Here is a 141,266-nt window from a genome sequence, read left to right on the forward strand (position 1 = left end):
GGGAACATCAGTGACGGGGAGGATCCTGGGTGGCTGCCTCCTGCCGGCCCCCCCCCTCCCCCCCACGGGAGGGAGCCTCCTGGTTCACACCTGAACCGCTGAGCCACCCGGCCGGGCCGCCACCTTCTCCAGCTCGGCATGAAAAGAACAGTCCCAGCAGCAGCAGCAGCGGCGGCGGCAATAACGGCGATTAAAAGGTTTTAAGCAGACCTGACCGGTGTGGCTCAGTGGATAGAGCGTCGGCCTGCGGACTGAAGGGTCCCGGGTTCGATTCCGGTCAAGGGCACGTACATTGGTTGTGGGCACATCCCCGGCAGCAGATTGATGTCTCTCTCTCATCGGTGTTTCTAGGTTCTGTATCCTTCTCCCTTCCTCTCCGTAAAAAAATCAATAAAAAATTTTTTTTTAAAAAAAGGCTTAATTGGCCCGAAACCGTTTTGGCTCAGTGGAGAGAAGCGTCGGCCTCCAGACTGAAGGGCCCCGGGTTCGATTCCGGGCAAGGGCATGTACCTTGGTTGTGGGCACATCCCCAGTGGGAGGTGGTGCAGGAGGCAGCTGATCGATGATTCTCTCTCGTCAATGTTTTTCTAACTGTCTGTCCCTCTCTCGTTCCTCCCTGTAAAAATCTATAAAAAGATATTAAAAATAAAAAAAAGACGTTGAGCAACCCTGGCCGGGTGGCTCACCTGGTTGGAGCGGCACCCTATGAGCCAAAGGCCGAGGGAAAACTGGTCCAGGGCACATCCCCGGTCTGCAGAGTGATCCCGAGTTTGATTCGGAGGCAACGGGTAGATGTGTTTCTCACAGCAGATCTCTATCTCTGCTCCGCTCTCCTCTCGGTCTCTCTCTCTATCTCTCATCTGTCTCTCTCTGTCTCTCTCTCTGTCTCCTCTCTCTGTCTATCTCTCTTCTCTCTGTCTCTCTCTCTCTCTCTCTGTATCTCTGTATCTCTCTCTCTGTCTCTCTGTTCTCTCTCTCTCTCTCTCTGTCTCTCTGTCTCTCTCTCTCTGTCTCTCTGTCTCTCTCTCTCTCTCTGTCTCTCTCTCTCTGTCTCTCTCTCTCTCTTTCTCTCTCTCTCTGTCTCTCTCTCTCTCTTTCTCTCTCTCTCTGTCTCTCTCTCTGTCTCTCTCTCTCTGTCTCTCTCTCTGTCTCTGTCTCTCTCTCTCTCTCTCTCTCTCTCTCTCTCTCTCTCTCTCTCTCTCTCTCTCTCTCTCTCCCTCCGCTCCTTCCTCTCTAAAATCACTAAAAACATATCCTTGGGTGAGGATGGGAAAAATTAAAATAAAATAAAAAGAGCCTTAAGTGAGTTCACAAACTCCTCTGCTCACTCCTCTCCCTGGCCCCTCACACTCAGAGCAGAAGCCCAAACCATGGCCCCCGGGGCCCCCAGAACCCGCCGTCCCCCCGCCCGCCCCTCCCGCCCCCTGTCCCTCTGCTCTCTCCCCTCCAGTCACTCCGGCCTCCTGGCTGTTCCTCCGGCACAGCGGCAGCCCTCGGACCCCAGGGCCTTTGCTCGTGCTGCTCCCGCCCCCCGAAGGGATGGCTGCTCCCGCCCCCCGAAGGGATGGCTGCTCCCGCCCCTCCTCCAGGCCCCTGCTCAGATGCCCCCTCCCCCGAAAAGCCCTCCCTCATCTCCCTACTTACTGCTGAGCCCCGTGGCTGCTGTTTCCCTGCTGCCCCACCTTCCTCCCCTTACGACGCGGACTCTCCCCACACACAGGAGCCGGGGAGGGAGGGACGCCCCTGGGCTCACCACTGTGTCCCCGCCCAGCCCCGTGCGGCCACCGGAGGGAGCGGCTCGGTAAGTGTTTCTTGAGTGAATCCCTCACATTTTAAAAAATATATGTTTTGCCGAAGCCGGTTTGGCTCAGTGGATAGAGAGTCGGTCTGCGGACTGAAAGGTCCCGGGTTCGATTCCGGTCAAAGGCATGTACCTTGGTTGCAGGAACATCCCCGGAGGGGTTGTGCAAGAGGCAGCTGATTGATGGTTCTCTCTCATCGACGTTTCTATCTCTCTATCTCTCTCCCTTTCTCTCTGTTAAAAATCAATAAAATATATATATTTTTTAAAAATATATTTATTTATTTATTTATTTTATTTTTATTTTATTTTTTTTTTTTTTTACAGAGAGAAAGGGAGAGAGATAGAGAGTTAAAAACATCAATGAGAGAGAAACATCGATCAGCTGCCTCCTGCACGCCCCCTACCAGGGATGAGCCCGCAACCAAGGCACATGCCCTTGACCGGAATCGAACCCGGGACCTTTCAGTCCGCAGGCCGACGCTCTATCCACTGAGCCAAACCGGTTTCGACGAATCCTTCACGTTTACAATGTGTTTCCTGTGGGCAAGCACCGCTCTAAGCCCCCTGGCTTCTCGGCACATCCCTGAGACGCAGGGATGGTTAACCCCATTTTACAGGTGAGGCGACTGAGTCCGGGAGAAGTGGGTTCAGAACACCCAGAGCGATGGCTCGGCAGGTGCTGAGGAAACATGGCTCTCCTGATGCAGGTCCCCAGCTCCGCTCCCCACCCCCAGGGGGGCCCAGGCCCGCCCCCCGGAGCCCAGTTCCCCCTCCGTCTTCCTCCACAGGACCTGGTCCCTGCGCCGAAGGCACCTCCTCCATGCTCCCCGCCTGGGGCCTGCCTTCCCCACCCCTCCCCGTCCCCACCTTCTGCTCCTTCTTAGCTCTTATCAACGTGGGCCAGAATACGTCTGCTACTTATTTTACTTCTATTTTTTTTTAATAAATCTATTTTATTGATTTTTTACAGAGAGGAAGGGAGAGGGACAGAGATTTAGAAACATCGATGAAAGAGAATCATCCATCAGCTGCCTCTTGCACCCCTCCCCCCCAACTGGGGATATGCCTGCAACCAAGGTACATGCCCCCTACTGGAATCTAACCCGGGACCCTTCAGTCCGCAGGCCGACGCTCTATCCACTGAGCCACACCGGTTTCAGTACTTCTATTTTTAAAAATATATATTTTATTGATTTCTACAGAGAAAAGGGGAAAGGGATAGAGTTAGGAACATCGATGAGAGAGAAACATCCATCAGCTGCCTCCTGAAACGCCCCCTATTGGGGATCAAGCCCGCAACCAAGGTACATGCCCTTGACGGGAATCGAACCCGAAACCCTCCTTCAGTCCGCTGAGCCAAACCGGTTAGGGCTTACTTCTTTTCTAAAGTGGATTTTTATTTTTAATGTTAATTGTTGTTGTTGTTGTTAATCCTCCGTTGAGTTTTAGAGAGAGTGGAAGGGAGAGGGAGAGACACACAGAGAGAAACATCGATTGGTTGCCTTTTGCACATGCCCAGACCAGGGCAGGGGGATCCAGCCTGCAACTAAGGAACATGGCCCTTTGGCCAGACCCTTCAGACCGAAGGCTAACGCTCTGCCCACTGAGCCACACCGGCTAGGGCTCTGTTACTTATTTTTAATCTCCCCGAGGGCAGGGACTTGGGTGTGTTGTGTTCACTCTTGTTGCCCCAGCGCCTAGAATGGTGCCTGGCACACAGCAGGCTCTCCGGAAATACCTAATTGGCTGGATGCAGCGATGGCCATATATGTAAATAGGTGGAACTTAGCAGTAACTAACAATATTACCACTAAGAGGCAGGCCCTATTCCTTTCTCTTAGTTTTATTATTCACTAGAGGCCCGGTGCACAAAATTCGTGCAGGGGGGGGGTCCCCCTCAGCCCAGCCTGTCCCCTCTCCAATCTGGGACCCCTCAGGGGATGTCTGACTGAGGGTTTAGGCCCAATCCCCTAAACAGGCGGTTGGACATCCCTCTCATGATCCTGGACCACTGGCTCCTAATCACTCACCTGCCTGCCTGGTCACTCCTAACTGTCCCCTCCCTGCTGGCCTGATAGCCCCTAACTGCACCTCCCATCCCCCCCAACCCCCCACTGGCCTGGTCACCCCTAACAGTCCCTCCTTGCTGGTCTGGGTGCCCCTGACTGCTCCCTCCTCCATCCCCCTCCCCCTGCAAGCCTGGTCGCCCCATACAGCCTGCTGTTCAGTCCTTTGGTCATCTCTCACTAACCGCCCTGCCGGCCTGGTTGTAGGCAGCCATCTTGTGAGGGCGTGAGGTTTAATTTGCATATCACCTCTTTATTATATAGGATTTTTAGAGGGAGGGAGGGAGGGAGGGAGAGAGAGGAACATCGATTTGTTGCTCCACTTATTTGTGCATTCGTTGGTGGTTGCTTCTTGTATGTGCCCTGGCCAGGGATCGAACCCATAACCTTGGCATAGGGAATGGAGCTCTAAGCACCTGAGCTGGCCAGCCAGGGCCCAGGCCTATTCCGAAAGCTTGTCACGGGCCATCTCTTTTCCCCGGGAGGCGAGGTCCTGCTCTTACATTTATTACGTTATCGGTCTGATTTCTCAGACGGGGAAGCTGAAGGGAAGTCAGAAAGGGAGTCTCTCTGGTCCAAGGAGTCCAGCCAGGTTGCCGGGCGGCAGAGCTCTGCTTCCATCTCTCCCCGGAGGCTTCCCGGCCTCAGTTTACCCTCTGTCCTCAGATAAAACCCAGGGGGGCCCGTGAACTTGGCCTAGGAAACAGCGACCTCTGGAGCTGACGTTCGGTCTGAGCCACAGGCCAGCAGCCCCGGAGGAAGCCGATTTCCAGCGCTCCGCGGCAACTGTTTCCTCGTCACCACCCAGCCCAGCTCGCTGTCTATTTATTTATTTTATTTTTTAATTAAAAATACATTTTATTGATTTTTTTACTGAGAGGAAGGGAGAGGGATAGAGTTAGAAACATTGATGAGAGAGAAACATCCATCAGCTGCCTCTTGCACCCCTCCCCCACCGGGGATGTGCCTGCAACCAATTGCCCTTGGCCGGAATCGAACCCGGGACCCTTCAGTCCACAGGCCGATGCTCTATCCGCTGAGCCAAACCGGTCAGGGCACTCTGCCTCTTTAATGTGCAATTCAGAACAGCCCATTGGCGTGTCACAGGTCATGGATTTCTTAACAAACAGATAACTAGCTTCTCTTGTGATCCCGTGGGTGTTATTTCAGGCATTTGAAGACAAATGCCCTGGCCGGTGTTGCTAAGTGGTTAGAGCATCTGCGTTTGCATCAAAGGGTTGAGGATTCAATTCCTGGCATGTATCTGATTGCAGACTCAATCCCTGGGCAAGGGTGGGAGGCAGCCAATTGATGTCTCTCTCACATTAAAATCTCTTTCTCCCTCTCTCCCTACCCCTCTTCCCTCCCTTCCACCCTCTCTAAAAATCAGTGGGAGCCCTGACCGGTTCGGCTCAGTGGATAGAGCATCGAACTGCGGACTGAAAGGTCCCAGGTTCGATTCCGGTCAGGGGCGTGTACCTTGGTTGTGGGCACATCCCTAGGAGCAGGTGTGTAGGAGGCAGCTGATCAATGTTTCTCTCTCATTGATGTTTCTAACTCTCCCTTCCTCTCTGTAAAAAAAACAACAACAAACCAATAAATATATATTTTTTTAAATGGAGCCCGGCTGGCGTGACTCAGTGGTTGAGCATTGACCTATGAACCAGGAGGTCACGGTTCGATTCCCGGTCATGGCACAGGCCCAGTTGCAGCTCAATTCCCAGTGTGGGGCGTGCAGGAGGCAGCCGATGGATGATTCTCTCTCGCCACTGATGTTTCTATCTCCCTCTCCCTTCCTCTCTGAAATCAATTAAAAAAAAAAAGTTTAAAAAAATGGGGAAAGCAGCCAGTGAGCCTTGGAGTTTCTCAATGAACTGTGGGCTCTTTAGTCTTGGGCTTCAGTCCTGCTTGGGGCTCTGGTTACCTGGGGCCCAAGGTAAACTTGGAGGCCTTTTCCCAGATTTGGGAGAGTGGGGCCCCACAGACACCCACCAGGCTGCTCCCAGCATCTGGTCCCCACGGCTCACTCTAAGGAACGGGGATCAGTTTGGGGCCCCTCCCCAGGGGTGGGGATGGGGGTCGAGGTGGGGGGGTGTCTCTCTATTGCCCCCTCGCCCCCCCTCCCTGGTAGCTGGTTCCCAGAGGTGAAGCTGGTGGGCTCACAACCAGGCAGCCCGGCATGCAGCCCAGCCTGCCCCTGACTGCATCCCTGGGCCTCAGTTTCCTCATCCGTGCAATGGGGTTATGGACTCTCACACACGAGTACAAAGTAAGATACAGGTGAAGGGCTTGGAGCCGCGCGCACGGGGAGTGCTCCCCACATGTTAGTCGCGCTCCTCTGCTCGGGGTGCGCGCAGCTGGAGCCCGTGGAAATCACCGGCCAACTGTTTTGCGTGACCACGTGGGGTCTTCCCGGAGCATGAGGGCACTGCGCTCTCCTTCAGCGCTTTATTCTGTGCATCCCGGCAGGGCGGGGTCACCCCCCGGGGGCCCCATGGGTCAGCTTCCCCGCCACAGACACCGCCAGGGGCTTGCAGAGAACTGCAGTCCAGCTGCAAACCTCAGCCACCTGCACTCCTTCCTGCAGGGACCCGGCCGGCAGGGCGGATGCCTCCCTCGCGTCTGTTCCCCATGCGGCCACCAGAGGGCGCCAGCCGCAAACCTCAGCCACCTGTACTGCAGGGACCCGGCCGGGCGGATGCCTCCCTCGCGCCTATTCCCCATGCGACCACCAGAGGGCGCCGGGGCCCTGTCAGCTCCCAGCCCTCTGCTCAGAATTGTCTGGAGGCTCCCTCCTCGCTCAGGGGAGGGCAGAGTCCTTCCTGTACCCCAAGCTCCTACACCACAGCCCCCCCTCCCCGTTGTTCTCTCTGACCTTGCCTCTCACCCCCCCACCGCCCCTGCCCTGCCCCTCGCTGGCTGGTGTCTTAAGCACAAGCCCAGAGAGGAGAAAATAGGGGTTGGAGGGATGAGACCCCTGGGTGTGACTCGGGGCGCCGTTGGTCGTGGTAAGGAATCCACAATATACAATAGATTAGTAAACTGTCTCTCAACAGAAACACACGTACAACGAGGGGGCACTCCGATCATTTGGCAAAAATGCTGTGACCAGAGGCTTGAAGTATCCGTTACTTTCATGTTTCAGGAGACCGAGGAACATTAACACGAGTCAGGATCTCGGAGAAAACAAAATAAATGAATAAATGAAACAGGACAGACACAGATCCGTGAACGTAGAGAACAAACTGGTGGTTAGCAAAGGACAGGGGTTGGGGAGATGGGAATTGAAGAAAAAAGACAAAAAAAAAAAAAAGACCCTGCCCTAATAGACTTGGCTCAGTGGATAGAGCGGCCGCCTGTGGACTGAAGGTTCCCGGGTTCAATTCCGGTCAAGGGCACATGCCTGGGTTGCGGGTTTGACCCTCATAAAGAGCATGAGGCAGCTGTTCAATGTTCTGATCCCTCTTCCTATCTCTAAATATCAACAAAATATTCTTTAAAACAAAAAACAAAGAACAAAAAAAACCTGCCTGGCCTAGCTTGCATGGCTCAGGGGTTGAGCATCGACCTATGAGGCAGGAGGTCACGGTTCAATCCCCAGTCAGGCAGGGCATGCCCAGGTTGTGGGTTCGATCCCAGTGTGGGCATGCAGGCGGCAGCCGATCAATGATTCTCATCGTTGATGTTTCCATCTCTCTCCCTTTCCTCTCTGAAATATATATATTTAAATTAAAAGAAAAACACACCTGTTTGGTTGAGCTGTTCAGCCTTCCTCCTTCATTAAGTCTGTCCCCAACCTGCCCCCCCTCTCCCTCCGGGCAGGATTCCTGGTTCATGCTGCACCCTGTGCCCAGGACAGGGCCTGGCACCCAGTGGGTGCTCAACAAACACATGCGGGATAAGCCGTCCCCTCCCCCACTCCCTACCCGGGTCTCACCCCAACCTCCAGTCTCCAACCCCAAAGACACAAAAGCAAAGGGCTGAGGGGGGGCGTCGGTAGTTTAAAAAAAAAAAGATTGGTTTTTAATTTACAAGAGTTCTAAATGTACAGAATTCTCCATTAAAAAAATCGTTATACACAATAAATACAGTACAAAAATTTATCTTACAGTACTAGTTTTGTCTCCGAGATTTCAGAATCTGGCGGGTGGCTGGCGGCAGGAAGAACGGAGGGAAGACTGGTGGGGCGGGGGCGGGAGGGGGACCCCGGTTCCTGTTTTGGAGGTGCTCGGATATCAGTGGCGGGGCGGGAGGCTGGAGCTCTGGCTCACTGGTCGGAGGGGATAGATAACACCCGGGGAAGTGGCAGGCGCCCCGCAGCGGATCCTGCAAAGCGGGCTCAGGCCGCCCCTTCCCTGCGTTTCCCTTTGCTGCCTGTGGGCGGCGGTGTTGCAAGGCTGAGAGCGGCCCAGGACCCCCCTCCCGCGGAGCGCCTCCAGGCTGGGACGGGTGAGGCCACAGACAAGCCGGGCCGGACACGGTGAGCAGTGGGAGCAGAGCGCCCCATCCCTGGCAGACACACGCATGTCCGGGGCGCGGGGGGAGAAACGGGGAGTGACACACCAGGTTACCCCTCTTTGGGGGGCAGGTTACATGTACAGCCCCCTCCCCCAAATCCACAACCCCACCCAGCGACCCCGCCCAAGCGGGTGGGGGAAGAGAGGCTTTTGTGACTCAAATAACTTAGGCAAGAAACACTCAGGGGACCCCGGCCCCTCCGCAGGAGCTGGGGGGACAGGGAGGGGAGACCAGCCCGGTGTTATCTGTTCAACGTCCTGGCGCCCAGGCCGCCGTTGTGGCTGGAGGGCGGGTAGGGCTCGGGCCGGGGCGGCGGGGAGCGGGCGGCGGGCGGGGGCGCGGGCCGGCCCGGCGCCTGCTGCAGGTTCAGGATGCTGTCGATGGCGCTCTGCAGGTGCTCGGTGAGCGCGTCGTCCTGCGGGCTGTCGCTGGAGAAGCTGGCCTGGTCCACGTCCGGGGACTCGGACTTGCGCCGCTTGCTGGGGGGCAGCGAGGGCGCCTCCCAGCCGGGCTCCCTGCCGCCGCCGCCGCCGCCCGGCCCCGCGCCCGCGGCCTCGGGCGGGGCCTTGAGCATCCGCTGGTACAGCTCGTCCTCCACGGCCGCCAGCTCGCGGATCAGGCCGCTCGTGGCCTCGTCCACCTTGGCGGCCGCCGGGCCCGCGCCCCGCGCCCGGCCCGCGCCCGCGCCCTCGCCGCCCGGCGCCCCCACGTTCTCGCGGTAGGTCTTCCGCAGCGGCAGGCGCGGGCAGTGCGGGGCCGGCGCGGGCGGCTTGCGGGCCGGCGCGGGCGGCGGGTGGTCCACGGTGCCGTTCATCTGGCCGGCGGGCGGCGGCGGCGGGGGCCGCGGCGGCGGCTCGGCCTTGGGCGGCGCGGGCGGCGGCTGGTGCACCGGGTCCAGCGCCGTGTTGTGCACCACCTTGCTGAGCCCCGCCTCCTGCTTGATCTTGAGCTTGAGGCCGATGCGGCTGCGGGCCTCGTAGGTCTTGATGGGGGGGCGGTTGCGCGAGGGCATGGGGCCGTCCTCGTCCGCGTCCAGGGCGGCGGCGGCGGCGGCGGAGGAGGACAGCGAGGAGGAGGCGCGGGCCCAGGTCACGGAGGGCGAGCCGCCGCCGTGCCGGATCACCAGCTTGGTGGGCAGGTGCAGGGGCGGCGGGGCGGGCGCCCCGGGCGCGGAGGGCGGCGGCGGGCAGTGGCTGGGAACCCGGTGTCCCTCCGAGGACACGGCCACAGGGAGGCAGAGGGAGCGCGAGGAAGACACGTACTCATCTGCACAAAGAGGGGGGACAGGGGGCAGGGCCCCGGGCCCCGGTGAGGGCGTGCCGGCGCCTGCGCAGATGCGCTCAGAGGCCAGTGCACGGAGCAACCACTACCCACCCCCGGGGGGCCCCTCCCTGCAATCCCACAGCCCGGCACGGTGCGGGTGGGGAGGCACGCGGGACCCCGGACTGCATGATGCCACCTCACATTTTGCAACCCGGTACCTTGCTTGCTCCCCCCGGTCTGGCTGTGCTCCCCCGGTCTGGCTGTGCTCCCTTGCTTTCCTCTCTCCGGGAAGATGGTCCCTCCAGACCAGGCCAGGGGTGAGCAGGGAGACCAGCCACCGCAGGAAGGCGGGCTATGGCGCCACCTGGCGGCCACGTAAGGGGAGGCCGCGCCCCGCCCCCCAGTCTAATTGGGGTACTTGGAGGGGGCACACCTCGCCCTCCCCACGCCCTCACCAGGCTTCTCCTTGGCCAACTGCTTGTCCAAGGCCAGGGTGGTCTTCTCCTCCTGAATGAACATCCGGTCGATCATCACCATCTCCGCCGACGGGCTCACCCTCTGAAGGGAGGAGACGGCCATGAAGAAGCCAGGACCGAGGGAGGGGATGCGAGGGACTGGGCTGCGGCCTCGCAGCCGCCTCCTCCCTCCGGGCCTCCCTCCCTCCCGGCCTCCCTAGGCGGGCGAGGCCCTACCCGGGACTCCTCCAGGAGCAGGAGGCGGTACTTGTTGAGCATGGCCTGGGTGCGTTTGAGCAGCTGCGTGGACACCGTCTCGAACTCCTCGTCCACTGCGAGAGAGCAGAGGCCCCGGGCCCGGGCGTTGGGGGGGAGTAAGGGAGGGCAGCGTGCCCGCCACCCCTCCCCTCCCCGCCGCCAAGCGGGCGCGGCTGGGCGCCCGGGCCTCACCTCGGTGGTGGTCGCCGGGGGAGGGGAGGGCGCCCTGGTAGACGTGGTAGGGCAGGAGGCGGTGCAGGGCGTCCTCGAAGGAGGGGAAGGCCGTCTTGTAGTCCGGGTGCAGGACGGAGCCCTGGTGTTTGTGCAAGTGCTCCAGGAAGCTGGGGGGGACACACCGCAGAGCCGGGGTGAGGCCAGGGAGTGCAGGGCCCAGCCGGCCCGGGGCAGACAGCAGCAGGTGCGAGAGGGCATGAGGACACCGGCGCGGGCGGCCTGGTCTGTCTCCCTGAGTCTCCGGTGACAACCGCAGGAAGCAGGTGCTCTCTCTACCTCCAGGTCACAGGTGAGGAAACTGAGGCCCGGAAAGGGGAAGTGCCTCCACGCAAAACGTACATTACGGGGAAGCAAGAGGCAGAGCCTGCACCGCAGCCTCCCTGCTATGCCGTCTCCCGCCACCAGGGGGCAGCACGCCCCCACGCTGCCAGTGGCCCAGATGCAACCTCAGGCGCGCAGGGCGGCTGAGGAGCCGGTAAAATCCTATCCTTCTCTCACAAGGCTTCCCACCGGGGCTAAGTGTGTCATGTCTCTGGAGTGATGGCCTCCCCGCCAGCATGCTGGTCCCCGCCCTTTCTGAAGACCATGGGGCAGGAGCTGGTCTGCTTTGTTTCCAGAAGCTGCACAGGCGGGTAGGGAGCAAGCACCTGAGCAGCAAACACTCTTGGTGGAAGGAGGGCAGAAGACAGGGAGAGTGCATCCACCCAACACCTACCCCTCCGCCCACCCAGCACCCATCTCCCCAGCACCCCTCCACCGCCCACCCGCCTGTCCGAGTGCCCAGGGCCCCCAGTGCCTCCCTCTGGGCCCTTCTGCCTGGGGAGGCAGGGGGGGGGGGAACGGACATGCGGACACAGGTCACTCACCAGGCTTCCTTGCTGGGCTGGAGGAGGGGTGCTTTCTTCAGGCCACTCAGCTTGCTGTCATACTGCGGGCAGAAAGGCACTCGAGTGGGGGTCCCAGGGGAGCGGGCCCCCCCCTCTGCACCCTGACCCCCCCCCCCAGCCTGGGGCAAAGATAAGGCCCATCTCCCCCGGGGCTCCTGCCTGCCCCTCACACTCCACTCCAGGGGAGATCTGGGCAGAATCCGGGGGACATGGACAGGAGCGGGGGATATGCAGGCGTAAGCCTGGCACCCGAGCAGGGACCCTGCAGCCCCCTCCCCGAGGGGCCTCGCCTGGCTGCTGTCTGGACTCTGGGAGCACTCCCCGCATCTCCCTCCTCACTCCGACCTTCTCCCGCCCGGGACCTCACTCTGCCTCAGGCACACACACACACACACCCACACACACACACCCCGCCATGCCCAGGCCTCCTGCACACACACACACACACACACACACACACCCCGCCATGCCCAGGCCTCCTGCACACACACACACACACACACACACACACACCGCCATGCCCAGGCCTCCTGCACACACACACACACACCACCATGCTCAGGCCTCCTGCACACAAACACACACACACACACACACACACACACACACCGCCATGCCCAGGCCTCCTGCACACACACACACACACACACACACACTCTGCCATGCTCAGGCCTCCTGCACACACACACACACACACACACACACACACTCTGCCATGCCTAGGCCTCTTGCATGGCTGTGGGGGGGTCTTGTCTCCAAGGCTCTCCAGCCGGCTCCCTCTCACTTCTACAGATGTGTCCTTGTCTTCCTGCCCCCCATTTCAAAGAGGGGGTCCCTGCCTCCGTTTACACCCCCAGGTCTCTCCAGATCTCTTTGGAGTTCTCACCCACCTGTCCTGAGCTGCCACCTGAGTCTCAGGTCCCTCCTCCTCCCTCTCAGCCTCTCCCCTGCTCCCGCCCCAGAGACACACCCGCAGGGCCCACACCCCCAGGGACCACAGGGGTCTCAGGCCCTCTCTCCCACCTGCCCTCACCCTCGCCCTCGCCCTGTCACCCTGGTGTCTGCGGGTCTCACACGCCCCCAGCCCAGACTGTCCTGCTGTCTCACCCACCGGCTGGGTGTGTCCATCCGCCTGCCCACCTGCCTCCCTGCCCCGCTGGCCCTCCCTGGTTCGCTGGGGAGGGACATGCTTGGCCCCCCCCTCCAATCCAGGGCCGCTTACCTGCGCCCCGGAGGGCTTCCCGGGCCCCGGGGCGGCGGCCACGCTCAGGGTCGGGAGGCTGCTGATGAAGGCTTTGTTCTCGGCAGGAAGCAGAGGAGGGAGGCCTGGGGGTGGGGGTGGGGGCACAGGGCTCAGGGGTCACTGGCTCCTAGGCCCCGTCCTCACGTGTGACCCCCAAGCCTGCGCCTCGCTGCCCGGTCCTTGCCCTCGGATCTGGGGGACTGCCCTTCCTCCACCTTCCCTGGCCCTGAGACCAGAGGGCCCCGTCGGGCTCACCCCCGGCTCAGCCCCCCACGTCAGGCCCCAGCTCTCCTTCGAGGGCAGCCTGTCCCCTACCTGTGGTGGCCATGGGTGCTGGGGCGGGGGGGTGGCTGGGGGCAGCGGGGGCCCCGGGTGGGGCCTGGCCGCTGACCAGCACGGAGGCAGGGGGGCTGGCGAGGGGCCCCAGGCTGGTGGAGGTCTGCGGGGCGGCGGGGGGCCCCCCGGCCTTGCTCTGGAGAATGATTCCGGTCGGCACCTGAGGAGGCGACAGTGGGTGAGGGGTGGGGGGCAGGCCCCGGGGCTGGGGGGGGGGCTCCGGTCACTAAGGGGGAGCCCCATTACCTGGTGGAACCTCTCCAGGAGAGCCTTCGGCTGGGCCAGCGCGGCGAAGGGGGCGGTCACCATCTGGAAGGTCCGAGGCGGCGGTGGGGCGGGCGCGGAGGCCTCGGGGACCAGGTGGAGGGCTGGCGGGGGCGTGGGGGACTTGTGGGGGCCCTGGCCGGGCGGGAACTGGAGCTGGAAGTCGGGGGGCGTGGGGGCTGGCAGGCGGGTGGACGTCTCTGTGGAGGCCACCGCGGAGGAGGTGGAGGCGGGCGGGAGGTGGGGGGCTGGGGGCAGCGGCCCCTCGGGGGGCTGGGGCTGGGGCGGGCCTGGGGCAGTGGGGGCCGGGGTGCTGACGGGTGGGGGGACGCCCAGCTGGCTCTGGATGACGAAGATGCCGGGCAGGGTGGGGGCAGCCTGGGGCGGGGGGCAGGGGTGCAGGGCGGGCTCGGAGGGCGGGCGGGACAGGCTCTGGGGCTGGGAGGGCGGCCGGGAGTGGGGGCGGGAGGGCGGGCGGGAAGGGGGCCGGGCGGGGTGCGGGGAGGGCAGGTGGGGGCTGTCTCCCAGAGGGGCCTGGTGAGGTAGTGACGGGGACGAGGAGGGGCCTGGGCCCTTCAGGGGAGCCGCTGCTGGGATCTGGCAGGACAGGGAGGGAGAGGAAGGGGCAGGGTCAGAGCCAACCGTGGCTCCCACTGCCCCACACACCGGAGACCCCAGACCCACACACACCACCTTCTTAGCAACCCCCTGTCCTGGAACGCCTCCTCTCCCTCCCACCTCTCCACCTCCCCCTGCACCTGTCCCCTTATGCCCTCCAAACCCCTGGTCTCTACCCCACACCCCTGCACCTGTGCCCCTCATCCCCCCCACCCCTGCACCCGTTCCCCTCATCCCTGCACCTCCCCCCTCATCCCCTCCAGACCTCGGCCCTCTGGTCTCCCACATGCCCCGCCTCCCCAGTTCCCCGCCTCCCCAGTTCCCCGGATGAAGGCAGCTCTGCAGGGCGGGCAGCAGCGGCGGAAGCAGCAGGGACGGCCAGCTGCCAGCGGGGAGGGCAGGCCGGGAGCACAGCGCAAGCAGCGAGGGGGAGGGAGGCGCCGCGTCCCAGCAGCCCACCCGCCGCCTGCCCAGCTGACCCAGGAGAACAGGGCCGGTGGGGACGCGGGCCAGGGCGGGGAGGGGGGCCCGGGGCGGGGGTGGGGGTGGGGGCCCAGGGCGCTGAGGAGGCAGCTGGGGGCAGGCTATGACTCTAAGGTAGGGGTGTCGAACTCAATCAGAGAAGGGGCCAAAATCTAAAATCCAGCCTAAATCGCGGGCCGAATGGTTTACTGAACAGTCATAAACTGTCATTGTGATGGAAACGCAGCGGAGTGCAGTGATGACAGCGCGGTGCGGGCCACATTCCAAGGCCTGGCGGGACGGATTTGGCCCGCGGGCCTTATGTTTGACACATGTGCTCTAAGGCCTCGAGTGCCCGCTGTCAGGGCTGCGGGGACGGGCATACGTGTGCACACGAGTGTGGGGTGTGCACACGTGTGACTTGCACCAGATCCGGCACAGTTCTGCTACACGGACACAGCGACCTGCCTGCACCGCCTCAGCCGGGGCGCCCACCCCTGCACGCTCCTCCCCAGGGGTCACCTCCCCAGGAACCATGGCCTCGGGCCTCTGTGTCACCCGTGTACCCGGCACCAGCACCGAGTCCTCACCCCTGACGGCTCCCCCGCCCGGTGTACGCTGGCGCCTGCGCCCACCGTGTGGCCTCCCTGGGGCCTGAGAGCCGGGGCCACGTTGGACAGATTCACGGGGAGACACTGAAGCCGGGAGCGGAGACGACGGGCCCAGACGCCCCGTCTGGCCCCGCCCAGGGCTCAGAGCTGGCCGAGGACTCGGGGACTCGCTCGGGTCCCCCAGCCCTGCCTCCTCCAAAGCCGGGCTCTGGGCTTCCAGCCCCCAAGGAGGTCTGACTCTGACTTCAGAGTCCGCTCTGCTTCCAGGCGCCCACGCTCTGGCCCTCCCAGCACAGCCCCTCGCCCCGCCAAGCCTGGGCCTGGACGGCCGGCAATCCAAGACAAAATCCAACTCAGCACCAGCTCCCCCCGCCCCAGGCCTGCCGCCGGGAGAGGTCGGAGGGGCAGCCTGGCTCTCGCAAGGGGCTGATGAGACTGTCGCCTGGATTACCCCCCCCCCCCAAGGCAGTTTGCTCTTTGTGTGACCTTTGACCTGGCGGCCCCCCACCAGGCATCTGTCATGAGGAGCCATCGGGCCCTTGCTCACAGGCTGTCCCCTGTGGGGGCATTTCCAAGAGAAAATAGGAAACCAACCCAAGTGGCCACACAGGCGTGTGGCTGAGAGAGTCGGAGAGCTGGCCCCTGCCTCACCTCCCTGCACGCACTAGAACGCAGAGTGAAATGACAACAACGCGTCACGCGACGCCGGACAGTGGGCTAAACGGCAAAACGGACATTAGATCAGCGGGCGCCGACCGGGGGTCCGAGAGCCACTCACTCGGGGGTCTGTGAGGTCTGAAAGGCTGGCGGCCGCTGGATGAGACAACAGCGCTGTCTCCGGGCTACACCTGCTGAATCTGAACAGCATCCGCCACGATCCAGAAAGAACATTCTTGCCCTGACCAGCCTGGCTCAGTGGACAGAGCATTGGTCTGTGGACTGAAGGGTCCCAGGTTGGATCCCGGGACTCGATCCCCAGAAGGGGCCTGCAGGAGGCAGCCAGTCAATGATTCTCTCTCATCACTGATGTTTCTATTCCTCGCTCCCTCTCCCAACCTGTCTGAAATCAATAAAAACATATAAAACAAAACAAAACAACCCTGGCTTGTTTGGCTCAGCGGATGGAGCATCGGCCTGTGGACTGGGGGGGGGGGTCCCGGATTCGATTCCAGTCAAGGGCACATGCCCGTGTTGCGGGCTGGATCCCCCCCCCCAGTGGGGGTCATGCAAGAGGCTGCCGATCAATGATTCTCTCTCATCATTGATATTTCTATCTCTCCCCTTCCCCTTCATCTCTGAAATCAATAAAAGTATTAAAAATAAATAAACACATAAAATAAAACCTTTGCTTCCTAGGCAAATACAGAAAAAAAAATTTTGAAAACAAAACAAAACAAAAACCCCACAAGACACAATTTTCCCCCCCTACCAGACTGGCCAAGCTGAATGTATGGCTGAGTGTGGGAAGGCAGGCACAGATAAAGGAGACACCGATTCACACCCCCCGGAGACAACACCTGTCAAACACCTGTCAAACCGCAGGAAAGCTGCTTAGAGGCAGCAACGTCTTTTCTGAGGGCCTGGCCTGCGTGATGGCTGCGCGGCCCCTCCTCGCAGCCTCGCTCAGGGCGGGAGGAGACCAGAGGGGACCGCGGCGCCCACAGGGCTGCGTCAGACAGACAGCAGGACAGCCGCACCACGGAGCCGCGCGGCCGTACAGAAGAGCAAGGCATCGTCTCCACAACAAAACTTTAGACCAGTGGTCGACAAACTCATTAGCCCGCAGAGCCACATATCAACAGGACAGCGACTGACATTTCTTTGGAGAGCCACACTTTTTTAAACCTAAACTTCTTCTAACGCCACTTCTTCAACACAGACTCGCCAGGGCCGTGGCATTTTGTGGAAGAGCCACACTCAAGGGGCCAAAGAGCCGCATGTGGCTCTGGAGCCACAGTTGGCTGACCACGGCTCTATAAGAGCAGGGCTCCGATGGGTGCGCGGAGCACGCTCCCATTTTTACAGAATCGGGAGGAAGGCCGTCCTGCTGCCCGGGGTGGGAACGCAGGGCCAGGGGAGGCCACGTTCAGGAAGGGGTCCCGTCCGTGCCTGGTGAAACGGGAGCCATCGGAATGTTTATCAACCCAGACAGGAGAAGGAGCGTTTTAACAAGCCGGCCACGTCCTGCTGTGTGCATCCGCCTCCTGCCTCGTGTGCAGCCCCGCAGGCGGCCTTGGCCTCGGGGTCCTGGAGCCCCGAGGGAGCATCTGGGAAGCGAAGGAGCCAGCGAGACAGCAGCAGGCAGAGCAGCCAGGGGTGGGGAGCGAGGAGGGCGCGGGCAAGGCTGGTCTGGGCAAGGACAGCGGCTGCCGGGGTGCATCTACCTGGGGGGCTGGCGCCGGGGAAGCCTGGCTGTCGGGGGTCTGAGGGCCAAGGCCAGCTCCTTGGGCGACGGGGGTGCTCGGGGCTGGGTCTTGGGCAGGAGCTGGGGCGCTGACTATGACCGAGGCAGGCACGGACAGGTGGGGGCCCTCCGCGGAGAGGGGCTGCTGGCTCCTCTCCTGAAACGGGCAGCCACACAGGGTCACCAGGCTGCCCTGTGGCCCTGCAGCCGCCCCCCCCCCCCGCCCCCACTGACACCCCAGAGAAGGGGTGGTGGGGACCCGGCACGAAGGCACCCAGAGGCTGCAGCCCCGGCAGCTCCTTCCACCGAGTCCCTGGGGGCAGTTGTCTGCTAGCTCCCCCCTCTCCCTCCCTCCCTCCCTCGTCTGTCCACATCCTGCCCAGTGTTCCTGCAATCTCGCCCCAGCACACCAGCAGGGCAGCCTGTCTGTTAGCCAGTCACTCGCTCTCCAACCCTATCTTTCTGTCAACCAGTAGCTCTCCTTGTCTGCCTGTCCCTCTCCCTGTCCTTCATGTCAGTCAGCCCCTGTCCCTGTCCATCATGTCAGTCAGCCCCTCTCCCTGTCCATCATGTCAGTCAGCCCTTCACCTGTTAGTCATCCCCTGTCCCTGTCCATCATATCAGTCATCCCCTCTCCCTACCATCATGTCAGTCATCCCTTGTCCCTGTCCATGTCAGTCAGCCCTCTCCCTGTCCATCATGTCAGTCAGCCCTTCACCTGTTAGTCATCCCCTGTCCCTGTCCATCATGTCAGTCAGCCCCTCTCCCTGTCCTTCATGTCAGTCAGCCCCTGTCCCTGTCCATCATGTCAGTCATCCCCTCTCCCTACCATCATGTCAGCCAGCCCCTCTCCCTGTCCATCATGTCAGTCAGCCCCTGTCCCTGTCCATCATGTCAGTCAGCCCCTCTCCCTGTCCATCATGTCAGTCAGCCCCTCTCCCTGTCCATCATGTCAGTCAGCCCTTCACCTGTTAGTCATCCCCTGTCCCTGTCCATCATGTCAGTCAGCCCCTCTCCCTGTCCATCATGTCAGTCCGCCCCCTCTCCCTGTCCATCATGTCAGTCAGCCCCTCTACCTGTCCATCATGTCAGCCGGCCCCTCTCCCTGTCCATCATGTCAGCCGGCCCCTCTCCCTGTCCATCATGTCAGCCGGCCCCTCTCCCTGTCCATCATGTCAGCCGGCCCCTCTTCCTGTCCATCATGTCAGTCGGCCCCTCTCCCTGTCCATCATGTCAGCCGGCCCCTCTCCCTGTCCATCATGTCAGTCGAACCCTCTCCCTGTCCATCATGTCAGTCGAACCCTCTCCCTGTCCATCATGTCAGCCGGCCCCTCTCCCTGTCCATCATGTCAGCCGGCCCCTCTCCCTGTCCATCATGTCAGTCATCCCCTCTCCCTGTCCATCATGTCAGTCGGCCCCTCTCCCTGTCCATCATGTCAGTCAGCCCCTCTACCTGTCCATCATGTCAGCCGGCCCCTCTCCCTGTCCATCATGTCAGTCGGCCCCTCTCCCTGTCCATCATGTCAGCCGGCCCCTCTCCCTGTCCATCATGTCAGTCAGCCCCTCTCCCTGTCCATCATGTCAGTCGGCCCCTCTCCCTGTCCATCATGTCAGTCAGCCCCTCTCCCTGTCCATCATGTCAGTCAGCCCCTCTCCCTGTCCATCATGTCAGTCAGCCCCTCTCCCTGTCCATCATGTCAGTCATCCCCTGTCCCTGTCCATCATGTCAGTCAGCCCCTCTCCCTGTCCATCATGTCAGTCGGCCCCTCTCCCTGTCCATCATGTCAGTCGGCCCCTCTCCCTGTCCATCATGTCAGTCGGCCCCTCTCCCTGTCCATCATGTCAATCGGCCCCTCTCCCTGTCCATCATGTCAGCCGGCCCCTCTCCCTGTCCATCATGTCAGTCGAACCCTCTCCCTGTCCATCATGTCAGTCGAACCCTCTCCCTGTCCATCATGTCAGCCGGCCCCTCTCCCTGTCCATCATGTCAGTCATCCCCTCTCCCTGTCCATCATGTCAGTCAGTCCCTCTCCTTGTCCTTCACTTGTTAGCTCCTCTCCTAGTCCATCTTCCTGTCAGTCAGAGGGTCCCTGTCACCCTGGGGCCTCTTGGGGACACCGGTTCCCAGGGCAGGGGTGCCGTCTCTGAGATGCTCTCCCAGCCGCCTCGCTGCCCTCAGCCCCTCTCTACAGCAGAGGCCCTGCGCTCACTGCCCCTCCCTCCAGCCCTCCCCGGGTGCCCACAGCCACCCCCGTCAGCCCCCGGCGGGTACCTGGGGCAGGAACATCTGCAGGGAGTCCTGAGTGAGGATGGCCGTGGCCGTGGCAGTGGCAGACGGGGGCAGCACGATCTTCTCCGGGCTGGACGCCAGGCCCGGGCTGGGCTGGGGGGTGGTGGCCTGAGGCGGGTTGGCGGGCTGGGGCGTGGGGGCCTGGGAGGGCGGCGGCTGCTGCGCCGGCGGCTGCTGGAGGCCCAAAGGCAGTGGGGTGCTGGCCGCGGGGGGCGCCGGGGGGGCCGCCTGCACGGCGGCGAGGACGGGCGCGGCCTCCCCGGCCGGGGCCGGCGTGGCGGGCTGCACCAGGCCGTCGGGGGCGTTGAGCATGGCCACGGCGCTGGGCGGCAGCGTGACGCCCTGGAGGACGGTGGCGGCGGCGGGGCCGGCGGGCGCCGGCTGGCTCTGCGTGGGCAGGCTGCCCGCGGCCAGCGACACGGGCATCTGGAAGAGCGCGGGCTGGCCCACCTGGATGGGCGCCGAGAGGATGTGGGCGGCGCTGTGGGCCCCCGAGTGGGGGGTCAGCACGGGGCCCAGGCTCAGCGGCCCCGCCAGGTTCTGGTTGGTGAGGATGGGGTTGGCGATGAGCTGCCCGCCCGCGTGCGGGGCCGCGGCCGCCAGGATCTGCCCCCCCACGTTGGCCGGCAGGGCCGAGAGCGGCTGGGGCAGCTGCACGGCCGAGGCGCCGGGCAGCAGGAACTGGTTCTGGCCGGGCAGCACGTGCTGGGCGGGGATGACGATGCTGCTGCCCTGGTTCAGCAGGTGCACGCTCATGGGCTTGCTGAGGGCGCCGGGGGGCGGCGGCGGGGCGGCCCCCGGGGTGGAGGCGGGCGGCGGCTTGAAGACGTTCGCCGCCTGCAGGGCGGGGGCCGGGAAGCCGGAGAGCACCACGTTCTGGCCGGCCTTGCCGGCCGCCATGAAAGTCAGGTTCTGGGGGGCCTTGGGCTGCTGCGGGAGGCCCCCCGCCTCGCCCTGGATGGTGAGGGTGGCGCCCGCGGGCGCGAAAGGCTTGGGTGTCAGCTGGTAGAGCTTGGGGGGCAGCACGCCGGCCGGCTTGGGCTGGATGGGCGTGGGCGTGCGGTGCAGGATCACGTTGGGCGCGGGCACCAGCGGCGAGGTGCCCAGGCCGGGGGCCACGGCCAGCGGCTGCCCGGAGGGGGCCGCGGTGGCGGCCCCGGTGGCGGCCCCTGCGCCGCCGAACACCGAGTTCCCGCTGAGCGTGGTGGCCACAGCGGCCGGGAGGCTCTTCTGGAGGACCAGGCCGGCGCCCTGCGGCGAGACGCCCGCCGACGCCAAGGTCACCGGTTCCGAGGGCCCGGCCGCCGAGGCCAGGTAGCCGCTGACGGGCACCTGCTTGGCCAGGAGCTGGGAGGTGGAGCCCGGGTTGAGCGCCATGACGGGCTGGCCCACCACCTGGATGGGGGCCAGGCCGAGGGTGGCGGCCGCGGCGCCCCCGGGGCTGCCGTTGGGCAGGCCCTGGAGGCCCGGGATCGGCTGCAGGGTCACGTTGCCCAGGCCCACCGGCTGCAGGAAGGGCTGGACGCTCAGGGCCTTGTTGACCACGTCCTGGGGCGGCACCAGGGCCTGGTGGGCCAGCACGGTGGGCGGGGCCTGCAGTCCCAGCAGGTCGGTGCCCCCCGGGAAGAGGGCCTGGGGCCCCGAGGCCACGGCTGCGGCCCCTGCAGCACCCGCCTGGCCGGCCCCGCCGTCCGCGGGCTGCAGCGTGGGCAGCTGGAAGGGGCCCAGGTCCAGCTCAGCCTCGGCCTCGAGGGTCTGCTCGGTGATGTTGGCCTCCTGGAGGCTCTGCTGCAGGATGTCGCAGGGCTGGTCGGCGCTGCCCCCGCCACCGCTGCTGCTGCTGCTGCCGCCGCCTCCGCCACCGCCGCCCCCTGCGGAGGGCGAGCCCAGGATGTCATCCTCCAGGAAGTCTAGGTCCACGCTGGGGGCTGGCTGGCTGGGCTCCGGGTTCAAGTGGTTGCCAGAAGCTTCCTGCACGTGGAGCTGGAGGCCAGAGAGGATGGGAAAGGCCTGCGATGAGCCAAGGGCCGGCTCAGGGCGCGGCTGAGACAGACACTGGGTGCCGGGGAGGGGGTGCGGGCACAGCTGCAGAGAACATTCCTCTGGAACAGGCTGCACCCGGGTTGGCGCCCTGCTCCCCAGGGCGTAGCTGGGAGCCTGCTTCACCTGCTTCACCTGCCTCTGTCCCCACTGCACATATCGGTAGACCAAACACCGTTTGCTAAACCGTCCTACGAGGCCCTTGATTCTCACCTGCAACTCCAAAACTGAGCCACACTGGCTGGCTCTGACATTTCTTAAATACTTTCCATGCACAATCCACAACATGTGGGTATAAATATGTGTATGAGTATTTGAACCATCACTCCACAGGCAATAATTGCGCTCATGGCATGGAATCCAGACATGAAGGTCCTGGGGTGAGTGGCCATGTGACCAGAGGGCTTCCCAGGTGGTCGTGACATTCACTGACGTCAAGCACGGGAGGTGCTCGGGGCCCAACCGGAGACCGTGTGGGCATTAAACCACGAGAGCAGTGATGGGAACAATGATCACGGAATAAGAAGCATAGGCTCATGATTCCAGGTCTATAAAGGCAATAACACGAAATGATGTTTATTTGTTGGCTTCTGGGTGCAATCATTTGTATTGCGAAAGAGAGCTTATTCAGAGAATATATTATTATAGCTGTGAAAACTAAATGAAAATTACCGTAAGGGTCTGGCATAGAATACGTGTTCAGTGAACGACAGTTACGATGATGAAGAGGGAGGAGGAAAAGGGGCGGAGGGGAGAGGAGCAGGGAGGCAGAAGCAGCAGGAGAGGAAGAAGAGGAAGATAAGGACATTCAGCAATGGGTCCAGCACAGCCAGGCATACAGCAGGTGCTCAATGAATGACCACTGCGGTGCCCACTCTGAGCCTTGTCCATCACCCACATTCACTTTTCAGATGAGACTGAGGTCCGTGTCAGTGGTCCCTTTCCCCTACCTGGTCACCCCCAAACAGCTGAGCAGGGACAGGCCTCCAGGACCTGCTCCCAGAGAAGTATTCCCTGGGGAAGCCCAGAGCCAGCCTCTGCCTCAGCTCCCAGAACAGCTCTGCATCCTGACCCCTGCGGTCTCCGCCGAAGGCAGGGCCCAGCCAGGGTGCTCCCGCTGCTGAGGTCCCACCTCCCAACCCCGCTCTCTGACTGCCTCCCACCCGCCGCCCAGCACAATGCATCATGGGGATGAGTGTCATGTGACCCTTCCCTCCTGCCTTCGGGGCCTCCCGCCCGCCGGCTGATGCTGTGGATGGCTTGGGGATGCCTGGGAGCCTGCAGCCTTCCCCCATCTGGGGGGCCACTTACCCCAGGACCTTCATAGAAGGCACTTTGGGCCTCCCCAGGATTATCCAGGAGGTCGTCACCATCGAGCTGTAACAAGACCCGCCCCCACCCAAGGTCAGAGGTCAGCTGGACAGCAAACCAGCCGTGCTCAAGAACAAAAAGACAAAGACGAGGTGGGGGGCAAGACGACCCCAATACTGAGTCCCTCAGCCTGGCTTCCAAGGCTCTCCTGACACCATGGCTGCCGCGAGGAGAATCCTGCCTCCGCCTTTGCCCAGGCCGTGCCCTGCCTTCCCCAGGGTAACTCATCCTTCAGGGCTGGTCCTGTACGCCACCTCCTCCCATCAGCTCTAGGTCCCTCCACACTAAGTTCCTCCAAGTAGCCGGCAGGTCCCTCAGCCGGCCCCGTTCTACACGGCACTGTCCCTGGGAGGCAGCAGGGATGGGCTGGCTTCCCCGGAGCGCCTTCAGGACCTAGGACAGAGCCCGGGGCCTCACGCGCCCAGTGGCCGGCAATGGCAGGGGTGGCCTCGCCAGTCTTGCCAGCGGATGTCTCTCTGGAGCCACGGACTGTTCCCAACAGCCCTCCCCGGGTTCCTAGAACCCGCACCAACCCCCCAATCACAGAAACCCATGTCACAGCTGCTCAGTCGCTCAGGCCAAAATCCAGGCGGCATTCCGGACACCTCACTTCCTTGACATCGAGTGTAGGAGTTGCCTCCCACCCAGACCCCACGGCGCCTGGCCCCTCCTCACCCCTGCTCCGGGGACCAGGCCCGCGTCATCCCATTGCACTCGCCTCCACTCCACCCTCCGATACTTCTCCGTTCCCTCCCTACGGCTGTGGGCTGGCTCGGGGACTTGCTTCTGGCGAATACAATCTGACAGAAGTGACAGCGTGTGACTGGAGACAGGGTCATAAAAGGCACTGAGCTTCGGCCCTTGGGTCACTCACGCTGCCGAGTCGTGAGGACGCTTAAGTAGCAGCCCCAAGGAGATGTCTGAGAGGTGAGGAGCTGTGGCTCCAGCTAAAGCCAATAAGTTGTGGAAGCACATCTTCCGGCCCCAGACAAGCCCTCAGATGACAGCAGCCCCGGCCGACACCTGTTTTGCAACCCCAGAGAGACCCTGAGCCAGACCCCCAGCTAAGCCGCTCCCCGATGCCTGACCCTCACGAACTGTGAGAGCTCTAAGGTGCTGGCTTACGTCACCGAGCGTAGGGACAACTTGTTACGCAGCCCTCGGTGACTGATACAACTCCGCGTGGATCAACAGACTTCCACGCTCCCCTGCTCTGTCCCACTCTCCGGGGTGATCGAGTATGGCTTCCTCCTGCTGGATAACACGCCAGAGCTGCCTGACACATTCAAAATAAAACCTCAACTCCTTGCCCTGACGGGTTTGGCTCAGTGGATAGAGCATCAGCCTATGGATTCAAGGGTCTCAGGTTCGATTCCGGTCAAGGGCATGTACCTTGGTTGCGGGCACATCCCCAGTGGGAGGTGTGCAGGAGGCAACTAATGGATGTTTCTCTCTCATCAATGTTTCTAATTCTCTATCCCTCTCCCTTCCTCTCTGTAGAAGGTCAACAAAATATATTAAAAACAAAACAAAACAAAAAAACTCAACTCCTGGACCCAGGTCTTCAGGGCCCTGCACGCCCAGGTGACTTTTCTCACCTCATCTCACCTCCTACCTACCAGTCTCCCCTCCAGTCCAGCCTGCCAACCTTCTCTCTGTTCCGCAACCATGCCACCTTTCCCCACCTTTGTGCCTGCTCTTGGCCTGCCCGGAGCACCCTGGCACTGCCCTCTGACCTTTCAAGTTCACCTTCCACATCACCTCCTTAGAGGGACCCGCCCTGACCACACTGGTAAAGAAGCCCCCACCCCCACTCATTTCCTTTCAAACCTCTTCTTCTTCTTCTTTTTTAAAAAATATATTTTATTGATTTTCCACAGAGAGGACAGGAGAGGGATAGAGAGCTAGAAATGTCAATGAGAGAGTAACATTGACCAGCTGTCTCCTGCACACCCCCTACTGGGGATGTGCTTGCAACCAAGGTACATGCCCTTGACCGGAGTCGAACCTGGGACCTTTCAGTCTGCAGGCTGACGCTCTATCCACTGAGCCAAACCAGTTTCGGCTTCTTTCAAACCTCTTCTGTTGTGCAAGTGACACTACTCTCCCTCGTCCTGTTCTGTAGGCACTTTCCACGGTCCCTTTTACTGGTTCCTGGCTACTCGGTTGACCAAGGAAATGTGGGCGGCGTGATGTCAAGGATTTGCCACCTCCTTTGCTCTCCTCGGCAGCCACCCTGCCCGGCTCCCGGAGGTCAAGGGGTAGGTGTCTCCTGCCTCAGGGAACATGTCAGCTCCCCATTCCACAGCTCCTGCCCCGGACACCTCCTGCCCCACAGATACTCACCTTCTCGGATCCATGTAAGAAGTCATTGAGGGCCTGAGGGTCACTGAAAGAGAGAAGGGAAGAGGCACTGAGGAGGCCAGGGGCGGGCGGTGGAGGGGAGGGGGAAGAAGGGTGGGGGGAGCCAGTTACTCACCATATCACGTCTAGTAAGCATCTCCCATCCTCATCATCCATCGCCACTGGGTGGGGCGGGCAGGGCGGAAAGAAGGCAAGGGAGAGAGGTTAGACTTCAGAGCATGCCAGGGCTCCCGTCAAGGACCGTTCCGGGGTCAGGCCCCTGGGTGGGGCAGGGGGTCAGGGTTCTGCTCCCATGGGCACGGGAGGGGTGGGGGCGCCCTCCCCGCAGAACCGCTTTTCTTCCTCCCGTCTCCCTCTGGGTCCCAGAATCTGATAACGACGATGATATCACACAAGACTAAGTGAGCCTGAGAGCCTGACCTGCACAGCCTGGTGCTAAGCACTTCACACTCTCTTAGCTCATCCTCCCAGTATCCCTCGGAGGAGCGAGGGGGGGGAGGTCGGTCCTGTCACTCCCACTCTGCAGGTGAGTACATGGAGGTTGAGCTGGCAGCATCATGAGGATGAGGATGAGGGTGCAGGCAGCTAACATGTGCTGAGCGCTCGCACTGCTCCAGGCCCTGTCCCACGTGCTGCCCAAACGTTAGCTTGTCCAACGCCCGGGACAGGGAGGGATGTCAGTCCCGTCCTACAGGTCAGGGACCAGCAGTTCTCTGCATCCGCCCTTCCACCCCTAACACCCTCCCTCCTCCAAGCGTCCACCTGTCCACCTGGCCAAACTGCCCCTCGAAGACCCATCATTCCCTCCGTCCAGCACAAAGGACCCAGCCTCCCCTGCCCACCCTTTCCCCCAGGGATGCTCGGAGGACAGGGAAGCCACACCCAGTCCCCCCACTCTCCCAAGTTCAGCCCAGGGCCCTCTCTTCTCAGACCGTCCTGGACCCACACAGCTAATCTCACACGCTCGCTCAGCTGGCCCCACCCCTCACCCTCAGAGCATGCTCTGAACAGCCCTCACTGAGCCTCCCAGGCCCACTCAGCTCCCTGAGCCCAGGTGCCAATCACTCTCCCTCCCAGCCCTGGGACCGCCCAGGAAGGCCCGTCCTCGGCTTTGCTGCATTGAGTGGCTTCTCTCTGACTCCGTGTCCCAGGCCTGTCTGTCTGTCCCTCCCCCGCCCCTGTGCCGCCAGGTCTGTGGCCTACCAGCCCCTGCCCTTCGCTACCGGCCACAGGAGGGGGACAAGGCAAGTCTGCTGAGAAGCTGGAGAAAGTGGGGAGGGAGAGCTCCCCGGAGCTGGGTGGAGGTGGGGGGGTGCAGGATGCCCACATGGCCTGGGGGCCCGGCTGGAGACGAGGGGCTGCAGGCCCAGCCCAGGGGCCTCGGGGGGCCAGGAGGTGAGCTAGGGGTGCATGGGGCCCCCCTCCCCGCTGGTTACCTGTGCTACCAACGAATCATGAAGGGAAGGAGAGGGCGTCCACTCCAGGTCTACGCGGGGCCCCCGGCAGGGGACTTGGGGAGTGTCCCTTCGGGAGCCAGCTGTGGAGAGAGAAGGAGAGAGAGGCTGAGTGAGAAGTCAGCGGAAGGAGGGAGATGTAGCTGGGCGGGGAGTAACAGGATGGGGACAGGAGAGGGAGTGGAACGGTTGAAGATATGAGGTTAGAGGAGAGGTCAAATCCACTTTATAACCACACAAACCAGCACTATGCATGATCACATCCACACACACACTGGGCCGCATGTACATATGCTCAGGACAGGGTAGACACACCTGGCACATAATCTACAATAACAGAAGTGTGATATGCTAATGAGACCGGACGCCCTTTCGGTCAACCTTCCAGAGGAAGCTGGGGCTTCTGGGAAGCCTGGGTCCTGGGTGCCAGTGGGAAGCCAGTGCCGGCAGCCAGGGGGAGGAAGATCTACTATATATATATAATTGGTTTTTTTACAGAGAGGAAGGGAGAGGGATAGAGAGCCAGAAACATCGATGAGAGAGAAACATCGACCTGCTGCCTCCTGCACACTCCCTACCAGAGATGCGCCCACAACCAATGCACACGCCCTTGACCGGAATCGAACCCAGGACCTTCCTGACCACAGACCGATGCTCTATCCACTGGGCCAAACTGGTTTCGGCTAAATATATATCTTTTTATTGATTTCAGAGAGAAAGGGAGAGGGAGAGAGGGAGAGAAACATCCATGATGAGAGAGAATCATTGATCGGCTGCCTCCTGCACGCCCCCTACTGGGGATCAAGTCTGCAACCCGGGCCTGTGCCCTGGCCGGAATCAAACTGGTGACCTCTAAGCCACACCGCTGGGCAGGAAGGCCTGCTCTTGCAGGAATTTCGTGCACGGGCCTCTAGCAGTGTATAACTCTGCACAACGGCATTTACCGCCACATCAGCCACAACACCCAGCCGATCCTGGCGTCTGCGGGACTTCTGTCCCCACGCTTCCGGGAACGCTGAACAGCGCGTGCCAAATCCCACGCCCAGGAAACACAGGGGCTAAGTTCCTACAAGCCCCCCCACTCTCTCACCCACCAATCCGTGGGGCCGCTGTGACTCCGCAGGAAGCCTGATCTCCTATAAACCGTGGGTTGTTTACACTGAGTACGCAGCCTCGATGACACAGTCCTTCCTGCAGGCGCACCCGCCTCCCTGGTCTTAGGAACACTAGGCAGGGCCTGGGCCCTCCGCTGGACACACGCGTGGTTTGCGTTTCTCACGGCTCCGCACACGTCTGCAAGCGCATGGAAAAGCTGGGGTTACCCATGGGAGCGAGCAGGCCAACTCACAAACGCAGAATCTGTGATTCAGGAGGTTCCACTGCCAGGGACTCCGAGTCACTGATGCGGGCCCACTGTGTGCTGGCACGCGTTTTAGGCAAACCACTCTGTGCATTAACCCGTTTTCCCTCCTCTCAATCCCTATGGGCGGGGCTTTGTTAGCCCCATTCCACAGACGAGAGACTGAGGCTCAGGACGGCTATCAAAATGCCCAGGAGCGGAGTCCCCTTCTCAACCCCACTCAGCCGCTAAAACACAGAAGATGCTCTTTGCACGATTCTGTTTTAAGATCTGACGCAAATATGGCAACAATGTCAAGATAAGAGGGGCAGGTGACTGCTCCCGCAGGCTTTTGTTATCGCTTTAGGAATGCCGATAGTGAGATAGATGCGATAAGACAGAGAGGCAGGCAGAAGAGGAAGGAAGGTGAGCCCACTTCCCTCCTCCTCACCCAGAAAGGCCTAGAAAGCAGCCATCACAAGGCCAGAGTCCCAGGTGCAGCCCCTGGCCTGGGGTCTCACAGGCCCTCAGGGGCTTTTCAAGAGAGCAGGTTTCCAAAATCTCCCCACTTTGTGATCAGCCAGGAGGGCTGTTACCCCAGCGGCCTCTCCAAACCCACAGCGGACTGTAGCAGGAGGTTCCAGACTTCGAGAACATTTTAAAAAATATATCTTATTGATTTTTTACAGAGAGGAAGGGAGAGGGATAGAGAGTTAGAAACATCCATCAACTGCCTCCTGCACACCCCCCACTGGGGATGTGCCCACAACCAAGGTCCATGCCCTTGACCGGAATCGAACCTGGAACCCCTCAGTCCACAAGCCGACGCTCTATCCACTGAGCCACATCAGCCAGGGATACTTTGTGTATTTTTTAAACGTCCCACAATAAAGAGAACAACATGTAATGATAAGCAGGCCTGGGCTCCTCTCAGATGTCCCCCTGTCAACTGGGCACCCAGGTTGGCATCTGTCTCCCATTGGGTTGAAGCCAAGAGGTCCAGCGTGGGGTGATGGGTCTGCGGTTAGGGGGGCTCAACTCCCTGCTCCCCCACGCAGGGGCGGGGTGACCTTGGGCAGCTGACTTCGCCTCTCTGGACCTCCATGTCCTCAGTTTCCCCATCTGGAAAATGGGGATAACAGTATGTTTCCCCCATAAGAGTGTTTTACACCAGGGGTGGGGAATGTCCGGCCCTCGGGTTGCATAAGGCCCGTGAAATAGTTTGGTCTGGCCCTGCCAAGCCATTCGGAGTGAGCTAATTAAATGTTTGACCTACTATAGCAAGCTATTAAAAAAAAAAAAAAAAAAATATATATATATATATATATATATATATATATATATATATATATTTCAGAAAGGAAGGGGGAGGGAGAGAGAGAAAGATCAGTGATGAGAGAGACTCACTGATCGGCTGCCTCCTGCATGCCCCGCACTGGGGATTGAGCCTGCAACCCGGGCATGTGCCCTGGGCAGGAATCGAATCAGTGGCTGTGCAGGGGGCATGTAGACGTATGCTGGACAAGCCGGTAGCCACAGGAGGCTATATACATTAAAGTTCAAGTTAATTAAGTGAAATCAGGGCAAAGGACTTGAACAGACCTTCTCCTAAGAAGGTACACAAATGCTACAAGCACATGAAAATATGACCAAGGTCACTCATCAGGGAAAATGCAATCAAAACCACAGACACTGGCCCTGGCCAGGTAGCTCAGTTGGCTAGAGCATCGTCCCAATACGCCAAGGTTGCAGGTTCAACACCCCCCCCCACCCCCCATTCCCCACCACCCACTCCCGTCAGGGCACTTACAGGAATCAACCAATGAATGCGTAAATAAATGGAACAACAAACTGATGTTTATCTCAAATCAATAAATAAAGAAAAATAGAAAGTAAAAGTAGATTTTAAAAACCACAGGCACAGCCCTAACCGGTTTGGCTCAGAGGATAGAGTGTCGGCCTGTGGACTCAAGGGTCCCGGGTTCGATTCCGGTCAAGGGCATGTACCTTGGTTGCGGGCACATCCCCAGTAGGGGTTGTGCAGGAGGCAGCTGATCGATGTTTCTAACTCTCTCCCCCTCTCCCTTCCTCTCTGTAAAAAATAAAATATATTTTTTAAAACAATCAAAAAACCACAGACACCACTCACACCCATTACGATGGCTACTGTCAATAAAACAGAAAATGGCCAGTGGTGGCGAGAACGAGGAGACGGGAACCCTGTGCACGGCTGGTGGGAACGCCGAGCGGCACAGCTGCCGTGCAGGACCGGCTGGCGGCTCCTCGGGAAGTTAAAAATAGCACCACCATGTGGCCCAGCAACCCGCTTCTGGGTGCACATCCAGAGGCACCAGGGCCCCGAGGAGGCGTGTGCGCGCCCCTGTTCACGGCGGCCCAGACGCAGAACACCCCCTGTCCGCCCACAGATGAACGGACGGATGAGCAAGATGGGGTGTGTACACCATTCAGAGAGGGAACCCTGACCCGGGGTACATCGCGATAAGCTACAGAAAGACAAGTGCCACCGACTCTACTTTGTGGTACACACACACACACACACACACACACACACACACACAGGAAGCAGGATGGTGGCTGCCAGGGGCGGGTGATATTGGGGGGTTTGGATTGGGGTGCAGAGTTTCAGCTCCACAAAATAAAAAGAGCTCTGGAGAGGAACGGTGGGGACGGCTGCACAACTTAATGCCCCTGAACTGTACGCTTAGAAACGGCTAAAGTGCCCAGCCGGTGTGGTCACGGTTCGATTCCTGCGGGCGTGCAGGAGGCAGCCAATCAACAATTCTCTCTCATCATTGATGTTTATCTCTCTCTCCATCCAATTAATAAGAAAAAAATATTTTAAAGTGGCTACAATGGTAAATTTTGTCATATGTATTTTACCACAATTGAAAGAATAGCCAGGACCAGTTTGGCTCAGTGGATAGAGCGTCGGCTTGGGGGCTGAAAGGTCTTGGGTTCGATTCCGGTCAAGGGCATGTACCTTGGTTGCGGGCATATCCCCAGTAGGGGGTGTGCAAGAGGCAGCTGATCGATGGCTCTCTCTCATCGATGTTTCTAACTATCTCTCTCCCTTCCTCTCTGTACAAAATCAATAAAATATATTTAAAAATAAATAAATAAATAAATAAAATAAAACGATGAAAATGAAAAAAAAGAAAAGAAAAGAAGAATAATTAGGACTATCCAAGTTTTAAATAAAAATATTTATAGCCCTAACCGGTTTGGCTCAGTGGATAGAGCGTTGGCCTGCGGACTGAAAGGTCCCGGGTTTGATTCCGGTCAAGGGCATGTACCTTGGTTGCGAGCATATCCCCAGTAGCGGGTGTGCAAGAGGCAGCTGATCAATGGCTCTCTCTCATCAATGTTTCTAACTCTCTATCCCACTCCTTTCTCTCTGTAAAAAAAAAAGAAAAAAAATCAATAAAATATATTTTAAAAATATTTACTGTATATAAAAAGTAAATGAAATTACACTTTGTCAGCCATGGAAGCCACAGAGCAAGGGCTCAACAGCAGCCACGAGTAGCCGGTGGCTCCCGTCCGCCGCTGGATACAGAAGCCCTCCACGTGGCAAAGCCCCACTGGACAGTCCGGTCGGTAAGATTGGCGGAAAAGTAAAAATCGGTGGAGTTGGTTGATTTGGGGGAGATTGTCCCGGTTTTACTATTCTCTCTGCTTTGTACACATTTGAAATTTTCCACAATGAAAAATTTTAACTACAAACATCATTTATTGTCAAATCATCTCTCTGCTTGTTTGGTTATTTATTGTGCCTCCCCCAACCAAACACCACCCCCATGAGCAGGAGTTTTTGTCTGTTTTGTGCCCTGCAGGGCCTGCACAGTGGGTGGCACACAGTAGGAGATCAATAAATATTTTTTAAAATATATTTCATTGGTTGTTTTTTTTTACAGAGAGGAAGAGAGAGGGATAAAGAGTTAGAAACATCAATGAGAGAGAGAAACATCCATTAGCTGTCTCCTGCACACTCCCTACCGGGGATGTGCCTGCAACCAAGGCACATGCCCTTGACCGGAATCGAACCTGGGACCCTTCAGTCCTCAGGCCGATGCTTTATCCACTGAGCCACACCGGTTTCGGCTCAATAAATATTTATGAAATGAATCTGCAGAAGTAAAACAAACCCGTTCGTTCGTTCGTTCATTCATTTGAGGGGCAGCCTGGTGGCAAGGGCATGTATGAAGCGCCCGCTCTGGGTCAGCGTCGGGAGAGCCGAGGACGCTGTAATGAGCAGAAGCCGGTGCAGTCCTTGACCTTGGGGACACAGCCAGTGGTCTCAACCAGGGATGGCAATGGATGCCCCTCTCCTCGACACACACGTCCTCAAAAGCTTCCGGAAATGTGACTCCCGGGGACACAACCGGTGTGCAAAGCTGCCAACTCTGAACTGTTCACAGGGGAGCCATCACGTGGTTCCCGCCGGACTCCCAGAATGCAGTGGGCACACGGACAGAGCCACAGCCAACCGACGAAGGGCACACACACAGCATGAATGAGAGTCTGCTGTTGTAAGCCACTGAGCTTTGGGGCTCACTTGTTACTGCCCATCACTCCGTCAGAGCTGACTGCTGCACCCTGGAAAGCCCGCCAGGGGCCCCCTGCTTCCTCCGTCTCAGGCCTCGGCTAACTCTGTACCCACCGATCCCTCTCCGGCCCCCGTGAGGCGGGAAGAACGCTGACTCAATGAAAGAGAAACACCACATGACCTCACTCATTTATGGATAATAAAGAACATTATAAACGGATGAACCAAGAGATAGATATAGAGACAGTAAAGCAGACTGTCAAATTACAGCAGGGAGGGGAGGGAGATCTGGGGGAGATAAGAGATCAACTGAAGGACGTGTATACATGCATATAAGTACAACCAATGGACACAGAACTCTGAGGAGGGAGGGTATGTATGGGAGGAGGGTGGCAATGTTGAAATATGTACACAGATAATAATTTAATTTAAAAAAATGTGAAGAAAAAAAAAAGAACGCTGACTCACATCTCACAGCTCGGAAAACAGAGCCTCAGAGGGACCAGGGCCACCCCACAGGGGCGGAATTCGAACTCAGACCCTGGGATTCTGAAGAGCCTCCTCCCTCACCACCTGGCATAAAAAGCAGGAAACGCCAGCCTGGAGACGACAGGCAGTTCCGGAGGACAGCCGTGACGCAACAATGATAGCGTGTCCTTCCAGGTGCGCGTGTGAATTCCTCTGGCACATGCAGTGCCACGGGAGTTCTGCGCTGTCACGGGGAGCTGTGCGGGGGCCAGGACGCTAACGGGACAGGAATTCAGGGCTCCGTGAGCTCCAGACGCCGGCGGACTGCAACGCCCCGGTACGCACGTGAGTAACCCTGGGTCACTTACAAGTCATGAGAAGCAAGTGGACAGGGCTGTAGCGCTGGTTGATGGGAATGTCGGGACGAGAAGAGGCCACGTCTGGCTGCTGCTTTTCTTTCTTTTTTTTTTTTTAATATATTTTATTGATTTTGTACAGAGAGGAAGGGAGAGAGATAGAGAGTTAGAAACATCGATGAGAGAGAGTCATCGATCAGCTGCCTCTTGCACACCCCCCACTGGGGATATGCCCGCAACCAAGGTACATGCCCCTGACCGGAATCGAACCCGGGCCCTTCAGTCCCCAAGCCGATGCTCTATCCATTGAGCCAAACCAGTCTCGGCTGGCTGCTGCTTTTCCAAACACGTGTCCCCACCCCCCTCCTCTCCCTCCCAAGCAGCCTGATGCTGCTCAGGGTGACCCTGGCCAAGTCCACGGTGTCAACAAAAGGCTGTGGTTTGAGTCTGTCTTTTGCAAACAATGGGCCAGCTGAGGGCTGCGAAATCAAATCAGCAGGCTGTGGCCAGGATTTTTTTTTTTTTTAATTTGATTGATTTTTATTCTTTTAAAATATATTTTATTAATTTTTTTTTACAGAAAGGAAGGGAGAGGATTGCGAGTTAGAAACGCCGATGAGAGAGAAACATCCATCAGCTGCCTCCTGCACACCTCCTACTGGGGATGTGCCCGCAACCAAGGTACATGCATGCCCTTGACCGGAATTGAACCTGGGGCCCTTCAGTCCTCAGGCCGATGTTCTATTCACTGAGCCAAACCGATTAGGGCTATTGATTGATTTTTAGGGAGAGAGAAGAAAAGAGGGAAGGAGGGCTATTGATTTATGCACTCACTGATTGATTCTTGTATGTGCGCTGACTGGGGATCAACACGATGCTCTAGCAAATTGACCTACCCAGCCAGGGCCAGATTTTTTCTTTTTTAATTAAATGATATAGAATATAAAATGGAATGGGATAGAATAGAAAAGATTAAAAGACAACACATGTTAAGGATCAGCTTGTGACATGGTTTCAATTATGAGTGTCTGCAGGGGCACATATTTCCTACTGTGAGCTGTCGTCAAAACAGCTTTAAAACAATCAAACGCCTACCCCTTAACCAGTGGTCCCCAGGCTTCCCTGCAGCTCAGTGAGGCGTGGCTTCCTGCACTCAGGAAAAGACAGAGGGCACAGGGTTGGGTTCTACTCAGCGAGGCTCTGGGGGAAGGCTCTGGCAGACTTTAGAGCATGTTCCTTCCAGAGTATTCAGACAGAATTGCTCAGAAAGAGGCTTTTGCTCCTTGCTATCCGCATTGGACACAGTTGTGATGACCGGAGCTGTGGCAGCCAGTTTGCAACCATGAGGCAACCAACCCGGGGCCGACACGGTCCCTTCCAAAGGGTGACCCCTGAGAAGAGAGGAAAGGGCTGGGTTCTTAACACCTCCTCACGGGCTGCCTCCCTGGAGACACTTCACCCGGACCATTTACGTTCCTATTAGGTGTTCCTTTATTTACAGTCAGATACAACCTGACATAAATGAGCTCACACCTCTGGTAACTTTGCAACCTATCCCAAGGGCCCTTCTCTGGGGCAAGGATGGGACTCTGTGAGCCCACTGGGCAAAGAGGCCCGGCCAAATGGAGGAGAGCTGATGGTGAGGGAATCTGAAAAGAAGGACCACCACGGTGACAGCAACAGGAGCCAAAACTCTTTCCTTCCTCATCCCACTCGCTTTGCAGCTCCCCTATCAAAAGATGAGGTCTAGCCGAAACTGGTTTGGCTCAGTGGTAGAGCGTCGGTCTGCGGACTGAAAGGTCCCAGGTTCGATTCTGATCAAGAGCATGTACATTGGTTGCGGGCACATCCCCGGTAGGGGGTGTTCAAGAGGCAGCAGGTCGATGTTTCTCTCTCATCGACGTTTCTGGCTCTCTATCTCTCTCCCTTCCTCTCTGTAAAAAAATCAATTTTATTTACATACATACATATATATATATATATATATATATATATATATATACATATATATTTATATATTATATATTATATATTTATATATATATATTTATATATATATATAAAAAGAGATGAGGTCTAACCCAAGCAGTTCACGTCCCTCCCAGCTCAGCCAGAGGGGCAGGTCAGGCCAGGCACTGGGGATGTGCTTATTTCTAAGGCGTCTGTGGTGCACTGAACGATGGCCTCCCAAAAAGATACGTTCACCCATCAGAATCTGAATGTGGCCTTTCTTATTTGGGGCGTGAGGGAGGGAAAAAATCTTCCCATATCCTATCTATTAAAAAGGGAATATGCTAATTGACCATCACACCCACAACCAATAAGGAGGGAATATGCTAATTGACTATCACACCCTCAGAGACAGCGGCGCCCACAGCCACAGAACTGTGGCACCCAGTCTCTGCCACCCTGCCAGCGCGGCAGGCACGTGGCATGGCATGGCTGCTCTGCACGCCTACCTCTGGAGTCCCCCAGTCCCCTCGGCCCCCCAGCTGCCCAGGACCAGCCTGAGGCACAGGCAAGCCTTGAATATCAGCTGCCCAGCAGCCCAGGGCCACCCAATGCTCAGGTAACCAGGGTCAGCTGAGGTTGGCGCTGCCGGCAGTGGCAGCAGCAGAGGTGTGATGGGGGCATCGCCTTCCCCTGATTGACAGGTCACCTCCTGCCCTTGAGGGCTCCTGGACTATGAGAGGGGGCAGGCCCGGCTGAGGGGACCCCCCCCCCCTTCCAGTGCATGAATTTTCATGCACTGGGCCTCTAGTATTAGTATAATTGAGAGGAGATGAGGTCATCCTAAATGATCTTGTCGAGCCCAACATTTAACGACTGATGACCTTTTAACAGAAGACACAAAGGACACAGGCGTGTGAAGACACAGGCAGAGATCAGACTGATGCGGCCACAACACAGGGAATGCCTGGAGCCACCAGACGCCCAAGGAGGCCACCCAGGGCCCTTCCCCAGCTCCTCAGCAGCCACAGCTGGCCGCCTGCAGGCCCGCCCAGGCCTTACCGTTGGGCTTCTGGCCTCCAGGGCTGAGAGGTTACATTCCTATGATTTTAAGCCACCGCCTGGGTTGTCATTGTTATAGCCTGGCCAGTGTGGCTCAGTGGTAGAGCGTTGGCCTGCACACCAAAGGCTCATGGGTTCTATTGCCAGTCAAGGGCACGTACCTGGATTGCAGGTTCGTTCCTGGCCCCAAGTCAGGGCACGTGTGGGAGGCCACCAATCAATGCCTCTCTCACACAGATGTTTCTCTCTCTCTCTCTCTCTCTCTCTCTCTCTCTCTCTCTCTCTCTCTCACCTTCCATTCTCTCTCAGAATCAATGGAAAAAAATATCCTCAGGTGAGCATTATCAACAAAAAATAAAAAACAAATAAACACTGCTTCAGGTGAAGATTTTTTTTTAAATAATAAAAATAAATAATTGAATGCAGGATGTAAGTTATAAGACAGACACCCGTCACCTATATTGGGTACATAATCTATATATACACAAAGGAACCCAGCCAGGGGGCCCAAGGGGCCTCAAATCCAGTGAGGTGCTGACACCCGCGAGACCCGGATAAGGGCAACACCCACCAGGAGAGAGGACCCCCTCTCCAATCCCCACGAAGGAGACTCTCCCCGCGGAGGCCCACCGAGCTGCCAGCACCGGGGGGTAGCCGCCAGCCTGCTATGTCTATGGCAAAGCCAGGAAAGGAAAACAGGCAAGAAACGCTGGCTGCCTGCCCGCTCCCACCCCTCTGGGGGAAGGGAGAGAAAGAGCAATTTGAAGCGCAATTAAAAGCTACCCCGTCTTCACTCTGAGCGACCTTTAGAGCCAGATTCCTTACGACAGAAACCTGTGCCCTATACACCGGTGTTGCTCAGAGAGGCCTGGTGTCTGCCTCCAAACAGCCCAGCGTATGGCTACACACGAGACATGTTTTGTGTGTTCTCTGGGTGTTCTAAACGCAGGCCTGCCGAGAGACCCAGGTACCTCAGGAGGTTTTAGGTTTCTTCCTCCTTTTTTTTTTTTTGCCTTTATCTCTGCTCTCCTTTGTCGCCGGGCCAGGGAGACTCCCCGCCCCCACCAGCACTTCCACCTCCTGCTCCCTTTTCCTTCCCTTCAAAAGGCCGATGTCTATCTGACACGCTGTAAACCTGATTTATCTTATCTGCGGCCTGTCTCCTCCACCGGGAGGGCCGGCAGGCGGGAACGCTGACCGCACGGCTGCCGGCTGCTGCTCTGACCACAGCTGAGGCTGAACAGCGTAACCCCGACCCCAGACCCAACACGGGCATGGAGCGGATACACCCACAGGCTGACAGAGGACCGGGGGCTGGGCTCAAGACGGGGCACCTGACACTGGCACCCCGAGAGAACCTGGAGGTGGGAGGGAGGAGGAGGTGAAAAGTCGAGGGGTGGGGGTGAAATCGGGCCTCGGCACAGAAAGCTGCTCAGAGAAGGGAGAACGGAACAGACGCCGCGTGAGAAAGAGCAGTTCGGAGAGAGGGGGCGGTAAGAGGAACGGGGGAGGTGAAGAGGAGATGGCCCAACTCTACAGAACCTGCCTTCCCTGCCTGCCCCCTCAACCCCCCCTCCCCCCTGCGCACCAACCCGAGGGGCAAACGCACCCAGTCGGTCTACACCGGCGGTCCTGCCCCCCCAGCGCCAGGAGCCACCCCATCAACAAGGCCACCCAAACTCCAGGCAGAGGTGCAGACAGCCCCTGGGGGCGGCACCCCCTTTGTGAGCCCCATTAAACCCATCAGGATACCCCGACACAGGGCACAGGACCCTGAGGCAGCCACCTCCCCGTCTGCAGGGACAATGCGGACCTCTAGCTCATGGGTGGCGTGCAAACCAACATTTCTCAAGACCACACAGCAAGCGTTAAAGAGCTGAAACCAGCAGCGGGACGAGGATTCTAGAACATTCTGTGTGTGGGGCACGCCTCCCTCAGTTTCTACCTGGCATCATACGCAGCCTGGGGCTACTCTCTATTACCTCCACCCTGTGAACAGCGGGATAGCCGCGGACCGAAGGACATATTCTGGAACAGCGGCCGCTGTTCTAGAATGTTCACAGCATCCCCGAACAGGAAACAAGCCAGGTGCCTGCCAACAGGAGCACGCAGGAGCCCGGCAAGGGAAAAACCACGCGATGGAATACTACACAGCAATGAAAAAGGAAGCAAAACCAAGCACCAATACGCGCCTCGGGCAGGCACCTCAGAACCGGGTGCTGCAGGATTTCACACGCCAGGTACCAGCCTGTGGAGTCAGAACCGGGTGGCGGCCCCCTGGGTGGGATGTCTGGGATAGAGGTTAGGAAGGGCACAGGCGTCTGTAGGGACTGGCCTCTTTCCTTCCCTCAGAGCCGGCCCGATGGGTGTGTCCTGCGTGTGTGAAACACCCGGCGAGGGGCTTCTGGGGAGCGCACTGTTGTGTGTGTTGTGACTCAACCAAAAGTGATCAAAAGGGGAAGAAACAATAACAAAGAACAACGGTCCCCTCGGCGACGGCTGCTGGAACGTAAAACGGTGTAACCGTGTTGGGAGCCGGCCCGCGGGTCCTCAAAAGTGGAGCCCGGAGCCCGGCTGGCGTGGCTCAGGGATCGTCCCCCTGGGAACCGGGAGGTGGCAGCTCCATTCGGGGTCAGGGCCCGGGCCCAGGTGTGGGGCTCGGTCCTCAGTGAGGGGGCGTGCAGGAGGCGGCCACGCAATGGCGCTCTCTCATTGTGGACGTTTCTCTCTCTCCCTCTCCCTTCCCCTCTGCAATCAATAAAAATATCAAAAAATGAAAAGAGTGAGATGTTTTTTTAAAAGTTAAACATAGTTTTACCCTATAAAACCCAAGATAAATGAAAACCCATGTCCCCATAAGAACAGGTACACGGCCTTGGAAACATGCTGAGTGCAAGAAGCCAGCCACGCACAGTCACATGTTATGTGATGCTGTTCACGTGAAGTGTCCGGACAGACAAACCCACAGGGACAGAAAGGAGCTTAGTGGTTGCCAGGCTGGGATGGATGGGGGGGTGGTGAGGTGGGTGATGACTGAGGGCCACAGGTGATTAAACGTCCTAAGACCGATGGCAGTGATGGTGACACATCTGCGTACACTTCACACAGGTGGGTTGCACAGAATGTGAATTATCCTATTAATAAAGAGGGAATGTGCCAATTGATCCTCACGTCGTCACAAAGATAGCCAATAAGAAGGGACAATGCTAACTGATGGCCCCACCCTCAAAGATGGCAGCACCCACAGCCAATAAGGAGGGAATATGCTAATTGACTGTCACACCCACAAAAGATGGTGCCGCCCACAGCCATAAGGTGGTGGTGCCCAGTCCCCTCAGCCCAGCCAGGCATCTGCTTCCAGAGTCCCCCCAGTCCTCTCAGCCCCCCAGCCGCCCAGGGCCGGCCCGAGGCACAGGCAAGCCTTTGATGGCGGCTGCCCAGCCGCCCAGGGCCGCCCTAGGCTCAGGTAACCAGCAGAGGCTTGTACTGCTGGCAGTGGCAGCAGCAGAGGTGTGATGGGCATTGCCTTCTCCTGGTCGCTGGGTCACTTCCCACCCCTGAGGGCTCCCAGACTCTGAGAAGGGGCAGACCAGGCTGAGGGCCCCTCCATCAGTGCATGAATTTTCTTGCACCAGGCCTCTAGTATCTCAACAAAGTTGTTTAAAAAAGGTTGGGAGGATGTTGTTTTATATCTGCCAGGTGGAACATAGGTGTTTTATCCTTTTAAAAAGCAGCGCATATGTACTGACCACACCAAGACACTTGATTAGCCCCATTTCACAGAGTGAAAACCGAGGCAGCACCTGCCCTGAGCTTGCCCGAGGTCACAGAGCAGGTGTGTCCAGAGCCCGGCTCTCAGCCCTTCTGTGGCTGGGCCCTCCCTCGGCCTGGTCCTTCTGGGAGTCGGGGAGGAGGGACAGACCTCCCAGCCTCCACCCCACCTCCCCACCGCCTCTGCGACAGGAAATGCCTCCTCTGCTTCGATAAGATCGCTCGTTCAATCATTCACAATTAATGATTTCCTGAACCCGCTGTTAGCAGCCTCCGCACCCGTCTCCCTGCCCCCGCCCAGGGCTGGTCCTCACAGGGATCTACCCGGTTAGCACGGAGGCAGCCCCTGTCCCTCTGGGCTCAGAGCTTGTCCAGGTGCCTGTCTCATGAGTCCTCACGGCTGCCCTCCAGGCCCCATAAGAGGGGCCCCTGTTCCTTCGGCCTCAACCCCACCCTCGCCCCTCAGCTCCTTCTCAGCAGGCTTCAAACGCACCAGCACGGCCCTGCCTGCGGGCCTTCGTGCTGGCGGCTCCCTCTGTCCAATGCTCTTTCCCAAACACCCACAAGGCCTACCCTACACCCCCTTCAAGTCTCTACTCAAACGTCACCCCCAAAAGTGCAGGGCCAATGCCGGCACCCCGGTCCCCTCCATCCTGCTTGCTTGGTGGTTAAGTCCATCCCCCATGATCTGACACGGTAAACCGTTTACCGGCGGATCTTAGATATTTATTGTCTGTCTCTGAAGTGGCTGCTTGAGCAATGTCTACTAAACACGGGGTACCCGTGCACAGCTGCGCAGTCCTGACCGCCCCGCCCCGGGGACACAGTAGACCCCACAGGACCAGAGCTTTCTGGCAGGGGGCCTGAACGACGCGCGAGGAAGGGGCTGCCGTGTTTGGATCCACAGAAGTGCTGCCCTCATTTCAGCGTGGAGGCCGCCGTTCAGCACAGAGCAAACTGCTTCTGCAGACCCAGCCCGCCACCTGCCCCGACGGCCCCGGTCCACGCCCCGCTCTGAGGCTAAGCCTACGCTGGCGCTGTCTGACCCGGACAGGGGACTTCCGTCCCGCTTCTCGGGGGTTAACTGAATTAGTGCGTGTGGGGTACACGCTCCGGGGCTCCCAGGAGGTGCCTGAGAAGCGGGTGCTGTAGCACTTGTTTCCAACCCCCCAGGCTCAGGCTTCAAAAGGCAGGACCCGGGGGGGGGGGGGGGGGGGGGCGGGGTTCGGAGCTCTGGGGATGCAGCCAGCCCTCTCACCCCGGCCCCGGCTCTGTGTCCTTGCCCAGGGGCAGAAACCCCAGTTCCGGGGCACAAGCCCTCGTGGGCATTCTTCACTCACAACGCACCCGCAGGCCCCTGGACTGAGCCGGACCTCCGGGATTTTCCTCGTCCTGCCGACTGGGGCTAGATGCCCGGAGGGCAAACCGACCGAGAGGACCTGCGCCACCACGCGAATAAGGCCGCGCCCGGGTGCCCGAATTCACGCACGGGGCCTCCAGGGGCCTGTGTGTGCTCAGCAGTTCTGGGACTTGCTGTATTTCAGCTCCCCCCCCCCCACCTCCCTGCCCTTTTCCTCTTGTTCCTCCGAATGATCTCGTTACTTTTTTTTTTTTAATATATATATATTATTGATTTTTCACAGAGAGGAAGAGAGAGGGATAGTTAAACATCTATGAGAGAGAGAGAGACATCAATCAGCTGCCTCCTGCACACCCCCTACTGGGATGTGCCCACAACCAAGGTACATGCCCTTGACCAGAATCGAACCTGGGACCCTTGAGTCCGCAGGCCGACGCTCTATCCACTGAGCCAAACCGGTTTCGGCTCGTGTTACATTTTTATGTTGAGACAGATTTTCTCTAACTTTTTATCAAAATCATGTGCCTCCCCAAATGCACACAATTGTAACACACTGTCACAAACAACACACCAGCCACCGGGACGGGAACAGGAAGATGACCTGCCCGCCCAAGGGAGCCTCTGGAAGGGAGGACCTCTCAAGGTCAAGAGCGAGGGACCTGACAATGCCAGGCGGGACGTGTCCCCCGGACACCTGACTCTCGCCCACAGGGTGAGAACCGCCAGCTGGGTTGCCTAAGACCATCGGAAAACACAGACCGTGATCTCCTGATTCATAACGGCAGCAGAATTATAGTTCTGAAGTAGCAACAAAAATAATGGTATGGTTGGGGGTCACCACAACATGAGGAACTGTATGCAAGGGTCGCGGCATGAGGAAGGTGGAGAACCATTGGTGTAGATAAATGTCAGAATCGGTAAGCCAAGTGGCAGAAGCCAGATGCAAAAGCAGCACACGCCGTGGGATTCCATCCACCCTGGGTTGGGGGATGGCAATGTTTTATGCCTTGAACTAAGGTGGTGGTTACGCAATGTCACGCATTTGTCAAAACACTCCCAACAGTGCTCTTCAGATGGATGCATCACATTGTAAATGAATTACACCTCCTCAAAGTTCATCAGAGAAGAAGGCCTCCGGGTTCCAATAAAATAAAAAGTATGACAATTTCCAAATGTGCAATTTTTTAAATTGATTTCAGAGAGGAAGGGAGAGGAAGAGAGAGACAGAAACATCAATGATGAGAGATCTCGAATCATTGTTTGGCTGCCCCCGCACATTGGACCGAGCCCAGGCATGTGCTGTTGACAGTAATCGAACTTGGGACCCTTCCGTCCATAAGCTGACGCTCTATCCATTGAGCCAAACCAGCTTGGGCATAATTTTTTTATTTACTTATTTATTTTTTTTAACACACGCAAACCCACATCTGGGATTTTTTAAAAATATATATTTTATTGATTTTTTTTTTTTTTTTTTACAGAGAGGAAGGGAGAGGGATAGAGAGCTAGAAACATCGACCAGCTGCCTCTTGCACACCCCCTACCGGGGATGTGCCTGCAACCAATGTACATGCCCTTGACAGGAATCGAACCTGGGACCTTTCAGTCCGCAGACCAACGCTCTACCACTGAGCCAAAAACGGTTTCGGCTGGGATTTTAACTTACAGCTCCATTACATTCACACAAAGCAACAGCTGTACATGGCTCCGCAGGTACCCCCGGAAGGGGGCCTGGTTCACTAAGTTCTGGTCCTCCAATGCACTACCGTCCCGTCTGTTTCTGCGCAGCTGTGAACGATGCTGAACTTGATAAGCTAGAACCTCCTGGATACATTGTTGAAAGGCTGAGGGCGGGATGGTGCTGGCGTGCCCTGTGATTAGTCGCAGGCGTCTTCAAACTACGGCCCGCGGGCCACATGCGGCCCGCAGAGGAGTCTGATCCGGCCCGCCAGGTTTTTTGGGCAGTGAGCGCAGCTGAGGTGTTACAGCAGGAATTAGTAGTTCATATAGTCCGGCCCTCCAGCTCTCTGAGGGACCGTGATCTGGCCCCCACTTTAAAAAGTTTGAGGATCCCTGGTTAGTGCCTCACAAAGTCTGCGAGCGCTCACACCCACACAGAACAGCGCTCTGGCGGGAGCGTTCCCTCCGGGGAAAGGCCTGCGTGTGGACGGCTGGGAGTGGGGGAAGGAGAGAGGAAGCCTCTGATACCATTTGAGTTTTAAAATGTGCTTTCTACAATAGTAAAAAATAATTTAAAAAAAAAAAAGTTTACTAATTTTAGAGAAGAAGGGAGAGGGAGAGAGAGAAACATCAATGAGAAAATCATTGATCCGAGTGCAGCCCCACAATGGGGATCAAGCACTAAACCTGAGCATGTGCCCTGACCAGGAACTGAACCGTGATCTCCGGATTCATACGTCAACGTGCAGCCACTGAGCCACATCGGCTGGGCTAAATATATTCAATTTAAAAATAAATATATATTTAATTGATTTTTACAGAGAGGGAGAGGAATAGAGAATTAGAAACATCGATGAGAGAGAAACGAAGGGATGTGCTCGCAACCAAGGTACATGCCCCCGACCGGAATCGAACACGGGACCCTTGAGTCCGCTGGACGACGCTCTATACGCTCTATCCACTGAGCCAAACCGGTTTCGGCGTTATATATACAATTTGTAAAGCCCCACAGAAAAGCTGTTCGGTTCTAAGTGTGTCCAGCACGTCTCCCTGGGGCAGGATTAAAAGGATCAGGTTGTAGGTTCCTGGGGGGTGAGGCCTCCTGCAGGGAGAGCAGAGCCACCCACGGGCCTGCCCAGGGCTCCCTGGAAATGGTCTCCAGACTCCACTCCCTCGGCTGAGGCTGGGGGAGGGGAGATACAGCACAGAAAGAACAGGCGGGAGGAAGAGAAGGGAGAAAAGAACGGGGAGGAGGAGGAGGAGACGGGGAGGGAGAGGCCTGTGTGCTACGGGAACAAAAGAACAGGTCTGAGCAGGGAGTGGCTGGAAACGCCTCTTTGGCCGAAGAAATGGCCACCAAGTAGCTTTATCCATAACTGACCGAAAGTGGAAACCACCCAAATGTCCATCAGCTAATGAACGGATAAACCAAACATGGCACATGGGTGCACTGGAGTAGTGCTCAGCCATGAAAAGGAATGAAGCCCTGACACACACTACCACAGGACGAAGCTCAGAAACATTAAGGGAAAGAAGCCAGACACAAAAGACCCCACATTGTATGAGTCCGTTTATATGAAGCCAGAGGCCTGGTGCACGAATTTGTGCACGGGTGGGGTCCCTTGGCCTGGCCAGTGATCGGGGCAGATTGAGGCCATCTCGCGCATTCCTGATCAGGGCCGATCGGGCTGGCCAGGCGGGGGGGAATGACCGCAGGAGGTTGGTCAGCCATGAGAGGGTGGCTGTGGGAGTGCACTGACCACCAGGGGACAGCTCCTGCATTGAGCATCTGCCCCCTGGTGGTCAGTGCACATCACAGCTACTGGCCGGTTATCCGGTCGTCAGGTCATAATGGCAGTGTACGCATATATATATATATATATATATATATATATATATATATATATATATCTCCATCCAGAACAGGCAAATCCGCAGACAAAGAAGGTAGACGAGTGGTTCCCAGGGGCTGGGGGGAATAAGCGCAGGGTTTCCTCTTGGGGTGATGAAAATGTTCCAGAACCAGACTGAAGTGATGGATACCCAACATGGTGACTATATTAAAAACCACTCAACTGGACGCTTTTAGAGGGAGAAGTTTGAGGTATGTAAATTACCTTGATTTAGAAAAGAAGGAAAAGGAAAGGAATGAAGTAGTGACAGATGCTACCACATAGACCAGCGGTTCTCAACCTTCCTAACGCCGAGACCCTTTAATACAGTTCCTCATGTTGTGGTGACCCCCAACCATACAATTATTTTCTTTGCTGCTTATAACTGTAACTTTGCTATTGTTAATGAATGTAAATGTCCGTGTTTTCTGATGGTCTTAGGCTCTACAGCAGATGGTATTAGGCTCTACGGCCCACAGGTTGAGAGGGTCGCTAGAAGGAGCACACCATGATCAGCAAACACATTAAACTACGATGGTGTGGTTAGTAATAACAGTGGTAAGCGGCTAGGAGGTGGCCATAGGCAGGGTAAGGAAGGACGGGGAGGCGGAGGTTCCAATACTAAAACAGCGGCCACTAGAGGTGACACGGAGGCAGAGACCGGAGTCACACAAGCATGTGAGGAAGCGCGTCAGGCAGTGGGAACAGCAAGCACCAAGGCCCTGAGGCAGGAATGCATCCGGTTGGCTCCAAGGACAGCTAGCCCACTGAGAGGTGGGTGGGGAGCACGGGGAGTGACGCAGAGGGGTAGTTAAGGGAGTGGGGGTCTGGGAGGCGAGTGGTTTTGTCCTGAGTGTTCTAACCTGCAGTATGGCTCCCATGCCTCCAGCGTGCCTCTCAGACTGGAGTGGGGCCACGCGGGGAGCTGAGGGGGTCCTTGGAGAGGTCCGGCAGCTGCCCATTGCAGTTCAGATTTTCCCACATTTCCGTTTTCATTGTCAATGGTTTTCAAACCGTGGGTCGCAATAGCTGAGCAGTAATGAAATCAATGCAATGGGGATCAACCACCACTTCAACAAATGAAGGAAACGGGAATTTTACAACGTATTACTGGATGGTTCACAGGCAGTCACGTTTCCACAAAACTTTGGTTTCAGATGTGTGTGTGTGTGTGTGTCCCCGTGTCTGTGTGTGTGTGTCCATCCGTCCTGGGTCATGGTGTAAAATATACGTCTTATTGGGAATTGCAAGTTAAACGTGAGGAAAGCAGGTAATCCGGATGCCCCTTCCTCCGAAATGAATCCTTCCCACCCACCCCACTGGCCACGCCAGCATCTGTGAACAAACACCTACTGTGGCAAAGACGGTCATGTGTACCCCCGGACTATTTTCTTTTCCTCCTAGGCTGGACTACATTTCCCAGCATCCCTTGTAGCTAGGTGTCACCATGTGACAGAAAGTAAGTGGAGTGACACTCAGGTCCAGGCCTGTCATCTATATTAATAAAAGGGTAATCTGCTAATTAGACCAGACAGACCAGACATCTTCTGGACATCCTTCTGGACAAAGCCATGGTGGTGGGGGCCAGGGTAGAGGCAGTTAGGGGTGATCAGGCAGGCAGGCAGAGGGGTTAGAGGCAATCAGCCTGGCAAGCAGGTGAGCAGTTAGGAGCCAGTGGCCCGATTGTGAGAAGGATGTCTAAGGGGTCCTGAGTTGGAGAGGGTGCAGGCCAGGCTGAGGGACCCCCCCCCTCATCCTCCAGTGCACAAATATTGTGCTCTGGGCCTCTAGTTATAAAATATTCCTCCGCTATTTTTTATCTACATGGACTCCAGACTTGGGGGAGGGCAGGGCCACAAGAGAGTTTCCTCAGTGAGTTCACAAGAGGCTGCTCAACAGAAACACCCTCACCGGGTCAATGACAGGCGCAAAGAAGTTATTTTTATGGTGTTAAGCCACTGAGAATAAAGGGCTTACTTGTTACAGTAGTTAGCATGACCCCCGCTGACTCCCACTCCCACCAGATGAAAGCTGGTCGACTCAGCAGCCTGATGAACGATAAAACCTTTCGCAGAAGTTCCAGAAAGAGAGGAGAGGAGAGGGATCGAAGCCTCTGACGCCTCAGGGTACAACGGGCGTGCCCAGCGCCGAGGAGCTTACACCCAAGCTGGGGGGCCGCGTCCAAGGCCAGAGACTGAGTGCCCGCAAAATGCCCTAAGCCGTATCAAGTTCGTGTTTGGAAAAGAAGCTTAAGCTCCAGGATCGGAGCCAACCTGCATCTCCAGCCTAACCCACACCAGTGACAAGAGCCTCCATTTATAAATCACCGTCATCAAGCAGAGGGCCTGGGCTCCGGGGACAGCCCTGCACAGCCGGGACTTTATGCCCCGCCCCCGACAGATGGGGAAAGCTGAAGCCAAGGCTTCCCTGACAACAGGAATGGTGGTTCCCCCCACCCCCACCCCGTGCTATGAGGTGTGTGAGTGCTTAATTCGCACATTGGCCCGGAAGGTGGGAGCCCAGAATAGACCTGAGAGCAAGGACCTGCCATCACTGCCTGCGGGAAGTGTCTGTTGAATGAATCAGCAGCGGCTTTTTTCCCTTTTCACAAATGAAGCAAGGAGGCTCAGAGAGGGCATGCCACTGACTCAAGGTCACCCAGCAACTGAGTGAGGGAACCGGGTTTCAAGTCAAGATAGGACCCCAGCTGAAACCGGTTTGGCTCAGTAGATAAGAGCATCGGCCTGCGGACTAAAAGGTCCCGGGTTCGATCCCGGTCAAGGGCATGTACCTTGGTTGCGGGCACATCCCCAGTGAGGGGGGGGGGGGTGGTGGTGCAGGAGGCAGCTGATCAATGTTTCTCTCTCATCCATGTTTCTAACTCTCTCTATCCCTCTCTGTGAAAAATCAATAAAAATCATATAAAAATAAAAACAGGACCCCAAAGCACCACCCTGCCTTCTCCGCCAGCCTGCTCCTAGTGCCCCTCACGCCCACCCGGGACCCAATCACATCACCATGTGAAAAACCTCAGGCCCTTTTTTCTGTTCTTCCCAATTTTCTCTCCCCTCTTTCTCCTACACCCCCCTCCCCCCCAATACTCTTTCTCCTGGCTTATTCACAACCTCTGGAGTTTCCCACTCACTAATTCTTCATGCATTTAGCAGTTAAGGACTGAGACACATGCCTGTGCCTCTGTTCTAGATGCTGGGGGGAGCAGGGGAGAGAATCCCTGTTCACTTAGGCAGTGGTTCTCAACCTTCCTCATGCCGCGAGCAACTCTTTCATGCAGCTTCTCATGTGGTGGTGACCCCCAGCCATAAAACTATTTTCGTTGCTACTTCATAACTGTAATTTTGCTACTGTTATGAATCGTAATGTAAATATCTGTGTTTTCCAACCGTCTTAGGCGACCCCTGTGAAAGGGGTCGCGACCCACAGGTTGAGAACCGCTGTTTGGGGTCACCTAAGACCATCGGAAAACACAGATATTTTCATTATGATTCATAACAGTAGCAAAATTACAGTTATGAGGTAGCAACGAAAATAATGTTATGGTTGGGGGTCACCACAACATGAGGAACTGTATTAAAGGGTCTCGGCGTTAGAAAGGTTGAGAACCACTGACTTAGAGCTTACGTTTCTGAAGAACGTAAGGATGGAGACAAAAATAATATTACAGCCCTGGCTGGTCTGGCTCAGTGGACAGAGCGTTGGCCTGCGAACTGAAGAGTCACAGGTTCGATTCCCGCCAAGGGCACACGCCTGGGTTGTGGCCTCGATCCCCAGTGGGGGGCACGCACAGGAGGCAGACAATCGGTGATTCTCTCTCATCATTGATGTTTCCAACTCTCCCTCCCTCTCCCTTCCTCTCTAAAATCAATAAAGATACATGTTTTAAAATTAATAATATTACACTAAGTATTTACAGGTATTTCATTCGCATGAATGTTATTTATACTGAGTGACTAAACGTTTGTATACTTTGTAAATTATATTTATAAATGTTAACGTAGAAATGCTGTTATATACAGAACTATTTACAAATATTAAAAGTACTTGGAGACACTGCTCCTTGCCTCCCACACCACGCACAGAGGGGAGAAGGCCTTTGCCTACCAGGGGTCTTCAAACTGCGGCCCGCAGAGGAGTCTGATCCGGCCCGCCAGGTTTTTTGGGCAGTGAGCGCAGCCAAGGTGTTACAGTAGGAATTAGTAGTTCATATAGTCCGGCCCTCCAGCTCTCTGAGGGACCGTGATCTGGCCCCCACTTTAAAAAGTTTGAGGACCCCTGGCCCTACACCCTTCGCTGGCTGCCCCGCCTCCGCCAGCCCAGGGCGGCCCCTGTGAGCGCTGCTATTGCCCAGGGGAGACAGGATGGAGGCGGTGTCCGGTCGCCGTCACTGACTGCACCAGCACCCTCGCCGTCACTGACTCTGCACCAGCACCCTCGCAGGCAGGTGGCCCTGGCCCTCGTGGGAGATGTCCTTCCGTTCGACCAGTCACCCCTCCCGACACCACCGTCTGGCTTCGGTGGACAAGAGCTGGCAGGGAGCACCTTCCAGGCTGCCCCGGCCAGAGGCGCATGGAGGAGCTCCGTGCCAGCGCGGGGAGGGCCAGGCCCGGGCACCTCGGTCCCAGCGGCACGGACTCCGGGCTCCTAGGACGATCGGTCCCCGCCCCACACGACAGGCTTCCTGGCAGCATGACAGCTTCTCCCCGGATGAGGCTATGAATAGAGCTGTTTTCCATCCCCACTCTGCTCGTTTATTAATTATTTATTAGCCGGTCTGATTCCACCAGGGACGTGTGGTCGCTCATAGGAGGCACATCTAACAAAAATGGCAAAACTAAGAAATAGCACCAGAGGAAATTAAAAAGAAAAAAAGAAAAGAAAAAAAAAAAAAAAAATATATATATATATATATATATATATATATATATATATACACACATACACACACACACACACACACACAAAATATTTACATAAAATCAAGGTAAGTATAACATAAATGGTATGTCAGAAGTTGGTAAGTGCCATGGAGGAAAAGCAGTGAAGGAGAAGGGCAAGGGGTTTGCCATTTTATTTTATTTTTATTATATTTTTTATTGCTTTTTTACAGAGAGGAAGGGAGAGGGATAGAGAGTTAGAAACATCAATGGGAGAGAAACACTGATCAGCTGCCTCCTGCACATCTCCTACTGGGGATGTGCCTACAACCAAGGTACATGCCCTTGACTGGAATCAAACCTGGGACCCTTGAGTCCCCAGGCCGATGCTCTATCCACTGAGCCACACCGTTTAGGGCGGGTTTGCAGTTTTAAATAGAGCGGAAAAGCCAGGTGTGATGGAAGAGGGGAGGGGGGAGCCGGTGCAAAGGCCCTGAGGTGCTTGTCTGTCTGAGGGGAGGAAGCCACGTGGCTGATGCAGCGAGGGGGAGAGTAGTTAGTGGAAGATGAGGTTACATAAAGAGCCAGGGACCAGATAATGTAATAAAAGTAATAACAGCTAGCCTCAAACTATTCCAAAAAAAAAAAATCCAAGAGGAACAAAACACTTCCAAGCTTTTTACAAGGTCGGCATTATCCTAATTCCAAAACCAGAGAACAACACTACAAAGAAAGAGAATTACAGGCCAATGGCCCTGATGAACATGGATGCTAAAATCCTCCACAAAATATCAGCAAATCCAATCCAGCAATATATGAAAAAGATCGTACACCAGGACCAGGTGGGATTTATTCCAGGGCTGCAAGTCTGGTTCAACATTCGCAAATCAATAAATGTGATATATCACATAAACAAACTTAAAGATAAAAAAAAGTCCGGCCAGTGTGGCTCAGTGGTTGAGTGTGGACCTATGAACCAGGAAGTCATGGTTCAGTTCCCCGTCGGGGCCCATGCCCAGGTGGCGGGCTCGATTCCCAATGTGGGGGCGTGCAGGAGGCAGCCGATCCGTGATTCTCTCTCATCATGGATGTTTCTAGCTCTCTCCCTCTCCCTTCCTCTCTGAAATTTATAAAAATGTATTTTTAAAGATGACCATATCAATAGACGCAGAAAAAGCACGCAACAAAATCCAAAACCCATTTTTGATAAAAACTCTCAGCAAAGTGGTAAGAGATCATACGTCAACATGATAAAGGCCATATATGACAAACCTACAGCCAACATCACATTCCATGGGCAAAAACTGAAGCTATTTCCCCTAAGAACAGAAACAAGGCAGGGGCGTCCGCTTTCACCGCTCTTATCTTATTCAACCTAATCCTGGAAGATCAGACGAGAAGTAGAGATAAAAGACATCCAAATTGGAAAGGAGGAAGTAAAACTGTCATTTGCAGTTTTACTGGTGACATGATATTGTATATAGAAAACCCTAACGACTCCACCAAGAAACTACTAGATTTAAAAAATGAATTTAGCAATGTAGCAGATACAAAATTAATACCCAGAAATAGATGGCATTTAAAAAAATATATTTTATTGATTTTTTATAGAGAGGAAGAGAGAGTGATAGAGAGTTGGATAGAAACATCGATGAGAGAGAATCATCCATCAGCTGCCTCTTGCACACTCCCTACTGGGGATGTGCCCGCAACCAAGGTACATGGCCTTGACGGGAATCGAACCCGGGACCCTTCAGTCCACAGGCCAATGCTCTATCCACTGAGCCAAATCGGTTCCGGCCAATGGCATTTTTTTTTTTTTTTTTTTGGCCAATGGCATTTTTATACATCAATGATGAACTCTCAGAGAAACTGAAAAAATAATCCCATTTACCATAGCAATAAAAAAAAAAAAAATGAAGATACTTAGGAATAAACTTAACCAAGGAGGTAAAAGATAGGACATTAAATGTCTATACTACCCAAAGCAGTTCTATTAAAATACCATCAGCAGCCGAAACCGGTTTGGCTCAGTGGATAGAGTGTCGATCTGCAGACTGAAAGGTCCCAGGTTCGATTCCGGCCAGGGGCATGTATGTTGGTTGTGGGCACATCCCTGGTAGGGGGTGTGCAGGAGGCAGCTGGTCGATGTTTCTCTCTCATTGACGTTTCTATCTCTCTATCTCTCTCCCTTCCTCTCTATAAAAAATCAATAAAATATATTAATTTTAAAAAAAAGAATGAGGTGAGATCTCATTGTAGTTTTAAAATAAAATAAAATACCATCAGCATATTTCACAGATATAAAACAAATACTCCAAAAATGTATATGGAACCAAAAAGACCCCAGATAGCCACAGCAAACATAAAGAACAAAGTTGGAGGGATCATCACACTGGATTTCAAGCTAAACTACAAAGCCACTGTGGTGGTACTGGCCCAAGAACAGCATAGAGGCAATGGAGCAGCAGAACCCAGAAATCAGCCCAAGCCATTACACTCAATTAATATTTGATAAAGGAGGCAAGAGCATACAATGGAGTAAAGACAGTGTCTTTAATAAACGGTGTTAGGAAAACTGGACAGGTACATGCCAAAAAATAAAAATAAAAATGAAACTAGGCCACCAATTTACACCATACTCAAGAATAAGCTCAAAATGGATAAAAGAGTTAAATGTAAGTCATGAAACCATAAAAATCCTTGAAGAAAATGTAGGCAGCAAAATATCAGACATTTCCCGCAGCAGAATTTTCACAGATACACAGCCTAGGGCAAGAGAAACAAAGGGGAAAATAAACAAATGGGATTACATCAAAATAAGAAGCTCTGCACAGCCAAAGAAACCAGCATAAAAACTAAAAGGGAACCCACAGTATGAGAGAACGTATTTGCCAATAATACATCGGATAAGGAGTTCATTTCCAAAATATATAAAGGACTCATACAACTCAACAAAAGGAAGACAAACGATCCAATTTAAAGATGGACAAAGGAGCCCTAACCGGTTTGGCTCAGTGGATAGAGCATCAGCCTGCAGACTGAAAGGTCCCAGGTTCGATTCCAGTCAAGGGCATGTACCTTGGTTGCGGGCACATCCCCAGTAGGAGGTGTGCAGGAGGCAGCTGATCGATGTTTCTCCCTCATTCATGTTTCTAATTCTCTATCCCTCTCCTTTCCTCTCTGTAAAAAATCAATAAAATGTATTTAAAAAAATAAAAACAAAATTGAGAGAGAGAGGAGTCAAGGATGATGTAAAAGTGCCTCGCTCTGGTCCCGGGGGAGGAGGCGGCCTGGAGAGGAGCAGGCCGTGTGTGCTGTGCTTTGCTTTTGGGGGAGGGGAGGGCCGTGCTGCGCCTTGGAGACCCCCCTGGAGAGTTCAGCACATGGTTCAGGCTGCAGACGGCCTGCCTGTGCCGGTGGAGTGAGCACCATCTCCTCGGCCCGCTCGCCCCCGCTTCCCCTGCCTGACTGTCTACAGGGCCTGGCCTCTCTGGTTCCCTGACTCTGCTCTTGGCCCCTCCTCCCGTCCCCCCTCTTCCCTCATCACCAGCTGCGGCCCTGCAGCCCCCAGCCCCCCTGCTTTTGGAGAACAGGTTTCCAGAAGCCCCCCCGCCCGCTCCTACAGCCCACCCAGCTTGCCCCCTCAATCCCATCAAGGGTTGGCGCGGCGGCTCATTGTGAATCGTCCAGCAGGGAGCGGAGAACTTGAGCGAGCCACACACGGCTCTTTGGTCCCTTGAGTGTGGCTCTTCCACAAAATACCACGGCCTGGGCGAGTCTATTTGGAAGAGGTGGCATTAGAAGAAGTTTAAGTTTAGCCGAAACCGGTTTGGCTCAATGGATAGAGCGTCGGCTTGGGGACTGAAAGGTCCCGAGTTCGATTCCGGTCAAGGGCATGTACCTTGGTTGCGGGCATATCCCCAGTAGGGGGTGTGCAAGAGGCAGCTGATCGATGACTCTCTCTCATTGATGTTTCTAACTCTCTATCTCTCTCCCTTCCTCTGTGTACAAAATCAATAAAATATATTTTAAAAAAAACAAAACAAAACAAAAAAAAAAGAAGTTTAAGTTTAAAAAATTTGGCTCTCTGCAGAGACCGGTTTGGCTCAGTGGCTAGAGCACATGTGTCAAACACAAGGCCCGCGGGCCAAATCCGTCCCGCCAGGCCTTGCAATGTGGCCCGCACCGCGCTGTCATCACTGTACTCCGCTGCGTTTCCATCACAATGACAGTTTATGACTGTTCAGTAAACCATTCAGCCCGCGATTTAGGCTGGATTTTAGATTTTGGCCCCTTCTCTGATTGAGTTCGACACCCCTAGGCTAGAGCGTCGGTCTGCGGGCTGAAAGGTCCCGGGTTCGGTTCCGGTCAAGGGCATGTACATTGGTTGCGGGCACATTCCCGGTGGGGGGTATGCAGGAGGCAGTTGGTCGATGTTTCTCTCATCATCGATGTTTCTAGCTCTCTATCCCTCTCCCTTCCTCTCTGTAAAAAATCAATTTTATATATATATATATATATATATATATATATTTTTAAATGGAGGCTCTGCCTACAAATTTAAAAAATTCGGCTCTCAGAAGAGATTTCAATCGTTGTCCTGTTGATATGTGGCTCTGTTGACTAATGATATGTGGATATGTGGCTCTGCCGACCACTGTGCTAACCAGCGTGTGCAATCTGCAACCAGGGACGTGGGGAAGGGGAGACAGGATCTGCACGCACACAGGTCCACGATCCTTTATTCAAACTCCTCGGCGCAGATGTGTGCCGGCCGCAGCCGTGCCAGGGGATGGCGTGCCCGCGTCTGTTACAGAACACCCATGGGCGGCTCGGGGGCGGCACCCTGTAACCACACCCTAATATTCCTGCAGCCAAGCCCACGCCCATTCCCTGGCAGAGTGACACAGACCCACTATAAATAGCCTGGCTCCAGGTCTGGCCCTGCGGCCGGGCTGGTGGGACCATCACTGCTGCCGGCGGCGGTGTTTTGATCGGGCAAACCCGGCTTCCAATCCCGGCTCTGCCGTTTTCTGAGCCCGAGCAGTTGACCTCGTACCTCCAGGGTCTCGGCCCTGGGGATCAGGAAGGACCTGGCTGCTGTCTGGAGGACGTAAACAATAATGGCGACAGCCGAAGCAGGTTTGACTCAGTGGATAGAGCGTCAGCCTGCTGACTGAGAGGTTCCAGGTTCGATTCCGGTCAGGGGCGTGTACCTTGGTTGCGGGCACATCCCCAGTAGGGAGTTTGCAGGAGGCAGCTGATCTATGTTTCTCTCTCATCGATGTTTCTAGCTCTCTGTCTCTCTCCCTTCCTCTCTGTGAAAAATCAATAAAGTGTATTTAAAAAAAAAAATGAATCCTACCCCGAGCGATGGGGAAAGATAAGACATGTTTAAAAATAAATTATTAATAATAATAATAATAACAATAATGATGACACAGAGAGCAGCAGCAGCAGCAGCCATACTGGCAGCTAACCTCTCCGGGGCCTCCCTATGGTCCAGGTGGGTCCCGGGTTCTGTGCTGCCATCAGGTCGCTGCCTGGAGCCCCGCACACGGCTGGGAGGCAGCCCTGCTGGCAGTTTCCCTCTGTCACCGAGGCCCGGAGCGGCTCGCCCAGGAAGTTTATCTGACACAGGCCTCACACACCGTCCAAAACGTGGGTCAAGCAGCCCCTAGGTCAGGCCGACCCGTTCTGACCCGTTCTGATGCGGATCCCCTCCCCGTCCGCCGTGGAGATACTGTAAACAACCCCAGCGCTGCTCTCCTCCCCAAACAGGCCCAGAGGGAGGGAGTCAGTTACTCCCTGCGCGGACAGGAGCCCACACGCCGCCCGCCTCCCCATCCAGCCTCTCTCCCGCCCCCCGCGTGTCCTCTCGCCTCTCCCTTTTCAGTTCCTCTGAGACCTGGCCTTCCTCTGAGCTCACAGGCAGCTCCGGAGGCTGCCCTGGGCCTCGGGGACGGAGAGTTATGGAAGCAGGAGCTGGGCTGACTCTGGCCAAGTGTCCCCGGGGCCTGGCACAGGCCTGGCACGGGGCAGGCACTCGGTAAATCCTGGCTGCTGTTTGCAGGGGGTGAGAGCGGTGCAGCCTCTGTGGAATGCCATGGGCAGGGCCCGCCCACGTCTCCGCGCGGCTTCCCTCTGCCTGAGCAAGTCCTCTTCCAGGAGGCTGGCTGGTGGTGGGAGCACTCTTGCACAAGGTGTGTCTGCAAGAATGTCAGGTGCCGCCACTCCCCGGCTCTGAAACCCCCCATGGCTCCCATCTCCCCGTGGATTCCTAGTCCAAGATGCAGAATGGGACGCTAGGGCAGGGGTGGGGAATGTCCGGCCCTGCCAGGGCACTAGGGGTGAGTTCATTAAATGTCTGACCAAATACAGCAGCTGATTTTTTCTAATTTTATATGGCCCGTGAATGATGTTATAAATATCCAAATGGCCCTTAGCAGAAAATAGGGTCCCCGCCCCAGCTCTAGAGCAACAAAGAGGTAGTGTGAATCAGCTAACAGTGGGGGTAAGAGGGAACACTAAATTGCTCAATTCATCTAAGGGAGGCAGGAAATGAGAAAAAAGGAACAAAGAGCACAGCACCGGCCATAAACAGAAAACAAACAGCAAGAGGCAAGATTTAAATCCAGCAGCGTCAATAACGCCGTGAACAGCGGATGGGCTGAGCAGGCAAGTAGCTCCACTCCCAAGCACTTTACATAAAAAAAAATGTATTTTTATTGATTTTGGAGAGGAAAGAGAGGGAGAGAGATAGAAATATCCATAGTGAGAGGAGAATCATTTATCGGCTGCCTCCTGCACACCTCCTACTGGGGATGGAGCCCACAACCCAGACAGATGTGCCTGACAGGAATCGAACCGGGGATCCTTCAGTCCGCAGGCCAACGCTCTATCCACTGAGCCACACCGGTTTCGGCTCCCAAGCAAAACAGCAGCTCTTCACGGAGTTAAACACAGCATTGCCATATGACCCAGCCACTCGACGCCTAGTTTATATCCAAGAGAACTGAGTCCTGGCCCGTGTGGCTCGATTGGTTGCGCTTCCTCCCGGGCACCAAGGAGTCCCGGGTTCGATTCCCATTCAGGACATAGGCCTGGGTTCTGGCCCCCATCCCCAGTACGGGGTGTGCAAGAGGCAGCCGATCCATGTTTCTCTCTCATCGGTGTTTCTCTCTCCCTCTCCCTTCCTCTCTCTCTGTAAAATTAATAAAAACATGAGGAGGGAAGGAGAGAGGGGGGAGAAGAACTAAAAGCAGGGGCCTGGACAGACTCTATGCCAATGTTCAAAGCAGCACCACCCGCAATAGCTAAAAGGCGGAAACAACCCCAGCGTCCACCAACGAACAAGCCAACAAACAAAAGGTGGATGTACAGGCAACGTACTATCCCTCAGTCATGAGGAGGAACGAAGCATGGATACCACACGGCTGAGCCTTGAAGACATGACACTCAGTGAATTATCAGCCATACACGGAGGATGAATGCCCTATGATACCACTTCTACGAGGCGACTAGAGCAGCCAATCTTTAAGGTCAGAAAGCAGAACAGAGGTTACCAGCAGGGGAGGGCCTGATAGGAGATGCTGAGTGGGTCGAGTTTCCGTTTGGAACGACGAAGCAGCGCCGGAAGTGGATCTCGGTGCTACTTGGACAGCATGGCAAATACACCTGCCACTGCATCGCGCCCCGGGGAAAGGGGGACCCTGGAGAATTTCACGGTGTGTGTATTGAACCAAGCAGAAGACATATCACTAATGATCTTTATGTTGATCGCAGGTTGAGATGATACCATGCTTCCCCGAAAATAAGACATCCTCCGAAAATAAGACCTAGGGCATGGAAAGATAAGACATCTCCTGAAAATAAGACCTAGCGCAACTTTGGGAGAAAAAAATTAATATAAGACACTGTCTTATTTTCGGGGAAACAGCGTAGTATTTTGGGTATGTTAGAGTACGCAGAGTAGACCCACATTACCTTCCCCGGCTTCTACTGTAGCTACTGAAAGAGTTCAAAGAACATAAATGGTTGGTATTTTTTTTTTTTTCGGCTTAAAACCACATGCATTTATTATCTTATAGTTCGGAGGGTAAATGGTTGGTATTTTATTTCTATTGGGCAGCAATGATCTTTTTTTTTTTTTTAATATATTTTATTGATTTTTCACAGAGAGGAAGAGAGAGGGATAGAGAGTTAGAAACATCGATGAGAGAGAATCATCGATCAGCTGCCTCTTGCACACCCCCTACTGGGGATGTGCCCGCAACCAAGGTACCTGCCCTTGACCGGAATCGAACCCGGGACCTTTTAGTCCGCAGGCCGACGCTCTATCCACTGAGCCAAACCGGTCCCGGCAGCAGCAATGATCTTAATAGTAATATGCTAATCGTCAGATGGAGACTGTCCGACTACATGCTATCTGCAAGAGATACACTAACTATAAAGACACGCCCTAACCAGTTTGGGCTCAGTGGATAGAGCGTCGGCCTGCGGACTGAAGGGTCCCAGGTTTGATTCTGGTCAAGGGCATGTACATTGGTTGGAGGCACATCCCCAGTGGGAGGTGTGCAGGAGGCAGCTGATAGATGTTTCTCTCTCATCGATGCTTCTAATTCTCTATCCCTCTCCCTTCCTCTCTGTAAAAATCAATAAAACACACACACACACACACACACACATAAGCTCACAGCAAATACTAGAAACAAACTTTAAAAAATCCATAAGGTAGAGGGTAAATAAATCATGGACGATTGCCCCTACTGGGTGGCTCAATTGGTTGAAGCATTGTCCCATATACCGAAACGTTCTAGATTGCTGACATGGAAATAACTCAAAGACATTTGTTCAAGTTAAAAAGTAAGGATAGAAGAATTCATAGGGTATGTATGCTCAAAGGAGGAAAAAAAATGTATGCCTAGAAAAGGGGGTTGAAAGAATACAGTGCAATTGGCCCTGGCTGGGTAGTTCAGTTCATTAGAGTGTAATCCCTATACGCCAAGGTTGCAGGTTCGATCCCGGGTCAGGGCACATACAAAAATCCACCAATGCCCTAGCTGGTTTGGCTCAGTGGATAGAGCATCAGCCTGTGATGGAAGGGTCCCGGGTTCAATTTCAGTCAAGGACAAGTGTCTGGGTTGTAGGCTTAATCCTCAGTGGGGGGCATGCAGGAGGCAGCCAATCAATGATTCTCTCTCATCATTGATGTTTCTATCTCTCTCTCCCTCTCCCTTCCTCTCTGACATCAATAAAAATATGTATGTTTTAAAAAGCCACCAATGAATGTATCAATAAGTGGAACAACAAAGTGATGTCTCTCTCTCTCTCTCTCTCTCTCTCTCAAGGCAAAAAAAAAAAAAAAAAAAGATACAGCACAGCTGAAAATGGTTTGGCTCAGTGGATAGAGCGTCCGCCTTCAGACTCAAGGGTCCCAGGTTCGATTCCAGTCAAGGGCATGTACATTGGTTGCGGGCATATCCCCGGTAGGGGGTGTGCAAGAGGCGGCTGATCGATGTTTCTCTCATGGATGTTTCTGACTTTCTATCCCTTTCCCTTCCTCTCTGTAAAAAAATCAATAAAATATATTTATAAAAAAAAAAGAAAAGAATACAGCACAAACTTCCCCAGAGGTCCCCTCTACAGAGGGAGGCGGGGACAGTGAAAAGAATTATAGTGTTTTATGACTCTTTTTCCTCTGTAATAATTAATACAGATCTTCCCTCAAATTAGCAAAGCGGAAGCTAAGAGCTGAGGAATCCTATTTTAGCCTGGGCACCCGCAGTCTCAGACTGGCAGGGCAACTGAAGCAACTGGAAACCCGGGGGAAACCACGTTTGCAATTCAACTGTGTGGTCAGGGGCGGCGGGGGCCTCACCTGGGAGCCTCTGGTCTACTGAGTCAGAACCCACACGTCCCCAGGCCCCCAAGGACCTGTGGCCAGGTCAGGTTTGAGAAACTGTTGGCTGCTGTCTGCACCAGTGGGTACAGACTAAAAGCTGGTTAGTGACAATAATAGCAATGACAGTGAGAGTGATCAACGACCTTTTTTTTTTCTTTTTTAAGTGCGTTGTCTTTTTCTTAACATATTTTTATTGATTTCAGAGAGGAAGGGAGATGGAGAGAGATAGAAACATCAATGACGAGAATCATCGACCGGCTGTCTCCTGTACGCCTCCTTACTGGGAATCAAGCCCACAACCCACGCATGTGCCCTTGACCGGAATCAAACCCCGGACCTTTCCGCAGGCTGGCACTCTATCCACTGAGCCACACCAGCTGGGGCTCAACTAGCATTTGTAACGTGCTTATATGCCAGGCACCTGACAACACATTATCTCAAGAAAGATCCCACAACACTCCCATCGTTAGGTGATTTAGGTCAATCGAAGACCTCCCATCTGCTGTCCCTGCCTCCACAAATCTCTAAAAAGCACCCTTTCCCCTCGGTCTTTAAAAATCACTGGCCCCGCCTGCAATGACCATCTTTATGTATCCCTCTCGGCGTCCACAGCCACAGGCCCGTCAGCAGACGAAACTGGTGTGGCTCAGTGGATAGAGCGTCGGCCTGCGGACTGGTTCGATTCTGGTCAAGGGCATGTACCTTGGTTGCAGGGCCATCCCCAGTAGGAGGTGTGCAAGAGGCAGCTGGTCGATGTCTCTCTCTCATCGATGTTTCTAGCTTTCTATCCCTCTCCCTTCCTCTCTGTAAAAAATCAATAAAATATATTTTAAAAATAAATTAAAATATAATAAAAGTTGTTAGGCTTATTTAAAGAAAAGAAAAAAATCGTTGTTGCAGAAACCCTGCTTGCTAAGGCATTCCCCACTATCATGTGCCGAAACAGTCTGACTTCTGACACACGGTCCTGGTTAGTGCCATACATGCAGCACGTCTGTTAACACGCGATGTCACGTAGCTGACCTGCCAGAGGAAGGAAGTAGGCCCCTCTCACTGATGGGGAAACTGAGGCTGAGAGAGGTGGGGGCCCTTGCTCCGGTCCCTCAGCCGGCTGCAAGCCAGATGCCAGCCGTGGGAGTCCTGACCCTTCCACCCCCCATCCTTTAGGTCTTGCTGACTCATACCAGCCTGTCACACACACACACACACACACACACACACACACACACACACACACACCCTGGCTCTCACAGCCTCACGCACTCACACACAGCCTCTGTCTGGGGGAAGTCTGGGGAAGCTGGGGCGGCCAAGGCCACGGTTATGCTAATGAGGACACCAAGGAGGGTGAGAGAGAAAGGAAGGAGGGACCGCACCCCGCGGAGCCGGGCCTTCCAGAGGCTCAGCCAAGACCCAAGCTGGACCCCACACCACAGTGGGGGCGGGAGGGTGCGGGCGGCCTCCGGGCTGTGGGCTTTCTCATGGTGGCTCCGGGAACGAGGAAGTGGAGAGGTTTCATAGGTTCTGCCGGCGGCCTGACCGTCACTGAGCAGCTGTGCGGTTCTGGGCAAGCCACTGAACAGCGCTGTGCCTCAGTTTGCTCATCTGTAAAACGGGGATGCTCACTGCACCTGCCCCCGAAGGTCCTTCTGTGCGAGAGTGAGTCAGTGCTTAGACGGGGCCGGGCAGTGCTAGCTGTTGTTATTGTTATTATCGTCGCCATGGTCACAATCTAGGCAAAGCTCTCAACCGGATCCACAAGCACCCCGAGATCCTTGGCCAGATTTGGGGAGGAGGTCTGTAGTCTCTGATCAAGTTCCCCAAGGACCTGACACCTCTTTTCCTCAAACGGTGAACCCCAGCACACTCTTACCCTCTGGCTGAAAGGGGGGGGGGGGCTGCAAGCTCCCCTGCCCCACGGCCCCCACTGCCCGGGGCCCCGTCCCCTCTCTTCCTGTCTCCAAGCCGGTCCACGCTGGCTCCTGACCTCCTTCCCAACCCCACAAACACCTTTCCTCCACCTTCATGCCTCTCCCTTTCCCTTCTCGCCCCTTCTCCCTCCTGGGGCCAACCTGGTAATGCCTCTTCCAGAACTTTCCTTCACTCCTTTCCTTCTCTCTCCTGAGCCTGTAAGCCTGCTCTCAGATCCTGAGAAACCAAGCTCCTGTGCTCTTCTCCTCCCCACCTGTGCTAGGCCGCCTGGCCCCTCGTTTATGCACCAAATTCCAGAGATTGCGAGCTTATTCCAGGCCAGATCCTGGGGAGGAATTCTGTCTCGGGAGTAAACTAAGGCAGAGGTCGGCAAACCGCGGCTCGAGAGCCGCATGCGGCTCTTTGGCCCCTGGAGTGTGGCTCGGCATTAGAACCACCTCTTCAAAATAGACTCGCATCCTTTTCCCTCTTCCCCTCCCTCCCTATCTCCTTTCCTCCCTTATTTCTTCCCTATCCTCCCTTCATATCTTTATCCCTCCCGTACTTCCTCCCTCCCTTATTTCCCCTCTACCTTTCCGCCCTTCCTCCCTCTCTCTTTCCCTCCCTCCTCCCTCCCTTCCCTGGGCCATCCTTCCCCTTCTCCTGGCTCTTCATTGCGTTCCAGTCTGGCTCCCGCCCCCACTACCCATCAAACCCAGGTCATCTTTGCTTCCAGAGCAGCTGCTTCCAACCCAGGAAGCCCGACCTCAAGTCCATTTAAGCTACAACTCCCCTCCGATGTCCCTGAGATGCTGACCGTGCCGGACCCGGACCCGGACCCGGACCCTCCTCCCTCTCTGTCTCTGTTTGGGTCAAAGATACTCCCGCTCTTCACGTGGGCGGCCCTGTCGGTGGATCCTCACCCCTCTCCTGTCCTCTCCTTGGGCTCACTTATCCCTCAGTGCCACCGTCCCTCACTTGAGCCCCCCCACAGCTCGCTCACTCACTCTCCATCTCTCTCCTCTCCGCGCTCCTCCACCAGCCAAGAGGTGCTAGAGCTTTGCCCTCTGGGGCTCCAGTTCCCCAAACTACCAGCGCTCCATCGTGCCCCAAGACAGGGCAGCTGTCCCCAGCCTCCCTGTCTCAGGCCCTCCTTCCCCATGAAGCTTCGGCTGGCTTGGGCGGAGCATCCCACGCTTCTCTGCCGGAATGGCCTCAAATCCAAAGCCTGCCCCAGAAGCCCCCTCCTCCAGGAAGCCCGCCCTGATGCCCCAACATACCTCAGAAGTCATGTCTCCTCCCAGCATCATCCACCAGCCCAGCTGATCAAGATACTGATCTCATGTCGCAGGGAGGATTGGTGTGTGCTCGGCTTACCTCCTGCCCTGGCCCTGAGGGCAGAGCACTAAGGCCAGGCACTAGGAGGCCCGCTGCTGTGTGGGCCTGAATTAACCAGGTTTAGAATCCACCTGGATTCAAATCCTTGCTCTACCAGCAGCTCGCTGGGTGACCTTGGACAAGTCACTTGACCTCTCTCTAAAGCAATCAGTAAATTTTTATTTTTTTAAAATATATTTTTAATTGATTTTTTTACAAAGAGGAAGAGAGAAGGAGAGAGAGAAACATCGATGAGAAACATCAATCAGCTGCCTGCTGCACACCTCCTACTGGGGATGTGCCCGCAATCAAGGTACATGCCCTTGACGGGAATTGAACCCGGGACCCCAGTCCCCAGGCCGACGCTCTATCCACTGAGCCAAACCAGTTTCGGCAATCAGTAAATTTTTAAAAAGTTATCTTTAAAAATAGAAAGCTTGCCGGGACCGGTTTGGCTCAATGGATAGAGCGTCGGCTTGGGGACTGAAGGGCCCCGGGTTCGATTCCGGTCAAGGGCATGTACCTTGGTTGCGGGCACATCCCCAGTAGGGGGTGTGCAAGAGGCAGCTGATCGATGACTCTCATCGATGTTTCTAACTCTCTATCTCTCTCCCTTCCTCTCTGTATAAAAATCAATAAAATATATATTTAAAAAATAAAAAATAAAAAAATAAAAATAAAAATAGAAAGCTTTCCACATCTTGACTCACTTAAATCTCAGAACAGCCCCGGGAGAGAAGTTCTGTTACAGATGAGGAAATGGAGACCCAAAGGGAATCTGATTGGCTGGGACCTCGCCTCCATTTAAAATGCCAACACTGAGCCCTTGCCGGGTGGCTCAGTTGTTAGAGCATCATCCCGATACCCCGAGGTTTCGGGGTTGATCCCCAGTCAGGGCACATCAACCAATGGAGCCATAAATAAGTGTGAACAGCAAATCAATGTTTTTCTCTCTCGCTCTCAAAATCATTAAGAATAAATAAATAAGATGCCAACACTATTTGCCTAGGGCCGTGGTTGGCAAACTGCGGCTCGAGAGCCACATGCGGCTCTTTGGCCCCTTGAGTGTGGCTCTTCCACAAAATACCACGGCCTGGGCGAGTCTATTTTGAAGAAGTGGCGTTAGAAGAAGTTTAAGTTTACAAAATATGGCTCCCAAAAGAAATTTCAATCATTGTACTGCTCATATTTGGCTCTGTTGACTAATGAGTTTGCCAACCACCACCCTAGGGTTTTTTGTGGTGTTTTTTTTTTTTTTTAAATATATTTTATTTATTTATTACAGGGAGGAAGGGAGAGGGATAGAGAGCTAGAAACATCGATGAGAGAGAAACATCGATCAGCTGCCTCCTGCACACCGACTACTGGGGATATGCCCACAACCAAGGTACATGCCCTTGACCGGAATCGAACCTGGGACCTTCCAGTCCACAGGCCGATGCTCTATCCACTGAGCCACACCGGTTTTGGAGTTTTTTTGGGGGAAGGCAATAAAAGCGTGGGTCTGGTCTCACGTGGGAGACTTTGCTACTTCTCTTAATAATAACAGTAACAATAATAATCATCATCATCATCCCACTAACAGTTTCTGAGCCCTGCTACATGCCAGGCCTTGCACACCCGTGAGCACGTCTGAGGTGGGTCCCTGGTATTCCCATGTTTTCCAGGTGAGGAAACTGAGGCAGAGCAGGGAAGCCCTGTCTGTTTCAGAGCCGCGCCGGAGCAGCCTGCTGTGTGCCGTCCCATTCAGAATGCCAGCATTGTTCCCATGTGCCTTCGGGGAGGACAATGGGGACCTTTCAGAGTGGAGAGGTCAGCCCGGTCCCATGGGAGGACAGCAGTCACAGAGAGAACAGCAGCAAGCTCGGTGCAGGCCCGGCCCTGAGGGCTCTGCCTCATTAGGCCCTCCCAGCAGCCCCTCCAAGGGAGCCGGCCTGCGTCCATTCTACAGACAAGGAGACTGAGACCCGGGAAAGGCACCCCTTGCCCGGGTCACGCAGTGATGAAGTGGGAGGGCCAGCGTTCCCTCCCATGCCTGCCAGTGCAGGGGGGTCACGCGGCAGCTGAGATGGAAAGGCCGCAGGAGAAAGAACGGACAAAGAATGACAGACAACACCACCATCGGCTGTATGGCTACCTATGAACTTTTTAAAAAACATATTTTTAAAATATATTTTATTGATTTTTATTTTTTTTTTTTAACAGAGAGGAAGGGAGAGGGATGGTTAGAAACATTGATCAGAGAAAAACATCGATCAGCAGCCTCCTGCACACACCCTACTGGGGATGTGCCCGCAACCAAGGTAGGTGCATGCCCTTGACAGGAATCGAACCTGGGACCCTTCAGTCCATAGGCCGATGCTCTATCCACTGAGCCAAACCAGTTTCAGAAAAAAAAAATTATATTTATATATATATATATTTTTTTTAAATTGATTTCTGTGAGAAGGTAGAGGGAGAGATAAAAACATCAATGAGGGAGAATCATTTATCAGCTGCTTCCTATTTCTACTGAGTCCCACACCCCGCACTGGAGTTGAGCCCACAACCCGGGTGTATGCCCTGACTGGGAATCGAACCATGACCTCCTGGTTCATAGGTTGATGCTCAATCACTGAGCCGCACTGGCCAGGCTACTGTGAACTTTTTATAGATGTTAGTAAACCCTCACAACCACCTTCCAAAAGCAGGTACTGAGATGAACCCATTTAACAGAGAGGGAAAACCGAGGCCTAGGGTAAGCAAGCCTCTTGGCCGCAACCATTCAGCCAGCAAGTGGCAGAGCCAAGATTCGAACCAACAGACAGGTGGCTTCCCAAGCCCACGCCCTTGACCTCCACACCAACCGGGAAGCACATGAAGCAGGCCGCAGGCAGAAGGACTAAAACCCCCAGCCACAGGCAGGAGGAACAAAGACCCCAGGGAGGGACAGGTGAGATGAACTGAACAGGAAGGGGAATGACTTCAAGATCCGGCTGCTTCGGGACCTCCTCAGAGGGACCAAATGACAGGTGGCAGGTTAAGAATCCAGCAACCCCGCTTCCAGGAGCTGACCCCACAGGCGTGTCCATTTCCCAATAAGACGCCTGGAAGCCCGCCTTCCCTCTCTGTGCGCAGGGACTTTTGGGAACATCTCCACGTCCGTCCGTGTATGCCAAGTCAAGGAGGATTCCCCCACCCTCGGAATACCACGCAGCCAAGAAAAAGACGCGGAAACCCTCCGTGTAAGCACAGGAGTGTCTCCCAGGCAGCTCAAGTGGGAAAATCCGCCTGCAGGATGACGGGAAGAGCGTGCCACCGTCTGCGCACAATAAACATTTTTTAAAAATATATATATTTTTTATTGATTTTTTTACAGAGAGGAAGGGAGAGGGGTAGAGTTAGAAACATCGATCAGCTGCCTCCTGCACACCCCCCACTGGGGATGTGCCCGCAACCAATTGGCCGGAATCGAACCCGGGACGCTCTGGCTCTATCCACTGAGCCAAACCGGTTTCGGCAATAAACATTTTTAAAGATAGACACACAGGGGAACGTGTGTGAACGGAGCATCAGAATGAGGAGCTGCATCTGGGGAGGTGAGCCGGGTCCCGGGGACACCAGCGGAAACGGAGGAGACGTGTTCCTTTGAATGTGTCCCAGTGCCTATGTCGCTTAGAGGAAAAGAGAGAGAGACACGGGGGGGGGAGAAAGAAGTTGCTTCCTCCTCGGTGACTCCCTGACAGACTTTGTCAAATCCCATCCAGGGAATAGAGCCATGAAAACAACTCTTCACTTTCTCCTCCTCCAGGACAGACAGGGTCCCAGCTACCTAACGGAGGCCCGAGGCCCTGGCACACAGTAGGCCCTCAGGAAGTTTCACAGGAAACAATTCAGAAAACAAAGGCAGTCTCCCCGGCTTTCTCCTGCCAACAGACCCCCTCCCCCATGAATACACAAAACCAACTGTCAGCACAACGAGAAATGTTCTTGGAAAACATTCTCTCCCCATTGGGGAGACTCTCATGGCCCCCGAGACACAACGGCGTCAGTCCAGGGGGACAAGCCTCTAATGGGGGGACTCCAGGCAGGGGCGACGTCAGGAGAAGGAATGAGGAGGGGCTCCTTGGGGACAATCAAGCCAACATTTCCCATGAGTCCCTCGTGTGAGGCATCCCAGGCTGGGGAGCCAGGTCTCGGCAGGGGACAAACCGGGAGGGACAGTGACTAAGTGAGGGCCCCCCTCTTTTCGGAGGGAGGGGGAACACTGACAGCCACCATGGATGTGTAGCTCAGGACTTACTATTTCTACTAAGAGGGAGAGTGCCTGGTGGGGAGGGGGGGGGAGGCCCCAAAGAGCCCAGAGCCAGTCAACCACGCCCCCAGCCCTCTCCCCCGAGGGGCGGGGGGGGGGGGGATGGCAGCCCCTCTGTTGCTCTCCAGGCCGGGCTGCCTGGAAGGAATGCCATGCTTCCCTGTTTCCAATTAGCTTCCCCACCAGCAGCCCTCCGCATTCTTGAGACCAGGAGTCAAGGCAGCCACGGGAGAGGGGAGAGGGGAGAGCCGGGAAGGCTGGCGGGAACTCCTGGAGAACCCTCCCACACCTGGGGGCACCCTCCCTCCCCCGCCCCCACTCTCATGCCCACCCCCACCCCCACCCCCACCCCCACCCCAGGGCTTGGCGCTGACCTCTTGGCACTGACCTCCTGGCCCCTCCACAGACTCTGAGAGCTGAGAAGGGGAAGAGGACCCCACATCCCCAGGGGATGCCCCAGAGGCCTCTGGGAAGGAAGTGAGCCGGGGGGGGGGGGGGGGGGGGGGGGGGGGGGGGGGGGGGGCGGCAGGGCACAGGCCTGTCCCTCTGGGGCTTACGCCTGCTTCCACCTCCAAGTAAATCTATCCCTCCTTTCAGGAAACACACAGCCCCCTCCTGCTGCCCCCCCAGAAGTATTTCTACTTCTGCCCGTCATCTTCCAGAGGAAGGCATTTGCACATCAAGGAGAGGACAGCAGTTGGGGGGCAGGGGCGCCCTCAAAATGTGTCCTCCCAGCTCTGCTGACAAACACGCAGCCCGCTGGCCACCACCCCAAGCCATGGCCCAGGCTTTCCTGGAACTCAGCGTCTCCATCTAGTGAGGGAGGGGACACAGGACCCCCCCAAAGGTGGACTCAGCACCGGGGAAGGCTGAAGGGGGAGGGTCAGACGGGTGAAGGGAGCAGGACCATGTACAGGCGGGCCCCACCGGCCACAGGAACATGCTCAGGGGTGGACACCTTACGTGGTCTCCGTACCGCCCCCAGCACCAGGCAATCCTCCCCATCCTACAGGCAGGCCACATCCCACCCGCTGAGTGAGAAATAAGAATAAAACGTCTTGCCGAAACCAGTTTGGCTCAGTGGACAGAGCGTCGGCCTGCAGACTGAGGGGTCCCAGGTTCGATTCCGGACAAAGGCATGCACCTTGGTTGCGGGCACATCCCCAGTAGGGGGTGTGCAGGAGGCAGCTGATCAATGTCTCTCTCTCATTGATGTTTCTAACTCTCTATCCCTCTCTCTTCCTCTCTGGAAAAAAATCAATAAAGTATATTAAAAAAAAAAAAAAAAGAAAGAATAAAACGTCTGGATACACGTTCACCCCCTCAAGGTCAGCGAAGGGAACTGTCATTGTCCCCATCTGCAGGTGAGGAAACTGAGGACGAGGGAGGGAAATGGCCTCCCGAGGTCACAGACCGGGAGCAGGCGTGTGCCACCAGGCCAGGCGGGGAACGGGCAGGAGAGCTCCCTGCCGGCTGCATCGGGTGCCAGGGAGGGCCATGGGGCAGAAAGACAGCCAAGTGCCCAACCAACAGCTCAGCTGCCCTCCCTGCAGGGTTGAGGAGCAGCAAGCCAGGGCAAGTCCCCGCTCAGGGGGAAAAGAGGATGACAGCGGCGCTGGCTCCTGGGTGACCTCAGCCAGGCCTGGGCCACCCCCTTCCCCTGACTCACACATCTCCGACTCTCAGCTCCCACGGGCACGCGCTGGGCCACAGGTGACATGACCCTGCCCTCAGCCCCGAGTCCAGGTGCCCTCTGACAGCTCTGTCCGGGGATTCACTACATCTGAGACCCAGGTCGACGGAAATCAAAGGGACCAAGTGCCAAAGAGGGGTACAGAGGGACCTAACGGTTTTTTAATGCAGTTGGAGAAACCTGAGAGGGTTACAAATTGGGGCTGTGTGACCTTGGGCAAGTCACTTAACCTCTCTGAGCTTCCATTAAGCCTGCCTGCAAAAATGGACGAATAGCAGTCCCGACTTCCTCCTCCCATGGTGGCCACTTTGCCCGCATGCTCCCTGGGTAGAGAGACCAGCTTATCTCCAACTCCTAGGAGGGGGGAGGTCAATGAACCCCCTTAAGTCCCACCTGACACCAGCACATGGGCAGGGAGTAGTTCCTGAGCTGTGTCACCTCCCCTTTCTCAACCACCATCCCCAGGTCAAGAACTTACTCAGCCTCACCCCCACCCCCGCCGCACGTGAGGGTTGGAAAGCGCTCAGCACTTACAAATCTCAGGCCTTGGTGTCTCGGTGTTTCTACAAACTGTTTCCCAGACAAGCGCCCTCGGAAAGAGGTGAGGGAAGTGCAGGCGCTGGGTGCAGACCCAGATCCTTGCAATACTATTGGAGGGCCGTGACAAAGGGGGCTGTCAGTCCCCACGGGCGGACGGCCGGTCGGAAGGGAGGAAGGCAGCCTCCGTCCGGGACCTGTCACCCCCGCCTCCCCGAGGCGCTGCTGACACGGCGGCCCCTGACCCCACCTCCCGGGAAGCTCAGCTGCTCGGAACCACAAAGCACAACAAAGGGGCGCGGGGAGGAAGGAGCCGCAGCGCCTTCCAGTCCCCGCGGGCGCCGCGCCCCCGCCCGCGCCCTCCTCCGCTGGCCACGGACCAAGGCCCGGCCGCCCGGGTCCCCTGTCTCCCCGCGGCCGCCCGTGACAGCAGCCGGAGCGGCAGCCCAGGGGCGGCCAGGGACGGGGAAACCAGATGGCTCCGTCCCTCCTCCCTCCTCCATCCCTCCCTCCCGCCCGCCCGGTGCCCGCGGCCAGGCGGCCCTCCGCGGGCCCGGCTCGCCCGGCTCCCCCCAGGGAGAGGCCTGCCTTTGTCTAAAGGTCACCACCCGAGCGCGGTGCCCGGGCCGGGCCGCTGCCTCCCCTTCCCGGGCCCAGGGGGGTGGAGGTGGGAGGCGGGGGGCCGCCCCAAAGCCCGGGAGGTGACAGGGGTAGGACCCCCTCCCTCCTCCTCCCTCCCCCTCCGCGGCCCCCCTCCGGGACCAGCCGGCCCGCTGGGGAGGGGTCCGCTCCCGTCCTTTCCCCGCCGGGGGTGGGGGACCAAGTCAACTCGTTTCATTGTTTAGGGGCGACGGGGAGGGGGAGACCCGGTGGCCTCCTTCCACATCCATCCCTCCCCAGCTGGCCGGGGCCCCCAGTTTCCCCCCCCGCCCCCTCCCCCGGCAGCCCCGGGAGACATTTGGGGAGGGGGCGCCGGGGACGGGCGAGAAGGGGACGGGCGAGTCTCGAAGCCTCCGGCCGGGAAACCGCCGTCCGCTGCCCCGCTGCCCTCCTCTTCCCCCCGAAAAGGCCGGGGAGGGCGCGGGGGGCGGCCCGCGGGCCGGGGAGGGGGTCTCCCGCCCCTCCCCCCCTGGAACGTTAGGTCTCGTCTCCCCGCCGCTCCATTGTATCCCCGGCCGCCGGCGGGAGGGCCGGCGGGAGGCACCGGGCGCCGGGTCCGGGCAGGGAAGCCGGGCTGGGGGGTGAGGGGGGTCCCCGCAGGATCGGGGCGGCGGTGGCGGTAGGAGAGACCGGGGGGTGGGGGGCTGCCGGGGGCGGTGGGCGCCGAGCAGAAGAAGAAAAAAAAAAAGAAGGAGGCAGCGGACGCTGCGCCCCGGCTGGGGGGCTGAGTGTGTGGAGTGTCGGGGGGGTGGGTTCGGCCCCGGCTCCGGCTCCCCACACACACACCCTCGCCTCCAAGCCCCACTCCCCCCTCGCTTTCGCGCCCTGTCACAGCCCCGGCTCGCAGGTAGAGAGAGTTAAGAGATTTAAAGAGAAATTGCTACATTGTGAGAAACTCACCCTGATGTTTGAGCAGCCGTCGGCGCGGGGTCTCCGGGACGGCCCCGCACGGGCTGCACAGGGAGGACCCAGAAGGGGCCGACCGGCCGGGCCGGTCAGCGCACTGCCTGATCGCATGGCGGCCGCCCGGCAGCCTCCGCCGGGTCCCCGCCGCCGCCCCGCGCCGCGGCCCGGGCGCCCCGGCCCCGCCGCGCCCGCTCCGGGGAGGACCCCCCTCGGGTGTGCAAAAAAAAAAAAAATTATTTTTAATGAAATGCAAAAGAAAAAAAAAAAACCTTTACAGGTTTTGTGTTCCGCCCCCCCTTCCTCGTCCTCCTCCTCCGCCTCCTCCCTCCGCCCTCTCTGGGGGCGGGGCCTGGAAATCTCCGCCCAATCCCGGCGAACCGGCCCCGGCTCCCGGCGCCGAGCGGCGGGCCCGCCAGCCAATGGGAGGCCGCGGCCGCCCGGGGAGGGGGCCCTCTGCTCCGGCTCCGCCCCCTCCTCGGCCCCGGTCCCGGGGGTTTGGGGACGCGCCTCCTCAGACTCCGGTGGAGTCCGGCGATGGCCTCTCACGGCGCTTGGTGTGGCCGGAGAACTAAAGGGACTCGCGCCCCCAGATCCCGGGCGCCCCCTAGCCCAGCCCGGCTGGGAAGGGGGCGCCGTTTGCCCGGGGCGCGCCCCCGGTTCGGGCGAGGGTCGCCGGGCGGGAAGACGCGGTGGTTTGAAAAGGTAGCGGGGGTCGCGTAGGGAGAAGGAGGGCAGGTCTCGCCTGGGAAGCCGCGAAGGAGCCGGAGTCCTAGCCTTAAGGTGGCGTGGGCTTTGGGGCGACTGGCCGAGAACCCCGGGCTGGCTGATCGCTCATCCCAGTCGGTGTTGGCCGAGCCGCGACGGCCTCGCGGCGGGCGCTGGGGACGCGGGTTCGTCCTGCTGCAGAGCCGGCCTGGAGGGATTCCCGGGGCCCCAGGTCGCCGCGATAGAGCTGGGTCCGCTTCCTCCCCGCCTGGCCGGAGAGACTCACACGTTCATCCAGGGAATGCATGGTGCGATGAGCGCCAACTGTGTGCCCTGTGCCGGGCGGAGGGCCCCGCGGAGACCAGCCCAGGCCTGCCCTCCTGGGCGCACAGGGGGACTGATGGTCCCCTAGTGCCTTCTGTCTCCCCGATGCCTAGCACAGCTCCATGCACACAGAAGCTGCTCAAGAAATGTGTTCAATAAGTCAGTGACTGAAACGTATCTCTATTTTTTAAGCTTTAGCATTCACCTAGTGTTTTTGTGGCACTTCATATTATTTAAACCTTTTTTTTTCCTTTAAAAATTTTTTTTTGTGTGAAGGGACCACAGTGGCCCGGCCGGTGTGACTCAGTGGTTGAGCGTCCATCTATGAAGCTGGAGGTCAGGGTTCAATTCCCGTGAGGGGCGTGCAGGAGGCAGGAGATGTGTGGTTCTCTCCTTCCCTCTCTGAAATTAAAAAAAATAATAAAAAAATGTAGATCTTCTCCTTGAAGAAAGCAAGGTTTTGGGAAAGAAACAAAACAAAACAAACAAAAAAAACACGAGAGAGGCCACAGTGGTTAAGGGCCCTGACCCAAGTCGGTGAGCCCCACTTCACATCCTGCCTCTGCCACTTCCTTGCGTCTGACCTTGAGCAGATTCACTTTTGTTTGACCTTGAGCAGATTCGCTCAGCCTTGGTTTCCTCATCTTTAAATTATGGGCCTTGCCAGGACCGGTTTGGCTCAATGGATAGAGCGTCGGCTTGGGGACTGAAGGGTCCCGGGTTCGATTCCGGTCAGGGGCATGTACCTTGGTTGCGGGCACATCCCCAATAGGGGGTGTGCAAGAGGCAGCTGATCGATGACTCTGTCTCATCAATGTTTCTAACTCTCTATCTCTCTCCCTTCCTCTCTGTATAACATCAATAAAATATATTTTTTAAAAAATTATGGGCCTCACTTCATAGGGTCATTAGGAGGGAAGGCGTTGCACCTCGCAGGAAGTGCCCGATAAAGTGTTGGCTGTTATTATTATATAAAAAGCAAACTATCAGTTTCAAAGGTGAACACGTGGGTCGCCCCCAAAGGAGAGAGTGGTAGGCCACTATTATAATTGGCCATGCACTGCGTGTATGTGACCCTAGGGATGAATAGCAATAGATACACTTTCGCTTTTTGTGTAGCTTGCCCTTCCGTTGGCAATTGAACTACACCTTGAGCATTCATTAACTAGTGCCTAGTACAATGTTTCCAACCCTCAGTGCTGCCTATTGGGAAGAGACCTCTGATAGGCCCTCATCTGGAGGGCCCCTTTGCCCTTTACACCCCACCCCACACCCTTCCTGCTGGTAACCACCGCACAGTTGTCTGTGTCTATACGTTTCAGTTTCATACCCCATATTATAAAATTTTTTAAACATAGAAAAGTTAAAGAAATATAATGAAACCTATATAGCCACCATCCAGGGTGGCCTATTACGCTATTTGCTTCCTCACATATGTGCGTCTATCCATTCATCAAATCCATTTTATTTTCAGACGCCTTTAAAAGTAAGTGGCACAACCAAAACTGGTTTGGCTCAGTGGATAGAGCGTCAGTCTGCGGACTGAAGGGTCCCAGGTTTGATTCCGGTCAAGGCCATGTACCTTGGTTGCAGGCACATCCCTGGTAGGGGATGTGCAGGAGGCAGCTGGTCGATGTTTCTAACTCTCTATCCCTCTCTCTTCCTCTCTGTAAAACAATCAATAAAATATATATTAAAAAAAAAAAAGTAAGTGGCACAGCTGGTGTGGTTCAGTGGTTAAGCATAGTAGACCCATGAACCAAGAGGTTGGCAGATGGATTCCAATCAGGGCACATCCCCAGGTTGATCCCCAGTAGGGGGCACGCAGGAGGCAGTCAATAGAGCAGATCGATGTTTCTATCTCTCCCTTTCTCTCTAAAATCAATAAAATTTCTTTTTAAAAAATATATTTTATTGATTTTTTACAGAGAAGAAGGGAGAGGGATAGAGAGCTAGAAACATCGACCAGCTGCCTCCTGCACAGCCCCCACCGGGGATGTGCCCGCAACCAAGATACATGCCCTTGAACAGAATCGAACCCAGGACCTACCAGTCTGCAGGCTGACGCTCTATCCATTGAGCCAAACCGGCTCGTTCCTGCAATAAAATATCTTTTTTAAGTTAAGAGGCTGACTTCTGTTTACCTCCCCCTGAATACATCACCAAGCCAGTAACCCTAACTCCCTGCTCTGAAAAACTCTGAGGACTGTAATCAGAACCCCCTGGGGCCAGGTGCTGGCTTTTATTTACATTTCAATTCTATTCTCTTTCTGTGAAAGAGAGAAAAGTTCAGAGGGGTGATAGATTAGGATGGAAGAAGATGCGTCCACCCTTCCAAGGCCAGCAATCATGCTGCCACCCTGGGCTCCTGGCACAGGATCCTTGTCTGCCAGTTTGGGACTTAATCCCACAGGAATCACTGTGGGTGATGGGCACCTCACAACTGTTTGCTGGTGGAATAAAGGGCTCCTGAAAAGCTTGCTGTGAAGCAAAGGGCTTCTCTTCAAGGCCCTTGGTGCCACTCAACAAGCATAGCCCTAGACATTGCACTTAGGATTACGAAAACCCCTGCTCTCAACATGACTTGGATTTTTGGGTCCCTCAGTTCAACCTTTAATAGACTGTTTTAACTATAACTGTGCAGCTGAGAAGGAGAGTCAGGAAAACCCTATTCGCTGTGGGAGGGTCCCCAGTACCTTGCAGAACTATCCTGCTCCGAGTCCCTCTTCGGATGTTAACGCTGCAGCTGGGAGCACTCCGCTCCCCGCAGGTGCCACCGCATTTCCGGTCTTATCCAGGCTGGCTTCGTGTCCTCCGCACCCCACCAACTACCCAACCAGATCCCTTTACTTTTAAGGGCGCCTTGCACCTCCTACCCGCCCAGCAGCCCAGCTCCTACCCTGCAGGATCCTCCTTAATGTCTAGCAGGATCGCCCTCGCTTTACAGAGGAGTGTTTTTGGTTGTTGTTGTTGTGTGTTTTTAATAAATGGGTTGGGCCTCTGAAAGTCTTAATGCCCGTCGCGGTCCTCCCTCGCACCGGCCACTGCAAAGTTGAAAATTTCTGCAACCCATTGTTTCTTTTCTTTTTTCCTTTTTTTTTTTTAATTGTTTGAAGGATTACAAATAGTAGTACATGTCTCCTTTTTCCCCCCCTTGACCTCCCGCCAGCCTCCCCTACCCCTGCCCCCCGAATATGCCTTCACCTTCCCTCTCCTCCCCATGTCTTGTATCCATTGGGTATGTTTATATGCACCAAGTTCTGTCTCTTGACATGGGAAGGGTGCAGTGTTCAGTCTAGCAGCACACGTGAGATCCCGTGTGTTTTTCTAATATGCATGTACTATTTCACTAATAAGGGCGAACAAAACAAGAAAAAGCCTTGCCCAACCCCAAAAATACACCTGGCGCCCTTCCACGCTTCCTTCAACGGGGCCTGCGAGGAGGAGAAAGTTTCCATCCGAGACCTCTCCGCAACCCGAGTTTTAGCGCCGGGCGCGGGAAGGAAGAGGGGATCAAAGGGCCCGGATCCCGGGGCGACCTCTGCCCTCGGACCGCGCCCTTTCCATGGGACTGGCAGAGCCGGAGCGCGCAGCCTGGCTCCCAGCCCGGCTCCCGGCCCGGCCGCCCGCTCCGGGGACTCAGACCTGGCGCGGCGACCGAATCAGGCATCTGCGAGCCCAGCCCGGCCTCGGGTCCTCAGCGCGGCAAGTGCGGGGGGCGGGGTCTGGCCGCCCATTGGTCCGGACATGGAGGCGTGGCCACCGCTAAGGCCCACCCCCAGCCCCCGCGGGGTCCTGTGAGCGTCGCGCAGGCCCGAGGTCTTACTCATCAGGGGCGGGGCCCGAGTTTGTTTACACGTCGCCATTGGTTGGATTTGAATCGCCCCGACCGGGGCGGGACTCGGAGGGCCGGGGCCCTGCCTGACAGCTTCGGGGATGCCCATGCCCGCGCTCCCTGCACCGCTTGGGACAGTGTAGATCCGGGTCCCTCGGCAGACCGATGCGAGCAGCGGGGGGCCGGCAGGCTGAGGTTTCCGCCCGTTACGTGATAAACACTAATCAAGGGGTGGGGAGCATGGTTTTTGTTGTTGTTTTGTTTTGTTTTCATAAAAATGCATTAGGCGCTGAAACCGGTTTGGCTTAGTGGACGGAAAGATCCCAGGTTCGATTCCAGTCAGGGGCATGTACCTTGGTTGCGGACACATCTCCACTGAGGCGGGGGGGGGGGGGTAGCAGGAGCGGCTGGTCGATGTTTTTTCTCTCTCATCGATGTTTCTAACTCTCTCTTCCATCTTCTCTATAAAATATTTTTTTTTAATTTTTAATGCACGAGGCAAAACAAACTCGGAAACAACCTAGCTGTCCGCTGGGGGATGAGGTTCTCGAGTAAGTTGTGGTCCGACCAACAATTGGACACGAATTAACCGTAATATGAGGGAGCAACAGGTGAACCCACACGAAATGAGCTATGGATCCAGTCAAGGGGGAAAAAAAGCAGAGAAGGGAGCAGAGTATGTATTAATGTGAAAGGTGCGGAGTGGGGGAAGGTGTGTTGACAAATACAAGCTTTGCTTGTTAAATGCTCAGAATATCTATCTTTGGAAGAAGAAGAAAAAAATGGTAACAGCAGTTGTCTGTGGGGAAGGAAATAGGGTAGATGGAGGGTAAATCTTATTGCACTTTTGTAAGTTTGAACCTTGTATCATCCACTCAAAGAAATATATAACAATGTAAATAAAGTGAATAGAGCATCTGCAGGAGGACTAAAGGGTCGTGGGTTCCATCCCAGTCAAGGGCAAGCGCCTCGGTGGCAAGCTCAATCCCCTGCCAGCCCCAGTTGGGTGCATGCAGGAGGCAACCAATAGATGTGTCTCTCTCGCATCAAAGTTTCTCTCTCTGTCTCTCCCTCTCCCTTCCACTCTGAAAAAATCAATGGAAAAATATCCTCGGGTGAGCATTTAAAAAAATAAATATAAAAATATGAAGTTATGCCTGTACTGGTGTGGCTCAGTGGGTAGAGCGTCAGCCTGAGGACTGAAAGGTCCCAGGTTCAATTCCAGTCAAGGGCATGTACCTTGGTTGTGGGCACATCCCCAAGTGAGGGGTGTGCAGGAGGCAGCTGATTGATGTTTCTAGCTCTCTATCCCTCACCCTTCCTCTCTGTAAAAAGTCAATAAAATCTATTTTAAAAAATATGAAGTTATGAGAGCTCTCCCTTTGCATCCATGCCTTAACCCTACTGCCACTAAGAAAACTCAAAACCCCGACTTGGTTATGAAGGTCAGTGGCCTGAGCAGGGCCCACCCCCTCCACTTTGAATCAACCAGTGGGTCCAAGCTGCCTGTCACTACTTGAGCCAATGAAGCAGAGTCAGGGTTGAATCCTATATGAGCACGTATTCCCATAATGCTGGCAGTATGGGAGAGCAGCAGGTCATCCACGAAAATCTGCTCTACCCCCCCTTCCCATAAACCGGCTGCTTTGGATAGGACAAAGATTGCATGGGGAGCCCTGTCCAGTGTGGCTCAGTGGATAGAGCATCAGCCCATGGACTGAGGGGTCCCGGGTTGGATTCCGGTCAAGGGCACGTACCTTGGTTTCAGGTTCCCTGGCCCAGGTTGGGGTGAATGCAGGAGGCAACCAAAGGATGTGTCTCTCTCACATTGGTGTCTCTCTCTGTCTCTCCCTCTCCCTTCCATTCTCTCTAAAAAAATCAATGGAAAAGTATCCTTGAGTGAGGATTAACAACAACAACAAAAAGATGACGTGGGGAAGTGGGCAAAAGGAATAAGAATGGGTAGAACAGTTACAGGTTACAGCCGACTCAGGCTGGGGGGAGGGAGCACAAAGGGCGGGTGCCTCCAGGATTACTCCAGGTTGTTTCAGCGACAGGGACAGGTTGTTAATCTTTCCACGATGATAGACAGCAGGAGAGGAGAATGGACTGCATTCGGATGTTTAACTCCCATGCCTCGAGGCATACAACTCTCAGCCAGGTTGGAATGTGCTTTCTCTAATCAGAACAGAACAATCATGTTAACAGAGCATGATTAATATCTACACTGATAAAAGAGAAATATGAAAATTGACTGTACCTCCGCAGCATCCACCAACCAATCAGGAGTGAGTATGCAAATTAACCCAACAAAGTTGGTGGGTTAATTTGCATACGCAGGGGCCTGCTATGAGGAGGAGAGGGGGCAGAGAAGACTGAAGGCTCCTGCAAGAGCAAAGGCCTGGGTCTCAGGTGCTGGAGGAAAACCCATGCTGGCAGCCAGGGGAAAGAAGGCCTATTGCACAAATCTTCCTGCAGTAGGCCTCTAGATTCTAAGATGGCTAGTCCCCACTATTCTATTTCTGCCCCTGACAAGTGCAATAGCAGTGGTGGTGGTGGGGGGAGGAGGGGCCGACACACTGAGAATGAATTTCCTCACCTCTTCACCAGATATCCAGGCCCAGATCCAGGGAATGGTTTTATTTGTTGCTCTAACATCCCAGGTGCTGCCAAAACCGGTTTGGCTCAGTGGATAGAGCGTCGGCCTGCGGACTAAAAGGTCCCAGGTTCAATTCTGGTCAAGGGCATGTACCTTGGTTGCGGGCCGTGCGAGAGGTAGGGGTTGTGCGAGAGGCAGCTAATCGATGTTTCTCTCTCATCAATGTTTCTAACTCTCTATCCCTCTCTCTTCCTCTCTGTAAAAAAATCAATAAAATATATATTTTTTAAAAACTGTAATATAACATCCCAGGTGCCAGGGAGAGAGGGGGTCGGGGGAGAAGACTTTCTGGGCGATGTTTGTGCAGAGGAGAGGGTGGAGGGATAGGCCTGTCTTCTTAGGAAAGAGAAGGGAGAAGTCAAACCTCGGAGAAGGGAAGCCAGCCTCCTGGGGAAAATGACACCAGGGTAGAAGGGAGAGCTGTCTGGCTTTGACGCTTATTGTTATGCTTTGCTCCAGGGGATCTGCAGAAGAGGATGCAAAGGGCTTCCTGCAGCTGATGAGCTTTGGGCCTGTTACGGAAATTACTTGTGAGGGCTTTCTCTGGGGAAGTACACCAGGGCTGGTGAGACATGCTTTAGACAGCTGTGCGAGCCACGCGGGCCTAGAGTGAAAATGTCCTGGGCCACGAGATGATGGAGTTACAAGCAGTACTTACCAGTGAGTGCTCCGATGACCCTAGCAAGTAGTAGGGTCTAATCTCATCCCTGGTTCACAGATGAGGAAACTGAGTCACAGAGAGGTTACAGCATTGCCAAAATCAGGAGCCACAAGGATTCAAACTCAGGCAGCCCTGGCCCAAAGTTCATACTTTAACCACCATATTACACTTGCCCCTAAAAAGTTTCTGGTTTTTGTTGCCGTGTTTAAAAAGATATGTGAAGTTTTGTACACCTGAAAACCACATCATTTTATTAACCAGGTAGAGGCCTGATGCATGAAAATTCATGCACTGGAGGCGGGGGAGGGGAGTGTCCCTCAGCTCGGCTTGCCCCCTCTCACAGTTCGGGAGCCCTCAGGGGCAGGCGGCGACCCAGTGATCAAGGGAAGGCAATGCTCCCAACACACCCCTGCTGCTGCCACAGCTGGCAGCACAAGCCTTGGCCTGCCCTGGTTACCTGAGCCTCGGGTGGCCCTGGGTAGCTAGGGGGCGGAGGGGACTAGACACCAGCATCTTGTGACTGTGGGCACCTCCATCTTTGAGGGGATGGTAGTCAATTAGCATATTCCCTCCTGATTGGCTGTACGTGCCGCTATCTTTGTGAGGGCATGATGGTCAATTAGCATATTCCCTCATTATTAGACAGGATGTCACCCCAATCAATTCAATACAAAAGGAAAAAAAAAGCTATATGAAGCTTGATGCAGATTCTTTTTGTGTGTGTGAAGGCTGGAGAATTTTTTTAATGTATTGATTTTAAAGAGAGAGGGGGAGGGAGAGAGAAAAAAAGAAAGAGAAAAAGAAAAAGAAAGAGAAAGAGAAAGAGAAAGAGAGGGAAAAAGAGAAAAAGGAGAGAAAAACATTGATTTGCTGTTCCACTTACTTATGGATTCATTGGTTGATTCTTGTTTATGCCCTGATGGGGGGTAAAACCCTCAACGTTGGCGTATCGGAAGGACACTAGCCACTGAGCAACCTGGCCAGGGCAGGAGGATTTCTGGTGGTCCTCCCGTATTCTCTACCAGGGCAGGTTTAATTGTGTGACGTACCTCCCTCAAAGGCCAAGTTTTGCTCTTGGCCCTCCTGCCCCTCTCAGCACGGAACGTGTTTCTGGTGCTTCCTGTGTGCCTGGCACAGCGCTCGGCCTTTCCCAGACGTGAGCGCAGGGACACCGTACAACAGCCCTGACGTCAAGTCATCGTTCTCATTTCACAGACAAGTTACATCAGTGGCCCAGGGTCCCACATCTCCTCGCAAAAAAGAAGATAAAGTCCAAGAATGGGTTCGGCCGCTGTGGCTCAGTGGTTGAGCATCAACCCATGAACCAGGAGGTCACGGTTCCATCCCGGGTCAAGGCACATGCCCGGATTTAGGTCTGGATCCCCAGTGTGGGGCATGCAGGAGGCAGCTGATCAATGATTCTCTCTCATCATTGATGTTTCTATCTCTCTCTCCTTCTCTCTTCCTCTCTGAAATCAATAAAAATGTATAAAAAAAAAAAAAAAAAAGTCCAAGAATGGGCGGGTCATGGGAGGAGAGGGAGGCGGGTGTCTGAAGCTGAGAACCACACGAAGGGAGTTCAGCTAACCCACTGGGCTGGACACGTGACATCGTGGCTGCAGTGAGGTGGCAGTGCGGAGGCCAGTCTGCTAGTCATTAGGGAAATGCACATCAAAACCACAAGGAGAGCCGAGACCAGTTTGGCTCAGTGGATAGGGCGTTGGCCTGCGTTGGCCAGGTTCGATTCCAGTCAAGGGCATGTACCTTGGTTGTGGGCACATCCCCAGTGGGGGGGGGTGCAGGAGGCAGCTGATCGATGATTCTCTCGCATCTATGTTTCTAACTCTCTATCCCTCTCTCTTCTTCTCTGTAAAAAATCAATAAAAAATATATATTAAACACCCACTCACACACACACACACACACACACACACACACACGGAGAGAGACACAACTGCCCACTCACCAGAGTGGCCATAATCCCCAAAGGAGGAATGACATGTGTTGGGAGGATGTGGAGAAATCAGACCCCGCACACACTGCTGCCGGGCGAATTGGTGCAAGGGATGGAAACGGATTTGTGTCTCCTCAATACGGTGCTTGTTAATGAAAAAACCATTGAAACCTGTAAAGAATTTTTGTGAGTTTATTTGAGCCAAACTGTCGACATATGCCGGGAAGCAGAACCTCAATGGATTGAAATAATGCTCCGAAGAATGGCGGGTCACTTTTGTATTTATACACCGAAATCAAAGGAGGGACAGAGGAGGGTTACATGAAATTCATTGGTGATGGAGTAAGGAGGCGGGAGAAAGCAAAGCGGTGGGAAACCCCTGGGATTGGATAAAAAGTAAAATGATGGACGTGTACTCAGGTGAGTGCAGGAACAATTAACATGATAACGAAGGAATCTGAGGCATCAGTCCTGGCGCCCACCACGTTTGGTTGTGCCCCAGAGGCTCCAGAAAAAAGGGAAGTTACAAGTTACCCAGACATCTCACAGATATGTTATCTTAGAGGCAGGAAGGCAGATGGACTCAGTGAAGAAGATCTAAGTTGATCTTCGTCAGGTGAAATATCAGCCTAGGACATGACTACCCACTATAACCTGTTTGTAGTTAGATATTTAATTTTCACACCATCTTTTGTGGTTATCTTAGGTCTCTGAGTTTTCAAGACCGCCATGCAGGCCTTCCCTGAGCTTGTTGGGTTAGCAGGTGGCTCTTTTCCTTCACATGCCCATAGAGCTACTGTATGACCGCTCCCAGGTATATACCCAACAGAACTGAAAAGATGTATTCGAACATTAACAAGTACATGAATGTTCACAGCAGCACTCTTTACAAGAAGCAATCGGTCGAAACGAGCAAAATACCCATCAATGGATGAGTGAATAAACAAAACGTGGGAGAGCCGTACAATTCAGCCGTAAAAGAACTACTGATCCATGCTATAGGAACCTTGAAACATGATAAGTGTAAGATGCAGATACAAAAGGCCACACATTGTATGATTCCATTTATTTATTTATTATTAATTATTATTATTATTTTAATCCTCACCCGAGGATATTTTTTCCCCATTGATTTTTAGGGAGAGCGGATGAGAGAAACACATCGATTGGTTGCCTCCTGCATGAGTCCTGACCAGGCCCCGGGCCAGAGGAGAAGCCTGCAACAAAGTACCTGTCCTTGACTGGAATCGAACCCAGGATCCTTTGATCCGCAGACTGACACTCTATCCACTGAGCCAAACCAGCTGGGCCCATTTACTATTTTTTAAAATACATTTTTATTGATTTCAGAGAGGGAGGGAGAGGGAGAGATAGAAACATTAATGATGAGAGAATCATGGATTGGCTCCCTCCTGGGGACCCAGCCCACAACCCAGGCATGTGCCCTGATCAGGAATTGGACCTCTACCTCCTGGTTCATAGGTCAACGCTCAACCATCGGGCCATGCTGGCCAGGCTACAGGATTCCATTTGCATGAAGTGCCCAGGATAGGCAAATCCACAGAGACAGAGAGCAGATTAGTAGTTACTGTCAGGGGCAAAAATAGAATGCTGGGGACTAGCGATGGTTATGGGGAATATTAATCATGCTCTGTTGGCCACGATTGCCTTGTTCTGGCTAAGAAAGGACGGTCTAAGCTGGCTGAGAGTTGTTTGCTCCGAGGACCTGGGAGTCAACCTTGTAATGTGGTCCATTCTCATTTGAGAACTGCCTGTTACCATAGAAAGATTAACACATTTGCCGAAACCGGTTTGGCTCAGTGGATAGAGCGTCCCAGGTTTGATTCTGGTTAAGGGCATGTACCTTGGTTGTGGGCACATCCCCAGTAGGGGGTGGGCAAGAGGCAGCTGATCGATGTTTCTCTCTATCCCTCTCTCTTCCTCTCTGTAAAAAATCAATAAAATATATATATTTTAAAAAGATTAACACATTTGCTGCCCAAACAATGGAGTCCTACTCCAGCCTCCTATTCCCCCATGCCTGCAATCCCGGCTTCCCCACGGAATCCTGTCCCACCCAATATGAGCAGCCGACTTATGGGGGGCTGCGGAGCAGATGTTTGTGGGTGACCTGCTGCTCCCCCATGCTGCTGGCGGGATTGGAATAAACTCTCATTTATATTCAACCCTGTCCCTGCCGAATTGGCTCCAGCAGTGACCGGCAGCCCGGACCCACTGATGGTCCAGTGACATCACCAGGGGCTGGGGAAGGAGAAAGGAATGAGAGTGTTAAATGGGCACAAGGAACTTTTCGGGGTGACAAAAAAGTTCTGGAATTAGAATCCCCTAATGTCACCGAATTGTACACTTTAAAAATTCAGGGGTCCTCAAACTTTTTAAAGTGGGGGCCAGATCACGGTCCCTCAGAGAGCTGGAGGGCCAGACTATATAAACTACTAATTCCTACTGTAACACCTCGGCTGCGCTCACTGCCCAAAAAACCTGGTGGGCTGGATCAGACTCCTCTGCGGGCCCCATGTGGCCCGCGGGCCGTAGTTTGAAGACGCCTGTATAAAATGGTAAGTGTGATGATGTAAAAACTTTTAAGTTAAACATGTTTTAATTTTTAAAAGGTGGTGAGAAAACAGAGGTGTTGATTACATACGACTTAAAAAAATAAAAAATATATGGCAACATACACAAAGAGAGGAGCCAAAAATAGCTGGCGGGGCTGGTGGCGGGAAGGGGTCTGGGGAGAGGGCAGTCAGTGAGGTCCACTCACTGCACCTGCTCTGGAGGGAGGGGCTCCCCAGAGCCCGGGCAGCCTCGGGAGCTCTCACTGGTCTAGAGGGGATCCAGCCCCAGCCCATCCCCCAGGGTAGACAGGGTTAGGATGGGAGAGCCAGGGGGCTGTGGAGCACAGAGCAGACCCCCACCCCCACCCCCAAAACCAGCCTGAGGTTCCAGAAAGCTTCCTGGAGAAGGAAGGAAGGAAGGAGGAGGAGGAGGAAGAGGAGAAGAGGTGGGGGAGGAAGAACAGGAGGTGGAGGAGGAAGAACAGGAAGAGGGGGAGGAGGAAGGGGAGGGGGAAGAAGAGGAGGAGAAGAGGGGGAAAAAGAGGAGGAGGGGGGGGGAAGAGGAGGAGGAGAAGATGGGGAAAATGTGGAGGAGGAGGAGGAGGAGGAAGAACAGGAAAAGGGGGAGGAGGAAGGGGAGCAGGAGGAGGAGGAACACGAGGAGGAAGAGGAGGAGGAGGAAGAAGAAGGAGAAGGAGGAGGACGGAGTGGGGAGGAGGAGCACAAGGAGGATGAGGAGAAGAAGGAGGAGGAGGGGGAAGAAGAGAGGGAGGAGGAGGAGATAAAGAGAAACTTGTAGCAGAAGTTGCTGTGGCAGCAGTGTTGTGGGCAGAGCAGCAGTGTGGATATCCTGGGCCTAGAGTAGAGACAGCCTGGAGTCTCCAAATCACAGATCAACCTTGGCACTTCCCTGATGGAACCCTCCTGTGCCCCCCCCCCCCCATGCCCTTGGGGGAAAGTCCACACTCCACAGGTTGGCATCAGCCCATCCCACACACCCTCTGAGCACCTGCTCTGTGTCCGCACAACGCTGGGGCAGAGTGGCGGTGAGACAGGCCCAGCCCTGCCCTCCTGGGGCACACCCCTCAGGGGCAGAGACAGGCATAAAACAAAGCATTTCCGGGGGCTGCTAGGGGAGGTCAGGCAGGGGTAACCCAGCCCCGAGGGCTTTCCAACTTCTTCAATTCCTAAAGGACTATTTCGCAAGTTTTGCTTCTCTGCTGTTTTGTACCTTTAATTTGTTCTTACAATCATCCCCCCCTTTTTCCTTAAATGGGTTCCCAAGGGCTCCCGTAGGCTTACCATAAACAAACATAGTCATGAAGTCACAGGTGTGATGGACTGCTTACTTTTCCCCCCGCTAACATGCATTAAATACAAGCCTGGCCCCCCTGGCTGGTGCTGCTCAGTGATTAGTGTGTAAGCCTGCCCACCAAGGGTCTCAGTTCCATTCCCTTTCAAGGGCATGCACCTGGGTTCAAAATTCTATCCCCAGGCACCCGGGAGGCAACCAATCTATGTATCTCTCTCACATTGATGTTTCTCTCTCCCCCCACCCCTTTCCACGCTCCAAAAATCAATGGGAAAAAAAATATACATGGGTAACGATTAACAAAAATAAATAGAAATAAATGCATGACCAGTAAAAGAAGCCTCCTGGAAATTATCTCAGAGGCTACTTCAGGAACCAGTGACCCCAAATCTGGGGGTTAGGGGAGGCCTTCCAGAGGGAAGTGAGCTTTAAGCTATGACTTGCAAGGTGAATAGAGTTAGTCAGACAAAGGTGGACAGGCCCTAAGCCAGTTTGGCTTAGTGGACAGAGCGTCGGCCTGTGAACTGAAGGGTCCCGGGTTTGATTCCGGTCAAGGGCACATGCCCAAGTTGAGGGTTCAATCCCTAGTAGGGGGCATGCAGGAGGCAGACAATCAATGATTCTCTCTCATCATTAATGTTTCTATCTCTCCCTTTCCCTTCCTCTCTGAATCAATCAACATATATATATATATATGTGTGTGTATGTTTTCATATTTATATATGTATATAAATTTTATTTATATCTATCCTATATAATAAAAGGCTAATAAACAGGAACAACCGGTTGCTAAGATGCTCACTGACCACCAGGGGGCAGACGCTCAACATAGGAGCGGCCCCCAACCAGCATTCCCCAATCACTGATAGGGCCTGTTCACCAACCTCCTGGTTCCTCCCCTCAGCCAGCAGGCCCTGGGCTGGGATGGGAACCAGGGGTGGGTGGCAGCAGATGTGGCCCCTTTCCCAGGGGAACCAAGGGCCAGCTCCCTCCTTGGGGCTAGTGGCCAGCTTCCCGGGTCCTACTCCCTGGCCAGCAGGCCTGGATCACCCACCACCTGCCTGCTGTGGTGGCAGTTAACCTCTCCCTCCAGCTGGCAGGCCTCGATCGCCTGATCAGGGCCTGCCAGCCAACCTCCCAGTCCCTCCCCCACAGGTGGCGTGGGAAGGAGGAGGCGGGAGGTGGGAGGTGGGGAGGCTGGGAACCTGATTGGCAGGCCAGGCCTAGGGACCCCACCCATGAACAAATTGCGTGCACTGGGCCTCTGGAATATATATGAAAAGGTGTACAGAAGAGCAGGCACAAAGGCCCAGAGGCACAGCTTCTGAGAAAGCAGGCAGGCCAGGCTGCTGGTGTGGCAGGAGTGTGGCTGATGAGGCTGAGAGGTCAGGAGGTCGGGAGACCAGGCAGCCTTATAAACACACCAGGTATTTGGAGGTCGATCCCAAAGGTCATAGAAGGCTTTGCTGTCATCGTTGTTGTTCCTTTTGATTATTGCACAAATCACATACCACAGAGCTCACTAACAAGGTGTACAATTCAATGGTTTCTCATATATTCTCAATACCTCTCAGCCATCACCCCTAACTAGCCCCAGATCATCACTGTGCTGAGTCATGTCCCCAAGGGATCTCGGGAAGGGGGAGACTTGATCAGCCTTACCCTTTCGGGCATCCCTGGGGCTGGGGTGGGGAGAAGAGGTTGGGGGAGGGGCGGAGAGGGGAAGCGAGGAGAGCAGGGGGAAGCTGGTGCTCATGGTCAGAAAGGGGAACTGAGGAATCAGACGGCTCTCGGTTCAAATCACGGCCCATTGATGTAGTAACTGCGGCCTCGGGCCAGTGACCGAACTTCCCTGCGGCTCAGCTGCTCCATCAGAAAAAAGGGGCGAAGTCCTCGGGCGGCTGTGAGGCCTGGGACGTGCTGGACACAGACTTGGCACGTGGGACGTCCTGTCATCGTCACCATTCCCATCCGCTCCCAGGACCCCAACAGTCCCGAGTGCTTCAGGCCTTCAGCTGTGGTTGCTTTTTGGATTCTAATGACAAGCAGCCTTAGAAGTAGGTGTCGCCCTAGCCAGTTTGGCTCAGTGGATAGAGCGTCGGCCTGCGGACTCAAGGGGCTCAGGTTTGATTCCGGTCGAGGGCATGTGCCTTGGTTGTGGGCACATCCCCAATAGGAGGTGTGCAGGAGGCAGTTGATTGATGTTTCTCACTCTCTCACCCTTCCTCTCTGTAAAAAATCAATAAAAAGTATATATATATATTTATTTTTTTTAAATATATATTTTATTGATTTTCCACAGAGAGGAAGGGAGAGGAATAGAGAGCTAGAAACGTCGATGAGAGAGAAACATCGACCAGCTGCCTCCTGCACACCCCCCACCAGGGATGTGCCCACAACCAATGTACATGCCCTTGACCGGAATCGAACCCAGGACCTTCCAGTCCGCAAGCCGATGCTCTATTCATTGAGCCAAACCGGTTTCGGCAAAAAGTGTATATATATATATATATATATATATATATATATATATATATATATATATATATATATATATATATATATATATTTTTTTTTTTAAGAAAGAAACCCTTTCCCCGCGGAAGATGGAAGGAGTAAAGAAGAGGCGGAGACTCTAGGACAGGCTCTGGTGGGCGAAGGCGGGGCTGGGGAGTGGGTAAGGAACGGGATAGAGAGTCCCCCCAAAAATATCCAAGGGACCCACAGAAAGAAGAAGAACAGACGGAAGTCAGAAAACAGGATGTAGAGCAGGTGGGACAGCAGTGGCCATTGGGACCAGGCTTTCGCCGACTCGAGGGAAAGAGCAGCTATAGTGAGCACCACTCTGACCTGCCTCCTGCTCACCCTCCACCCCTCCAGCCCCCCACCGCGCCTGGATGCAGATCTTGCCTTGTGACTTCGCAGCTCCTTCCATCAAGAGATAGAGTCTAGCCCTGGCTGGTGGCTCAGTTGCTTGGAGCATCGTCCTGTACAGGTAAAGGTTGCAAGTTCAATTCCCAGTCAGGGCTCATACCTAGGTTTTAGGTTCAATCCCCAGATGGGGGCATACAGGAGGCAACCGACCAATGTTTCTCTCTCACATGATATTCCTCTCTTACATGGATGCTCCTCCCTCTCTCTCTTTCTTTCTCTCCCTCTCTCCCTCCCCTCCCATCTCCCTTTCCTCTGTCTCTAAAAACAACAAATGTGTCATTGGGTGAGGATTTTAAATTTTTTTAAAAATATATATATTTTATTGATTTTTTTTTACAAAGAGGAAGGGAGAGGGATAGAGAGTTAGAAACATCACGGGGAAAGAAACATCAATCAGTTGCCTCTTGCACACCGCCCACTGGGGATGTGCCCGCAACCAAGGTACATGCCCTTGACCGGAATCGAACCTGGGACCCTTGAGTCTGCAGGCCAACGCTCTATCCACTGAGCCAAACCGGTAAGGGCTTAAAATTTAAAAAAAGAAAAAGGCGGAGGGGCTAGCCAGTTTGGCTCAGTGGAATGAGCACCCACCTACAGACTGAAGAGTCCCAGTTCGATTCCGGTCAAGGGCACAGGCCTGAGTTTCGGGCTCACTCCCCAGGGCGGGGCGTGCAGGAGGTAGCCGATCAATGAGTTTCTCGCATCTCTGACGTGTCTCTCCCTCTCCCTTCCCCTCTGAAATCAATCTCTCTATGCATTTAGAAGGAAGATGAGGGAACGCGTGCTCTGGGGATGGGCAGCCAGGGGCTTCCGTCTGCCGGCCTTGGTTTACCAGGGAGGCACCGCTTGGAACGTGATTCTCAGCCCGATGCAGGTGGGGTGAGGGCTGGGAGCCGGCCCTCTCTCCGTCCAGCAGCCACCAGAGACTCCGGGAGCGGCCCTGTGCCCTTTGGAGGCCTGGGACTGCGGATTCAGGTCAGACCCTTCCGGCTGGCTGGGTGGTTTCCTCCTGCAGCGTTTAGCTGGCACCCAGGAGGCCCGGGCGGGGTGTGTGTGTGTGTGTGTGTGCTGGAGTTCAGTCAGGTGTGTGCCTTGAAGCACAAGGGGGGCCAGGCGACTGAGGGTACTTGAGGGGAGTGACTCAAAGGAGGAATCACAGAACGTAGAGCTGAGTAGGTGAAGAAGTGAAGGGAAGGCTAGGGGAGGAGAGACGGGTGGCAGAGTCGACCCCCCCCCCCCGTCTCTCTCTCCCTCCCTCCCTCTCTCTCTCTCTCCCTCCCTCCCTCCCTCTCTCCCTTCCTCCCTCCCTCGTCCTCTCCCTCCCTCCCTCCTCTCCCTCTCTCCCTCCCTCTCTCTCCCTCCTTCCCTCTCTCTCTCTCCCTCCCCCTCTCTCTTTCTCCCTCCCTCCCTCTCTCCTTCCCTCCCTCCTCTCTCTCCCTCCCTCCTTCTCTCTCTCCCTTCCTCCTTCTCTCTCTCCCTCCCTCTCTCTCCCTCCCTCTCTCTCCATCCCTCTCTCCCTTCCTCCCTCCTCCTCTCCCTTCCTCCTCCTCCTCTCTCTCCTTCCCTCCTTCTCTCCCTTCCTCCCTCCCCCTCTCCCTTCCTCCTCCTCCTCTCCCTCCCTCCCTCCTTCTCTCCCTCCCTCCCTCCCTTTCTCCCTCCCTCCCTCCCTCTCTCACTCCCTCCCCCCCTCTCCCTCCCTCCCTCCTCTTCTCCCTCCCTCCCCCTCCCTCCCTCCTTCTCTCCCTCCCTCCTTCTCTCCCTCCCTCCCTCCTCCTCTCCCTCCCTCCCTTTCTCACTCCCTCCAGAGCATCTTTGCCCTCTTGCTCCACTGAGGCTTCCCTTTTCATGGTTTTCCTTCCACTTCTCTGGTTCCTGTTTGCTCAGTGTCCTCACTGGTTGACTTCTCCAACGCCTGCCCTTTTCAGAGTGTGAATTTGGGGCCCCCCTGCCTCTCCTCTGCAGCCGGGGCTTCCTCAGCACCCTCACCCCTTCCAAAGGCTTGGTGACGGCAGTGAGCCTCCATCCCAGTGTGAGATGCATGCTTCCAGCCCCCTGAAGAGCCCAGCCTGCGGTGGCACAGCTCCTGATTCAGGGGGAGGCCCTCCTGAAAGCCTTCCTCTTTCCTCCCGTGACTTCCCGGAGGGGTTGCGGTCCCCAATCCGTGGTGCAGCCGCTGAGGTTCGCCCGCTGCCCTGCAGCGTGTGGGTTGGGGGGCAGGTTCAAGTTCAGGTCTTTGGATCCTAACCCATCCAGTGCCAAGGTTAGTCTCTCTGCGCCTCAGCTTTCTCATCGGAAACCTGGGCGTAATACCGGCAGCTGCCTCCCAGGCCGTGTGAAGGACCCAATGAGTTTATGTGGATGGAGTGCTTCAAACAGCGCCTGCCACGTAGTTTGGTAACGCATATACATGTCCCTTTAATTGTAGAATTATAACTGTAAAGCATAATATGTAGCCAAAACTGGTTTGGCTCAATGAATAGCGTGTCAGCCTGCCAACTGAAGGGTCCCAGTTCGATTCCGGTCAAGGATATGTACCTTGGTTGCGGGCACATTCCCAGTGGGGGGCGTGCAGGAGGCAGCTGATTGATGTTCCTCTCTCATGTTTTTCTCTCATGGATGTTTCTCTCTCTCTCTCTCTCCCTTCCTCTCTGTAAAAAAATCAATAAAATATATTTTTTAAAATGTAATATGCAGACAATTAAAATTAACATTTTAGTTTATTTTTTAAATATTTTTATTGATTTCAAAGAGGAAGGGAGAGAGAGAAACATCAGATATGAGAGAATCAATGATTGGGTGCCTCCTGCACAGCCCTTTCTGGGGATCCAGCCCGCAACCCAGGCATGTCCCCTTGTCTGGAATCAAACCCGGGACCCTTCAGTCTGAAGGTCAAATGCTCTATCCACTGAGTCTAACCAGCTAGGGCTTAGTTTAATTTTAATTACTAATTTTTAGTTTAATTTACTAATAGACTTGAATATAATCATTTAAGTTTAATTCAATCAATAAAATTTTTTTTCAGTTTATCCTTGCCTGAGGATATTTTTTCCATAGATTTTTAGAGAGAGCAGATAAGAGGGAGGAAAGGGAAGGAGCAAAAGAGAAAAAGAAACCTTGTTGTGAGAGAGACACACCCATTGGTTGCCTCCCACATGCGCCCTGACCAGGGTTGGGGATTGAACCTGCAACCCAGGTACATGCCTTTGACTGAAACTCAAGCCCAAAGCCCTTCATATATGGACCAACGTTCTAACCACTTAGCAACACCAGCCAGGGCCAATCAATACATTTTAATTTTGTCAGTACATTTAAATCAATGCACTTTAATTTTAATGACTTGTTTTGTTTGTTTTTTTGTTTGTCCTAGAGGGGGCGCGCTGTTCCCAGAGGCACTGCCATTCCGAGTGGATGGAGCAGGCTCCTGTCCCATCTCCCTGCTCCAGAACCCACGGAATTGGTATCCATTAGAGGACGTGTCAGATGTTAAACCGATCAGGACAGATACCTATCCTTCATCTTAACCAAAAGGCCAAAATGCGATTAATAACTACTAAGTTTTAAGGTGATTTTAATTAACAAGTTTTCTTTTAATTAAGTTTTAATATAAAAGAAGCCTGAATGCAATTTTAGCTAATCAGTTTTGATATGATCATGTTTTCATTTTAATTAACAGATTTTCATTTACTTAGTACATTTACATTTTTTGATTTTGCCGAAAACTAAAGCCCTCACTGGTAATGCTGAGGTCCACCCTGACCCATCGCACGCCCCTCCCTGGGGTCTGCATTTCCCAGGCTCACTTCCCCTTTCATGCTCTTCACTGGGGAACATTTCCTCACACACACACACACACACACACACACACTCACACACACACACACACACACACACTCACACACACACACACACACACACTCACACACACACACACACACACTCTCACACACACACATACACACACACACTCCTGTGATACTTTTCGGCAGTACTGATTATTATTATAACCAATTATGTGTCTTGTTAAGTACTATGGGAGATAGACTGTTTAATGAGGCCAGACCACATGGTCAAGAACATAGCCTGGAAGGCAAAGCAAAAGCATTACCAAAATAACCAAAAATAGAATTATGAAATATGTTTTATAATGTATGATGTAGAGGGGTACTCTAAATATAAACACATACCCTAGGACCGTGGTCGGCAAACTGTAGCTATCGAGCCACGTGCAGCTCTTTGGCCCCCTGAGTGTGGCTCTTCCACAAAATACTACTGCCTGGGCGAGTATTTTGAAGAAGTTTAAGTTTAAAAAAATATTTTATTGATTTTTTTACAGAGAGGAAGGGAGAGAGATAGAGATCCAGAAACTTCGATGAGAGAAAAACATCAACTAGCTGCCTCTTGCACACCCCCTACCAGGGATGTGCCCGCAACCAATGTACATGCCCTTGACCGGAATCGAACCTGGGGCCCTTCAGTCCGCAGACCAATGCTTTACCATTGAGCCAAACCGGCTTCGGCAAAGAAGTTTAAGTTTAAAAAAATGCTCTATCCACTGAGCCAAACCAGTCAGGGCTGACCTGTATTTTTTTTTTTTAATAGCATTTTCTAACACTCTCTATCCTCTTCCTTTTATTTATTTTAAAGAAGCTTTAAAAAAAAATTCTCACTCAAGGATGTTTTTTTCAATTGATTTTTTTTTTTTTTTTTTTTTTTTTTTTTTTTAGAGAGAGAGAAACAGTAATTTAAGAGAGAAACATCAATGGGTTGCCTCCCATACATACCCCAACTGGGAATCAAACTCGCAACCTAGGTATGTGCCCGCCTGGGAATCAAACCACAACCTTTTAATGCACAAGATGACATCCAATCAACTGAGCGGCCAGCCAGGGCTCCCTTTATTTTTCATTGAAATATAACCACTTTGCATCATAAATGTATTTGCCTATGTCTCAGGACTGGTGTGCTGTCCAGCACCTGAGCCACTAGCTATACGGGGCTTATGGAGCCCTTGAGAGGGGGCATGTAAAACAGATACCAGATTTGGAAGAGACCAAAATAGAGTCAATTATCACATGAAACATGCTTTTTTTTTTTTTTTTTTCATTGATTGCATGTTGAAATGACATTTTTGGTTAAATACAGTATTGTTTAGTAAAGTTAACTTCATTTGGGTTTTTAACCTTTCCTTAAGAATGGCTGCTAGGAGCTGAGACCGGTTTGGCTCAGTGGATAGGGCATCGGCCTGTGGACTGAAAGGTCCCGGGTTCGATTCTGGTTGAGGGCATGTACCTTGGTTGCGGGCACATCCCCAGAAGGGGGTGTGCAAGAGGCAGCTGATTGATGATTCTCTCTCATCGATGTTTCTGACTCTCTATCCCTCTCTGTGAAAAATCAATAAAATATATTTTAAAAAAGAAGAAAAAAAGAATGGCTGCTAGGAAATGTAAAATGATGTGGCTGGAACTTGGGGCTTGTATTAGGTTTCCATCAGACGCACTGCTCTGAATGGAGGGAGGCGAGGGCTGGGGCTGTGTGTCCGACTTCAGACCCTGCTGTCCCTCAGGACCGACAAAATAACATTTCCTGAATGACGGAATCCAAACGTGGGATGCCAGTCCTCCTCCTCCACCGCCTACCCCAGGGATGGATGAAAAAACAAAGACTTCAAGTAAAACAAAAACAACTTTATCGAGGTACAATTTCAATAAATGAAAAACGTTTTGCATGGACAGCCCAACAACGTTTAATTGTGTGACCCCATAACCTAATTTTTACATGATTCCGGAACATTACCCCAATCACCCTTGCTGCCAGTTTACAGTCCACCCCTCCCTCCCCATTTCTCCCCCCTCCCCACCCCCAGGGAACCCACTAATGAGCTTTCGATCACGTGTTCAGTTTCTAAGGAGTGAATTCCCGGTCCTGGGGTGCAAACTCCCTGGCCAGCCGGCGCCCCGGGCCATTGCTCTCCCCGGCGGCTTCTGTCTTTCGCTGGGACCCCCCACCATAGACAAATGGGGGCGGCTCAGGTCCCGTTTGTGATTCTCCAGCCCCGCATCCTCCCAGCCAGTGCTGGGCAGGTGCCTGGAGACCCCTTCTGGGAACACACAGGGCTGCCTCGCTGCCCCCCCCGCCCGGACCCTGTGAGCATGGCCTGGTGGGCTCTCACCCCGCCCCCCCACCCCGCATCGCGGAGCCTGCAGCCCGGCGCGGCCCCCAGGAGCCGGGTTCCCCGCGCTGCGTTCTAACGTCGCCCTCCAAGAACAATGGCCAGGGCCGCGACGCCAGCGCCAGCCCCGGTGTGGGTCGGGAGGGGGCCCCCTGCCCCCCCAAGCCGTCCCCCAGCCGCTCTCCCCAGCTCCGCCCTCATCGCTCCCGCCCCTAACCGCCCTCCCGCCCAAACAGCGACCAACCGCCTCTTCTCCCGCCGCCGGCCGCGGGTCACCTGACCGCGCCAGACCCCGCCCCCTCGCGCGGCCCCGCCCCCCGGCGGCCGGGCCCGGACTGCGCAGCCGCAGCCGGGCGGCAGGCACACGGGGAGCCCGGGCGGCGCGAGGCGCGCGCGTGGCCGCGCTGGGCCGGCGCGAGGCAGCCCGAGGCCGCGCACGCGCACGTGAGCTCGCGCCGCGGGGCCGGCGGGGCGCTCCGGGGGGCGAGCCGGGGCTGCGCGTGCGCGCCCGGCCGGCGGGGGCGGCGCGTGGGAGGCCGGAGGCCGCTGGGAGGCCCGCGAGGCGCGAGGCCCGGCGCGCGAGCCCCCGGGGGCGGGTAAAACCCGGTTGCTGCTGCCCCTACCCCTTCCCCATCCTTCCCCACCTCCCCTGTCCCGCCCTTCCTCGGTGTTTAACGCCTCCTCCTCCTCCCTTTTAAAACCTAATTCGTCTCTATATTTCTTTTTTTGGGGGTACCCCCACCTACCTTTCGAAGGGCGCAGCGGATGCGGCGGGCGCCCCTGACCCGCGTCACGCACGCATCCTCTGCAGCCCAACAGCTCAGGGCCCCGCTGCACCCCCGCAACCGCCTCCGCCTTGGAGAAGACTTTCCTCGGGGGCTCCTGGACCGCTGCACCCCGCTTTTGTCCCACCCCGCCCCCCCAGGCCCTAACTGCTCCCTCGCAGCTCCCCAGCTCGCGCCGCGAGCCCTACCCGACCTCCGCACTTTCTGCATCTCGGCCTTGCATACGCTCTCCGCTCCCAGGCCCCTTCTGCTAAAAATCCCTTCATCCTACATAGCCCCACCTCGCGGGACCCAGATTTGTTTCCTTGGGGGATCTTCCAGCAAAACCAAACGTCTCCCCTGTCTTCCCTGTGTTACTCCCCTCCCCCTCTCCTTTTAGGACCTCCCCCTAGCAAAAGATTACTTTTTCGTTCTCAGATTTGTCCTCCATTCAGGACTACTTTCCAGCAAAAATCCTTCCTTCCCACCAAGAGTCCCCTTTTCGGAGTACCTTTTCATTGAGAACAAACCAACTCAGATCTTCCATTTTCTCTCCCATCTAATATTTTTTCCAACCCTCTTTCCCAACCCCAGCTAGCTTCTCCCAGCAAAACCCTTCCGTTCCCTCCAGGGAGGGGGGCAGTGAAAATAAGGAAAGAAAGAAAAGAAAAATGACTTTCCCTTAACAACAAAACTTCTTTTCTCCAGTTGACTATTGCTTTCTTCCTTCTCACAATTGCCCACTCCCCTTCGCCCCCCCCCCCCATTTCACACCTGTGTCTTTGCTTTGGGGAGACACGATCTGACGGCCCCTTCCTTTCCACCCCACCACCTGCTTTCAGGGTGAAAGACGTTGGCCGAGGGCCCTGTATTTACCACCCAGTGTTCCAGGAGGAAATAGCCAATGGTCTGACTGTCACCAGGACTCCCCTCCCTGTGGGGCCTCCCCCGGGCCCCACTGTGCCCCGGAGATTTCGCTCCTCTCTTGGTGAGTTTCCTCCCTTCCCACGTGTCCACAGACACATCCTTTCTCCCAAGGATTTCCAGTCCACCCCGGAGACTCTCAGGACCAGCGGGGGGACCATTGCAAGTTGCTGCTTTGGGAAGTTAGAGGAGAAGGGTTACTCACCCTGCGGGCTGATTCTCTGGAACAATGCAGACACTTCCTAGATTGGTGTTTGCTTCATTGTTGATTGCAACCCAACTTAGATACCTACAGGGGACAGGCAGCGAAAGAGAAAGACCCTTTGTGTGACGAACCAACGATCGCCTGGCCTGTCCAGGATGCCAGCCAGTGGAAAAGGCTGTGCGGACATGCCAGGACAGTGTCGCTAGAACTGTGTGTGTGTGTGTGTGTGTGTGTGTGTGTGTGTGTGTTTAGAAGAGACCAGAACACTGTCTTTATGGGAAACCTTTTTATCTTCATTTTATTTTTTAAATATATTTTTATTTATTTTTTACAGAAAGGAAGGGAGAAGGATAGGGGGTTAGAAATATCGATGAGAGAAATATTGATCATCTGCCTCCTGCACGCCCCCTACTGGGGATGTGCTCGCAACCAAGGTACATGCCCCTGACCAGAATTGAACCTGGGACCCTTCAGTCCAAGGGAGACACTCTATCCACTGAGCCAAACCCGTTAGGGTGATCTTTATTTATTTTTAAAATACATTTTTACTGAATTCAGAGAGGGAGAGAGAAAGAGAGAGAAACCTCAATGATGAGAGACAATCAGTGATCAGCTGCCCCTGCAGGCCCCCCTCCTGGGGATCGAGCCTGCAACCTGGGTATGTGACCTTGGCCTGAATCAAACCTGGGACCCTTCAGTCCACAGGCTGACGCTCCATCCACTGAGCCAAACCAACCAGGGCAACTGTTTCATCTTTAAATGCTGACAACGAATTTAATACGTACTTAGAGATAGCGTAGGGTCCTTACAAAGCCTGCTGGCCACCAGTTTGGGGTTTTTGGTTTAGGGTTTCTCTCTGTGGTAGGCACACATCACAGACAGGTACACTCCTGCTGTGCACATGCAGGGCCTTTTCTCTTTAGAGCAGCAGTTCTCAGACTTTGGTCTTAGGGCCCCTTTACACTGAAATCACTGAAGACCCTGGAAGCTTTTGTGCTTGCAGACTATATCTACTGATACTTGTTGTGTTAGAAGCTTAATTCATTTTGAAAATATTAATTTAATTTAGGGGTGTCAAACTCAATCAGAGAAGGGGCCAAAATCTAAAATCCAGCCTAAATCGCGGGCCGAATGGTTTACTGAACAGTCATAAACTGTCATTGTGATGGAAATGCAGCGGAGTGCAGTGATGACAGCGCGGTGCGGGCCACATTGCAAGGCCTGGCGGGACGGATTTGGCCTGAGGGCCTTGTGTTTGACACATGTGATTTAATTTAAAAGAGCAATAATAAGTCCATTATAGAGTAAGATCATTGACAATTTTATTAAAAAGAGTATATTTTAGCCCAGGCCAGGTGGCTTAATTGCTTGGAGCATTGTCCCGTATACCAGAAAGGTTGTGGGTTCCATTCCCAGTCAGGGTACATACGTAGGTTGCGGGTTCCATCCCTGGTGGGGGTGTGTACTTGGGGAGGAAACTGATAGATGTTTCACTCTTGCATCTCTGTCTGTCTCTCTCTCCCTTCCTCTTTCTGTAAAATCAATAAACATATCCTTGAGTGAGGATTTTTTTAAAAGTGTATTTCAGAACACACACACACAAAAAAAATTTAATGAGAATAAAAACAAAAAGACGACCAAAAAAGTAAAAATAAAACCACAACATCTTGTGAGAATAGTGGCATTGTTTTACATGGTTAGGGTCATCTGGATTCTCAGATCTTCTGCACTCAGCCTTTGAGATATGTCCTGTAACTTCTGGAAAGTTTCGCTCCGAATAAAAAGGCAGATAACATCTGCATATCACTATGAGGACCCCACGACTCGCCCCACATCACCGCACGGTGACAAACGCTATTCTAGATTTTAACGCTTATTTGCATTTCCTGCTAGGATCAGCTTTTGGAGTGAGACACTTTGGCATCTCTTTTCTCATTTAGATAATTCTGTGCAAGAACCTTCCCTGGACAGCACGATGGTAGCCTTCTCATTCCTCCAGGCTTTCTCTTTCCCGATGTGAGCTTTACATTTGCTCTTATAACGGTCTGGTTGGAAGTCTGATGGGACGAGGGAGTCTTCCTTGAGGGTTCAATTTAAGAATGTAAGCGCAAGATTTGCACAGTGACAGTTACTGTAGCCAATTAGGTTTTACCTGAGGGGAAGTGATTGCCAATTGAAATAAGAAAAGAACGTAGGTTCTTTTTTTATTTCAATAAAAAAATTTTTTTGTTGTTGGACCTCAAAGGGAGGGTGGGGATAAAAGGGAGAGATCAACCAAAGGACTTGTGTGCACACATATGAGCCTAACCTATTGACAAGGACAATAGGGGGTGGGGGCATGAATAGGGGGGTGGAGGATTGGAATGGGGGGTGTTGAGGACAAATATGTGATACCTTAATCTAGGGGTGTCGAACTCAATCAGAGAAGGGGCCAAAATCTAAAATCCAGCCTAAATCGCGGGCCGAATGGTTTACTGAACAGTCATAAACTGTCATTGTGATGGAAACGCAGCGGAATGCAGTGATGACAGCGCGGTGCAGGCCACATTGCAAGGCCTGGTGGGACGGATTTGGCCCGTGGGCCTTGTGTTTGACACATGTGCCTTAATTAATAAAGAAATTTTTTAAAAAAGAACGTAGGTGAAGAATTAGGGCAGGAGTCCACTCTCACCTGTGGGGTCAGAGCAAAATGGATTGGTTAAACGTGAGGGTTTAAAAAATATATATATATATCCTCACCCAAGGACTGAGGATATTCTTTTTTTTTAAAATATATTTTATTGATTTTTTTACAGAGAGGAAGGGAGAGGAATAGAGAACTAGAAACATCGGTAAGAGAGAAACATTGACCATCTGCCTCCTGCACAGCCCCCACCAGGGATGTGCCCGCAACCAAGGTACATGTCCTTGACTGGAATCAAACCTGGGAACTTCCAGTTTACAGAGCCAAACCAGTTCTGGCCAGGATATTCTTTCAGAGAGTGGAAGGGAGTGGAGAGAGGGAGAGAGAGAGTGAGTGAGAGAGAGAGATGTGAAAGAGACACATCAATTGGTTGCCTCCCACACGTGCCCCGAAGGGGGATGGCGTGAGGAGAGCATGATCAAACCTACAATCCCAGTATGTACCCTTGACTGGGAATCAAACTCTAGACCTTCTGGTGTACAGGCTGATGCTCTAACCAGTAAGCAATACTGGCCAGGGCAAGTGTGAGGGCTTTGAAGTCAGACTTCTTGGGGTTGAATCCTAACCTTGATTTCGAGCAAGTTACTGAACTCTGGACATTATCTACCTCATCAGCAAAGTTGGGCTAATAATATAGAGTGGCCAGATAATTATGAACTCTGAACACATAATAATCTGGCTACTCAGTGTGTGTGTGTGTGTGTGTGTGTGTGTGTGTGTGTGTGTGTGTGTGTCTCCTATATAATAAATAGGGAATATGCTAATTGACCCTCATGCCATTGCAAAAGATGGCAGTGCCCAAGTCAATAAGGAGAGAAGGTGCTAATTGACTGTTCCACCCTCAAAGATGGTGGTGCCCACAGCCACAAGATGGCAGCACCCTGTCCCCCCACCTCCCAGGGCTTGCCCGAGGCTCAGGCAAGCCTTGGATAGCAGCTGCCCAGCCACTCAGGGCCACCTGAGGCTCAGGTAACCAGGGCCAGCCGAGGCTTGTGCTGCCGGCAGTGTGATGGGAGTCACCTCCCACCCCTGAGGGCTCCTGGACTGTGAGAGGGGGCAGGCTGGGCTGAGGGACCCCCCTCTAGTACATGCATTTTCACACACCGGCCCTCTAGTATACACACATATACATATACATACACATACACATACACATACACACACACACACACACACACACACACACATATATGTATACTAGAGGCCCGGTGCATGAATTCGTGTATGGGTGGGGTCCAGCCAGCCTGGCTAGGGGGTGGAGGGGACATGGGCAGTTGGCTGGCCTGCCTGCTGGTTGAACTGGTCAAGGGGACAATTTGCATATTAGCCTTTTATTATATAGGATATACACTGAATAGCCAGATTATTATGCGTTCAGAGATCATGAGAATCTGGCCACTCATGTAGGTAGCTCCTTGTGGCTGTACCTGTCATTAGTGCAGATTTGGAACATTTCCATCAGCATGGAACATTCTTTGTGCCTCAAGGGGTATATAAGTGATTATATATAACTGATCACCTGGTGCCTGGCACGTGATCAAACCTTGGTAAACGTTTGTTGCCACTGTTATTATTATCATGATTATGATAGGGGCCATGCAGGAAGACAAATGAGGAAAATGGGAACTGGAAGCCATAATCCTCTCCAGAGATGGCCGTTGTCCTCATTTCTATCTATGGATAACTGTTGAGCAATAGCACGTCTACTGCTTTTCAAGAGAAGCCAGAAATCCACACATTTAGTTGAATTGTCTCCATTTAAAAGAAGTGTTGATGACTAATGCATTTTTTTTTTTTAAAAAGCACTTGTAGGCCAAACACAACAGGCCTGCAGTTTACAATAATGTTCCAAGTGGGAAAATGAGGAAAGAAAGTAAAAGCTGTGAGTCTCCCAGCTCCCAACAAGCTGATGTCACTCAGGCGTGTTCGTTCACTCTCTCCCTGGTAACGTTGATGCAGAGAGGAACAGAAAAGGTGGCCCTGGGGGCGGGGGCGGGGGTGCGAGGACAGGGAGACTGATAGAACAGGAGATTGGGGCCTTTCAAAGAGGAAGAGGGGTGACCCAAAGGAACCCTGTCCCTTGTCCATGAGAGGGATGCTGAGAGCCTTTGACCAGAGTTCTGTGCCAGGCAAGATGTTGTGGGAAGTAGAGATGCATGAGGCAGATTCACAGCCATCCTAGAGCTGTGGCCTGGGGGAAATGGGGAACCTGAAAGGCCCTTCACTCCTGGGGCCACTGGAGAAAGGGGGAAGTAGGTTATCAGGCACGTGCTTATCAGAATTCCGGGCAGGGCAACATAACCTCGGACTCGGTGATGTTGGGAGTGTTCTCTGTGGCAGAGGGGGCATGTAGGCCTGATTTGGCAGAGCTTGGTAAAACTGAGTAGAGAGAGCTGGGTCAAGGGAAACCAATAAAGGAACTACACTCAGATGTCTCCAGGGCATGTAAACGAGTGAAGTGGGAAGATGTGAGAGAATAGGGAGTGGTGGAGACTATGGCAAACTGCACAGTCCGTGCTGTCTCAGGGCAACTGCAGCTTCTCAGCTCCAGCCAGTTCTTGCTTTGCAAGACTGTGGACTCAGTCCTAGCCGATATGGCTCAGTGGATAGAGCGATGGCCTGTGGGCTGAAGGGTCCCAGGTTTGATTCCACATAACAGAGTTGTGGGCTCGATTCCCAGTGTAGGGCGTACAGGAGGCAGCCAATTGATGATTCTCTCTCATCAGTGATGTTTTTATCCCTCTTTCCCTCCCTCTTCCTCTCTTAAATCAATTAAAATATGTTTTTTAAAAAAGAATTTCTTTAAAAAAGAAAAAGAGAAAAAAAAAGTGGACTCAGTATTGACCGATCCTCAGATATCTCTCCCCTCCCTCCATTTTTACATAGAAATTGGAAAGTCTTACTTTAAAAAAAGAAAAAAAAAGAAAAAAAAAAGGTTTTTGTTTTAATTTTTAGAGGAAGGGAGAGAAAGAGAAACACTGCTGTGAGGAAACACGCCACCCGTTCTTTGATGACACCCAGCCAATGGAGCCATATTGGCCAGGGCTGGAAAGCCTTATTTTAATGAGAAATCTCTAGAGCCCGCCGTGTCCAGTGTGATATCCACTATCATTTGTAGCTATGTAAATTCATATTTAATGAAAATAAAACAATATCATTCCCAGTCACACCAACTGTATTTCTGGTGCTCATTAGCTACTTGTGACTGGTAGCTATCGGTAGACAGTACCGATCTAGAACATTTCCATCAGCAGGAAAATTCTTTTGGACACTGATGTTCTGGCCAAAAGAACTCTGACAGGGTTTTCAACCTGAAAACGAATTGAAAAACGCTTAAATTCACTGCAAGCTAAATAAAACAGCTTTGTAGAGCAGGTACATCCTATATAACAGAAGCCTAATTGTCCCCTCTGGTGGTCGTTAGACCGAGTTCAACCGCTCACTATGACGTGCACTGACCACCAGGGGGCAGCATGGCACTGGCAACAAACCACAGTGGAGGCGCTGCCAGCCCTGATGGGCCCCAATGAGAGTAGGAATGTGGCAGGATGGTGTAGCAGGTGCCAGGCCAAGGCGAATGTGAGCAGGGGCCCAATCGCCCAACCAGCAGCAGCAGTCGGGGGGCCTGCCCCTGATAGATCATCCCACAGGTGGGATGCTGGAGCAGGTGAGGGGGCAGCACCAGGCCAAGACAGGGTGCCAGGCAGGGCTGTGAGGCTGGGGGCGCAAGCTGGGGCCCCATCTCCTCAGGGACCCCACCCCGAAGGACCCCACTCGTGTACAAATTCGTGCAGTGGGCCACTAGTGTATTCAGATTGTCCCCTCCCCTCCAAACAGTGCCTCAGTAAATATCATTTATCTAATGTGACCTAAGGCTACAGTCTAGAGCTGAATGGCAGGTCACTTGCCCAAGAGGTGGTAGCGTTTCCCAGGAGAATCCCTTTCTTTTCCTACCCCTACCAGTCCTAGAATGATGGGCCTTTTTTAAAAGAAAAAAAGTTCAATTGGCTTTGGTTCCCAGTGTTGACTTAAATTGGTCATTAAACTATGAAATGAGGCATAAATGACACACGTGTTCCTAAAGCTTACAGTTCTTGTGCCTCCAGAAATCCCAAATCAATTTGCAAATTAAATATAAACAAAGCAACCAGACCAATATAATTCAAATTAATGAGAGAGTTGCTCTCAAGTGCTTCCTTAAGTCAAGTATATTCCAGACTGCCACACTGGGCCCTTTTGGGTTTAGCAGGCCCTGTGATGTTTCATCTCTTCCCCTCCCTCTTCTCTGAACTGCAGCAAAACCTCTGTTTGTGCCGTGATGTCTGTTGGCTTTTAGTTGAGCCCAAAGGCCTCATTATGAGCTAAGGCCACCTGTTTTCTCTTCTCGTTGGCCCATGGCAAACAAAACAGTCCTTTTTGGCATTTGTGTAATTACAAGCATTCCCTGGGCATGGAAGCCAAGTGGTAGTACTGGATAATCCAGTAATCCAAATATACTGATTCCTTCTTTTACCCTGTTTCCCCGAAAATAAGACAGTGTCTTATATTAATTTTTGCTCCCAAAGATGCGCTAGGTCTTATTTTCAGGGGATGTCTTATTTTTCCATGAAGAAGAATACGGTACGCATTTGTTGTTAAATGAAAATAAAGGAAATTTATTACCTGTATATGGTACGGTAGTATAGTAGTTGTCAACACAAACCAGACAAACTGTGAATCCTACAGTATCAAGAATTTACTCATTTATTCAATGACAATCATGTCATCATCTTCTGGAACATCATCATAACAATCCAATTCCTGAATTTCCTGGTAAATTTCTTGTGACTCCATTTCTTTCAGAATCAGTGGACCAAATCTCTCATGTTTAGCCTAGGGGGTCCTTATTTTCGGGGGAATGCCTTATATTTCACTTAGAAGGAAACCTGCAAGTAGGTCTTATTTTCGGAGGATATCTTATTTTGGGGGGAAACACGGTAGCTTATTTTCAAAATGAAAACACAAAAAATTCTTGGAAAGAGTATTTGGTTGAGGAATGCCTACAGAATTCCATGGACCACAAACCCAGCCCCACTAGAGCTAGCAGGTAGCTATGTACACAGAAGGCACCAGCCCCACTAGGGCCAGCAGGTAACTGTGTACACAGAAGGCGCCAAAGCTTGTTGACTTGAATTTATCTGTTGACAGAATAAGAGCAAGTTCGAGATTGGGTTGCTTTGCTCTCTGGTAAAGGATGTAAATATCAAAGCGTGGCCTTTGGACTTCTGGCTGGCCCGCCGGAGGCTGTGACCAGACCAGTGTGTCCTCTGGACTATGGGAGCATGTTGGAAAGCAAGCGAATCCAGAGACATTCTGTCCCGCTCCTGGCCGCACTTTTGTGTTTTTAGCTGACACGGGGCGTCCTGCAGTGTAATTTATGGGCAGTCAGTGTTGTGCTGGGGTAAAAACACAGGCTCTCAAGTCAGAGGATCTGGGCTTAAGACCTCGCTCAAATGCTTGTTAGTACGTGACTTTGAACACATTACTTACCCTTTCCTTCTCTGCAGTGAAAGTGATAATAGAACCAACCTTGGGGTTGTTGTGAGGGATGAATTAATGCATGTGAAGTACTTGGCGTGATCCCCAATGAGGAGAAAAGGCTTAATATTTTATTTCAAATAATGCTATATATAAATAACATATAATTTTTAGATCCTCACTGAAAGACATAAGGACATGTTTATTTTAAAAAAAAATATTTTTATTGATTTCAGAGAGAGGAAGAGAAAGGGAGAGAGAGTTGAAATATCAATGATGAGAGAGAATCATTGATTGGCTGCCTCCTGCACGCCCCCTACTGGGGATCGAGCCCACAACCCCAGGCGAGTGCCCTTGACTGGAATCGAACCTGGGACCCTTCAGTCCGCAGGCTGATGCTCTATCCATTGAGCCAAACCGGATAGGGCAGGATATGTTGGGGGAAGAACGAGAAAGAGGAGAGAGAGAGAGAGAGAGAGAGAGAGAGAGAGAGAGAAAGAGAGAGAGAGAGAGTGAGAGAAATGTGAGAGAAACATGGATCAGTTGCCTCCTGCATATGCCCTGACTGGGGGGATTGAACCCAAAACCTGGGATCGAACCCGCAGCTTTTGGTATGGGTAGATACTCCAACCAACTATGCCACCTGGCCAGGAAATAATGCTTTCTATTTTATTAGCTTGTTTTTATTGGGAGAGGAGGAAAGAGATGGGTTCTGCACTTCAGAGTACTCAACCGGTTTATAGCAGTGCTCCAGGAGAACGTTAGAATTGGAGAAAGTCATTTTGCCTCAGAATATACACTTCTATAGTTCACATTCCCTTCTCTGTAATTTAGAAACCCCAAAATATCTTTGAGTGCCCAGACGTCTCAAACCTCATTTTGGTGGCCAAATCTGCACTTACACGTGGCTCTGTATTTTTTTCCGTTGCTCTAATCACAGGTGTCCGAGCGGAAATAGCAGTTTGGTTAAGAGGTGCTGCCCCAGACCTATGTGGGTTATTTAAATATGGCACACGCATGGATTCACCTTTCTAAATCCCCCACATTTTGAATTCTGAAACTCATTTAGGCCGCAGAGTTGTGGTCCAGGCTTGTGGACACGTATTCAACTTTCATTTGAGCAACCTCAGTAGGCTCCAGACACAGACAGGCAAACAGATGCATATGTGAAATGCAGGTGTTGAGGGCTCAGCTGTTCTATTACATCTCAACATGGGCAGTTTGAAAACAGTAGACACAGACAGCCTAGGAACCCAGGCCCAAACTCCAGCTATTCTAGGGTCCACTAGATTTGCTCACAGGGCGTCATCAAGCATTTTTTTAAAATACATTCTATTGATTTTTCACAGAGAGGTAGGAAGAGGGATAGAGAGCTAGAAACGTCGATGAGCGAAAAACATCGACCAGCTGCCTCCTGCACACCCCCTAATGGGGATGTGCCCGCAACCAAGGTACATGCACTTGACTGGAATTGAACCTGGGACCTTTCAGTCTGCAGGCCGACACTATCCACTGAGCCAAACCGGTTTCAGCTCATCAAGCATTTTTTAAATGTCCAGGTATGGACAAAATTATTCATAATAGCCAAAATGGATACAACCCAAATGGCCATCAAAAGATTAATTGTTTAAAAATGTAGCATAGCCGAAACCGGTTTGGCTCAGTCGTAGAGCATCGGTCTGCGGACTGAAAGGTCCCAGGTTTGATTCCGGTCAGGGGCATGTACATTGGTTGCAGGCACATCCCCGGTAGAGGGTATGCAGGAGGCAGCTGGTCGATGTTTCTCTCTCATTGATGTTTCGAACTCTCTATCCCTGTCTCTTCCTCTCTGTAAAAAAAAATCAATAAAATATATTAAAAAATAAATTTAAAAATGTAGACAATGGAATATTATCTACATTAATAAAAGTATAATATGCTAATTAGACCAGACAGCCGAACAACCTTCCAGATGTCCTTCCGGACAAAGCCGGGGCTGCAAGGGCCCAGCCCCTTGCGTGAATTTCAAGTTCAGCCATAAAAAGGAATGAATGGTACATGCCACAGTGTGGATGACCTTGAACATGCTGTGCTTAGCGGAAGAAGCCAGACATAAAAGGCTGCATGCTGTTTGATTTCGTTTGTATGAAGTGGATGGCTCTCTGAATGGCCATGCTTTGTTTACGTGCCTTGTAATTGTTTCTTGGAAAACTGAACATGTTGAATATTATAATGTGTCACTCTTGGAGTAGATTCACTACTTCCCATCCCAGGGTTTGGGTTGCAATGATTTATTTGTTTATCAACTTTTCTAGACTTTTAAAATAAAGACTACATTCTTTGCCATGCCGGGCCAGTGGTTTGACAGGGAGGTCCTTACCTGCCCAGAACGAAGCGGAAATTGCCCAGTGTTTGCAGGTGGGCTCTGTGGGTGTCGGGACACGCTTTCAACACTCAGTGGGCAGCTCACAACCTTCACCTTCACTTCCTGGTTGCACAGAACGGAGGTCAGCCAGAGGTGCGAGCTTAGTCTTTTGGGGTCTTTTCTGAGCATGTGCCTACATGGCCTTCTAGGTTCCCTGAAATAAGTAGAAGGTTTTTAGATTTTTATTTTATTTTTTAATTAACTAAATTCTACAGTTTAAGTTAGGGTTCACTCTCTGGGTGGGGTAGTTCTATAGGTTTTGGCGAATGTATCTGTCATTGCGGTATCACACAGAGTCATTTCACTCCTCTAAAAATCCCTCCACGTTCCACCTGTTCACCTCCCTCCACCCCCAACCCCAATCTTTTTATTGTCTCTATAGTTTTATATTTTCCAGAATGTCCTATAACTGGAACCATACACTACATAGCACTTTCAGACTGGCTTCTTTCCCTCGGCAATATGCATCTATGGTTCCTCCATGTCTTTTCATGGTTTGAGATCTCCTTGCTTTTCATTGTATGGATGTAGCACTTGTTTAAACATTATTCTCTTGAGGGACATCTCTGTTGCTTTTAGTTTGGGCAGTACCAATAAAGCTACTCTAAGCATTTGTGTGCAGGTTTTGTAGGGACATAGGTCTTTAACTCATTGAGATAAGTAGATACCTAGGAGTGTGCTGGCTGGATCGTATGGTAAGACCCTGTTTAAATTGGTAAGAAGCCACCAGGGTGGAAGCTTTCAGGTGCCCTTACTCCCCAAGCATCTCAATCTCCAGCCTTTCCTCCCAGCTTTCTGTGGCTGGTCTGTTGTTGGCCCCAGATAATATCCTTTGTCCCAAGCTGAAGCAAATGGTTTATTGTTTGCTTTTTTTAATGTTTTCAGCACACCCATCCCCTCTCCCCACCTCATAGCTACTCTCTGCCTTGAGAGAATTCCAAAGTGGGCAAGATCCAGGCAACACCTTCGAGTTAGACCTTCAGGAGCCATTCCACAGGGGGAGACAGACAACCTCAGTTCTTTGAGAACAAGGTCCTCTATGCTGCCTCCGCACCAGGAACCCACACCAGAACAGTCTAGGGAAGGGGTGGGACAGGGATGAGTTACAACGACACAGGCCTCTCCTCCCAGGTGTCATCCACCTTTTTCTTAATGAGGGTTCACTTAGTTGCTGTAAACCCTTGACTGTTTTCCAGAGTTGCAATAATGTTTCTTTGATGCCACAGCTGGGAAGTTTTAAATTCACTAATTCCTCTACTTCCTACAGAGGTCTATTTAGATAGTCTATTTCCTCTTGAGTCAGTTCTGGTCATTTGAATCTTTCTAGGAATTTGTTCTAACCTAATGTACCTAATTTGTTGGCATGCATTTATTCATAATATTCCTTTGTAATCCTTTTTTATTTTTATAAGGTTATTTAGTGATATTTTCTCTTTCATTTCTAATTTTAGTAATTTGAGGGTTGTTTTTTTTTTTCTCTCTCTCTCTCTCTCTTTCTTTTTTGGGGATAAATTCTGCCAGTTTAGATGTTCCATAGTTAGATTCTCTTAGCATAGATACTTAAAGTGTGAATTTAATCATTATCTCTTTCTTTTATCCAAATGATTCAAAACTTATAGTAGTTTTTGAGCCAAAGTCTATGAGGTAGACTCAGACTTTGTCTAAAAAAGTCTATATTGCTCTCTCGTGAACAGTAGTTTTCCTGCGTTGAGTTCTGTGCTAACTCTCCTCCTCACTTCCTCTGCTGCTGTTTCCCTTGCCTGTCAGCCTCGTTTCTGTTGGGAAGTTTGCCACATCAATCTAGTCATCATCCCATGCAAACTGTTTGCCTGTCTGTTTTTTTCTGGTAGTTTTTAGGGTTTTCTCTTTGTCTTTAGTGTTCTGCAGTTCTGCGTGTCAAGGAGTGAACTAGTATTTATTTATTCTGCTCTAACCTTGCAATCCTTGATTATCAACCATATAACTTCCAAGAATCATAACTTTTAAGTTTGGATTCACGTATTTCTGTAGCTCTGGAAATTCCTGCACCATCATCTCTTTACTGTCTCTCCTACGATCTCTCCTCTTTCCTTTTAGGCATTTTCTGTTAGGCATTTGCTTCTTCTCCATTCATATTTTCTCAACTTCTCATACATACATTCATTCATTTATCTCTGTGCTGCCTATCTCTTTATTTCCTTGGTTTGCTCTGCCAGTTCATTGTTACTCTCTCAGCACTGTCTAATCTGCTGTTTAACCTTCATTGAATTTTTAATTTGAAAGTCTTGCAATTCTAGAAGTTCCATTTGTTTCTTTTTTTAAATGTTTGCTCTTGTCACATACTGACTTCTTTTCTTACACTATGTTTTGTTGTCTCCCATAATCCTATTTTTGGGATGTTTCTCTAAGCCTGTGTGCCATTTTTCTCTCTCTTTTTTTTTAAAATATATTTTATTGATTTTTTACAGAGAGGAAGAGAGAGGGATAGAGAGTTAGAAACATCAATGAGAGAGAATCATCGACCAGCTGCCTCTTGCACACCCCCTACTGGGGATGTGCCCGCAACCAAGGTACATGCCCTTGACCGGAATCGAACCTGGGATCTTTCAGTTTGCAGGCCGATGCTCTATCCACTGAGCCAAACCGGTCTCGGCTTTCTCTTTAGTTTTCCTGTGAATGGCACGGCTCCTCTGGGGGCCCAGATCTGCGTTTCCTGTCACCTCCAGGTCCCAACCTCCAGTGTAATGCTCTTTAATAGAAATATACTTTGAGTCCTATGTATAATTGTATTTTATTTTATTTATTTATTTTTAATTTTAAAACTATATATATATATATATATATATATATATATATATATATATATATAGTTTTAAAATTTCTAATAAGCCACATTGAAAAATAAAAGAGGCAACTGAATTTAAATAACAATGTATTTAACCCTCTAGGTACAAAGTATTCTCACTGTAACGTGATCAATATAAAAAGTTATTGTTTTTCTGAACTAGGTCTCCCAAACCCAGTGTGTGTTTTACACTCACAGCACGTCTCAGTGTCAGGCCAGGCCCGTTTGAGTGCTTTGTGGCCACATGTGACTGGTGGCTGCCGAGCTGGACAGCGGCTCCAGGCCAGAAGGCTGATTTCCCCTTGTGCTCACACCTTTGGCTTTGAGTTTTCTCACTGCTGCTGGCACTTGGGGTTTTAACTGTCTCTTGAGCTTGGCTGTGTATTAAAAATCATCTTTTCTCACATTTCGATGCGTTTATAGCTGGAAAAGAGGTCAGTTCAACCCACCGTGTTACCCTTTATGATGGAAGCTGTTCTTATGCCCATTTTACAGATGAGAAAACTGGGTCTCATGGAACTTAAGTGTCTCCCAGGGTCATGTGGCTATTAAGTGTCAGAGAACAGACCCAAATACAGGTCTGTTGGAATTCCAAGTCCAAGTTCAATCCACTACACTGTGTTGCCATCTTATAGTTTTGATTCCACCCTGTTCATTTTTAGGAATTAGAGACCAAGAGTTCTCTCCTCCCTGGATCCTTCCACAGCTGTGCTCATCTGGGGAGTAACTCTTGGCCAAAACCTGGCAGCAGATAACCATGGACCAGTACAGCCTTGGGGATGACGGTTCCCTTCCATCAAAGATGCACCTCCCTTCCTTATCCGAGGGCCAGGGGCTCAACTGCAGCGACACCCTCAGCCGGGACCTGGGTCCCAGCGCACGAGACCTGCTCTACGCTGGCCTGAGTGGCCTGGACCTGGACCCCAGCCTCCCAAAGCCCGGCGTGCCCAGCGAGGCCCTGGAGGACAATTTAGACGCAGCGTCCCTGTACTCGGGGAAGGACAGTGACTCCGCGAAGGTGCTGGAGGAGTATGCAGACCCGGAATCGCAGGCCTCCTTACAAGGTAACGCTGTCCCTCTGGGTCCCGGGGCCTGGCCGCCAGGGGCCGGCTCTGCACGACCGGTTATGGAAATGTCTCTCCACAGATGAATACGGAGCAGTTACCCTATTCCCACTTGGGAATTGCTCCCAACTTCCTAGTGGAGAACACGTGTCACTGGTGTCAGGGAACGATGCTGAGAAAGGGGGCTGATTGGGGATCTCCTGGTCTCCCAAGTGGTGTGGGCTGACCTTTGCTTGCACAGGAGACGTTCCTCTCCGTCACCACTTCTCAGAGGCTCTTCCCACTTCCAGAATGAGCCAGGAGCCTGTCCACCTGCTGCCTCGAAACTTCCCACGCCCGGTGGCTTTATCCGTAAAGTGGGGGGACAGTAACACCCCCTTCTTCCCGCAGAGTACCAGTAAGAGAAAGCAACAGAAGCAGCTCGGCAGACTGAAAAGCTCTGGGCAGAGGAGAGTCGTTTTGCTAATTTTACCCACATGGTTAGAGTGCATTTCAGACAGCCCGTCCGTTCGTTTTGAAATCTTTCTCTTCAGCGATGGAGGAAAAAGGGAGAACTGCTGTGATGAGTGGTTAAAAGATCCCAACAGTTCAGATGAGGAGAAACAGGCCTTCCTTGAACCTCCTTTTGCTTTGCCTCCAGGCTTCCCCACAGGATAAATTCCGTGTTTGTCTCCCATCCTCTATTTAGGGGTGTCGAACTCAATCAGAGAAGGGGCCAAAATCTAAAATCCAACCTAAATGTGGGCCGAATGGTTTACTGAACAGTCATAAACTGTCATTGTGATGGAAATGCAGCGGAGTGCAGTGATGACAGCGCGGTGCGGGCTACATTGCAAGGCCTGGCGGGACGGATTTGGCCCGCGGGCCTTGTGTTTGACACATGTGCTCTATATGGTCGCGGGAGGTTGCTTCGACGGGTTGACTGACCAGAGCTCTCTGAGGTTTATAGCCACGCTGTGCGCGCGCAAGGCCACATCTGACACAGCCGCCCTGCGAGCATGTCAACCTTCACTGGAACGGGCGGCTCCCCCAGGGTCCCGAAGACTTGCTGAAGTGAAAGCCTTCTGAGCCCCCACTCCGCATGCGCTGTAGAAGGCGGGGCTTGCACCGTGTGGGAACAGTGGCTACACGTGACGTCTGAGTGTTGTAGGCAGCAGGGTAGGCCTGGGGTACCGTCATGAGGGTTTTTCAGCCCAGGCCACAGCAATGACCTGTAAAGTGCTGGTAAGTGCAAACATGTGTGCATTATGCTAGGCAGCAACGCTTTAGCTTTCCCCTGGTTTTCTTTTTCTTTTCTTTTTTTTTCTCTTTATAAATATGTTTTATTGATTTTCTTACAGAGAGGAAGGGAGATGGATAAAAAGTTAGAAACATCAATGGGAGAGAAACATCGATCAGCTGCCTCTTGCACACCCCCCACTGGGGATGTGCCCACAACCAAGGTACATGCCTTTGATCGGGGAATTGAACCCGGGACCCTTCAGTCCATAGGCTGATGCTCTACCCACTGAGACAAACCAGTTTCGGCTTTTCCCTGGCTTTCATAGGGATCTGTGCACCTCCTCCCCTGCAGTGTTACAAATCATTAGTCTAACTCAGCTTTTCCTAATTTGTTTTAAGTGTATACATATTTTTTATTGATTTCAGAGAGGAAGAGAGAGGGAGAGAGAGAGAGAGAAACATCAGTGATAAGAGAGAATCATTGAACGACTGCCTCCTGCACGCCCCCAACGGGGGATTGAACCCGCAACCCGGGCATGTGCCCTTGACCGGAATCAAACCCGGGACTCTTCAGTCTCCAGGCCAACACTCCATCCACGGAGCCAAACCAGCTAGGCCCTAATTTGTTTTAAACTTGAAGTTTTTCATCTCGTTTTTGAAAAAGGGATCTACTGAACATTAAATTTTTATTCTTTACACTTCTCTACCACAAATTTAGGTCCATATACATGCAAATACTTACATGAATCTTGTGTTGTTTGGCCATATCCTTGTCTTTCGGTTGCTGTAGTCTTTGTGAACAACTCTGCACATCAAGTTTTGCTTTTAGTTAGTTCTTTGGACATCTTTTTTTTTAAAAAATGTTTATTGATTGATTTTAGATAGAGGAAGAGAGAGAAACATCGATTTGTCATTCCCCTTGTTTATGCATTCATTGGTAGCTTCTTGTATGTGCCCCGACCGGGGATCAAACCTGCAGCCTTGGTGCGTCAGGACGATGCTCTATCAACTGAGCTACCTGGTCGGGGCCTGAACATTTCCCTCCAAGTCAGTTTGCCGCCAGAGAGCATACAGTGTAAGAGTCCCAGCAACAATTGCTCTCTGGGAAGAGCCAGTGCCTTCCCGGTCCAGTGACTCTGCCTATTTTTCCATGTCCTTGCTAATTTTTCAAAACTACAATTTGCTTTCTAATTTAATAGTTGCTTTAATGAGCATTTATTTTAAAAGTAACTTAGCAAGGCCAGGGCTTTCCCCTGAGGGAGGCCTGTTTTTCCTCATTTAAACTGTTGGAACCTTTTAATCACTCATCACAGTAATTCTCATATGAAGAAGATGTAAACCAGGCAAGTTAAGTGACAGATGGTCCACCCCAGAGGCACAGTTGGGACAAAAGTCTGGCTCCTTCCCGCTGCGTTTCTCACAGAGACTGCCATCTGGGGTCCTTTAGTGCCGCCCCACCCCCTCCCCGTGCCCTGGCCTGTGACATTCACGGGTCCTGCCTCTGAGCTTCCTAGCCCAATGGTGAGTTCTCAGCTCGCTCTCTCATGCGGGCCATTCCATCCTGAAGACCCTCCAAGGGGCAGAAAGACCTCCCGTGACTCAGCCATCCAGCAGATGGTTACTGAGCGCCTACGAGTGCCCGGATGGGAAGTCCAGCAGCTGGAGCAGGGAGCCTCGGAGGCCTGCATCCATGCCCTGAACAGCTCTAGTGAAGTGACACCCGCTCCCTTTCCTCTCTCTCTCTCTTTCTCTCTCTCCTCCCCCCCCCTCTCTCTCTCTCTCTCTATATATATATATATATATGTGTGTGTGTGTGTGTGTGTGTGTGTATTTCATTGATTTTTTACAGAGAGGCAGGAAGAGAGATAGAGTTAGAAACATCAGAGAGAGAGAGTCATCGATCAGCTGCTTCCTGCACACCCCCCACTGGGGATGTGCCTGCAACCAAGGTACATGCCCTTGACCGGAATCAAACCCGGGACCCTTCAGTCCACAGGCCGACACTCTATCCACTGAGCCAAACTGGTTTCGGCTCCCTTTCCTCTTTTGTCACCAAACCTAGCCCTGTCCCTTGGAGCCATCCACTCCCTTCTTCACATGCTGGCCCTTCAGATGGCTGACATCACCCCTCTCCCCCAGAACAGTCCCAGCCCCTTCGCCAGTTCCTCCAGTGACATCATTCATAAAAATACCCTCTTATCCTATCATTTTACCCAAGGGATGCAGGAAACATGGCAGTTCAGACACACAAGAAGAAGAAAATGAAAATGGCCTGTCAGTTTATTCTCTCTGTTTTCTGAATACATTTCTTTGTCGACAGCTGGAACAGTCCTGCTTTACAACAGGCTGCTTTTTCTGGCTTTAATGCAGTCTGAGCACCCTTTCGTGTCACGGAGCATTTTTCTCCGGTTTTATCTGCAGTGTGTGTGTCATACACCATTGGCCACCAGGCCGTGGCCCGCAGGCCCCCCGTCAGGTGTCAGTCGTTTCTAACGTTTGTCCAGGAAGAACAATGTGGCCTTTGAGCACCTTGCAGCAAACTCTACTTTCATTAATTCCCTTAATTAAAACCCAAAGGAGGCCGAAACTGGTGTGGCTCAGTGGATACAGTGTCAGCCTGCGGACTGAAAGGTCCCGGGTTCGATTCCGGTCAAGGGCATGTACCTTGGTTGCGGGCACATCCCCAGTAGGGGGTGTGCAAGAGGCAGCTGATCGATGATTCTCTCTCATCGATGTTTCTAACTCTGTCCCTCTCTCTTCCTCTCTATAAAAAATCAATGAAATATATATTTAAAAAACCAAACAAAACAAAAACAAAGGAGAGTCGGCTGGAAGAAAGGATTTAGACTCTTAAGGCTGTGGAGTGTGTGTTTCTGGATTGCCTTTCTCAGAGTGAAATGGATAGGGTGGTCGTGAAGCCCCGCCCATCTCACTGGGGAGAGCCTCAGGCTGCTGCTGTCCCCTGGAGCCTGGCACCAGGCCTGGGTCCCTCCTGCAGGTGCCCGACCAAGTGCCTTCTCTCCCTCCCCTGGGCCTAACCCCTGTTTTCCCTGGAGGAAAGCTGCTGAAGTGGGGAGTACCGGGAGCATGGCTAGCCGGAGCCTCCGGCCCCCTGACCGCCCGGGTCTGTGACCTGTGCTTTTTCCTCTGTCTAGAGCTGGGGCTGGGCCCGCTTAAGGCGCCTAAAGACACGGACGAAGGAGGCAGGGCCAGCTCTGGGAGTGCCCGGAAAGGGAAGCGGCAGCACAGCTCCCCCCAGAACCCGCTCCTGGACTGCAGCCTCTGCGGGAAGGTGTTCAGCAGCGCCAGCTCCCTCAGCAAGCACTACCTGACGCACAGCCAGGAGAGGAAGCATGTCTGCAAGATCTGCAGCAAGGCCTTTAAGCGGCAGGACCACCTGTATGTGGGCGTCTGGTCTGCAGCTCTGCAGGGGGCAGGGGGCAAGGGTGTTCCTGTATCTCGCCCACCCCCTCCCAGATCAACTTTTCCCACCGGCTACTGGGGCGTCCCGCCTCCGTGTTCCCCATTGGCTGTCACCTGGGCCCAGCCACAGACTCCCCTTCTCACTCCGCCAGTGCTCTGCACGGGCCACTGTTCTGAGCCCCCACATCCACAGGAGGACATTGCTGTGCAGTGTGCAGCCGGGGCCCTTGTGCTGTAAAGACACATAGTGGCTCGCTCCGGAAGCAGTTCTGGGTCCCTGGGTACCTGCGGGGTCCCTGGGGGTGTCGGGGCGACGGGTCTGGGGGCCAAGAGGAAAGATATTGGGATAACACTGGGCATGAGAGTGCCTGAAACGCCTGTTTCTAGAACATGACAAGGAAGTGTTAACTCTTGTTTTTCTTTTTTAACGCCTTTCTTTTCTTAGAACTCTTGATTTAAAAAAAAATTTTTTTTAATTCTTGATTTTAAAAAGAAAGCCCATGATAAGAGTGGGGGGCGAAAGTCCTCTGCTCTTGATGTCTGGGAAGTGATGCGCTTTTCTTGCTAGTAAGGAAGGAAAGACAGGCTTTTCTCAAACCCAGAGACTTGCACGTGGGAGGTACAATCCCTGGCATTTTTACAGCACTCCCAGCCCATACAGGGGGCTTTGATTAATTCCCTGTTGTTGTTGTTAATCCTCAACGGAGAATATTTCCCCATTGATTTTTTAGTGAGTGGAAGGGAGGGAGGGAGGAGAGAGAGAGAGAGAGAGAGAAACATTGATGTGAGAGAGACACACAGTTTGATTGTATCCCTTACACACCCCAACCAGGGCTGGGAATTGAATCTGTAACCCAGGTAATGAACCCTTCACTGGGAATCGAACCTGAGACCTTTCAGTGTGCAGGCCAATGCTCTAACCATTGGGAAACACTGCCCAGGGCTGATTCATTTATCTTTTCCTTTACCCTCTTGCCCACTCAGACCCAAAGGAAAGGAAGCTAATGTGCTCATGTCACAAGTTGGTAACAGTTGGGCTAGAAATGGGGTCTCCTGACTCCTTCTCCGTTGCTTCTCTCACAGGGAAGCCCAGGGTCGGCCTGCGGGGAGGGACGTTGTCATTCCCTGGACCTGCCTCAGGGGCCACATTCACAGCTGTCCACAGGGACTGTCAGGAGCCCAGAGGCTGACTTACTCATTGTTTATCATGTATTCGTGTAGATAGAACTATGATATAAACATAATACACATTTGTACTCATTGATATTTGCAGAAATTGTGGGCACATTTGTCTGTTTTCCAGCAAGTGCTCCGATTGGGCATCCGCTTTTTTTTTTTGCTGCGGGGGTTCCATGCAGCTGTCCCCTTAGACCCGTGGTTGGCAGACTGCAGCTCCCGAGCCACATGCGGCTCTTTGGCCCCTTGAGTTTTTAGCAAAGGCCAGCTTAGGAGTACCCTAATTAAATGTATAACAACGTACCTACCTATCTATTATAGTTTAAGTTTAAAAAGTTTGGCTCGCAAAAGAAATTTCAGTCGTACTGTTGATGTTTGGCTCTGTTGACTCATGAGTTTGCTGACCCCTGCCTCAGAGGAATCCAAGGGGAAGCAAACGTGCCTGTCAAAGGAAGGGTGCCCCCGACCAGCGCCTCCCCCGTGCGCCTGCAGAACTCCTGTTCTCGGGGTGCTCAAAGGGGCTCCTTGGAAAACGGTTCTGTGGCAAGTAAGGCTGAGGCATCGAAGGTGAAGCAGATGCCTCTCTCTCTGCCGTGTGGATTTTAAAGTTTGCTCCTGTGCGTGGAGAACCTCCCAGGAGCATAGAACGTTCTTTCAAAACTTACTTGCCAGCTGAGCCCACGTCCCCGGGGAACAACTCTGGAGGACTGGTGTTCCTGGGGAACCCACTTTGGGGAACGCTGGCCTGGCTTCCGCTGATTTTTTTTTTCCCCTTAAGGAGTTTGCTTAAAGCTGAGGGAGAGGAGCGCCCCGTCCAGATGGCTTCTACCATAGTGGGGGCTGAGGGCAGTTCCTGAATCGGGGGCACCCTTGGGGTTCTGTCAGTGGCAGGCCCTCGCGGAGCATGCTGACTTCCCTCTCGTGTGTGACTGCAGGACCGGGCACATGCTCACCCACCAGAAGACCAAGCCCTTCGTGTGCATCGAGCAGGGCTGCAGCAAGAGCTACTGCGACTACCGCTCGCTGCGCCGGCACTACGAGGTGCAGCACGGCCTGTGCATCCTGAAGGAGGCGCCCCCCGAGGAGGAGGCCTGCGGGGACTCGCCCCACGCCCCCGAGGTGGCCGGCCCGCCCGCGCCCGGCGGCCTGCGGTCCCTGATGCCCCCCGAAGCCAGGTCCCCCGGCTCCCTCCTGCCCAACCGAGACCTCCTGCGCTGCATCGTGAGCAGCATCGTCCACCAGAAGATCCCTCCTCCCTGCCCGGCCCCGGCGGGGCCTTCGGACAGCAGCGAAGGGAGGAGCACGGCCTGTGCCTGCCCACCCTCATCCGGGCCCTCCTGCACCCCAGTGGGCACCCCCGCAGCCCCAGGAGCCCTGGGCACGGACGCTCCCGAGGAGCCGCGTCCCCCGCAGAAGGAGCCCGGCGCCGACCTGTTCACCGCCGTCCACTCCCGGGCAGCAGAGAACGGCGGCCCCGACCCGTCTGAGCCGGAGCCGTGGCTGCTCCAGCTCCCACCCGCCCTGGAGGGCTGGCCGGAGGGCGGCCCCCTGCCCGCCTGCCTGCCTCTGTTCCGGGGCCAGACGGGCCCCTCTGGCTCCCAGCCATCCGGCCACAACCTCCAGTGGCTCCGGAACCGGAGCCTGTCCGGCTGCCCCAAGAGCAAAGGGAACAACGTGTTTGTGGTCCACAAGGCGCCCGCGGGGCAGTCCCCCGAGGGCCCAGACCCCGGCCCCGGGCCCAGCAGCGCCTCCGGCAGCAGGGAGCCCTCCCCCAGCGCCGGCCTCAGCCTGGAGGACCTGCTGCCCTTCGCGCCCTCGCTCCCGAAGGCGCCCGGGGAGGCCTCGGGGGACCCCAGGCACGCCAGCGGGGAAGACGACGGCTGGGCTTCCAAAAAGGGCCAGTTTGACGGGGACGCGTTCCCCTGGCAGAGCCCCGGGGAGCCCGGCCTGCAGGACGCCCAGAAGCCAGGCGGGCTCCCGTCGGACGCCGCCCCGCTCCTCCGCCAGCTCTTCCTCAAGTCGCAGGAGTCCCTGGTGAGCCACGAGCAGATGCAGGTGTTCCAGATGATCACCAAGTCCCAGCGGCTCTTCTCGCACGCCCAGGTGGCCGCTGCGGCCTCCCAGCTGCCGGGCCCCGAGGGCAAGCAGGCCGCCCTCAAGTCGGGGGCGTGGTCGCAGCAGCCCCTGCCGCTGCCGCCCAGCGCCGACTCTCTCCACACCGGGCCTGGACACCCCGAGCCCGAGGGGCCCCCGGTCCAAAGGAGGAAAACCGCACCTGCTCTCCCCAGAGCCGCCTCTCCCGGCAGCATGAAATGGGACTCCGAGGGAGGGCCCAAGGTGGCCACCGCCCCGCCCGCCCTCCCAGCGTCATCCCTGGACCCTCCCGAGAACCCGGACCTCCCCTCTCTGGCCAAGCAGTTGAGATCTGCGAAGGGGACTCTGGACCTGGGGGACGTGTTCTCGCCCGGCGGCCCACCGCAGAGCCAGGCAGGTGGGGACCAGCCGCCCGGAGCCCCGGGGCCCGGGAAGCAGGCCCAGGCTGAGCACAGCGCGGCATCGGGAGCCACGAAAGGCGACAAGGGCTCGGCCTGCACCCGCGGTGGCGGCTACCGGCTCTTCTCCAGCAACCCCAGGGCCCAGCGCTTCTCCGGCTTCCGGAAGGAGAAGGTGAAGATGGACGTGTGCTGTGCCGCCTCTCCCAGCCAGGTGGCCATGGCCTCCTTCTCCTCGGCCGGGCCTCCGGCGGATGCCCCCCGGGACTCCAAGTCCAAGCTGACCATATTCAACCGAATCCAGGTACCACAGCGGGTTAGTGTAACGCAGGGCTGAGCCCTCATCACCGCTCTGCCAGGACATTTCAGCCCCAAAGAACCCCCACTTAGTTGTCACCCCCAATCTCCCCAACCTCCCCTCCCAGCCCCCGGCCACCAGGAATCTTGCTTCTTTCTCTCTCTCTCTCTCTGGATTTGCCTGCCCTGCACATTTCACACCGTTGAAATCACACACTGCGTGGCCTTTGTGAGGCTTCTTTCACTCAGCGTGGTGTTCCCAAGCTGGTCCATGCTGCAGCACACGTCGGCGCTGCCTTGTCAGGCTGAGCAGTGTCCCTGTGTACGGGCACATCGCGTTTCGCTCATCGCTCATCATGGACCCTTCTTGGTCACTGCGAAGAGAGCTGCTGTGAACACGGGGTCCATGTTCTGTGCGGGCATGAGTTCATTTCACTTGGGAACTACCGAGGAGCGGGGTTGCGAGGTCAGATGGTAACTATGTTTAACCATGTGAGGAGCTGCCCGGCAGTTTTCCAAAGCAGCTGCATCGGTTTACGTTCCCACCACCAACAGCCGAGGGCTCCGATTTCTCTGTGTCTTCTCTGGCACGTGGTCCCGTGTTATCACAGCCTTCCGCGGGCCTGTGCAGTGCTGTCTCCTTAGGACTCATTTGCTTTGCTCTGATGCCTAATGATGTCGAGCCTCTATGTGCTTATTTATTGGCCATTCGCAGGTCTCCTTTGGTTCAGTGTTTATTCAGATTCTCTGTCCATTTTTTTAAAAATTATTATTGATTTTTCAAGGAAGGGAGAGAGGAAAACATTGATGTGAGTGAGAAACATTGATTAGTTGTCTCCCATATGCTCCCTGACCAAGGATTGAACTTGAAACCCAGGTGTGTTCCCTGATCAGGAATCAAACCTGCAACCTTTTGGTGTACAAGACAGTGCTCCAGCCAACTGAGCCACTCAGCCAGGTCTTTGACCATTTTTAAATTGGGCTATTTGACTTTTTGTTATTAAGCTATAAGAGTTATGTATTATGAATACAAATCCTTATCAGACATATATGACTTCCAAGAATTTTCTCCCATTCTGTGGGTTTTCTTTTCACTTTAAAAAAAAAATACATTTTTTATCTATTCTTAGAGAGGGGAAGAGGGACAGAGAGATAGAAACATTGATGAGAGGGGAAACATCAACATTGACTGCCTTCTGCCTGCCTTCTGCTGAGGATCGAGCCCGAAACCCAGGCATGTGCCCTGACTGGGACTTGAACCAGTGACCTCTGGGTGCATTGGTCAACACTCAACCTCTGAGCCACAACGGCTGGACTCACTTTCTTTTTTTTATACACTTTATTAAAAATATGTTTTTATTGATTTTTCAGAGAGGACGGGAGAGGGAGAGATATATAGAAAGAAACATGGATGTGAGAAACATTAATCTGCTGCCTCCTGGCCAAGATCAAACTTGCAACCTGGTTATGGTCCCTAACTGGGAATCAAACCAGTGGCCCTTCCATTTATTTATGCGTTCATTGATTGCTTCTTGTATGTGCCCTGACAAGGGATCGAACCCAAGACCTTGGTGTATCAGGGTACTGCTCTAACCAACTGCGCTAGCCCACAGGGCTGTCTGTCTGGCTTCTATTTTTGGTGTCATCCAAGAGACCACTGCCTAATTCAAGGTCGCAGAGAATTACACCTGTATTTTCTTCTAGGCGTCGTAGAGTTTTAGCTCTTGCAAACCTCATTTCTGATATGTTGGCTCAGGTGTATCTTTTCTTCAGGGTGGAAATATCTACCGGCTCCCCCATCTGATGAAGGAGGAGAGCATGGCAGGTGGATGGTAAGTTCAGAAGTCCCTCCCCCCACCTCTGGGGGAGCACAACCCCTTCTCTTCCATGTGCTGGCCCTGGGGAAGCGAGCTCTGGATGTGTCAGTCTGATGAGGTGTCCCCTAGGCCCTGAAGAATTGGGGTGTCGTCTCCATTTCTTAGGGTTCATCTAGAGTTGTCAGTGGATGAGACTTACAAAAGAAAAAAGCTGGAGTCAGTGATCAGGGACAGAGTCCCATTCTCGCACTCTCCCCCCGCCCTTCAGCCCCCGCCATGTCTCCCGCAGTAACCAGCAAAACGGGGGCCCTGCAGACTGGGCAGAGCCCAGGAGCAGGTACGTCTGCAAGAACTGCAGCCAGATGTTCTACACCGAGAAAGGGCTGGGCAGCCACATGTGCTTTCACAGCGACCAGTGGCCATCGCCGCGAGGGACACAGGAGCAGCAGGTGAAGGGGCACACGCTGTGGATTCGGGGCTTTCCGGGTTTCCGCCAGGCTCGGGGAGTGACGGACCGGGCCATTTATCTCAGTTCGGAGATGTCCTCCCTCGTCCGGGGGAAGCCTGGGGCGGGGCCAGGAGCCCGAACTGCAGGCTGGAGCAGCGCTTCCGCTCCCACTCGCTGTCTCTCCTAAAGAGCCGTCTCCTGTGGTCTAGGTGTTTGGCACAGAGTTTTGCAAGCCAACGAGACAGGTGCTGCGGCCAGAGGGGGATGGGCAGAGCCCCCCGGGGGCCAAGAAGTGCTTGGACAACACGGCCCCTTTGGAGCTCTCCGTGTCGGTGCCCGCGGCTCCAACACACCGGGTCCTGGGGAGCACGGCCAAGGTGGGTGCCGTCGGTCCACGGCCTTCCCGCTGCTCCCTCCTGACCTGCCGGCCCCAGCGCCACAGGGAATCCTGGCTCGGGAAGAGCGTGGTTTGCGTGTTCATTCACCCATTCGGCATCTGCTGAGCCTTCCCGTGCCGGGCCCTGTGCTGGCAGTGCCGGTGACACGGTGGTGACCGTGGCGGCCTCTGCCCTGCCTGCTGGGGCTCCCAGTTCAGTGGAGGAGACAGACCCACCCCAGACAGCGATGACCCAGGCTGGGGGAGGGAGCTGGGGAGCCCTGAGGGCACCAGAGGGCCAGCCTGAGAGGGTCAGGGAGGACTTCCTGGAGGAGGGGGTGTGGGAGCTGAGACCTGGAGGATCAGAAGGAGTAAGCCTGGCAGAGAGGAAGGAAGATTGCGTGGAGGTGAGAAGATACGGTAAGGTTTGGCCTGTTACTAGAAGGTCCTGCCCAGAACAGTGCACGCTGGACGTGGGGACAAGGAGCCTGGACCCCGTGTTCCTCTCACAGGCGCTGTGATCACTCGGAAGGGGAACACATTTTCATTCTGTCACAGTTACTCGGAGTCTCCGGCCCCCACTATTTAAGTGCCAGTCATTGAAACCGGCCTCACACGTTTCCCAAATCCTCTGAGTCGGGACCTCTCCTTGGAGTGTGGGCGCGTGAGAAGGCTCCAGCCTTGACCACCACAGGCAGAGCACAGGGCCTGGCTCGGTGGGTGGCCCTGCCCAGCCTCCTTGGTGAAGGGCTCTGGGCCTGGCCACGCAGGGGGCGGTGTGCAGGGCACATTTCCTCTGTCCCCGGTGGCAGCTCCCTTTCCCCGCTCTCAGCCGTCTGAGGACGGAGCTGTGTGGCAGGCGAGCTGTGTGGCAGGTGCCTCAGTGACCCTTCGGGGGTCTGACCTCGCTTCTTCCCCAGGGGCAGGAGAAGGACCTGGAGGAGAGAGACGGCAGGGAGAGCAGCCTGCATGGGAAGCGGAAGAAGCGCCCCCAACACAAGGCGCTGTTCATCCCGCCGCCCCGCCCCACGTTCGGGGAGCCAGGCCCCGGAAGATGCCACCAGAGCTGCCTGCGGTCTCCGGTGTTCCTGGTGGACCGCCTCCTGAAGGGGCTGTTCCAGTGCCCTCCCTACACGCCACCCCCGATGCTCAGCCCCATCCGGGAGGGCTCCGGGCTGTATTTCAGCACGCTCTGTCCCACCTCAGCCCAGGCCAGCCCCGACAAGCTCATCAGCACCCCGCGGGGTGAGTGGGGCTGCGGAGCTCCTGGCACCGCAGGCGGACCCCTGTTCCAGGCCCGCTCCCGTTGGCCTTTGGTCCTATGGCTGTGGGTCCCTCTGTGGCCAGCAGCTTTGTAGGTGCTTAGAGTGTGACAACCATAGAGAGAGCCAGTTAGCCGTGCACCCTTCTGCCTGCCCTCCACTCAACTTTTTAAGCAGCTTTATTGAGGTATAACTTACATGCCATGTGAACCACCACTCAGAATGTACCGTGTTTTTTAGTGTATTCGCAGGGCTGTGCATTCCTCTCACAGTCGATTTGAGAGCATTTCATCACCCCCAGAAGAAGCGCTGTCACCCCCAGAGCCCCAGCGCCCCAATCTCTCCAGCCCCGGGAAACCACTGCTCTCCTTTCCCCACGGATCTGCCCATTCTGGACATTCTGTATAAGTGGAGTTATACGGGACATTTTGTGTGTAGTTTATTCATTTAGCATGTTTCCAAGGCGCATCCATGTAGGATGGATGGATCCATGGGGATCTGTGGTTTGTTCCGCTATGTGGCTGAATAGTATCTGTCTGGATGGATCACGTTTTATCTGTCCATTCATCAGCTGATAAGCATTTATGTTCCCCCGTTTGGGCTTCTGTAAGTAATGCTATTACGAACATTCATGGACAAGTTCTGGTGTGGATGTGTATTCATTTTTCTTGGGTAGATACCTAGGAATGGAATTGTTGGGTCATATAGTAACGATGTTTAATCATCTAAGGAATTGCCTGTTTGCCAAATGACTGCGCCATTTTAAATTCCCACCAACACTGTCTGAAAGGTCCAGTTTCTCCGCAACCTTGCCAGGACTTATTGTCTATCGTTTGCATTGTAACCACGTTAGGTATGAAGTGTCATCTCTTTATGGTATTGGTTTGCATTTTCCTGATGGCTAATGATGTTGAGCACCTTTTCATGTACTTATTGTCATATGTATATCTTCTCAGGAGAAATGTCTCTTGATCCTTCACCCATTTAAATGTTGAGTTATTATCTTTTAATTATTGTCTTTTGAGAGTTCAAGTCCCTTATCAGATATATTATTTTCCTACAAATACTCTTATCTCATTTTTGTGAGTTGTCTTTTGGTTTGTTTATGGCAATGTTTGCAGTACAAAGTTCATTTTGATTAAGCCCAATTCTTTCTTTCATCGCCTGTGCTCTCGGTGTTGTATTTAAGATTTCGCCTGACCAAAGATTTACTTTACAAAGGTTTACTCCCATGTTTTTTTCCTAAGAGTTTTATAATTTTAATATAAAATTTAGTTCTTTGATCCAATTTGCATTTAGTTATTTGATCCATTTTAAGTTAACTTTTATATTCTATGTAAGGTTAGGATCCAAATCCATTCTTTAGCATGTGGGTCTACAGTGTTCCAGCACCAATAGCTAAAAAGCTCTTTCTTTCCCCATTGAATTGTGTTACACCCTTGTTGAATGTCAACGACCCATGAATTATTTGAGATTTGTCTTTCTTTTTAAATACATTTTCATATTTACACTTCTGATCTCTTCATTTATTCCCGTGGATTCAAAGATACTGTTTGGGTGTGACTCCTCTACTCCAATGCAGCTCCACTCCTTGGTGCTGTTATTGTCACATATGATACATTTCCGTATGTTACAGGCTTAACTACCTACTGTTTTTTAAAAAATATATATTTTATTGATTTTTTTTACAGAGAGGAAGAGAAAGGGATAGAGAGTTAGAAACATCAATGAGAGAGAATCATCGATCAGCTGCCCCTTGCACACCCCCTACTGGAGATGTGCCCGCAACCAAGGTACATGCCCTTGACCCGAATTGAACCCGGGTCCTTTCAGTCCGCAGGCTGACACTCTATCCACTGAGCCAAACCGGTTTTGGCAACTACATACTGTTTTATGCAAGGGCTTTTTAAGTCAATTAAGAAAGGAGAGAAAAAAAAAAAAAGAAAGGAGAAAAATATGCAATTATACTGACTTTTATAATTACTTATATAATTACCTTTATCAGAGCTCTTTAAAAAAAAAGTTCAAATTTCTATCTGATATCACTGGCTTTCAGTCTGAAGAACTTTTTTTAGTATTTATTTTCATTATGGAGATATAATTCACATACCATACAGTTCATCTCTTTAAAGTATAAATAATGCAATGGTTTTTAGCATAGCCACAGAGCTGTGCAACCATTATAATGATCAATTTTCAGGCATTGTGACAACCCCCAAAAGAAGCCCCACAGTCATTAACAGTCACTCTTTCCCCTGCCTGGCACCCCTCAGTAAGCACCAATCTACTTCTGCCTCTGTAAACTTGGCTATTCTGAATATTTCTTGTAAGTGGAATCATACAATATTTAGTCCTTTGTGATTGCCTTCTTTCACTTTGTATAATGTTTTCAGGTTTCTCCCATGTTGCAGTATGTATCAGTACTTCATTCCTTTTTAATGGCAGGATAATATTCCACTTCTTTTTATTGAATTGATTGGGGTGACCTTGGTTAATAAAATTATATAGGTTTCAGATATGATTTCTAAAATACATCACCTATATATTGTATCGTGTGTTCATCACCCTAAGTTTCCTTCCATCGCCACTTGTCCTTCCTTTACCCTCCTCTGCCTCTTCCATCCACTTCCCTCTGGCATTCACTATGCTGTTGTCTGTATCCGTGAGTCTTTCTTTTCTTTGTTTAATCCCTCCACCATAATTCACCTTTAATATTTCTTATACTAAAGGACTGCTAGCACTAGATTTTCCTCAATTTTTATTTTTGTTATAATGTCTTTATGTTACATTCATTTTGAAAGGTAATTTGCTGATTATATGATTCTTGGTTGACAGTTTTTTAATTTCAGCCATTTGAATATGTTGTTCCACTGCCTTTTGATCCATTGTCATTTCTGATGAGAAGTCAGCTGTTAATCTTTTTGAAAAATATATTTTTATTCATTTCAGAGTGGAAGAGAGAGGGAGAGATAAAGCATCAATGATGAGAAAGAATCATTGACCAGCTGTCCTCTGCACAACCCCTATTGGAGATGGAGCCCACAACCCAGGCATGTGCCCTTGGCCAGAATTGAGCCTGGGATCCTTCAGTCTGCAAGCTGATGCTCTGTCAACTGAGCCAAACTAGCTAGGGCTCAGCTGTTAATCTTACTGGTGCTCTTATACGTAACAAGTTATTTTTCTCTCTTGGTTTTTAAGATCTTTGTCTTTGGCTTTCAACATTTTGCCCACAATGTGTTTGGATGTGGAGCACTTTGTGTTTATCCTGCTTGGAGTTTATAGAGTTTCTTAGATGTCTATCTTGTTTTTCATCAAATTTGGGAAGTTTTCAGTTTTTAACACTCTAAATATTTTTGACCCTTTCTCTTTTTTCTGGTCCTCGAATTATACAATACATATGTTGTTCCAGTTAATGATAGCTCACATTTCTCTAAGGCTCTCTTCAATTTTCTTCATTCTTTTTTCTGGTTTTTAGATTCCACTATCTCCTTTGATTTACAGAAGTTAGTTTATTGATCACTTCTCCTGTCTGCTCAAATCCATTGAGCTTCATTTTGGTTCTGTAATTTTTGCCTCTTAATGGTATTTTTTATTTGATGAGACCTTATTATTATAATACCTTCCTTTAATTATGTAAACATGGGAATGATGGGGAGAGTAAGCCCCATCTCCTTGGCTGCACTACTTGGATGAGAGTACTCTGGGTAGAGTCTGTTACAGAGCTGGAGGCCAGGTAGATGAGTCATGGCTCAGATGTCACAGATTCTCATTGTTCTTGCTAAGATTTGGTCAGTTTTTTTTGAGTGTGTGTTTCTTAAAATGCTGTTTGCCTTTGAGACAACTTCCAGAGACTTTAACTTACTGTTTGTTGTTTTTGTGTGTGTGTGTGTATGTTTTGTTTGTTTGTTTGTTTTTTAAATATATTTTATTGATTTTAGAGAGGAAGGGAGATGGAGGGAGAGATAGAAACATCAATGATGAGAGAGAATCATTGACTGGCTGCCTCCTGCATGTCCCTCACCGGGGATGGAGCCCGCAACCCAGGCTCGTGCCCTTGGCTGGAATCAAACCTGGGACCCTTCAGTCCGCAGGCTGACGCTCTATCCACTGAGCCAAACCAGCTAGGGCTAACTTACTGTTTTTAATATAATTTTTTTATCAGTTAATTTGTTGTTGTGCTGAGTTATAATTTTCAGAAGTCCTATCCACCTTCCATTCAATCTTTTTTCAAGAGTTAACTTTTTGTGTGATAAGAATAGTTAACATGAAATTTACCCTTTTAAAAAACGTTTACATGTGCAATACAGTATTTTGACTATGTTGTACAGCACATCTCTAGAGCTTACTCATCTTGCTTACTTAAAAATTCAACGCCCATTGATTAATAACTACTCGTTTCCCACTCCCTCAGGCCCTGGAAACCACCCTTGCACTCTCTGATTATATGACTTTGACTATTTTACATACTTCATATAAGTGAACTCATAGTATCTATCTTTCTGTGACTGGTTTAGTCACTTAGTATAATGTCCTCAAGGTTCATCTATGTTGTTGCATATTACAGAATTTCCTTTCTAAGTTTAATCAGTATTCTGTTGTATGTCTATACCACTTTTTTTTTTTTTAATCCACTCACCAGCAATGGCCATTTTGATTATTTACACATTTTAGCTATTATGGAGAGTGTTGCAATGAGCATGGGCGTGCAGGTATCTCTCGAGATCCTGATTTCAGTTCTTTTGGATAAATACCCAGGAAAGAGACTGCTAGATCCTACGGTAGCTCTATCTTTAATTTAACTTTCCGAAGAGCCTTCCTACTATGCAGGCTTCAAGAGCCTGCTTCCAGCTGCCCTGGGAAGGCAGACAGAAGGGGCTCTGTGGAGCGCTTCTCCTGTGTCTTCTTGAGACTTTTTGTTGTGTGTTTTCTAGATCAAGTGGAAGGTTCTTTTGGCATCTGTGTGGTGAAGGATGACACCAGAATCAGCATTGAACCGTGAGTTAGGACTGACTTGGAACCTGAGGGTCCTTCCAAAGCGGGGCTGCTTTCACCTCCTTGCATTCCAGTGTCAGTTTTTCCCCAGGGCTCTGCATCCCGGGGGTGGGGGGTGGGGGGTGTCAGGGATAGCTCCAGTGCCTCCCAGGAGAGGCGTGGTGGCGTTCTTCAGCTACTTGAGGGAAGTTCCCTCAATATTCCTTTGTCCAGACATACCCTAGTTGGGGCCATCGGGAAAGAATGCCCAAGAACCCGGGGTTCTAGGTAGAATTGGTGATGGCACAGTGGTTAACTGGATGTGGCCATGGATGTTGATGTCAGGTATCAGCATGTACGTCCCTTGCCCTAGACCCCAAGAGAGACACCTGAGGCCAGAAGCCTGGCAATAAAAGAGATCGGAGAAAGGAAGGAAATGCCCCTTGAGAGGTTTCTGGAATGCCCGCACGTGGGTCAGGGTGACCAACACTCGCACGGCGGAGGGTTTCCTCAGAGCAGGGCACCCCTTGCATCTTCAGCTCCCATCTTAGTCACGCGTATCTCGCATGTTCGTGTATGTGACCTCATTGCAGACACATCAACATAGGAAGCCGGTTTCAGGCTGAGATCCCGGAGCTGCAGGACAGATTGCTGGCCGGAATTGATGAGCATTTAGCCTCTCTGGTCTGGAAGCCGTGGGGAGATGTGATGACCAACCTGGAAACGCAGGATAGAGGTGGCTGGGCGTTGGGGCCAGTTTCCCAAAGCTTCTCCCCATCTCCAAGGAGTTTCTCCTCCCCGTTCTCACCTTGACCAAGAAGCAGCAGGGGAGAGAGGAGGAGACCAGCCCTCAGTCCAGTACTGCTTCTCCCGGGCCCCTGTCTCCTGCTCCCACCCCTCTTCTCACACAGTCGCGGGCCAGGCTAGCCAAAGCAGGCGCCAGGAGCAGGGTTTCGGCCCTTCCTCCCGGGCCCTCCCTTCCCTCCATCTGAAACGGGAGGGACCCCGTCTGTGCTGCCAGGGAACCTCCTCCCCGGCCCTTGCTGACTCCCTGTGTCTCCTCTCCCATGCACCGCGCTGGGGCCACTTCTGGAAACAGTGACCGAGCTCTGCAACGTGGCCTGCTCCAGCGTCATGCCGGGAGGGGGCACCAACCTGGAGCTCGCCCTGCACTGCCTGCACGAAGCCCAGGGCGACGTCCAGGTGAGGGAGGCGGGCGGCTGGGAGGAGGCCTGGGCGGCGGCTCTGGGGCTGCATGCGTCTGCCACGGGCCCTCTGCGTGGGGCTGGCCGCATGGAAACTGAAGGAAGGCCACCGTCCTCCCCCATGCGGCTCTGGGATTGGCGTGGCCCTCAAACACCAAAGGAGGAAGGAGCAGACTGGCTCAGTAAATCAGTTACTTATTTAGGGAAACAGCAAGGCCCCAGGGTTCCTCTGAGCCCTCGGGGGCAATGGGGAGGGGAGCCTAGTAGATGAAACTCCGTTCCTGCATTGATCTGGTTTGTTTATTTATTTATTTACTTTTATTTTTTATATATTTTATTGATTTTTACAGAGATGAAGGGAGAGGGAGAGAGAGTTAGAAACATCGATGAGAGAGAATCATTAATCTGCTGCCTCCTGCACAACCCCCACTGGGGATGTGCCGGCAACCAAGGTACATGCCCTTGACCAAAATCGAACCTGGGACCCTTCAGTCCGCAGGCTGACGCTCTATCCACTGAGCCAAACCAGCCAGGGCTATTTTTATTTTATTTTTATTTTTTAATCACAAGCCCAAGCATGAAAACCTCTGGTATAACTGAAATGCTTCTGCTGTCTCCAAAGGCCCTCCTCACAATCCTGAGGTTTAGAAAATAAAAGTCCAACTCACCCTAGCTGGTTTGGCCCAGTGGGTAGAGCGTCAGCCCGTAGACTGAAGGGTCCCAGGTTCGATTCCAGTCGGCTCAATCCCCAGTGGGGGGCGTTCAGGAGGCAGCTAATCAATGGTTCTCTCTCATCATTAATGTTTCTAACTCTTTCTCCCTATTCCTTTTTCTCTGAAATCAATAAAATATATATATATTTTTTAAAAAGTCCAACTCCGAGGAGTGGGAGAGGAAAATGAAGTTAACAGGTTAGGGACCCAGAGCCTCAGCCCCGCTGCGTCTCAGCAGAGGCCCAGCGGGTGCTCAGCGGGTGATCACACAGCTGTGGCTCCCGCTGACTCGCCGGTGACGGTGGCACGGGCAGGGCCCACTCATCGCCCGCGCTTGGTTGACGGCTCTGTGCCCACCGTCTTGAAACACTTCACTTTGAATCGAAGGGCCCCACGTTTTCATTTCGCGCTGGGCCTGCACATCACACAGCCAGTCCTGTGCTGGTGAGCAGGACACAACCCCCTCTCTTCATGGGGCTTGGAGTCAGCACAGGAAATATGCTTTACACATCGTTAGTGCTATGAAGCAGATCTCGTGGGGCCATGGCAAGGGCAGTGCTCCCAAAACGCTGGTCCTTGAAGGAAATACGGAGCTTGAGCCAGAAGAAATCATAAGAAAGTCTTGCTACGAAAAAATAGTATCAACCGTCCCCCACAGCGTGCTCAGGAGCCAGTCGACGTGCCACGGATGCCTCCCGGGCGGTGGCCCGTCGCGGACCATCCTCGCTTTGAGCAGCCGTGGGGTGGGGAAGGCTGGAAGTGGTTCTGAATGAAGGAGACGGTGAGTAAGTACCTGCCACTCCTCTTGTTCCAGGTCGCCCTGGAGACCCTCCTACTCAGAGGACCCCAGAAGCCGCAGGCTCACCCGCTCACCGACTATCGCTACACAGGTGACTGGAGCGAGGCGCCAGCCTGGTCCCGCCTGGCTGAGACCCCGGAACCCCGCAGCTGCGATGGCAAGCTCTGCCTGTGCTCCGGGTGGCTCTGCCTTCCTTCCCACAAGGGCCTGCCCTCTGCAGGGCGACTCAGTGGGCACTGCATTCTTCCCTGGACTCCACCTCCCCCTGGCCGGTGGCTCCCTCCTAGGCTCTGCCCAGCCAGGAAGGGCATGCTTCTGGCCACGGAGAGGTGGAGGCGGGCTCGGGTCAGGGGTTCAACACACCAGCCCTGACGTCAGGCGGTCTGGGGGCGCCGCCTACCGGTGGCAAGTCGCTTACCCAATGGAAGGCTCAGTGGTTACGTCTGCAAAATGGGAATAGTAACGGTCCCTACCTGCTCAGGGTTTTGTGAGGATCCTACGAGGGAAAGCAGATCAGGGGCTTAGCAGAATGCCTGGCACGTGGTTGGTGCTCGGAGACAGGAATTTGAAAGGGAGGGTGGTCAGCATTTGAGCCAGGGCTGTGGGCCCAGAGGAGAAATGTCTTTCCCGTCCTTGGCTGTTCCTCCCACAGGGTCAGACATCTGGACCCCCATGGAGAAGAGGCTCTTTAAGAAGGCGTTCTGCGCCCACAAGAAGGACTTTTACCTGATACACAAGACGGTAAGGCGCCTGGGTGGGATGTGGGGACGCCTCTCCTCACAGCCGAGCCAGAGCTGAAGGAGACCGGGCAGGGGACCTCTCTGCTCATTTGTAGACACTTTGTAATTTAAAAAGCCACCGTTGTCCAGCCAGCGTGGCTCAGTAGTTGAACATCGACCTATGAACGAGGAGATCACGCACCACACATGCCCAGGTTGGGGGCTCCAACCCCAGTGGGGGGCGTGCAGGAGGCAAGGCGATCAGTGATTCTCTCTCATCATTGATGTTTCCATCTCTCTCTCTCTCCCTTCATCTCTGAAATCAGTAACAATATATTTTATAAAAAAAGAACTAGCCTTTGGTTTTGTTGATTGTTTTCTAGTTAGTTGATTTCTGCTCTATTATTATTTCCTTTCTTCTGTTTGCGTGGGGTTTCATTTGCTCTTTTTTATGGTTTCTAAAAGTGGAAACTGATTTGAGACCATCCTTCTTCCCTATTACAGGTGTTTAGTGCTATAAGTTTCCTTCCAAGTATTGCTTCCATGAATTTTGCTATGCAGGGTTTTCATTTGTATTCAGGTCAAAATACTTTTTAATTTCTCTCTTGATTTTTTTTTTTTTTGAACCTGTGAGTTATGTAGAAAAGTACATGATTTCGTATCCAAATGTTTGAGGGTTTTCCAGAGTTTTTCTTTTACTGATTTCCTATATGATGTAATTGAGGTCAGAGAGATACTCCATATGGCTTGAATCCTTTAAATATATTGGACATTTGTTATGGCCCAGAACATAGTCTGCATCTTGATAAATGTTCTGAGTACCTTTAAATAAAGTGTATTTTGCTGTAGCTGTGTGGAGTTCTGTAATTGTCAGTTCAGGATGGTTAATATTGTGGTTCAGGCCTTCCGTTCATTTCCTCTCCACTTGTTCAGGTGAGTACTCAAAATGGGATGTCCAGATATTTGGCCCAGGCCAAATATCTGGCTCAGTTGTTTGGAACGTTGTCCCATACACCAATAAGGTGGGTTCAATCCCCAGTCAGGGTGCATATAGGAGGCAATTGAGCAATGTTCTCTCTCACATTGATGTCTATCTATCTATCTATCTATCTATATCTCTATCTCTCTCTCTCCTCCTCCCTTTCTCTCTCTCTAAAATCAATAAAAAGCAATATCCTTCAGTGAGAATTAAAAAAAATAAAAATTTTAAAATATTTCAGTGTAATTGGGGGTCTGTTTTTCCTTGCAGTTCTTTTTTGCTGTTGTTAATCCTTACCTGAGGATATTTTCCCACTGATTTTTTAGAAAGTGTAAAGGAGGGTAGAGACGAGAGGGAGAGAGAGAACATCAGTGTGAGAGACACATTGATTAGTTCCCTCCTGCACATACCCTGACCAGACCAGGATTGAGCCTGCAACGGAGGCACATGTCCTTAACAGGAATCAAACCTGGGACCCTTCAGTCCCCAGGCCAGTGCTCATCCACTGAGCCACACCAGCTAGGACAGTTACATCATTTTTTGCTTCATGTATTTTGAAGCTCTGACTTAGATGCATAAACATTTAGGAATCTTTCCTCCTCTTGATTAATTGACCCTGTGATTGCAATTAAATTATTTTCTTTTTAAAATATATTTTTATTGATTTCAGGGAGAGGAAGATAAAGATAGAAACATCAATAATGAGAGAGAATCATTGATCAGCTGCCTCCTGCATGCCCCATACTGTGGATTGAGCCTACAACCCGGGCATATACCCAGACAGGGAATCAAACTGTGACCTCCTGGTTCATAGGTCAACGCTCACTCACTGAGCCACACCGGTTGGGCTAAATTATTTTCTTAATCTTTGTTTTGAAATATACTTTTCCTGATATTAATATAGCCAGCCACTCTATTGTAGTTTTCTTAAGATTGGTTTTAGCATGGTTATCTTTTTCATTCTCTTCTGACCCATTTGTATCTTTATATTTAATGTGCATTTTTGTAGGCAATGTGTGTTGGGTGTTGCTTTTTTATTCCATAGGAAATATTTGGCCTTTTAATTGGAGTATTTATATCATTTACATTTAAAGTAATTATTAAGATGGTTTGGTTTAAGTGTATCATCTTGTGTTTTTTTGTTGTTGTTGTTCTCCAATTTGTTCTTTATTTCCCCCGTCTACTTTTTCTGCCTTCTTGGGGATTAATGTGTTAAATATTAGGATAATGTTTTATCTCTTTTGTTGGCTTATTGGCTGTAACTCGATGTTTGCTTTAGAGTTTATGCATTGCATCATTAACTCATCACAGTCTATCTTCAAGTAATTTGATATAATTTTATGTGCAGAATGAAAACCTTATAGTAGTATACTTCCGTTTCTGCTGGCCTTTATTTTTTTATTTTGTTGTTGTTGTTAATCTTCACCCAAGTATATTTTTCCATTGATTTTTAGGGAGAGTGGATGAGAGAGGAAAGGACAGAGAGAAGCATTGATGTGAAAAGAAACACATCAATTGGTTACCTCCTGCACAAGCCCTGACCAGGGCCTGGGCTAGGGAGGAGCCTACAACCAAGGTACATGTCATTGACCGGAATTGAACCTGCGACCCTTTAATGCGTAGGCTGACGCTCTATCCACTGAGCCAAACTGGCTAGGGCTCCTCCTGGCCTTTATACTGTTGTGTTAAGCATTTTATTTTACATGTTATAAATCCCACAATACAGTGCTATTTTTTAAAACAGTCGATTGGTTTTTAGAGAGATTTAAATAATGTTTCCTATATTTACCTATGTAGTTATTTTCATTCATTTGTGTGGATCTATATTTTCATGTGATAGCACTTTCCAGAAGCAAATCAATGTACATCATTTAACATTTCTTATAGTGCAGGTTTGCCAATAATAAATTCTTTCAGCTTTGTATAGCCAAGAGAGTCTTTATTTTGCCTTCATTTCTGAAGACATCTTTGCTAAATATAGAATTCTACTTGACATTTTTTTTCTCTAAGTAATGTAAAGATGTTGCTCTATTTTCCTCTTGCTTTTATTTCTAACAATATACATATTTCTTTTTTAATCTTTTTTGTCTGTATATATAACATGTCTTTTTTTCTGTGGCTGGGTGTTTTTAGGAATTTCTCATTATCACTGGTTTTGAGCAATTTTATTATGCCATGGCTTGGAGTAGTTTTCTTCATTTTTTCTTTTTCTTGTGCTTGGGCTTTGTGGGTTTAAAGTGTTCATTAAGTTTGGGGAAACTTCATCCATTTTTTCTTCAGATGGTGCTTGTGTCCCTCCCTTCTCCTCTGAAGACTCCACTGAGGTGCGTCTTGGACTTCCTGCAGTTGTTCCACAGCCCCCAGGGCACTGATGTTCTTTTCCTTTTTACTGATTATTTTTTCCTCCGTGTGTTGCATTTTGGATGGTTTCCACATTTGTATCTTCAAGTTCACTAACCTGACCTTCTTCAGTGTCTAATCTGATGTTAATCCCATGCAGTGTTTTCATCTCTAAATAATCTGTGTGGATCTCTTTTACATCCTCCACGACTCTATTCACTTTTTAAACATACGTTACACACTTACGTTAACTTCTAATGCCTTTCTCTGCTAATTCTAACATCTGTGTTCATTCTGACTTGATTCTGATGGGTTACATTTTCTCCCCATTACACGTCATATTTTCCTTTTTGCACACCCAGTAATTTTACATTGGATTCCAGACTTTGGGAATTTTAGCTGGTTGGTGCTGGATGTTTTTGCATTCTATAAATATTCTTGAACTTGAAAACGACTTGTTCCTTTTGAATATTGCTTTTAGAATTTGTTTTGGATGGGATCAGAACAGCATTTTGTGTAGAGTTCATTATTTTTCACTACTGAGGCAAGACCCTTCTCATGACACTATCAGTGCCTCGTGAATTACAAGGTTTTCCACCAGGCTGGGGGGACAGGCCCTGGTCCTGGCCCTGTGTGAGGGCTGGAACCTTTTCCTCCCATCCTCTCCGGGGTCTTTACCCCACTCGGAGTCATCTCCTCCTGTGCTCGTGCTGGTCAGCACCACCCTCCCATGCGGCTCTCTCCACCGCTGCACTTCATCCTGTGGCCTCTCGCCACCTTGGTCTCCCCAGACACTCCACTCCACCTCAACTCAGCTCAGGAAGTCCACCCGTCTCCGCCGGCACCTCCCCCCCGGGCCCAGGCTGGGGCCTGATCCCACGCTCAAGGAAGAAAGTTGGGACTCTGGTATTTTAGTTTCTTACAAGAGGGAAAAAAAAAAATTGTGACCAATGAAGCACCGGCTTCAGGACCACGTGGAGCCCAACAGTCAACCATGGATTCATCGACCTTGACTGTTTCTTGTCATTGTTCCGACGGGAAATAAATCTGGTTCCTGTCGTCCCATCTTGTTTGGAAACAAAAGCCCACCTTTCTTAACGTTGGGATAGTCTTTAGGCAAAGGATGCCTGCGTAACCCCTGGTGTGTGAGTGCACACAGCACTGAAAAGACCACGCACAGAACGCGTTTTCTGGTGTGATGAGAAGAACAGGTTAATTTTCTTTCTGGAGCAGTTAACCTTCCCCATTCTGTTTGCTTTCTACGGGAATTACTGTTAATGGAGGGGGGAGCACATGGTGGGGTCTGAAGGCCCGGGATCAGCTGTGCCCACCAGACCCCCTCCTCCCCTCCTGGGCCCCTCGTTCTCTCAGAGGCTGTGTGACAGCCACTGCACCAGGGCATTCGCTTTGGCCCCCGGTGGGAACGGGGCCCTGAGGCGTGACGTCACGGTGAGCGCCCTGCATGTGCCTTCCTGTGCCTCTTCCCGCAGAGAAGGGCCCTGGGGCGTCCGTGCTGCTCAGCGTGCGGAGCTCGGATGGCCTTGGCCGTGGTCCCTTCACTCGGAAGCCCTTCATCACCGGGAGGAATTGGCTGCCGGGGGCGGCCAGAGCCAGTTTCTGCTTGCTTTCCCTAGATCCAGACCAAGACCGTGGCCCAATGTGTGGAGTATTATTACATCTGGAAAAAAATGATCAAGTTTGACTGCGGCCGAGCCCCAGGGCTGGAAAAGCGGCTCCGGAGAGAGCCGGAGGAAGCCGACCGGACAGAGGCCAAGGTAGGGGCGGGGCGTGGGGACTTCAGTGCTGCCGCCCCTGCCGGGGCTGGGGAGGGGCTCCCCCGCAGAGGGGGTCCCCTGCAGAGGGGTCTGTGCCCTGTGCCCCTGCGGAGGGTCAGCACCGCACGCACAGGGCTTCTGCCCGCCCTGCAGGTCACGTGCAGCCCCCGAGAGAGACCTAGCCACCGCCCAACCCCCGAGTTAAAGATAAAGACCAAGAGCTACCGGAGGGAGTCCATCCTCAACTCCAGCCCCAGCACCGGCCCCAAGCGGACCCCGGAGCGGCCCGGCAGCGCGGAGGGCCCGAGCGTGTTTCCCTGCAGAGAGTGTGAGAGGTACCGGCCCTTCCCCGAGGCAGGACACGCAAACCCCGCAAACCGCAAACCGCTGCCCCCTGCCCTCCCCGCTTCCCCTGGGCGCCCCCTCCCCCGCTCTGACCCGGTCCTCTGGTGGCTCGGCAGGGTGTTCGATAAGATTAAGAGTCGAAACGCCCACATGAAGCGGCACCGGCTGCAGGACCACGTGGAGCCCATCGTCAGGGTGAAGTGGCCGGCGAAGCCCTTGCAGCTGAAGGAGGAGGAGGATGACGAGGAGGAGATGGGGGCTGACATCGGGCCCCTGCAGTGGTGATTCCCGGCAGCTGGCTCGGGGGCCAGGCAGCAGTGGGGATGGGGGCCCCAGCTCTGCCACCTCTTCCTGCAGCCTCTCCAAGGCATTCGGGGCACCCTCTGCTCCCCACATCCTCCCCGGGGGCCCGCCCAGCTTGCAGACACCGTGAGCATTGAACCATAAGCAGGCAGGAGACGCACAGTCATCGGGCAGCTGCCAAGTCCCTGCCGGCGGGTGCCCGCTCCAGTCCCTTTAGGGCAACAGTCTCTCCCCTCCTCCCAGTTCCACTCGGGCACAAAGGAGGCTGGCGCAGGGACACCTAGATCTGGGAGCCCTCAAATGTTAGCCTGGTTTGGGGTTTGGTTCCACTGCTGGGTGAGGCCAAGATGTAGAATCAGCGGGAAAACACCTTCAGATGGCACCGTGGGGCTCTCTCTGCTTCCAGACTCAGCCCCTAGTCTCGCAGTGACTTGTACATTGTTAGGTTTTTGTACGTGTCGACTTGTAAATCTTATTAAATTGGGTTCTTGAGCGGCTGTCTTCTGGCTTCCCTGGACTTTTGATCTGAGAGGCTTTCGCGCCCCTGACTCTTGCTGGAGCCTCAGAGATGAGTGACCCAGCCCCTGCCCTGGAGGAGCTGGGGCCTCGAGCATCCATTCAGCAATCACATGCCCTACTGTGTGCCCGGCAGTGCCCTACTGTGTGCCCGGCAGTGCCCAGTCATGTGACAGGCTGCAGAGACACAGGAGGGAAGGGCCCCTCTCCCCACGCAGCTTACATGTTAGGCGGGGGAAGGTAGCAGAAGTAAACAAGCCAAAAGGAGACTTTAGAAACGGATCATAGCTGTGCTTTTGGCCGCAAGTAACAATGTCAGCACAGGTTTAAGCAGTCAGGTCATGCGGTGGATCCAGCGGCTCAGCTGTGAAATCAAACTCCGCCAGGGGAGGGCAACCACAGACGTTGAGCCAGAATCAACTATGCACACAGGGGAGAGAACACACCCTTCCCTTCCTTGGGTTCCCTTTTAAAATTTATTATTGATTTGAGAGAGAGAGAGAGAGAGGAGAGAGAGAGAGAGAGAGAGAGAGAGAGAGGGAGAGGGAGAGAGGGATGGTTGAGCCAGCAACTCCCCGCATGTACCCAGACCAGGAATCAAACTGTGACCTCCTGGTTCATAGGTCCACGCTCAGTCCCTGAGCCACACCTGCTGGGCACTTGTGTCCCCTTTTAAGAGTGAGGACAGCTTGTAGCAGCCCCCAGCACCACGCCCCTTATGTCCCATGGGCCAGAGCTGTGGGCCATGCTTATTTCTAACCGGATCCCTGGGAATCACGGGGACGGGAGTGGCCACAGGCCTGGGGAGAACCGAGAGAACCGAGAGTTTGCTGCTGCAGTTCCGTTTGCCGGGAAAAGCAGAGGAAGCAGACAAGACTGCTGGGTAGGCAGACCACCACCAAGCGGCATGAAGAAAACAAAGCAGGGCCAGCTCCTAGCCTGGGAGGGGCAGCTGTGGCCATGGTGTCAGGTGGGTGGCAGGGAGGCCCCGCGGAGGAGGCTGCTGGGGCTGAGGTCTGGAGCCCAGGCCACGGCGTGGCTAAGGGCGGGCGGGCTCTGCTGGGGGAAACTGGTGGAGGGGTCCGGAACCTCCGGGCGCTGCGTGGAGGCGGGAGGAGGCCGGACTGGAAGCGTGGAGAGCACGTAGGGACCCTAAGGCAAGATGGAGTGGTCTCGGCTGGGGCTCGGGATGCGTTTAGGTCATTAGGTGACCAGACGTCCCGCTTTGGGCGGGACAGTCCCGATTTTTAACAATTTGTCCCGTGTCCCGAGACTAACAATTCGTCCCGCAGGGTTTGAAAAAAAGTCCCGATTTTTTTTTGCAAAAAATCGGGACTTTTTTAAAACGCCGCAGGACGTGGGACAAATTGTTAAAAATCGAGACTGTCCCGCCAAAAGCGGGACGTCTGGTCACCTTAGTTTGGGCGCCAACTTGTTGATGGGTAACACTTCTTGGGGAGGGGTGGTGAGGAAGGATGGATCAAGGCTGGCATGGGAGGTTTGGGCTGGAGCAGCTGAGTGGATGTCATGAACTCAGATGGGGAGAGGGACAGATTGGGGGCGGGGGACTGACTGCACGGAGCATGGTTGTGTCTGAGGCAGCAGTGCTATGTTCTGAGGAGCTGGCCGGGAGGGCAAGGTGGAGGGTAGTGGCAGGAGGTTTCACGGAGGGGCTCCATTTGAGCTAAGTACTACATATTCGAGGGGAGGATGGAGGAGGGGTGGAGGCGAGAGTGGAGTTGGAAGCAGGTGGGGCGTTAGGGTTACGGGAAAGGGCTCCGGCATCGGTGACCCAGAACTTACATCCTGACTCCGCCGCCTCTGTCACCCTGAGCAAGTCACTTTCCCTAGTTTCCTCACTCTGTGAAACGGGATGAATAATGCCCACCCCATGTGTTGGTTAAGTGAGAAAATGTAAGTTAAGCATTTGGTAAGGCGCTCCATCCTAACTAAGCAGCTGCTATTTCATGAACACTCAGGCTGTACTATTACTGTCCGGGTCCCACCCTCAATCACAAGTTAAGCTCGATGTCTCCAGAAACGAAAGACGCTGGCTTAACAGGGTCGGGTGGTATTAGTTGTCTATTGCCACATGACAAATTACCCTGGAATATAACAGCTTAAACAGGAGCTTTTAGACTAGTGCTGCTGAGACAGACGCAGAACCGAAACTGCTTGTGGCCATCCAGATTCCCCCCAACCTGCTCTGTGGGCAGGAGCTGGCAGCCACAGCGGGAGGCCCAGCAGAGCCTTCGAATGTAAGAGCAGAGTTGGGTGAAGGTTTCGTGTGCCTTAGCCCTCTCAGCCAAGCCCCATCCTCACATCCTCACAGTGTTCTCAACTAGTGGCCCCTGGAGTATCTGATTTCTAATTATCGGGGTGGGGAGAGAGAGAGAGGATGCTGTAAAAATAAAATAGATTCTTTTTTTTATATATATATTTTATTGATTTTGCACAGAGAGGAAGGGGGAGAGATAGAGAGTTAGAAACATCGATGAGAGAGAGTCATCGATTGGCTGCCTCTTGCACACTCCCTACTGGGGATATGCCCGCAACCAAGGTACATGCCCTTGACCGGAATCGAACCCGGGACCTTTCAGTCCCCAAGCCGACGCTCTATCCATTGAGCCAAACCGGTCTTGGCTAAAATAGATTCTTGATGGTCAGAATTGGCATCACTGGAAGTAAGGCCCTGGAACTTGAATTTTTTTCTAAAATAAGTTTGTTTAGAATAGTTTTTAGATTTACAGAAAATGGTACAGAATTTTCCCAAAATCCCCACCCACAATCTCCCCCATTATTAACATCTTCCAGTAGTATGGTTTGCTTGTTAATATATTAACTAAAGTCCATACTTTATTCAATTTCCTTAGTTTTTACAGCATGTCCCCCTTCTGTTCCAGGACCCCACTCAGGACACCCCATACATTTGGTAGTCATGCTTGCTTAGGCTCCTCATGGCTATGACAGTTTCTCAGACTTTTTATTTTTTTAATATATTTTATTGATTT

The 141,266-nt window shown here is 53.1% G+C and overlaps 2 protein-coding genes across 7 annotated transcripts; one reads left to right on the top strand and one right to left on the bottom strand.

The window, feature by feature from the left end:
- Positions 1-7,867: 7,867 nt before the first annotated feature.
- BICRA (BRD4 interacting chromatin remodeling complex associated protein) lies at positions 7,868-71,798 on the bottom strand. Of its 6 annotated transcripts, none has more exons than XM_036416388.2 (16): positions 71,559-71,797; positions 26,925-27,025; positions 25,604-25,649; positions 25,471-25,513; positions 23,065-23,130; positions 21,565-21,696; positions 19,696-21,534; positions 17,404-17,580; positions 13,311-13,925; positions 13,044-13,224; positions 12,708-12,811; positions 11,465-11,526; positions 10,557-10,705; positions 10,344-10,438; positions 10,107-10,209; positions 7,868-9,654 (listed from the first exon to the last, which is right to left on the bottom strand). In XM_036416388.2, the coding sequence occupies exons 3-16, from the start codon at positions 25,642-25,644 to the stop codon at positions 8,630-8,632; spliced, it is 4,632 nt and encodes a 1,543-aa protein (XP_036272281.1). In that variant the 5' UTR covers positions 25,645-25,649; positions 26,925-27,025; positions 71,559-71,797; the 3' UTR covers positions 7,868-8,629. The 6 variants fall into 6 exon arrangements, with proteins under 6 accessions (XP_036272281.1, XP_045429638.1, XP_045429639.1 ...); XM_045573682.1 differs by having other exon boundaries at positions 19,696-21,530; positions 21,561-21,696; XM_045573683.1 differs by having other exon boundaries at positions 7,868-8,899; positions 8,933-9,654; positions 19,696-21,696.
- A 24,497-nt stretch (positions 71,799-96,295) lies between these two features.
- ZNF541 (zinc finger protein 541) lies at positions 96,296-138,230 on the top strand. The gene is made up of 16 exons (XM_036416416.2): positions 96,296-96,445; positions 110,677-111,078; positions 115,455-115,698; positions 117,834-119,694; positions 121,461-121,519; positions 121,794-121,953; positions 122,162-122,329; positions 123,249-123,573; positions 128,522-128,585; positions 129,155-129,297; positions 129,661-129,764; positions 131,294-131,369; positions 131,931-132,019; positions 136,951-137,091; positions 137,245-137,426; positions 137,553-138,230. Exons 2-16 carry the CDS (start codon positions 110,772-110,774, stop codon positions 137,719-137,721), a joined length of 4,092 nt encoding a protein of 1,363 aa, XP_036272309.1. The 5' UTR covers positions 96,296-96,445; positions 110,677-110,771; the 3' UTR covers positions 137,722-138,230.
- The last annotated feature ends 3,036 nt before the right edge of the window (positions 138,231-141,266 follow it).

Source organism: Pipistrellus kuhlii, unplaced genomic scaffold, assembly GCF_014108245.1.
Source record: "Pipistrellus kuhlii isolate mPipKuh1 unplaced genomic scaffold, mPipKuh1.p scaffold_m20_p_55, whole genome shotgun sequence".
Classification (NCBI taxonomy): Eukaryota; Metazoa; Chordata; class Mammalia; order Chiroptera; family Vespertilionidae; genus Pipistrellus; species Pipistrellus kuhlii.

What these genes read in the sequence shown, in the direction of transcription:
- BICRA (XM_036416387.2), bottom strand. Translation starts at nt 25,644, where the DNA reads ATGGATGATGAGGATGGGAGATGCTTACTAGACGTGATATG. An exon ending in TCTTACATGGATCCGAGAAG is followed by an intron (nt 23,131 to 25,470) that starts GTGAGTATCTGT and finishes GTCTTGTTACAG; the next exon opens with CTCGATGGTGACGACCTCCT. An exon ending in GGAAGCCCTCCGGGGCGCAG is followed by an intron (nt 11,527 to 12,707) that starts GTAAGCGGCCCT and finishes TTCTGCCCGCAG; the next exon opens with TATGACAGCAAGCTGAGTGG.
- ZNF541 (XM_036416416.2), top strand. Translation starts at nt 110,772, where the DNA reads ATGGACCAGTACAGCCTTGGGGATGACGGTTCCCTTCCATCAAAGATG. An exon ending in TCCTGGGGAGCACGGCCAAG is followed by an intron (nt 122,330 to 123,248) that starts GTGGGTGCCGTC and finishes CTTCTTCCCCAG; the next exon opens with GGGCAGGAGAAGGACCTGGA. An exon ending in CACCGACTATCGCTACACAG is followed by an intron (nt 131,370 to 131,930) that starts GTGACTGGAGCG and finishes TTCCTCCCACAG; the next exon opens with GGTCAGACATCTGGACCCCC.